Source organism: Balaenoptera ricei, chromosome 20, assembly GCF_028023285.1.
Source record: "Balaenoptera ricei isolate mBalRic1 chromosome 20, mBalRic1.hap2, whole genome shotgun sequence".
In the NCBI taxonomy this organism is placed as follows: domain Eukaryota; kingdom Metazoa; phylum Chordata; class Mammalia; order Artiodactyla; family Balaenopteridae; genus Balaenoptera; species Balaenoptera ricei.
The window spans coordinates 54,165,025-54,302,224 of NC_082658.1; the positions used below are offsets into that span (position 1 = coordinate 54,165,025).

Here is a 137,200-nt window from a genome sequence, read left to right on the forward strand (position 1 = left end):
CTGGGCCTCAGGAATTTCTAGAGCCAGGGGCTAGGATGCTGGAGGCCCTTTCTTGCCTCTACTCGTCTTTGAGTATCAACCACATTCTCTCTCACTCCACGTAAAATGCAAGGAATGAACGTGGCTGCCTCATGCATCTGAATTTCACATCTTGCGGCTCCTACAGCAGGGAGAGACTGACTTCCTGAGTTCCTGTTTAACAAAATTCCCAGGAAGGACTTTCTTTAGTCTGGCTGGGGTCAGGTGTCCTGCCCTGGACCCATCGACTCGGGCCGGGTGGGGGAGGTGTCTCTAAGTACCTGGCAGTTCCTCTGGGGTCACATGGTTTGAGAAGAACACTTCTCAGTAGAAGGGAGGGTGCTGGGAAGATTACACATTCATTTATTCTTACTCATTTATCCAGTAAACGTTTATGGAGCCTGTTATATCCTAGGCTCTGTGCCATGTGCCATGAACACAGGAACCCAGCAAGGTCTCAGTGATCCGAGAGCTTAGGTCCCAGTGAGGGAGACGGCCTAGAAATCGCTGCCCTGTCCTGGCTCAGCCAGACCCACTCTCCCTGTTCATGAAAGAAAGAGGAGCCCCTCTGTTGCCTATGGTGGGGCCTCGGCAGGCCAGCCTGGGGACGTTTCCCCTGTGAGGTGCCGATGGCTAAGGAACCCAGCTGGCAGGCCTGGCAGCCGGGGGCAGCGCAGCTGTTCTGAGTTGCCAGCCAAGAGCCGGGAGGTGAAGGGAGTGGCTTCCTGTTGAGCTGAGATCTTTGGCTCCAGCTTGGAAGTCAAGGCGTCCCCAGAAACAAAAGTGCCAGACAGCCCACTGAGGTTCTGTGGAATTTTCATTATAACGTACAGAACCCGGGCCTAGATCAGGTGCTTGACTCCACCAGTGTTGGCGTCTCAGCCCCTCAGGCAATGGTTATCCTGAGCAAACACGGGAAAGATGCCGGCTCAGCTCCGGGCCCAGCACTGGCAGGAAGGGACCACTGTGGGGTTGGGGAGGGGCAGGGGGGTAGGTCAGAGCCCCTCCTGGAGACTCCCCAGATTTTCTGATGTGCTGACTCTGCAAGAAATGCCCACAGGATTCACTGGTCTGAGCAAGACCTCCACCCACGAGTTACAGCCCTGGCCGAGGACTGCAGCAAAGGGCTCTCCTGTAGAACGTGATAGACGCCTGGGGCCAGCGCAGGCTGCAGTACGTGGGTTTGGGCATCAGGGACGAGGATTTCTACTCACTGTCCCTCCACCCCAGACTACTCTCTGACATGCAGGTTGTTGGTCCAAGCGTGGTTTTGTCCCACTATCGTATCTTATATGATGTGGTGTGTGTGTGTGTGTGATGTATCATTTATACATGATGTAGTGATGGTGATTAAACTGAGGATTTAGCCCATAGTTTGGGGAATGGACAGAAATCACACCTGGAGGAGACTGTATGTAAACCCGAGGACACTGGACTCTGAGGTTGAGGGCTTTTCTGAAGGGCCCCTGCCGCCATCACTTTTGGCAGCAAGATATCACGTTTCAATCCTGCCGGGAAGGATATAGTGCATCTTCAGTTGTGGCAGTGAGAATGGAATCATGACGGGGTGTTTTGGGAGCTAAATATGTAGGAGGCAGGCTGGGTTGGTAAGGGATGGAAGGCACTGGTCGAGTGGCCACACACACCACCCTCGGTAAACGGGGTGTCTTAGGCCCACCCCAGCACCCTTCCGTGCCTGCACCCGAAGCCTCATGGCGTTGGGCAGCAAAGGCTGAATTGGCTGCACCTGAAGAGAAAAGCCGAGGTCAATTTGTGGCCAAGACCTTAGATGAAATGATGCAGAAGCCACGAGAAAGCAGAGACCACACAGTAGAAAGAGGATATACAAAGTAGAGAGAAAAGGCAGGTGTGAGAGGAGACCAGTGCAGACAGAGCAGAGGCAGGACGGGCAGGTCCCCAGGGCTGCCCTGGCCTCTGACATTGGTCCCTGTTGTCCCAGTCTATGTGGAAACCTACAGGAAACCTAGCTGGTGGATCTGACTCTTGCAATGCAAAGAAGCTAAGTGACACGGGACCCTACCTACAGCCTCCATGGTTTCTGCTTTTCACCCTGTGAGGTCTCTCCCTCCTCCTTGGGGCCATGGCTTATTCATCTGTTTAATCAGAGCATCTGGCCCTGTGTAGGGAACCTTGTAGGTGCCTATTAATGTTTAAATAAATATCTGTATTTATCACAACAAGCCTTGGCCCAGCCCTCACCGAGAGGCTGTGGAATAAGCAGCAGCACAGATTTTAGATTCAGTGCCCGTATCAGCCATGTGCAGGGAGGTGAGCTGGGCCAAGGAGATTCTTTCTGGGCGTCTGAGGTGGAAAACAAGCAATGAAAAGGCAGTTAACAGTGGGAGCCAAGGCTTCAAGGACATGTGGCGAAATGGACAAGCTGTGTGGACATTCAGTGTTCTTGCTTGTAACAGGGGGGCGGTTATGAAGGAGCTCAGAAGTAGAAGAAGGAGATCCCAAAATGGTGGACATGAAAGGGTTTTGTGACCTGTAAAACGAACACAGGTATCCATGATCAGTAAAGCTGATTATAGGGAGTTCTCCAGTGGCCTAGCGGTTAGGATTCCAGGCTTTCACTGCCGTTGGCGAACTGGGATCTCGCAAGCCGCGAGGCGTGGCCAGAAAAAGAAAAAAGAAAGAAAGAAAAAAGAAGAAAAAGCTGATTATAATTCTCATGCGTTTTTTGGTTTTTGTTTCTTGTTTTTGTTTTTTCAGTGTAAATATCATCAGGTATAATCTCTATGCTTTTTTTAAAAATTTTTATCAGAGTACAGTTGATTTACAATGTTGTGTTAGTTTCAGGTGTACAGCAAAGTGAATCAGTTATACATATACATATATCCACTCTTTTTAAGATTCTTTTCCCATATAGGTCATTACAGAGTACTGAGTAGAGTTCCCTGTGCTCTACAGGAGGTCCTTATTAGTAAGTCTCATGCATTGTTGCCAATCTACTTGTGTGACTGTAATAGGGAGAAGAAACTTTGTATTCTCTTACAAGTTAGTCACTAAACGAATGTTGCCTATAAGCTTAAATTACACATTATGGCCCATCTCTGGGAACCCTGCCTCCCAGGTAATGAGCATGAAGCTAAAATACCTTTGTTTAGCTCACAAGGAAACTGCCTGACCAGGCCCACCTGTGAATAGCTGCAGCAAGGAAGAAATCCCTTCTGGAGTCTGGCCAGAACCAGGACTTTACCCCCTCCTCTTTTAGTATAAAAGAAGCCTGAATTTTAACGCAGGGAAGGTGGTTCACTGGGACGCTAGTCCCCCATCTTCTCAGTCTGCCGGCTTTCTGAATAAAGTCACGATTCCCTGCCCCAGCTACTTGTTACTCGATCTGTTGGCCTGTCGTATGGCAAGCAGTATAAGCCAGCCAGGGCTCTTGCTGCTCGTGGCCGGCCAGCTCTGCTTGGGGAATTTTGGGGTAAGGCCCTAGCAGCTGTTGGGACCGCTTGTCCTGAGGATATTCCTTTTAAAGTTCCCTGAAGCTGCACTGGCTGCCCCAGCTCTTGGCAGCTGGAACAAAGGAATCAACATCTGGGAGCCGGCAGGCTCCATACAGGAGGGTAAGTCACTCCAGTGTGTAAAGCTGGAAACTTTATTTCCTCTCTGGGGCTTTTTTCTCTAGAAGAAGCCAATTTGTTTTGTATTTGAGTGGGGTGCCATGTTGGAAAGAGGATAAGAGGAAATAGTTGGTGGCCTTTTACCCAATTTGTGAACTGGTTCATTTCTTTGGCTGTGCTGGTTTGTGTGTGCTGGGTGTTTTTGTTTTCTGGGGTTTCTGGTGTTGTTGTTGTTGTTTTATTTTTGGCTGCGCTGGGTCTTAGTTGCCACATGCAGGCTCTTTTAGGTGCGGCATGCGGGATCTAGTTCCCCGACCAGGGATTGAACCCGGGCCCCCTGCACTGGGAGCGCAGAGTCTTAACCACTGGACTACCAGGGACGTCCCTGTGCTGTTTGTTTTGTTTGTCTTGTATTTATGTCTTTAAAAAATGGGGAATGGGGCTTCCCTGGTAGTGCAGTGGTTAAGAATCCGCCTGCCAATGCAGAGGACACGGGTTCGAGCCCTGGTCTGGGAAGATCCCACTTGCCGTGGAGCAACTAAGCCCGAGCACCACAACTACTGAAGCCCGTGCTCCGCAACAAGAGAAGCCACGGCAGTGACAAGCCCATGCACCACAACGAAGAGTAGCCCCCGCTCTCTGCAACTAGAGAAAGCCCGCACGCAGCAACAAAGACCCAACACAGCCATAAATAAATAAATAAATAAATAAATAAATTTTTTTGTTTTTTAAGAAATGGAGAATGGGGAGTTCCCTGGTGATCTAGTGGTTAGGATTTGGCACTTTCACTGCTGTGGCCTGGGTTCAGTCCTTAGCCGGGGAACTGAGATCCCGCAAGCCACGTGATGTGGCCAAAAAAATAAAAGGTGGGGTGGGGGGGAATGTTTCAAGTATACCTAAAGAAAGTCGTCTGAGGCACATTTTGGATAAGTGGTCTGATTATAGCTATGAAACCGTGACTAGGAAGATGAAAATGTGTGGCCACAGTAGCCGTTAGGATCCCCACGAGGGGTTTATGCAGCGTTATCCTGGAACCCTGTGTACCATATACTGCCACCTTTGCTGTGTTAATCTGTGGTCTCCGTGTCATCAGTATATGTTAAACCCCAAGACCAAACTTGAGGGTTTATTTAGGGTTTTCTGTTTGTCCTTTGGGTTTTTGGTTTCATTTTGTTTTGGTATCATTTCTTCAGTTACAGCCAAATCAGTTTTGCGATATTTAAAACTTTTACTGATGTCAGATGGAGGAAAGGAATGGAAAAAGCCTGTCTGCTCTGGTCCAAAAGTGAGACATTCCCAGGGAGAAGAGAAAGATTCCACTTGGTTCTTAAAATCACCAAAAGCCCCATTCCAGAATTCAGCCAAGTTGGTTGATGCCCAGGCAAAAAGGCATCCTTTGAATGGTTAGAGATGATCAACTGCTATTTATGGTTTTACAGTGGCTTTTGAATGGCTCGATAGCTATTCTGTGAAGAGGTGGGGAAGAATCATGAAATCCGCTATGTGCAAGCTTTTGTGCTATTACATCAGGGTGAGGAAAAGTGAGACAGTTGTCACTTTGTGGTAAAAGAAACCCAAGGGAAGGGTGAGGGATAGGTCACTCCATCCTCTGGTGGAGCCGGCTGTCCCAGCTGCTTCAGCCATTTTGCCAATACATCCACCCCTTCCACCATCTCTTGTTCCTATTTGGCCCCAATTCCTGACGCTGGGGCTCAGAAAGTGGTCAGACTGGCTCCGCCTTCTGATAGGGATCAATTAGAAAATCCTCTGTTGGGGCTTCCCTGGTGGCGCAGTGGTTGAGAATCCGCCTGCCAATGCAGGGGACGTGGGTTCGAGCCCTGGTCTGGGAAGATCTCACACGCCAGGGAGCAACTAAGCCCGCGCACCACAACTACTGAGCCTGCGCTCTAGAGCCCGTGAGCCACAACTACTGAGCCCGAGTGGCCACAACTACTGAAGCCCGTGTGCCTAGAGCCCGTGCTCCACAAGAGAAGCCACCGCAATGAGAAGCCCACGCACCACAATGAAGAGTAGCCCCCACTTGCCGCAACTAGAGAAAGCCTGCGCGCAGCAACGAAGACCCAACGCAGCCAAAAATAAATAAATAAATAAATTTATATTAAAAAAAAAGAAAATCTTGTGTTAGTTCCTGGGGCACAGGGACCTGGTCTGGTATCACCATCTAAGATGTGACCCAATTTGGGCCAGGAGGCACTCGTGGGGCAGGGCAATTTCCCTTATGCTGTTATCCCATAGGGGCCTGCAAACGGCCAGCAGACTGGGCTTCTACAGATGCAGAGTCCTTTCTCCCCCTCAGACTTGTTCATAGGGAGGATCCTCTATATGAAAGGAGAATGGTCATTGATCAGGCCAGGGAAGCAACTCCACCTAACAGACCCACATGGTACACCTGAAGCCCACTGGACCCTGATGAGAGAGGAATGCCCTTATCAGAGCACTACCATGAGTGCATCTTGGCAAGGCTTTGAAAAGGGGAATCCAAGCAAGATTTTGAACAAAATTCAAGAAATTCAGCAAAAACCAAATGAAGATTTATCAGGCCTACAGATGTTACAATGATGCAGATCCTGAGGCCCCTGAAAATACTGGAATGGTAAATTTAATCTTCATTGGGCAAAACGCCCCAGACATAAGAAGAAAATTATGAAAGTTAGGTGGTAAATTTGGAATGAACCCTTCTCCATTGGTAGATCTTGCTTTCAAAGGGTTCAACAACAGAGAACAACAACAGAAGAAAGAAGATGCAAAAGACAACGCCATTTTTCTGGCAGTGGCACTCGCCAGAAGGTGAGTGACCCAAAGAGAGGTCAGCCACCATTGGGAAAGGAACAAATGCACTTATTGTAAGGAGGAAAGGTACTGGAAAAAAAGATTGCCATAGGCTAAATAGGAAGGAAACCAATAAAAGTCAGGAGCCTCTCAGATGGTAGAAAGAGAGGAACACCCTGATAAACAAAGAGGCCCGGCGGGGGGCTCCCTTGGACTTGAGGTGCCCAATTCCAATTTCCCCACAGGAGCCCCAGGTAAAATTGACAGTGGGGAATGAGCTGATTAACTTTCTGTTACAGGTGCAACATACTCTGTGGTAAACACCAAGGTGGCACAGAAAACATTTCAATCCATCCCAGGCACAGGAGTCCTTGGAGGGGTACAAAATTGCTCATTCTTACAACCTTTAGAATGCCAACTAGGGAACCTTACCCTGAAATAGTTTCTTATAGACACCAGAGTATCCATTCCGTCTTTTGGGGCAAGATCTCCTGTGTAGAAAAGGACAAAGAAAGGCCAAAGAGTGGGGTTTCAGACCTCCCCAGATGGGGACTCAGCACAGAGGAACCTGGCAAATAGACTTTACTCAAATCCTCGAGCTGCAGGAAATTTCAGATAACCTGCTAGTATGCGTGGACACTTTGTCACGACGGGTGGAAGCATAGCCCACCTGGACAGAAAAAGCCTCAGGAGTGTTTAAAGCCCTCCTTAAGGAAATAATCCCCCAATTTGGATTAAAGCATTGCGAATTAATTGGAAAATATATTTATCCTGGAGACCACAATTGATAGGAAAAACCAAGGAAATGAACGATACATTAAAAAGGAGCATTGCTAAAATATGTCGAGAGACTAATTTAACTCAGGATAAGGCCTTGCCAGTTGCCCTGCAACTCTGGGATCAGAGTGGCTCCCAGAAGCAGGCTTAAATTAAGCCCCTTTGAAATGCTGTACGGTAGGCCATTCAAGGTGTCTGCCCAGGCAGGAGAATCTGCAAATGCTCTAAAAGACCCAGCAATTGCCAATTATATTAAAACTTTGGGCACTATACTAACCTCTGTTCATGAGTTTGCCTCCAGCAGGTCTGCCTACCCAACTAACGTAGCCTTACATCCATTCTGACCTGGGACCGAGTCTTCCTTAAAACCTGGAGAGAACCAGGGCCTGAACTTCAGCTGACTGCAAGGTGAATAGGACCACACATGGTATTAACTTACCACACACTTGTCTGTAAAGTTAGCTGGGGTAAAGCTGTGGATTCATCATCACACTCGGATTAAAGCAGCACCACTGTCATCAAAAAATGACCCAATTTTTTTTTTTTATAAAGGAACTCCTTTATTTTATTTATTTATTTATTTATTTATTTATTTATTTATTTATTTATTTATGGCTGTGTTGGGTCTTCGTTTCTGTGCAAGGGCTTTCTCTAGTTGTGGCAAGCGGGGGCCACTCTTCATTGCGGTGCGCGGGCCTCTCACTATCGCGGCCTCTCTTGTTGCGGAGCACAGGCTCCAGACGCGCAGGCTCAGTAGTTGTGGCTCACGGGCTTAGTTGCTCCACAGCATGTGGGATCTTCCCAGACCAGGGCTCGAACCCGTGTCCCCTGCATTGGCAGGCAGATTCTCAACCACTGCGCCACCAGGGAAGCCCATGACCCAATTTCTGAGATGCCTAGAGAGTAATGGGTTTGTGAACCCTTAGATGACTTAAGGTTGCTCTTTATAATCTCAATACTTTAAAAAATTTCATTGTAGCTGAAGAAGGGTCAACCTATTTGTTTAATTTTGTCCAAATAAATAGCACAGGAATTTAGTGTAATTCTGGCACAAAGTTAATTAATAGATAAGTATTGGGAACTGGAACCAATACCCCAAATTAAGTTGCAAATTAGACAACAAAGGGCTAAGGGGTTTCATCAGGTTCAAACAGTTGTAGATTAAAAAGGAAAGGGGATTGTACAACTGACTAAAGATTTTAAGGAATAGTCCCTGTCCAAGGCTGATCAATTCCATTCCATAATCACCTCTTTGTCACCCCTGTTCACCAGGTAGTAGAGCGGGCTTTGTCCTTTCTCCCACAGGATTGTGGAATGGATCATTGACAGTGGGGAATTGTAATAGGGAAGAACCTTTGTGTTCTATTACATTAATTACTAAAGGAATGTTGCCTGTAAGCTTAAATCATACATAATGGCCCATCTCTGGGAACCCTACCTCCCAGGTAATGAGCATTAAGCTAAAATACCTTTGTTTAGCTCACGGGAAACATCCTGACAGGGTCCACCTGTAAGTGGCTGCAGGAAGGAAGAAATTTTTTCTTTTTCTTGGCTGTGTGTTGGGTCTTCGTTGCTGCACACGGGCTTTCCCCAGTTGCAGCGAGTGGGGGCTACTCTTCGTTGCGCTGCACGGGCCTCTCACTGCAGTGGCTTCTCTTGTTGCGAAGCACGGGCTCCAGGTGCGCGGGCTTCAGCAGTTGTGACGCGCGGGCCTAGCTGCTCCGCGGCATGTTGGAGCTTCCCAGACCGGAGCTTGAACCCGTGTGCCCTGCATTGGCAGGTGGACTCCCAACCACTGTGCCACCAGGGAAGTCCAGAAAGGAGGAAATTAACATATCCCCTCCAGAGTCTGGCAGGAACCAGGACTACCTCCTCACCTTTTAGCATAAAAGAAGCCTGGGGCTTCCCTGGTGGCGCAGTGGTTGAGAGTCTGCCTGCCAATGCAGGGGACACGAGTTCGAGCCCTGGTCTGGGAGGATCCCACATGCTGCGGAGTGACTAGGCCCGTGAGCCACAATTGCTGAGCCTGCGGGTCTGGAGCCTGTGCTCTGCAACAAGAGAGGCTGCGATAGTGAGAGGCCTGTGCACCACGATGAAGAGTGGCCCCCACTTGCCGCAACTAGAGGAAGCCCTCGCGCAGAAACGAAGACCCAACACAGCCATAAATAAATAAATAAATAAATAAATAAATAAATTTAAAAAAAAAGAAGCCTGAATTCTGACTCAGGGAAGATGGTTCATTGAGACACTAGTCCACCATCTTCTTGGTCTGCTGGCTTTCCAAATAAAGTTGCTATTCCTTGCCCCAACAACTTGTCACTTGATTTATTGGCCTGTCATGAGGTGAGCAGTAGGAGCTTGGACTCAGTAACGTGACCTTGGACCTGACCTGGAGTCCTCTTTCATACATTCTGGATGATGGTAACTGCTTTGCTGGATCGGTGTGAGGAAGCAGTGTGTAAGGCAGAAAAAGTGCTTCCTACCCCATAAGGAAACATATGGGGAGTTTCTTAAATAAAGCAGATTCCTGGCACCCCATCTCTGCCATCTTACTGAATTGGGATTCTTTGGGGATGGAGCCTAGGAAACTGAATTTTTATTTATTTATTTATTTATTTATTTATTTTTGGCTGTGTTGGGTCTTCGGTTCTGTGCAAGGGCTTTCTCTAGTTGCGGCAAGTGGGGGCCACTCTTCATCGCGGTGCGCGGGCCTCTCACCATTGCGGCCTCTTGTTGCGGAGCACAAGCTCCAGACGCGCAGGCTCAGTAGTTGTGGCTCACGGGCCTAGTCGCTCCGCGGCATGTGGGATCTTCCCAGGCCAGGGCTCGAACCCGTTTCCCCTGCATTGGCAGGCGGATTCTCAACCACTGCGCCACCAGGGAAGCCCGAAACTGAATTTTAAATAAGCATCTCCAGTGATTGATTAAGGTGGTCCAAGGAGACTTAGGAAAGACTGAAAGGTGTGTGTGTGTGTGTGTGTGTGTGTGTGTGTGTGTGTGTGTGTGTGTTTGGGGTGGGGAAGACAGTACTTTCATATGTGGCCACAAGGAGGCAGCAGAGAGATGAGAAACTGGTGTCTCCGGTGAGTGCCCCGCCCCCCCCTCCCCCCCTCCCCCCTCCCCCCCCTCCCCCGACCGGCTGAGAGTGGGCAGACATGGGGATGGGTTGCAGGAGGCGGTGGGCCCTGTACTGTGGCACCCTCTCCTTTGCCAGGTGGAGTTTGTTACTGCAGACTAACCCCCTGTGACCGCCTGTCTCATTACCAGATTTTATGGACACTGCTTTTGCCAAACTCTGCCGGCAGAAACTGTGTGTGACCTTGGTTGGGCTGTGGGTGGTGGTGAGTATGGGCGGCAAGCGATGTCACCTGCACAGGGCAGCTGACTCAAAGGACACCAGTGCATTATTGGAAAGCAGGGCCCTCCACACCCCCACTGCCAGCCTTGTGGTTCCAGGTGTTTCTTAAAAGACCTGTCCACCTGCATCAGGCCTGTTCCAGTCATGAGGGGATTGGGTCTGTGGCTGGGGAGCTAGCCGAAGCCCAGGCAAAGGCTGCTGGGATGGGGTGAGGGCAGGGAACTCAGGATGGGGCAGCTGCCTCTGGAAGAAGCCAAGATGTCCCTGGCTGCCGTAGGGGTAGTAAGAGGATTAGGTGTCAGTCCCTAACCCAGCCCGGAACTAACACCCTCCTCCACTAACAGCCCCCTCCCCCCACTCACGGCACCCTGGCCTGCCCCCGTCGGAGCCTGCCAAAGCTCAGAATAACCCCGGGGACCAGACAGTGGGATGGCAGGGACTCTGCTCAGCGCCCTGCTCCTCTTGCAGCTCCTCGGTATGGACCAGGGTCGGGGGAAGTGGTCGGACACACACACGGGATACTGACATAAAGGGACAGGACAAAGACAGACTAAGATGTAGACGGAGACACGCTATTTGGTCCCCAGGCACATCACTGGTTCGGGAGGCAGACACGGAAAAATACACAGCCTCAGACAGAGACAGAGAAGCAGAGCCACGCAGATCCAGAGGCAGAGAGGAGAGGCTCCTTAGCCTCTCCATTTCCAGTGACCCCACTGCTTGGCCCCATCCCCAGGCGGAGGTGAAGGGAAGAACGAGGAGCTGCGTCTTTACCACCACCTCTTCGACAACTACGACCCAGGACGCCGGCCAGTGCAGAAACCTGGGGACACCGTCACCATCACCCTCAAAGTCACCCTGACCAACCTCATCTCACTGGTAAGATACCCCCACCGTCACCCCAAGCGCCATCTCTGAGCCTAAAATCCCACTTCTGGTCCCAACCGCTGAGCTCTATCCTAAAGCTGGCTTCCATCATCCTGTCTCCCATCCGCAGAATGAGAAAGAGGAGACCCTCACCACCAACGTCTGGATTGGAATCGTGAGTGGAGTCTGGGGAACAGTGTGAGGTCTTGTCCAGGGGACCCTTTTCTCCCAAACTCCTCTTGGGCACCAAGGCACACGTCCTTCCGTCCCCCTCCCCCACCCCTAGGACTGGCATGATTACCGACTCAACTACAGCAAGGGCGATTTTGGGGGCATAGAAACCCTGCGGGTCCCTTCAGAACTCGTATGGCTGCCAGAGATTGTGCTGGAAAACAAGTGAGGACGGGGCCAGACTGGAGGGGAAGCCGAGGCCCGGGGGGCTGGGCTGGACCTGGTTGGGGCAGGTTGCTTGGAGGGAGAGGGGGCCACAGATCTGCGCAAACCCTCGGTTTCCCGGAGCCCACAGTATCGACGGCCAGTTCGGTGTGGCCTATGAAGCCAACGTGCTGGTCTCGGAGGGCGGCTACGTGAGCTGGCTGCCCCCGGCCATCTACCGCAGTATCTGCGCCGTGGAGGTCACCTACTTCCCTTTCGACTGGCAGAACTGCTCGCTTGTTTTCCGGTGGGAAGCAGCCCGGACCTTTGTGGAATTACGGGGGCAGGGGGTGGGGCCAGGTGTGTGTGTGGGGGTGACTTCTAATCCGGGGTGGGGCTTTGTGCTGGAGGTGGAGCTAGACATTCGAATGGGGTAAGGCCGCCCTAGCGGGTTAGAAGTAGTTGTAGAAACCCAGGTGTGGAAGTGAGGCCTGGGTTGCCGGGTGGAGCTTAATTCCCCTGCCAGATCCCTGCTTCCAGGACGGGGCCTGAGGCTGAGGCCCGAGTCCCAGCCTCTGGGGTGGGGGGTCCGGGCTCTGGCTCCGCAGCTCGCAGACGTACAGTGCAGAAGAGGTGGAGCTCGTCTTTGCTGTGGACGACGATGGCGACACCATCAGCAATATAGATATCGACTCTGAGGCCTATACTGGTGAGGCCCCCTCCTGCTCCAAAAAAACTCGCTTCTAGAAGGGTCCAGAGAGGGGACTTGCAGAGTGGAGCTGCCCCAAGCCATCGATGCTGGGATTGACTGTGGCAACCCTGCTTTAACTTGACCCTTTCCTGAAATCATTCTTGATCGTCGGACTAGTCCAGCTTCCTCGCTTGTGGTGGTTCCCTAACCTCTCTGGGCATGCCCCTTTCTGACCAGCCCAAGCAATCCAGACCACCTGCCCCACCCACCCTTGTCCAGACGGTCTGCATCCTCTCCTCGCCTGGAGTTGCAGGCCCCCCGCGGTCAGATAGGGGACGGAGAGCAGAGCAGCGCGCACCACCCCCGAGAGCCAGCTGACCGCACCTCCCGTCCTGCAGAGAACGGTGAGTGGGCCATCAACTTCTGCCCCGGGGTGATCCGCCGCCACGACGGTGGCTCTGCTGATGGTCCAGGGGACACTGAAGTCATCTACACGCTCATCATTCGCCGGAAGCCGCTCTTCTACGTTATTAACATCATCGTGCCTTGCGTGCTCATCTCGGGCCTAGTGCTGCTCGCCTATTTCCTGCCGGCACAGGGTATAGAGTCGCCCAGACCCCAAACCCGGGCTCCCTCCTGGGGGGCGGGGCCTGCTCTCACCAGGCACTCCCTCCAGCCGGCGGCCAGAAATGCACCGTCTCCATCAACGTCCTGCTCGCCCAGACCGTCTTCTTGTTCCTAATTGCCCAGAAAATCCCAGAGACATCTCTGAGCGTGCCGCTGCTGGGCAGGTGGGGGCAGAGTGGATCCCGGTGGTGCCTACGTGGGGCGTGGCCAGTGAAGGGCGGAGCCAGACGAGCATGGGGTGGAGCCAAGGGGCTCGTTGGGGAGGGGCGGGCAGGGCCAAAACCTAATGACTCGGAGAAGCCCCAGCTGTCTCATCGCCGCCTGGGCTTTATTTGGACACGGGGTCGGGCTGGGATGGTGGTGGCTTCTCCGGTCCCTCGTACTCCGTACTGCTGCTGGACGCCACCTGGAGGTCTCCGGAGTATCTCTGTTGGGGGCGGGCCGGCTTAGTGCCCACCCAGCCCCGCCGCCTCTGGCCCCCACCTCTCTCCTCATCTTCAACTCACCGGCTCCCCGGGGGTTCCAAGGCCCAGCTGGCGTCGCCACTGTTGCAGGAATGAGGCGGATCCCTGCAGACCTCGTCCACACGGGCATAGCCGCGCCCCCTGGACCAGAAGCCGAGCGCTCGTGCCTGCCGTAGACCCCGCTTGCCGAGCCCCCTGCCCCGCGGCCTGGGCTACCAGGGCCAGGGCTCCACCCGGATCCCCGGCGTCTGGGGCCGGGCCAGGGTCGCCGTCTAGTCGCCGCACCTCCTGCTGCACCCACAGGGCTGAGATCTGCAGCGGGGGTACAGGAGTTGGCGGGGGTGCAGAGGTCCCTGCTCCTGCCGCTCCATCCCCCTTCCCCGCCCCTCCTCAGCACCCCCGGAACCCCACCTCTAACAAGGTGGCCCCGAAGTTCACTACGCTGGCCGCGGCTTCTCTTAGCACCAGCCCCAGGGTGGGCTTCGGGGCGGGCGGCTTCTCTGGCTCTCGCGGCTCCAGGGACTAAGGCTCTCTGAACCGCTGCTCCATATATTCATGGGCTGCGGCCACAAGTTCCGGGGAAGATAGACGCGGGGGCTGGAGGGCCACCTGGAAAAGCACAGGGACTGTGGGGTCATCAGGTCCTAGGGCAGAGGTAATGGGGGGGACGCTGGAAACCTTCCCAGAGCGTTTCGAGGTGCCACCCTTGGGGGTGGAGGGTGGGTATTGGCGTAGGCGCACCTCCGTGGAGCTGTGGAAGTGGTAGACCCACAGCAGGGTTTCCAGGGAGCTGGGGGGTCCCCTTCATGGTTGCCACTGGCGGTGCGAGTGGGGAGAAGGGCGGAGGGGACGCGTCTGGCCCCGCAGAGGAGGAGCAGCTAAGGGGCGTAACTCCACCCCTTGCGGAGAGGTGCGTTTGTGAGGTCAGAGGACAAGTGGCCCCCTCGGTGGCTCAGGAGAAGTGGGGAGGCTGCGACGTCACGAACTCTGGGCTCCTCAGGTACCTCATTTTCGTCATGGTGGTTGCCACACTAATTGTCATGAATTGCGTTATCGTGCTCAACGTGTCTTGTCGGACGCCCACCACTCACGCCATGTCCCCGCGGCTGCGCCACGTAAGCACCGTTTGGCGGGGAGGGGGGGGTCTCCGGCCGGGAGGCGGGGCTTCGAGCTAACCTCCCCGCCGCCCCAACCCGGCCGCCCGCCCGCCCCCAGGTCTTACTGGAGCTGCTGCCCCAACTCCTGGGCTCGGGCGCACCCTCCGAGGTCCCCCGGGCCGCCTCGCCCCCAAGGCGGGCGTCGTCCTTGGGCCTACTGCTCCGCGCGGAGGAGCTGATACTGAAAAAGCCGCGGAGCGAGCTCATGTTTGAGGGGCAGAGGCACCGGCACGGGACCTGGACTGGTGAGCAGTGGCCCGAGCGGGCCAACGGGGGTGCCTGCAGCGGGAGAGGCTCCTAATCACCCCCCACCCCTCGGGGTCGCTCCCACCAGCTGCCCTCTGCCAGAGCCTGGGCGCCGCCGCCCCCGAGATCCGCTGCTGTGTGGATGCCGTGAACTTCGTGGCCGAGAGCACGCGAGACCAGGAGGCCACCGGCAAGGTGGGGCAGGAGCCGGAGAGGCTAGGTGGGGAGTTGCTGGGGGTCTCCGCTCTCCCTGACTCGTAGCAGGTTCCTGCAGCTTTTAGGGACTCAACTTTGCCCGCCCCTTCCCCAGGAGGTGTCCGACTGGGTGCGCATGGGGAAGGCCCTTGACAACATCTGCTTCTGGGCCGCTCTGGTGCTCTTCCTTATCGGCTCCAGCCTCATCTTCCTTGGGGCCTACTTCAACCAAGTGCCCGAACTGCCCTACCCGCCCTGTATGTAGGCATGAGCCTGCAGCCATGGTGACAAACGTTCCCATCCATCTCCAGGAGGAAATCTGAAAAACAAGTTGCTCCCATTGCTTTATTATGATCCTTTCGTACTGCTAATGATAAATCTGTATTTAGCTTCGCCAGAGTCGTATGTGCACATGTGTGTAGGTCTGACCACAGGGCAGACATCAGAAGGAGCTGGCAGATGGTTCAGGCAGGCTGTTGCATGTCAACCCTCCAGAAGGCAAGAACCAACCTCAATTCAGTCTTCCTGACCTCCCAGTTTTTCCTGGACCCCAGCCCCATGTGACCCTCTAGCCCTGTGAGCCTCTAAAAGATCTTTATCCATTTGTTGCCAAACAGGAGAGACCCCCCCCCCCCGCCCCCGCCCCCGCCCCATGCAGGACTTGCATATAGAGAGGCTAGAGCCAGGTGCCTTCATGGCCTGGCCAGGCTGGAGTGGGTGGAAACCAAATGGCCCCTGTGCAGGGCCCCACACGTTTAAGGCTGAGGATGCCCCGGCCCTCCCTCAGTTGTTTCCTCTAGGTTTTCTTGGTCCAGCAGTGCCCAACCACCCCCTCTCCACCAAGGCTCACTCACTGCAGATTCCACCCCACCCTGCCCCCTTCATCCCAGCAATGCTGGCGGGCCCTGGCTAGTACCTAGGATGCTGAGAAAACAGAAAAACATAAGGCCTGAAATGGTGGGAGCTGGTTGAATTGTCTTTATTAACAAACAGAGATCTCCAAGGCCACTACATTGAGGAGTGGTGGGGGCAGGGAGGGGCCGGGGCTACTTGCTGCTCACACTATATACAGATGCAAGCAAGGGGGTATGGAGGGTGAGAGCTCCCTGCTCCCTCCCTCCACCAGGGAAGGGCAGAGGCTAGAAGAGACAGGGGTTGGAAAGGGGTAAATGTTTTGGCTGGCGGGGTCCCCCCTCCATTCCCTGGGGTTTGGGGGGAGGGGAATCATTAAAGTGCTTTCAGAGAATGAGGAAATGGTCCCTGCCCCTGGAGTGGCTGGTGACCCCCCCTAAAACCTGGGGCCCAGTGACCCCCCCCAGGGTCTGGTACATTCAAGGGGGGAGCCGGCTCCCCTGACGTGCAAATAAAGGGGCCCAGGGCCCTGCCGAGTCAGCAGCAGTGGGGTATGGGGTCCAAGCCCCAAGCACTCTCCTCTTAAGTGGAGAAGGGGGGGGTGGGGCTAGGCCCACTCAATTCCTGGTAAGGGGAAGCTGTGCCTCTCCCCAGAAGTTGGGACAGGCACAGTTTTGGGGAGAGAACATGTTGGGGAAGAGGATGGTCACGTGATCACAAAAGCATCAGGGGTCAGAGGTCACGTTCCCAGCAGGCTCCAGTGAATCAAACCAGTAAAAGCAAAGCCCAGGGAGGGAAAAGAAGGGCGGCCCGGGAAGTCTGGGTGTGGGGGGGGGGAGAGCTGGTCCACGTGGGACAGCCCCGTCCAGGGCCCTGTCACCAGTTCATGATGCAGTTACGGTTCAGGGTCATGAAGTAAACTTGGCTGCTGCCCCCGGAGCGGACTGAGGCAAAAAACACCTGGGTGGGGTAGGAGCAGAAGTCACCAAGGGATGTGGGGTGGGGGGAGCGTCTCAATTAACTGGGAGAAGAGAAAAGAGAGAGCGAGCGAGAAACTGCAGAATGGAGTCCCTCAGAGTGCCCCCTATCCCCTCCGAAAGGCGGGAACACCTGGGGAAGTGGGCAGCAGGCAGACCTCCCGGGTGAAGGAATCTGGAGAGTTCTCAGAGAGGGAACACGAGGGAAGGGCAAGCTGTGACCACACAGTGCGCTCCCTAGAGACCTCCTTTCAGGAAGACCCAGAACCACCCCTCCCCCAGCTCTGCCCAGGGGCCCAGGTCCTGGGGGCCCACCCAGTGCAGGAGCCTGGGCCCCTTGTCATTCCCACCTTGTCGTTCCGCTCACACAGGAACTTGAGCCTCTGGGCTCGTTTGTGCATGAAGACCCCGTCTAGGTGGCCCGTCTCCACGGAGCGGATCTCAATGGCTTTCTCACCCCAGCCCATGATCTGGTTGGAGCAGATATAGGCTGGGGGGGAAGGGAGTGGAGGGGCAGTGAGTGGGCTGCAGCCCAGCTTGGTCGGGGACACAGGCTTGGAGGGCGGGCACCTCACTCACCCACAGAGGTGGGCATCTCGCCCCACTGCAGCACCACGTCCTTAATGATCCGCCCATACGTGTTGACATAGACGCCCTCGTCCTCGTAGCACAGCAGCATCTCCATGCCATCCGTGTTGGGGAGGAAGATGATGGCGTGGGGCGTGATCTGGCTCTGGATCTGGGGAGGAGAAGGTGGGCTGGAGGCCCCGAGTCTAGGGCACAGACTGGTGGCCCCAGTCTGTCCGCAGCCCTGCCAAGCTTACGTGCACAGGGATGTAGATGTCATAGCTGTTCCCCGAGTCGACATCCACAGCATGGAAGCCGGCGCTGGAGCCATAGATGACCTTGAGCCTCTGTCCCTCCTCTACCGTCAGGTCCACCAGCAGAGGGCGGTGTGGGAGGTCAGCAAAGGACTATGGAGGACAGAAGAGCTCAGGGGACGCGGGTGGAGGAGCCAGACCTCGGAATAGTGTTGGGGGCTGAGGCTGGGGTTACCTTGAAAGCCATGAATTTGTGGTAAGGTTTGGGGGCCCAAGCATACACCTCCACAGAGTTCTTCAGGGCAATGACCAGGAATTTGATGCGTTCATATTTCACTGGGGGCAGGAAAGAAGAGGGATGCAGAAACTTCCCTTCTTGGGCTGCAGCCCCTCCCACAGGTCTGTCTATACCCCCAACTGTGTGCCCCCCATCTCTGGCTACAAGGCTTTCTTAGCCCAGGCCCCTGTTTCTTTCTCTTCTCATAAACAAATGTGCCCCAGCCACTGTGTCGTGACCTCCTCACCAACACGGTAGTGCCCGCAGCCCTCCATGTCCCCCACAGTGGTCCAGCCCTGCTTCTTCTCCACTTCTGGGTCATTGTGCAGGATCTTGTTCCGGAGCCAGGACAAATAATATACCCGCAGTTTGTTCCTTTTCCCTGAGGGACAGACACACACACACCCCTCATCGGAGGTCCAGCTTCCGCCTCCCCGCCGTCCTTCGTGTGCGAACCACGAGGGGTGAGAAAGTGCGGCCCCACCTTCCAGCTCCTGGACCACGGCTGCCCTCCTCCCAGACTGAAGGTGGTGACGGAGGGCCCAGGGGCTGAGCCCTCCTCCTGGCCCTGCCCTCCACACACACCTGAGATGGTGATGAGCAGGTTGAGTCCCTCCAGCACATCCATTTGCTGGAAGCGTCGCCGCCCGATGAGTCCATACACCTTGCCCTGCCCACTTCGGTCCAGCAACATCAGCCCATTCTCCGTGCCCACCAGCAGGTTGACCCCTGCAATAGGAGCCCTTGGGCAGATCAGAGGCAGAGCCAGGCCCTCGCCTGACCAGGAGCACGGGTGCACACCAGGCCCCTCTTTTCCTTCCCGGTCCTGGCTTACCCCAAAGGGCCGCACAGAGGATCTCGGAATTGAACCGCTTCTTGTACTTCCGAATCTCGGGGGTTTCGCTGTGGGCCCGGGTGTTGGTGGGGTTCACGTTGACCACAGAGCCTTTCCTCACGTCATACTGCAGCTGATCGAGCCGACTGCCCTCTCCACCCACCAGGGCTGCCAGAAGGACGAGAGGAACGGGCAGTGGGCTGCAGCCCTCTCACCCCGTCTCTCTTTACTCCACACCCCAGAATACTCAGAACGAAAGGGAAAGACTGGAGAACGGAGGAGGCACCTGGAGGAGTTTAAACAGGGCCAGAAGGACTGGCACAGTCCTCGTTCTGTCATGTGAGTCCCTGGGCCACCACTGAGCATCTTTTCTCTTGGGTCAAGGGGGTCCCTTCGTGCCAGGGCAGGTTCAGGCCACAGGGGAGGCCGTGACCGCTTTGTGAAGCCCAGTCATCAGAGGCCCACCCGTGCCCATCTCCAGATCTCTCGTCTCACCTGTGATGGGGATGGTGTCCCCACTGCCTCCAGGCTGGTAGATCCCCAGGTCCACAAACATCGTGAACGAGCTCTTGCCAGGGGCCTTTACCAGCCCACGAGACTGGTACTGCGGGGTGGGGGCGGCAGTGAGGCAGACACACCAGACCCCAGCCCTTGCCCTCCCCCTCCTGTTGTACCCTGCCCAACCAGCTCCCCAGGGCTCCACCCTGCTGACTGCAGTGCCCCCAGCACCCCTGGGTCTCCTGCCCACGGCCAGTGATCTCTTCTCGCCCTGTGGAGCCACCTTCACTGACTTACATCACTGCCTCCATCCTTCAAGGGGGGGCTTTGACCTTTGCTGCTCTCGGTGGGCGAGTGGCTGGGTTGGACCACATCTGGCAGGTTTGTGTAACCGTTGCTATCAGCATGCAGCAGGCTTCGCTCCTCTTCAGGGGTCTAAAGGAACAGACAGAAGGGGGCCAGTGCTGGGGCCAATGAGGTGCATGGCAGGCTGGGGAAGAACGGGGGGGCCCACTCACACGCTGGACCACCATGGTGCCACCCCCATAAGGGGTCTGGGTCCCGGCTATCTCCTCCACGTCATGGACCACCATGGTGCTGACGCTGTCTGTGTCTCCATCGCTGCTATGGGAGAGAGGAAGGTCAGGAGGCCCTCCAGGCCCTGCCTGCCACCCAAGTGCCACCCGAGTGCCACAGGGAGCAGACAAGAGCCGGAGGACTGGTGCCTTCAGTGTCTGTTGGAACACGACGCACTCAGCCCTCACCCGGCGGCCCTTGCCCCCTGCCCAGCACTCGGGGAGGGCTGGCCGCACAGAGGCACCTGAAGAGGCCCCCCAACTGACAGGACAGTGAGAGAGAGCTGGGGACACCAGCCCCCAGCCCTGTACCCCGTTCTCTAGGGAAGGCGAGGAAGAACTGACCAGCAGTGATAGCCGGGGACCCTCCTCTGGGAAAAGGGAACCACTTTTCCTCAAGCTTGCTGCAACTCCCCCGCCCCCAGGATGCCCCATACCGGCCACCAGGGGTATCTCTGCTCCCCTCTGACGGTTCGCCGTTGCTCTCCTCCTCGTCGTCCTCGCTGCTCTCCACCTCCTCGCTGGATGACGAGTAGTCCATGGCCTTCTTGGGAGGCCGGGGGGCCTCGTCCAGGGTCCGCTCTTTCAGCAATACAAAATCCTGCAGGGGAGGAGCTGCGTGAGGGGAGAGGCGGTGGTACGAAGGAGGCCAGAGGAGGGCAGGGCAACAGGAGGGGCTCCCGCCAGCAGGCCCCTGCTCACTAACCTCACCAATGGCTCGCTTATAGCTCTGGGAGGGGCCGTGGGGGAAGAAAGGCAGCCAAGAAGAGGCAGGAGAGAGGTTAAGAAAGGTTAGTAACTGAGAAGCGCTCCCCTGCTAGCCCACAGACCCTCCAGTCACAGATTAATGAAGGCCCTGACCCTGGAACCCAGCTCCCTGGGGCTCAAGAGGCTCCACATCGGCCCCAAAGCCCCAAACTGGGAGAAGGCAGGGCCGGAGGTGCCACCCGATGACTTACTGCGGGCCGGCCTGGCCGCGAGCGGTGGTCATCGGGCTTGGCTTTGTTCCCAGGAGAGAGCACGGGGGAGCTGTCCAGTTTGGAGGAGGCTAGAGGTGGCGGGGTGGGGGGAGGGAGGTCACTGACACCGGCACAGGGGGTGGCCTCGAGCCCAGCCTGGTCCCCACCCGCCCCCCCCCCCCAGTCGAGAGCAGCCAAAGGCAAGGTCCACCCCAACGGAGGCTGCCGTGACGCCCAGCTCACATACCTCCCACCCGGTTCCGCTCCAGTGAGCCAGCCTGGGGGAGGCGCCCGTGAGAGGCGGGGAGGACGCTGTCCGAGCGCTCCCAGCCAGGGTCACTCCTCCTGAGGTCAGGGTTACTGTGGGAGGGGCAGAGGCAGGGTCAGGGAGACGGATGTCCCCGCCTGGGGATGCTGAGCCGCGCCGCAGAGCGAGCCATCACCAGGGGGAAGCAGGTGGCAGAAGTGAGGGTGGGAGTGAGTAGTGGGGGGACAACTCCATTACCTACAAGCGTTGGGCGGGCCAGGGGGCTGAGCGGGGGGCCCTGGAGGCTTGGGGTTGCCCCGCTCTGCCCGCCTTTGCAGATAGATTTGCCAGGCGGAGTTGCTGCGAGGTCTGTGGAGGGAGCACAGGGGTGCCGGGGGCGGGGGCAGGGAGGGGGCTGAGGTGACTGGGTCGGGGCTTGCCCACCCCTAGGCGGGTAACCTGGCAAACTCCCCTCCGCCCCCCACGCCGCTCCCTGGGCTGCCGCCCGCCCACACCCAGGGGTTACCTGGCACGGACAGCCTGGGCTGGCCGGGACCCTCCAGCCCCACTGGTGTTAAGGGCAGTGGCGATAGATGAGGTCCTCTGAGGCACCTGAGGACAGAAGAAAGGAGTCAGTGCTCTGTGCTGGGCGCCTGGCGGACACTTGTCCTCATGGAGACTGTGGAAGGGGCTCTCCCCACCTTTATGGAGAAGCAGACTGAGATCAGGGAAGCTAATGGATTTGTCTGAGGTCACGAAGCTGGGAAACAGCAGAGCTGGGATCTGACCCAGAAAGTCTGGCCCCTGGTGCTCCCCAAACACCCTGGGCACTCTTCCACTCCCACACACACCATGGAATCACCGGGACACACTCGGGTGGCGGCCCGCACACCAGACATTAGGGTAACACCTGCAGGACGCGCCGTGCTAGACGCCTCACCCTTGTGTTCCCTTCCAACCCCGAACTCATGTCCACCTCGCCTGCTGCCCACTCGACCTCCGTTCCCCTCCCTTACTATTTCTCTGCCCTTTTCCAGCTCAGCAGGGTTGTCCTTACCTTGGGAGGGGCCTCATTATCAGGCCGGACCCAGGCTGGGGGGTTCGGGCTGGGGCCAGGCCCTTCGGAAGTGGGGTCTGAGTTCTGGCGGATGACGGCTCCTCGGGCACTAGGCGTGGCAGTGGGTGCGGGCACGGCGGGGTCGGGGTCGTGTGAGGCTGGGAAGGCAGCCAGGTTTCGGGTGGGCTGGTCCTGCAGGGACTGGGATCGGGGTACAGGCGCTGCATATGGCTTCAGTGGGACCCGGTGTGCCACCAGGCTCTGCGGGGAGAGACCAGGGAGGGTGGGCTGCCTGCTCTGTGGCACGTCCCCACCTGGGAGCTGGGGCCTGGGCTGGGAGGAAGGGGCAAGTCAAGCCTCTGGCTTCCAATTACCCATTGAAAGGGGCTCCTAGAGCCCAAGAACAGGTAAGACACAGAAACAGAAGTGTGCAGCCACCTGTCTCTGCCCACGTATCCTGAGATCTGTGATCCCTGGCTAAGGGCGTGTGCATGTGTGTACACGAGATGTAGCTGTGCTGCGTGAGGCCCCCTGCGTCTGCGTGCTAAGACAGGAACAGGGAGAGACTCACCTTGTGTGGTCCCTCCTGGGGCTCCACCGGCCTCTGCATAGGAGGAGTTTGGGAAAGGGGTCCTGGGGGCCCAGGGGAGGCCTGGGGGACAGGGGGCTCAGGCCCTGTGCTGCCTGGCTTGGTCTTGGCCAGGGGAGAGTTCTGCTGCTTGTTCATCCTCGTTCTCTCTTCTACCTGTGATGCAAGAGGATGCCAAGCAGGACAACTTTTGTCCTGTTCTCAAAATCGAGGTCCAGATCTCTGCAGCCCTCCGCTTGCACTGCGTGCCCCTCTCCCCTGCCCAGCGCCCGCCTGTGCGGAAGGACCATGCTTGCAGCTATCAGGCCCCAGGCGGAGGGAGTCTCAGGCAGCAAAGGAGGCAGTGAGTACCTCTCGGGCCCAGGCCGGTTTGTCGGCAGGGTTAATGCCCCGACCGTAATGGTACAGGGGCTTCCTGTCCCCGGGCAGGACTTGCTGCTGCTGCTGCAGGGACTTGAGGTAGGCGTGCTCCTGCTGCAGCTGCCTCTGCAGGCGCTCCGACTGCCGCTGCTCCTCCAGCTGCTTCCGCTTGTATTCCTGGGCCCAAGGGTAGGGAGAGAGGGCTCAGCAGGGTGCGGCCCTGGAAGCTAGAGCAGGCATGCCCTTCCTTTTCTCCAACTGCCTAGAGAGGCGATGTCTTCCCTCGATGCTTGGGTGAATCCCTTCCCCTGAAGGGTTCCCATCCCATTCCAGCAGAGACACTCTGAGTACGCATCTTCCCCGAGGAAGCTGGGGACCCCGTTACCAGCAGTAGGGCCTGTTCCTGGAGGAGCTGTTGCTGAAGGATCTCGAGCTGTCGCTGCTCCTCCTCTAGCCTGTGACGGATATACTCCTGGGGGGCGGGGTGGGGGGCAAAGGGCAGGGACAGAGGGAGAGGCAGAAGGGGGCGGCGGCGGCGGCGGAGGAGTTGGCGGACGGGGTCAGTGGGGTGAGGATGAGGAGGAGGCGGAGTAGAGTAATAGAGAGGCCGGGGTGGGGGTGGGATGAGCCCCGCAGAGGGCAGGGAATGAGGAGGAAGCCGGGGTGCAGGCCCCATGAGGGAAGGGGCAGGGGGCAGGGGGCAGGGGTGGGGCAAAGAGATGGGAATGAAGGCACAGAGACAGGAGGAGGGCAGGGAGCCAGGGTGGGGGGTTGAAGGGTGGGAGAAAACAGAGAGAAAGAGTGAAGCTGGAAAAGATAGGAGGAATCTCGGGGTAGGGGAAGAAGGGGGAAGGGGACGGGGGAGCAGGGCAGGCAGGCAGCGGGAGCAGGAGGGGCGGCCCGGCGGGGCGGGGCGTGTCCGGGAAGGGGCGTGTCCGGTGTGCGCGGCGGGGCGGGGCGCCGTACCTGCTCCCGCTCCGCCTGCCGCCGCTCCTCCTCGCGCCGCAGCGCCTGCATGTCCTCCAGCCGCCGCTGCTGCTCCTTCTCCTGCAGCTTCCGCTGCTCCCGCTCCCGCCGCTGCTGCTGTGGGTGCAGAGACGTGTGGCCTTAAGGGCTGCACCAGACACTAGGACGGCGCAGCCCCAGAAGGCGGACCCACCCCAGCCCGCGTCTGGAAAGCGGATCCCTACTGGACAGTGCGGGCTGGTCTCCATCTCACTGGGGATGGAGGTGAGAGAGCGTGACTTCAACTTGTTTCTACAAACCTACCTACCCTCACGTAAGAGCCCACGGGGGCTTGGCTTGCGAGAAACTTCTGTCTAAGGTGGCTGTGGGCTTCGGACTACAGCCGCTGAGAGGTTGACTGCTGCCCTTGGGCGGGCCGAACTGCATAAAACTGTCTCCTATCCACTCCTCCACCAAACAAACAAAACCTAAAGTCAACAACAACCTCCCCGCCCCCCAGCCCCACTCCTGGCCTCTCGAATCTCGGCCCAAAAGCCCAAAGGGAGTGGGCCGTAGTGCTAGCCCTCAGCCACCAGAGGGCACCAGGTGCCCATGCACAGAGAAGCAACTTAGGGACCTGGCCGGCATCCTTAAGTGAATGTGACCTGGGCTACATCACTACTAGGTCACATTCACTTAGTAACTTTCACATTCTTTCTGCTTAAAAAAAAAAAAAAAAAAAGAAAGAAAGAAAGAAAGGGAAGGGAAAGGAAGAAAGGAAAGAAAGAAAGAAAGACCACAAGCCCTAAGGATCCAGCAGGCCTGCTTCAGGAGACACCTTGGTAGACACAATTTTTGGTTACTCTGCTACCTGAATAAAGTATTTATTAAGAAGAATTTTTACTAGGTTTTCCTGCAAATCATTCTTTTTTTCAACAAAGATAGGGGCCCACTTTGGGGAGTAGTACATGGGCAGTGTGGATGCTTCCATCTATCTCCTATTGCTTAGATAATGTTTAAATTAAGTTCAGCTCTCCATGAACTTTGGAATCATGTAATTGTTTCAACAAAAAACCCATCATTTAAGGCAAAATTTTAACCAATCTATACACCTCTTCTTCCCCACCATGCCCCCTCCAAAATAAATACATTTAAATATATATGCATACAAAGTATTTTTTAAGTTGGTGATTTAAAAAACTGCCCCTATTTAAAAATGAGATTCTCAAAAATAAATAAGATTCTCTATAAATTAAAATGAATTTCTCCCACCCACCTCCAATTAGTGCGATTGACAAGCCTGTACAAAGCAAATCTAAGCCCAAATAACCAGAAGTAAAAGGAGGGTCTTTAGAAGGATCTTCTTCATGTTCAAAGGGGGCAGCTGCTGGAGAGACCGATGCCCAGGGCACTGAAGTGTTCGTACACAGACCCCCAGCTCCCCTGGACTGAAGGTAAAGGAGCAGACAAACCCGGAGTGGAGGTTTACATGCAGAAATGAGGAGGGGGGACAGTGTGGCTTTTCAGAAAAATCTCTGCTCTGAAGGGACGCTTATGGCACAACCACCCACATAGGGCTGGCGGGTACGCTTAACAGAGGACAGAGCCGTTCTATACAAATCTGAGAGCAAGAGGCTGGGAAGGCCCCACTCACTCCGTCTTTTCCCTGCTGCCCTAGGGGGCCCAAGGGTAGGACCAGTAACCTGGTCAGGAGGCCCTTCCGGGAGGACCCCGCCCCCTCAATACCCTCCGCCCCTCTACGTGCCCCGCCCCCTCAACACCCTCCGCCCCTCTAGTGTCCCGCCCAACACCCTCCGCCCCTCTAGTGCCCCGCCCCTTCAACGCCGAGCCCCGCCCCAACCCCACCTCCTCAACCCGCCGCCGCTCTTCCTTCTGCTCCTCGATGCGCCGCTGCCGCTGGTGCAGCAGGTGCTTGATGTGCGCCTCTGGGTCTCGCTGTTGCTGCTGCTGCAGCTGCTGCTGCTGCTTTAATGCCTCCGAGTTGCTCTTGTTCTCCTGCTGGAGCCGGAGGAATTCCCGGCGGAGGGTCGACTCCCCCGGCACATTCATGATGGAGCTGGGTCAGGACCGCACACGGAGGATCGGGGTCAGAGGCCACCCTCATCCCTGGGAGCCCTAAATGGGCGCTTCACCCGACCAGACCACACGGTCTGCCTCTGGTCACTCCCGGGTGACCGGAGGCCTGCCCTCCCTCTGCCCCCTTTCAGGCCCTGATTCCTTTAACATCCCAGCCTGCAGCCCTGAATCCCCCGCACACACCTCTTGCTCATTCGTTCGTTCCGTTCCATCTCAGCACCCAGGGATTCCATCTTATGGGTCTACCTGTCTGTGCCCACCACCCCCAGACTGAGTCCCCAAGCCAAGGACCACTGTTGTCCCCGCAGATGGTAAGTGATGGTCCCCAACCTCCGCCTGCCAAGCCCACCTTGGCTCTCCTTCCTCTCCATGGCTGTCGTCTTCCTCTTCGCTGCCACTGTACTCATATTCTGTCTCCTCTGCAGGGGGGGAGATCACTGCTGTTTCTTCACCCAGTGCCCCAGACCCCACCCTGGGCTAGGGAAACCTTAGATGGGGATAACCAATAAGGTCTGTCTGGATGGCCACGCTCCTGGTTCCCCACCCGCCTCCTTGGAGCAATGGGGTGATGGTGGGTCTCAGGTTTGGGCCTGGACGCAGATGGGGGATTAGACCCCACCGTGGGCGGGATGTGGTGGGAGGTGTACATGCACTCACACATGCACATGCTCAGCACGAGCCCTCACGTGGAAGGCGGACTTAAATCAGGTGGTGACGGAGGAAAAACCCCTCTGGGGTTGGAAGTTTGGGAAAGGAGATCTCCTTGGACAGGGAGAGCTGGGGCTGGAAGGGGGCCTGAAGGGGAGCCAGGAGGAGCCAGGGCTGGTGAAGAGGAGCAGGGGCTGTGTGTGTCCCAGACCCGCCACCTCCCCCTGCCCACTGACCTTTCTCGCCTCGTTTCTTCCGGGATCGGTCAATGTGGTCCTTGAGCTGGATGCGGACCTGCCGCTCGGTGGGCTGGTCGCGGATGAACGGGAACTTGAGCAGCTGCTCCGTCGGCGGGCGGCTTAGGTAAGTCTTGATGAGACACGTGTCAATGAAGTCGATGAACTTCTTAGACCTGGAAAAGATGGTGGCTCACACTGGGAGGGCCCCCTCGGAAGGCGGGTGATTCCAGGAGGAAGGGGGGATCCACCCTGACTTCCCTCCTGTCTCCCCCGTATCCCAACACCAGGCTCCAGGCTCCCCAGCTGCAGTGCCGCCCCCGCCCGCCCCCTCTTCTCTGGTGCAGACCCAAGCCTGGCTGCAGGAGGTGAGGTGGAGGCCTTGTCCGACGGCCTCCTTCCTAGACGCCAACCCCCCAGAGACCTACCATTTCTTGGACTTGAGCCTGGGTGGCGGGTTCCGGGGGATGAGGAAGAGGGCTCGCATGGGGTGCATGTCACACAGAGCTGGCGCACGGAAGAGACGCAATCAGCCCCTCCCGCCTGGCCAAGAGCCTGGAGTCCTTCTCGCCACAGGCCTCCCGCGACCCACCTCCTCCCTATAGCTCTTTCTGGGCCCTCCCTTCTCTCCCAGGCTCTGCACTTACGGGGGGCTCCCTCTGCCATCTCGATGGCTGTGATTCCTAAAGACCAAATGTCACTCTGTGGAGGCAAGAGAAGAGGGACAGGTGAACGTTCCCGACCACTCTTCCTGGTCCACGCCCTTCCGGAGGCCCCTGTGCTCCAACCTGCACTGTCCTCCAGCTCCCCCACCCTCCCCATCCGTACTTTCCTGCCCACAAAACGTTCCTCAACCTCTCACTGCTAACACGACCCTAGGTCGTCATTTTGCCCCCCAACCTGCTCAAGCTCCCCCTATTTTCAATCCACCCACTGCCCCCACCTCCTTCCTGCCCTTGGCTGCCTCCACGCGCCTACTCTCCGCTCCGTACCCTGTAATCGTAGGTGGCATCAGGGTTCTCATCGCAAGCGATGACCTCGGGGGCCATCCAGTAGGGGGTCCCGATGAAAGTGTTCCGCCTGCCCACGGTGCGGTCCAGCTGCGCGCTCACCCCGAAATCCACTGGGAGGACAGAGGGAGAGGCTGTGATGGAGCACCACGCCTGCTCCCTCGTCTGTGCTGGCGTCCGCGAGTCCTACCTGGCCACTCCCGGCCATCTCTTCACCCCATCAACATCCCAAAGACCCTGACTTAGTCTTCCTGCGTCTGGGGGAAAAACCAAGGTGAAAGGCCCAAGGGACAGCATTCCAGGCAGAAGGAGCCAAACAATCCCATCTCCCCAGAGGGGCCTGCACAGCACCTGGGACCTAACAGGGAGCAGGTGAAACAAGTTCTTGGGTGATTTTCAGCAGAAGGAGAGGAGCAAACCTCCCAGCCCATGGGTAGTTGGCCTTGAGCCACTGGAGGGAATGAATAAAGGGGCTCATTCCGTGCTGGAGGTCAGAAGGCGTCGGCGTACCTAGCTTGACCTCGGCATTCTCTGTCAGCAGCACGTTCTGCCCCTTGATGTCTCGGTGGATCACCTTGTGGGCGTGGAGATGGGCCAGACCCTGGGGCAGGAGACGGGGAAGTAGCCTTGGTGTTAGAGGACAAGGATGCGAGCCGAGGGGAGGGGGAGGCATCAGTCTGGGCTGGGCTGAGGGAGCGGCCCCTCTCCACCCAGGAGCCCAAGTACAGGCTGAACTTTGCGGGGAGCTTCCTCAGACTGGTGGCTCTGGAGAATCCAGCTGCAGGGTTGCAGGTGGAGAAGGAGCAGTGCTGGGAAACAGAGGTGCCCATTTCCTCTGAGTGTTCTCCAAGGTTGGCACTCAGCCTCCACCCCCACCGGCATCAGGCCCTCTGCTCCTTCAAGAGGGCACAGTTCCGTCTCCTTCCCCGTGCATGCGGGGAGGGTCCACGTCCAGGGAGACGCTCCACAGGGGCTGGCTCAGGAGGAGGAGGCGGGGAGGGCCCTGGCACTCACCCGGAGAATCTCCCTGCAGATGTAGGCGATACAGTCCTCCTTCAGGGCGTTCCCTTTCGTGTTCTTCACCAGGTCTGTCACAGAACCAGCACCACAGAACTCCATCACCAGCTATGGTCCCAGGGAGGCACCGGAAGGAAAAGCATCTGTCAGGCAAGGCCTCCTTCCCCTGCCAGGCCCCTGGAGGAGGACTGGAGTCCTTGGGGCCAGAACTGGTATGAGCTGGAGAGCAGGGGCCATGAGACCCCTCATAAAGGCTACAGAACTTGCTGAGATTAGGGAAGAAAGCGGAAGGGGACACAGCTGGGAAAGACAAGGCAGGTGGGCTGAGGGAGGTGGTCTGGGTCCTGAGTAGGAGCCCAAGGAATCCCTAAAATTGTAGACAAAATGATGTGGGTTTGTGCATTTTCCTTGGGGAAGGATCCAAAGCTTTCATCAGATCCTCACTGGGATCCATAAACCCAAAACGGTTAAGAACCACTCCTCTGGAGCAGGGGTCGGCAGTCTACGGCCAGGAAGCTAAGCGTGGTTTTTACATTTTTAAATGGTTGGAATAAAAAAATCAAAGAAAGGGGACTTCCCTGGTGGTCCAGTGGTTAACACTCCATGCTTCTACTGCAGGGGGCACGAGTTTGATCCCTGGTCAGGGAACTAAGATCCCACGTGCCACGGCCAAAAAAATTTTTTTAATTTTTAAAAAAATCAAAGGAAGAATCAGATGAAATTCAAACCTTAGTGTCTTACATAAAGATCTTTGGGAATCCAGTGACACTCCTATTCCCATGTATGCATTATCTATGGCTGAGTTGAGTAGTTGTTGGAAACTTTATGACATACAGAGCCCCAGATATTTACTAGCTGGCCCTTCACAGAAAAAGTTGGCCAATCCCTGACCAAGAGAGAAGAAAGGGGCTAAGAGTCAGAAGTCCCCAGGTCTGCTAGAGACAAAACAGTGCATGGGGCTACCAAAGAACTGCAGGAGGGAACCTGTGAGACTTCGGCAGAAACTCCGCGAACAGGCAGGGCCGAGGCAGGGAGATGAGAAGAGCTCCCAGCTGGTCTCCTCTAGGGACCCAGAGGCAGCGGCCAAAAAAGTCCCTGGGGATCAGTATGCCTGTCCAAATGTTTTCACTGTACATTTTCTAAAAGCCGCATCTAACGCAAAAATAAAATGTTGGCTGGGATACATCCATTTGTGTGCACATTAGAGGTAATTTGCATACGGCCCGCATCTGGGGCCTCCAACTCCCACAGCAGAGCACAGGGGGAGGAGGGGAGGACGGTGTCCATCAGGTCCACAGCGGGGCACCTGGTCACTAGCGCTCAGCTTCTAGCCCTCAGTGATCACCCACTACACACTACCTGACGTGTTACTCACCTTTCTGTGTGTGTGTGTGTGTGTGTGTGTGTGTGTGTGTCTCCCCAAAAAAGACTAAGTGCCTTGGAGGCAGGGACCACAAGTCATGACTATCTGTGCAGGGTACACAGAGGGTGCTCAATAAGTACTTGTGTGGCAACCGCTGGGAGGGGGGACCTGGCATGAGCTCCAGCCCTGCAGCCATGGCTGTGCTCCCTTCTGCCCTCTCCTCTGTGCTGGGCTGAGCACCAGAAAGCGTGAGGCTGGGGAATCAGCTGGCACCAGTGCCCAGGCTAGGGAGGGCGATGACTCTTAGGCATGTCTGTGCCCAGGAGGGAATCTGGGGGAGGCCCAGAAGAGCTACAGCAAGCTGTGGCCGAGTAATCGCCCACAAAGTCTTGTGCACCTGCCGGGAGGGGTTCGCTTCGGGTCTTGCCGACACCCACAAATATTTTAATGTGTTGCTTTCCCGGGAGCTGTGCACAAAGGCGGGAGAATGGATGGACTAACTGGGGGAGGGGCAGGTGGGCAGGCTAGGGGCGCTTCTCACCCAGAGCTGGTCGTCATTCCCCGGGGGGCTCTTCTTGATGAAGGCCCCGTAGTAGGTGGCGATGTTGCGGTGGTGAGAGTATTTTTTCAACATGTTGATCTCCTGTTTGATCTCTTCCTCCTCATCCTAGGTGAATCCGGGGAGGTGAGCCCTGAGAGTCCGCCCCCCCCCAGCCCCCTTCTCAATGCTCTGACCCTCCCTCTGCCCCACACAGCTCCCTACCTCCGTGACATCCATGACCTTGATGGCAGCCAGCTGCCCGGTCTTGACATGCCGACCCTGCAGGACAGAGAGCCAGGCGTGGAGGGATCAGGGTCTACGCTCAGGAAGAGCTTAATTTGGGAGAGGCCACAACTTTTGGCTGTTTTCTGTCTTACAAAGTGCCCCTCGTGGTGGCTAGACACCTCAGTTTATGGGTTGGTCATAGACAGAGGGCTACAGGAAAACCGCCGAGGCTGGATTCCAAGTGCTACGCTGGATAAAGATGAAGGGTCTCCTCCCCTGAAATGCTCAAGAGGGATGAGTGAGAGACCCTTGTGCTCTGCTCCAGGCTCTCTGGCTTAGACGTCCCAGTTTGAAAGTTAGAATGTGGAGTAAAAGATACCTCTCCATCCTCAGACGGAGCTGGAGGGAGCTGGGGGACGAGGCTGGGAGGGCTTTGCCTCTCCAGCATCTTCTATGCAAGACAAACTGCCTGCGTGCTTTCCTGATCCATACCCTCTGGTCAGGAGGCCTTTCCCAGAATCACCACCCCCCCAAGGCTTTTTATTATTGTCCACACGAAAGAATAAAGATAGAGCTGAGATTTTAGGGAACTCGAAGAAACACAGAAGGGCTGACTGACAAGTCAATGCCATCACCAGTGCTAATGGGAAGAAACTTCTTCTAGAGTGTGTCCCTGCCATCCCCACCCCCCCGCCCCCCATCCTTCTGAAATTCCTAGCAGGAGCCATCTCAGGCTTGGGTATGAAAGTCCAAGGCTTCCTGGGAAAGGGTGGGGTGGGGGTATTGCCAGCCATGGATTATTTTTATCCTCAGCAGTCTTTTACGACCCCAAGCCCAGAGAAGCAGTAGAACACAGAGCTGCTGTTTCCATGGCAACAACTAGGCAAGAGATGGGAGGATGGGGGGGCGCCTGCTTCCCAAAGCTCACAGGGAAGAAGGGTAAGAGACAGACAGGTGGTCCCAGTGACCCAGGAAACGCAGGCCCCTGAGATGCAGAGGAGACTCGTGGAAAAACCGAGCATCGTATCTGGAGACAAAGCAGCCAGGTATGCGCTCTGGGGCAGCACCTGCCTTAACATCTCTCTGCTGCAGCTGCCTCCCCCCAGTCAAGTGTGACCAGTGGTCAGACCACGTGAAAGGGCTGGGCTGGCCAGGCTAGAAGCCACAATCAGTGGTCAAGGAAATGCCACTTCTGTGGGGGAGAGAGGCGGCCTCAAAAGTAGAGGGCCTGAGCTTGGGCTCCAGCCCTGCAGCAGGCCACTCAGGGGAGCTCAAGAAAGCTGTTTCCCCTCTGCAGAAGGTCACCCACTAGGTCCCCCCGACCCTGAGTCCTGTGGTCTCAGGAGAACCCAAAACTGCACCTCTGAGCTCTGACACACATGTCCCCATACCCTTCCCACTGCTCCGTGTCCCTGTACCATACGCCACCCAGCTCCAGACTGTTCCTGCCGCACCCAGGACTAGTTCTAAACTCAGAGGCAGAGGCCAGCAAAAACACCCCACTTCTTGCTGCTTCCTTCCCTTATGACTTTTATCCCTCTCCTCTCCCTCCCTCCCTGGTCCTCCCTCCCCTTTGCCAGGGCCCCCAGCCCCTATAATTCCCCCCAGCCCCCCTCAAATCTCCAGACTGGGGCCCACTCCCTAGGAGGCCCATGGGAGTGGGCCTCGCTGCTGCACACAGAGCCTCACCTTGTACACCTGTCCGTAGGTTCCATTGCCGACCACCTCCACCAGCTCAAAGATTCCAGCAGGGTCCTGGGGGAGGGAGAGAGAAAGAATAAGGTGTCAGCACTTCAGAACAGGACCATGTAGCTAGAAACACGGAAGAGCTATTCAACCAGGAGACGACAGTGAATACTACTACATGGGGCTGCAGGCGGGCCTGATGGCCAGGTGCCCTCTTCCTGGACTGGGTCAGAGTTCATGTTCTAGGGGAAAAGTCAGGAGGAGGGGAGAGAAAACAGAAGTCAGAGACCCTCTGGCTATTCAGACATGCTGCTGCTTCCAAACTCGGTGACAAACTCTGAGAGCCTGTGGCCTCATCTGCTCCATGGGATACCTGAGTACCCACCTCTGGGCTGGGGTCAATTTCAAACGAGGAAATGCCCATAAAATGCTTAAGACGGTGCCTGGCACAAGTTATTTCATTTTATTTTTTATTATTCATTTATTTATTTTTGGCTGCGTTGGGTCTTCCTTGCTGCGCGCGGGCTTTCTCTAGTTGCAGTGAGCGGGGGCTACTCTTCCTTGCGGTGCACGGGCTTCTCATTGCGGTGGCTTCTCTTTGTTGTGGAGCACGGGCTCTAGGTGCGTGGGCTTCAGTAGTTGTGGCGCACGGGCTTAGTTGCTCCGCGGCATGTGGCATCTTACCGGACCAGGGATCGAACGCGTGTCCCCTGCGTTGGCAGGCGGATTCTTAACCACTGCGCCACCAGGGAAGTCCCCCAGGCACAAGTTATTTTATTTTTTAAAAGCAGGGATGAGGAAAGCTAGGAGGGGCCGAAATGTGAAAGCCACCCTCCTTGTGCCCTTCTCCCCCTTCCCAGTCCTCCTAAGCCCCAGGGCTCCCAGCATGTGGCGGGTAACAGGGACCTGGGCAGGGAATGGAGAGCAGGGAGGGGTGGTGAGAAGGGAGAACTTGCAGCTCCCGCTTTCCCGAGCCAAGCAGTACCAGGAGAGGAGGGGAGAGGGCCCGCAGGGCTCAGACAAAGCGTCCCGAAGAGGCCCATCGCCGGCTGGGCCAAGCAGCACAGCTGCTGGGAGGCCACCCACCCCGCCCTGGCAGGGCTTCTTTCTGAGAGAGAGAGGGTGGGCAGTGGGACTGCAGGCTGAGTGGCTGGCCCAGGGCTGCCTGCACCTCCGCCGGACAGGCTCACAGGCAGGTTCTCGCCTTCTGGCAGGACGGAGACAAGGCGTATGTTACTTCGGAAGCAAACTCCCCAGGCGACGCCCGTGCTCCTGCGCTGACAGCCCTAACAGCGTATAATCCAAAACTCCTTCCTCCCTGATTCTGAAAACCAATATAGGATTTTTGTGAAAACAACCAGAAAAACCCCGAAACCAAACAATCCTCCTCCTTCATTCACGGCAGCAAGCGTGTGGAAGGGAACCTGGGTGTGCTGGAGACCAGGGAGGCCCCAGCCCCAGGCTTTGTTAGGATGTCCCGGGAGGACTGCAAGTGTCACCCTGGCTCCTGGGTGTCCCTGTCTGAGCCTGTGCCACCATGCACTGTGGCTGTGCACTAACTTGTCTATAAATTCCGGAAGGAAGGGCCTGAATCCTCCTTGCTCACCTGTGTGTCCAGCACCGAGCCCAGGGCCTGGCAGGCAGCAGCCTGAAAGAATATCCCAGAACTGCCCAGGTGGAAGCCTTGATAGAAGTTGCAGAGGGATTCCTTCCACTGGCTCTGGAGGGGCCTGGGATGACCAGACCGAGAATTTCATGGTTCTATGTTCAATTATTTAGCTCCAGCTGAAGTGACTAAAAAAAACCCCTTGAACAGGTCTAAAAAACAGCAGGCTCCACAGGAAAGGGAGAAAATGTCAGTGCAGCGTGGGGGGCTGATGAGAGGTCTGTCTGAACCTGAGAGCTGCAGGGGACCTGGAAGAAGTTACCTCATCCACCTGGAAGTCTAGACTCAGAGGCGTGAAGGGAACACAGTTCCCAAAAAAATCTCCCCCAAAGAAGGCCTCATCCATTCTGCGGCCTCTTAACCCTAACCATTGGGAAGTCCTTTCTTACATCTTAATTCTTTCTGAGATGGATACTGGTAGGAAAAAGGACTCATGGACTTGACTTTCTGGACACCCCTAATCTAAGAGGGGAAATATGAGTGGCTTGTTAGAGTCATGATGATACACCACCATCACCTCGGATCAGCACAAACAGATTTAAGTTTGTAATCTTAGCTCCCAGTCTGTCTCCTTCTGGTACACGTTTGGGAGGCACTGAGGGATGAAAGGACAGCCTTTGAGGTCAGACACTCAGGTTCAGATACTGATTTAATGGTTTCGAGCCTGTTTCCTGACCCACAGCCAGGAAGACCACACTTACTTGAAAGGGTTATTCTGAGGATTAAGCTGAGACCATGCATGTGACACAGCAGTCCTGATACCAAACATCCTCCACAGAACGTGCTCCACAGAGGCCTGGCCCTGCTCGGCTTCTTTTTTTTTTAATAAATTTATTTATTTATTTATTATTTATTTTTGGCTGCATTGGGTCTTTGTTGCTGCGTGCGGCTTTCCCTAGTTGCGGCAAGCGGGGGCTACTCTTCATTGCGGTGCGCAGGCTTCTCATTGCAGTGGCTTCTCTTGTTGCGGAGCTCAGGCTGTAGGCGTGCGGGCTTCAGTAGTTGCGGCACGTGGCCTCAGTAGTTGTGGCTCACGGGCTCTAGAGCGCAGGCTCAGTAGTTGTGGCGCATGGGCTTAGTTGCTCTGTGGCATGTGGGATCTTCCCGGACCAGGGCTCGAACCTGTGTCCCCCTGCATTGGCAGGCAGATTCTTAACCACTGCACCACCAGGGAGGGCCCTCTGCTTCTTAGTAGCAGCACCATCTTCACCAAAGTCCACCTCTGCAGCACCTTCTTCTCCCTCCCTTCCTTCTCCACCTCACACTCACCCTGTCCTTTCTCCCTTCAAGATGCCCATTTGTCTCCTCCTCTCCATTCCTGAAGGTGCCACCCCAGGCCCACCCCTTCACTCCTCCTTCCCGGAGCGCCTGCCTCGCCATCCTGCCTTCTGCTGCTGCTGCCAAAAACAGCACTTTCCTGATCTTACTCCTCTGCCCAGAACGGGCATGGCCCCCCGCTGCTCACGGAAGGGAGTCCCAGCACCTAAGCCGGATGCTTAAAGTTGCCCCATCATTAACCAACCGATACATATTGCCTGAGTGAGTGTCTACATCGGCCCTGCACTGGGCTGGGCCCTAATCAGGGGAGATCTGTCAGGCGACTTTACCTTCTTTCATTTACCCATTAAATATTTATTGTGCACTGACTGCGTCACAGGTCCTCAGTTAGGCACAACGGGGATCTCAACGGTGTATGAGAACCACGGACGGTCCCTCAAGGGCCTTATGATTTTACAGACAGGCCAAGCACCCCAACATGGACATGCGGCGGTTTATGATTACACGCCATGAGAGCAATCGAAGGCACTCAAGTCTGGAGTAGAGGCAAGAGCGCTGGAGAGTGACTTCCTAGAGGGAACTGAGCAAGTATTTAACTGTCTGGGGCCTCATCTTTCTCACACAACTGAGAGGAAGCTGGACTAGGTAAAAAGTCTGCTCTGCAGTTTCAGGGGACAGAACTAAATTCAGAGTGGGAATCTCAGGCAGGCTCCCTGGAAGAGGTGGTATCTGAGTGGTGACAAGAACTGAAGAGTGGGGGAGGCCAGGCCCTGCTGAGGGACAGTAGTTTGGGTTTGGATGTGGAGTGTGAGATGTTAGGGGATGCACAGAAGTAAATGTCTAACAGGCAGCTAGAAACAAGGGTCTGGAGGTAAAGATTTAGAGGACGTTTGTGAGTGTGAGACACGGTGTCCAGGGTGAGTGCACAGGGAAGGAGGACTAGAAGGGCCAAGGCCAGCCTCTTGGAGGAAGGGCCACGTGCTGCACACCGGCAAACAGAACAGACAGCAGAGGGGAGGCGGTCAAAGAGGACGGAGAGGAATGCCACTGGCCTTAGCACTGGGGGAGCCGCTGAGCATCCCTGTGGAAAGTGCAGCTGTGAGAGCAGGAGGCAGACAGCGGGGGCTGGGGGAGGCGGGGTGATGAGGAAGTGAAGGCTCGGGGTGCAGCACCCTCTCTGGAGAAGTCTGACTTTGAGAGGAAGGGGGAAAAGCAGAGGAGGCAGCAGGGTCAGACACAAGGGTTTGCAAAATAGGGAAGCTCTCTCATGCTTAAGAGTTATCACATGACCCAGCAATTCTACTCCTAGGTAGATACCCAAGATAATTGAAAACATATGAACACACAAAAATCTGTACATAAAATGTTCATAAAATAGGGGAGGGAAGAAGACAAAAAGAGAGGAGACTGATGATGCCTGACGAATTCATTTTTTAAATGATATACACGTGTGCGTATGTATTAGTATGTAAACTGTATCTTCCACTGGATTACAGCAATGATCAAATACAACAGTGCCTATTTCTCCCTGACACACATAGCCAAGGATTCAGAATGCCCAGACATGAGTAATACCACAGTTCAAACACGATTTATGCATTGATCTGGCTTTAAATGTGGGCCCTTCGAATATCTGCCTGTCCGTGTGCCTGGCCACCCTCTTTGATGATGATCTAGAAGAGGCACCCCCAGAGGGAGGTGCTCTGCTGCTGGGAAGCCCCCAGGCGGCCCTGGTCGCCTCTGTGCACAGGCATAGCTCTGTCGCGATGCTACTGTCGGCCTTCACCGGCTCCTTCCCTTGGTGCCCAGACTCTTTGTCCTCAGCAGCCCGGTTCTTGTCCAGCCAGCTGCTGGGAGGCGAAAGGGGTGGGGACAAGGGTGCGGGTAACTAATGAAGGAGGGAGAGAGAAGGACCGGAAGAGATGAGACGTGAAGAGACACTGGTCTGTTGAGGTTAAAGAGTTAGGAAGATGGGGGAGCTCCATGAATACCGAATGACCTTGACTTAAATGATTATGTCAGAGGGAAGATCATCTGCCAAGTAGGAGTGTGGGGCTTGAGGAATGAGGTGGAAAAGCTTGGAATAGATGCTACACAGGGTGCTTTAGGATATGTAAGAATCCTAGGGGGCTTCCCTGGTGGCGCAGTGGTTGAGAATCTGCCTGCCAATGCAGGGGACACGGGTTCGAGCCCTGGTCTGGGAAGATCCCACATGCCGCGGAGAAACTAAGCTCATGCGCCACGACTACTGAGCCTGCGCGTCTGAAGCCTGTGCTCCGCAACAAGAGAGGCCGCGATAGTGAGAGACCCGCGCACCGCAATGAAGAGTGGTCCCCGCTTGCCACAACTAGAGAAAGCCCTCGCACAGAAACGAAGACCCAACACAGCCATAAATAAATAAATAAATAATTTAAAAAAAAAAAAAAGAATCCTAGGATCCTACTCCAGAGATTCTGATTTAGCACCATAGGTCTGGGGTGAGGAGCAGGAATCTGTATGTTTAACAGATCCCCTGGGTGATTCCAATGCAGAGGGTCAATGGACCCATTCGGAGAGACTGAGCTGCTCTAGGGAGTTAGTAACAGGTGAATGGAAGGTACAGGACTGTCGGCCAGCAGCAGGGATCTGAGTGGAGTCACGGAGGTGGAGTGCTACCGCTCTCGCCTACAACAGCTCGGCAGCAGCTCCGTCTGCACTGACTCAACTCATGCCCCTTTTTTTCTATGTTCATGTGGCCAACCCTCCCTAAAAATGACCTCTCTTGTCAGCCAAGCCAAATCCCAAGGTTTTTGTTTGTTTGTTTGTTTGTTTTTTGGTTTTTTTTTTTTTCAAGAAATCTTTTCTAGCCACTCTAGCCCACCACAAGCTACCCAACCCATGAACTTCAACCTCAATTTCACATATTAATCTCATCCATTAGACTGATCAACGAGTTCAGCAAGGTTGCAGGATGCAGGATCAGTATATGAAAACCAATTCTATTTCTATATACTACAATGAATGATTCAAAAAGGAAATTAAGAAAACAATTCCATTTATTTACAATAGCATCAAAAAGAATAAATCGAACCAAAGAAGTATGAAACATGTACACTGAAAACTGTTAAAACACTGTTCAAAGAAATTAAAGAAGCTCTAACTAAATGGAAAGCTATCTCGTATTTACGGATCAGAAGACTTAGTATTGTTAAGACCTACACATTCAGTGCACTTCTATCAAAATCCCAGCTGTTTTTTGTTTTGCAGAAATTGACAAGCTTATCCTAAAAATCATATGGAAATGCAAGGGATCCAAAAGAGACAAGAAATCTTGAAAAGGAAGAATGAAGTTAAAGGACTCACAATTCTCAACTTAAAAACTTACTATAAAGCTACAGAAATCAAGACAGCGTGAGAAAACAAAAAAAGATACCGTGATACTGGCATAATGATAGACATATAGATCAATGGACTGGAATTGAGAATCCAAAAATAAACTCTTAAATTTGTGGCCAATTGACTTTCAACAAGAGTACCAAGACTGGGACTTCCCTGGTGGCACAGTGGTTAAGAATCCGCCTGCCAGGGCAGGGGACACGGGTTCGAGCCCTGGTCCAGGAAGATCCCACATGCCGCAAAGCAGCTAAGCCCGTGCGCCACAACTACTGAGCCTGCACTCTAGAGCCCGTGAGCCTCAACTACTGAGCCCTCGTGCCACAACTACTGAAGCCCATGAGCCTAGAGCCCGTGCTCCACAACAAGAGAAGCCACCGCAATGAGAAGCCTTTGCACTGCAACGAAGAGTAGCCCATGCCTGCCGCAACTAGAGAAAGCCTGCACACAGCAACGAAGACCCAACGCAGCCAAAACGAAATAAAATAAAATAAATTTATTTAAAAAAAAAAAAGAGTACCAAGACCATTCAATAGTCTTTTCAACAAATGGTGCTGGGACAACTGGATATCCATATTTAAAAGAATGAATTTGGACCCGTATCTCATACCATACACAAAAAATTAACCCAAAATGGATCACCTAAAAAGGTAAGAGCTAAAACAATAAAAAAAAAAAAAAAGAAAACACAGGAGTAAATCTTTGTAATCTTGGATCAGGGAATGGTTTCTTACGTATGACACCAAAAGCACAAGTAACAACAACAAAAAAAAGGTGAACTGGACTTCATCAAAATCTATAACCTTTGTGTTTCAAAGAACAGCATCAAGAAAGTGAAAAGACAACCCACAGAATAGGAGAAAACATTTGCAAATTATATATCAGCGATAAGGGACTTGTGTCTAGATAAAAGACATATCTGATAAGGGACTTGTATCCAGAATACTAAAAGAAACTCAAGAATAAAATAACAACAATAAAAAAGAGAAATAACCCAACTTAAAAATGGGCAAAGGAAAAAAAAAAAAAAATGGGCAAAGGATCTGAATAGACATTTCTCCAAAGAAGATATACAGGGGTCAATAAGCACATGAAAAGATGTTCTACATGAGTCACTAGGGAAATGCGAACCAAAACCACAAGACACCACTTCACACCCACGAAGGTAGCTATAATCACAATGACGGATAATAACAAGCACTGACGGGGATCTGGAGAACTTGGAACCCTCATACATTGCTGGTGGGAATGTAAAATTGTGTAGTCACTTTGGAAAACAGTTTAGCAGTTCCTCAAGATGTAAAACAGAGAGTTATCACATGACCCAGCAATTCTACTCCTAGGTAGATACCCAAGATAACTGAAAACATATGAACACACAAAAATCTGTACATAAAATGTTCACAGCAGCTTTATTCATAAGAGCCCAAAAGTAGAAACAATCCAATGTCCATCAACTGATGAATGGATGTGATATATCCATTTATGGATATTCCACTAATATGATATTCCAATAATGGAATATTATTAGGCAATAAAAAGGTATGAAATAATGATACATGCTATGGCATGGATGAACCTTGAAAACATTATGCTAAATGAAAGAAGACAGTTAAAAAAAAAAAACCCACATATTGTAAGGCTCCATTTATGTGAAATGTCTATAATAGGCAAATCCATACAGACAGAAAGTAGATTGATTAGTGGTTTCCAGGGGCTGGGAAAAGGGAGGAATTGTAGTGACTGCTAATGGGTACTGGGTTTTATTTGGGGCTGATGAAAATGTTCTGAAATTAGATAGTGGTGATAGCAAGTCTGTGAATACACTAAAAACCACTTTAAAATACTTTAAAAGGGTGAATTTTGTGCTATGTGAATTATATATCAATAGAGCTGTTATTAAAAATAATAATCCCAAAGCCCCTCTCATAATGCTCAGTAAATTATTGTTGATTAGTGACAATTTCCATTCTAAGAAAGCTACCCTACTAACATGAAAGGGAGCCCCCCAAAGTACTTCTGGTCTAATAACACATGTGAAAAAGTCCTGAGACAAACACAGACAATGATAAAACATAACCGTGTATATGATATAGAATTAGGCAACCTGGTTTCTATTCTTGGCTCTGCTGCTAACAGGCTGTGTGTCTGGGGGCAAGTCACTTAACCTCTCTGGGTTCCCTTTCAACAAGAAAACTTTCCAGTTCTAACTCTGATTCTAAATGCTCAAGTCCACACTCCACGAAGCTGCCAACCGGATGACTATGTATTACTTCCTTACTGTGTGCCAGGAGTTGTGTTAGGCTCTGGAATACAGCAATGAGTAAAATGGGGCAGTCCCTGCCGTAAGGGTGTTTCCGTTCTGATGGGGGAGGCAGACACTAAACAACTCTACAATTCTTTAATTATAACTGTGGTACCGCTCATGTGCCACGGAGAAGCACAGGGTGCTAAGAGAACAAACTTGACCAAGTCTGGGGAATCAGGGAAAGGCGCTACTAAGGACGACATATTTAAGCTGGGGTCTAAAAGCCTTCCCAGGACCCTCTGAGCAATGAATGCTATTATCTGTCCCATCCCTGTGGCCCTTATCTTGATTACCTCATGAGATCTCCCACATTTTCTGTCTCACAGATCTCTTTCATTGCCCACTCTCCCCATATCCCTCTAATAATTAAACAGCTAATAGTTTTTGAGCATCTTCTTTGGTCCTGGTACTGCTGAGCACTTCAGAAGTATAATCTCATAGCAAACTCTAAGGTAGGTGCTTATTGGCGTATTTATTTCACAGGGAAGGAAGTTTAGAGCAATTAAATGACATGCCCAGGATTACACACAGCCAGGAAGTGATGGAGCCAAGGTTTGACCTCAGAAGTTGACTCCCAGGCCTGCTTTGCCCTGATCAGAGCTCCTGTTGCCTAAGGGACCACGTTTTCAATCATTAGATCCCTTTCTTGCCCTAGTCATAGCTCATGAGTCCAAGAGATGGGCTCCTGGTCCAAAGGTAGCCAGTCCAAGACCAAGAGAAGAAACGAACGAGGGCAAATTTCCCTCTCAGCCATTCCAACTAAAACACAGAGGGAAGATGCCAGGTAGGTACCTGGAGAGTCAGGGCTGCAGAGGCCATTCTTATCTCAGTAAAGGAAAGCAGAGGCTGTTTGTGAGCAGAAAGGAGGGAGAGGGAAGTGGCGGGGAGACCTGACTGGTTCTCCCTGTGCGCCCTGGTGCTACCATGACCCAGCTCCACCCTACATTTCCATCTCCAAGGAACTGGCTATGTATGCTGCGTGCAGTTCATGTGCTCGGACTGCGGTGAGACTGTGGACCTTGAATTAAATAAAAATCAACAGTGAGAGCCAGCGCTGTTCTAAGAGCTTTACACATACCACTGAATTTAACCCCACAAAACTCCACGACATTGATACTATTATGATTCTCATTTTACACATGAGTGAACTGAGGCTCAGTGAGGGTAAGTAACTTGCCCAACAGCTAATTAAGTGGCAGAGCCAGGATTTGAATGCGTGCAGCCCGGCTCCAGAGTCTCTGCTCTAACTACCCCTTTATTCACCCTCACTCGAGCAGGTTCCCTGCAACCGAACAAGCCAGATCGCAACATCACTATTTAACTTTTCTCATGATTACGTCTCATCTCCCCAAGTAGAAGAGAAGCTCTTTCAGGGCAGGAACCATGCTCAGGTGATGTCTGGGTACCATCTGGTATGAGAGCTCTGCAGACTTGCGCTGATATAGGTGCCCAAATGTTTTATTATATTACCTGGGCAGCTTGGAATCTGTACCATACGCAAAATCACTTTTGTTGCATTGTGAACACATGGAATGACAGTCTGTGGCTACTTTCTTTCACTCATTGGGGTTTATGTTACTAAGCATTTCTTATCCTCCATATATTTTATACATTAAAACTCTATAAAGCCTTCAGTTGGTGGACACGTTGCGGAAGGCAGCATAGAAGTGTTGGAATCAATTACTGAAGAGTGGGGCTCTGAGCCACCTGACAGACCCCCTCATCCAGGTCAAAAACTGCCAGAGAGATGTTACATGGCACCGGGCTTTACGTCATATGATGTCATTTACGATTTATAATTGTACGTGTTCAGGTATGAAGAGACAGCAGTGATGTAATCTGCAATAACTCTCCGGGTAGATGTACCTCCAGGTGCAATACAAAGGACCGCGTTCCACACGCGCATTTCATCCCGACACGCACGTGCACACATGCAGTGACATGCAGCTCACGCAGGATGCTGCCCTCGCACAACTCTCGAATCGCCTGGCGCCTATTCCTGTTTTCCTTACAGCACCAGGTGCATTTCTAAGTACCTGTGAGGTGCTCAGATGCTTGTTGATTTAACCTTTAAATGCCAGCAGAGCAAGGCAGAGGTGGGTTTGGTCAAGGAAAGCGTTCTGCAAGAAGTGGAGGATAAACAAAAGAGCTGGAGGGGCTGGAGGGAGAGAAGAGGTGCCGAGCTGGGTGGGTAAAGTGGAGACACGCAGCCGGAGGCGGGGCAAGGGGGCAGACGGAATGGGCTGTCCCTTCAGACTCTTCTCCTCTAAGTACCCCTTTAATGATTTCGAGTGAGTTAGTCTCCCCAGCTGTCGCCCGAAGACTTCCTGAAAGGCACTGCCTTGCGCTTCGGAATCTCCCCAGCATCTGACATGCTATGTGCTCGATAAAAGCCAGCCAAACGAAAGGACTGGGCACAGAGCCCTGATCCATCCCAAGGCGCCGACCTGCACCTTCGTCGTGGGCTCTGCTCACCAGGACTAGCCAGGAGAGAACTGGGCACAAGCTGGCCTTGGGCTCTTCCTTCCTTGCTCTGCGGACCCTCAAGGGGCTCCCTGGATCCCCCCACCAGCTCGTATCTGGAGAAAGCACAAGGGGAAGATGGCGAACAGAGCTCCGAAAGACAGCAAGGCAGTTACTCTGACCCTGGTCAGCACCAACTGGCATTCTCCTTTTCCTTCTCTGGAAACCAAGGAATCATTTTAATGCAGTAGTACTGACTGAGATTAGGTGAAAAAGGAACGCTGTGACTATTTCCCAAGAGAAAAACGTGAAAGAGTTTATGCATTAATGTTTGAGGACTGGCTGGGATGGGGTGGCAGCGGGGAAAATAATAACTGAAGCTCAAGGACGGGGAGCCGTGAGCCACGGCTGCAGGACATGGGAAGGAGAGAAGGAGAAAACCCCAACTGCTCCCTCACAATTAGTTTGTGGGTACCTAGAAATGTACAGGAGCAGTCTGGGGTCACGGTGGAATCAGGATGAAGGGGTGGGTGACAGAAGGGGCAAAAGGAGGCCAGCCCCTCAGGTTTGGGGTCATTTCTTTCATTCATTCATTCATTCATTTATGGCTGCGTTGGGCCTTCGTTTGGGGTCACATTTCTATCTATCTGTCTATCTATCTATCTATCTATTTATTTATTTATGGCTGCGTTGGGTCTTCATTGCTGGGTGCGGGCTTTCTCTAGTTGCGGCGAGCAGGGGTTACTCTTCGTTGCAGTGCGCGGGCTTCTCATTGCGGTGGCTTCTCCTGTTGCGGAGCATGGGCTCTAGGTGTGTGGGCTTCAGCAGTTACAGTGCGTGGGCTCCGCAGTTGTGGTACGCAGGCTCAGCAGTTGTGACTCGCGGACTCTAGAGCGCAGGCTCAGTAGTTGTGGCGCACGGGCTTAGTTGCTCCGTGGCATGTGGGATCTTCCTGGACCAGGGCTCGAACCCATGTCCCCTGCCTTGGCAGGTGGATTCTTAACCACTGCACCACCAGGGAAGTCCCGGGGTCACATTTCTTGAAGTGGTCCAGAGCTGGCAGATCAGACCCTCAGCCCCAGGGCTGTTCCACCGATAACACCTCTTCTAACCACATGCGTCCCCCTGTGCTGCTTCAGATCATCCACCTCCAAGTGGGGAGGGACGTGTGTGCTGTGTCTGCTCTGCACACAGATGAAATCCCCTGAGGGGTACAGGGGTTTCTGAAGTATCTAACAAATGCAAACTGTTATTATCAATATTTGCAGCATCTTTTTAAACTGCCTGCCAAAGACTGCCTTCTTAAACCTTGGGTCTACCTTCTAGGAGCTTATAAATCAGACACTAACACAGAGAATTAACATGTGGAGAAGAGTTACATATGCTAAAACATCAGGGGTAAGATTGCTTGTGAGGCAACTGTAGGAGAAGCAGGTCGGATAGGAAAATCTGTCCCCCGCTTTTTTTGCTGACCCATGAGTCTTAAAGTTACAGGATTTCTGAGCTGGAAGGGCCCATCCATTAAGAATTCCAGGAGATTCTAGGAGGCTGCTGGAATGGTAGAAAGAACTAGAAAGACCTAGAACTCTAAAGCTTGGGAAGGGCTGAGAATCCTTGGGAAAGAGACAAGGGAAGGTCTGGTCTCTCCGGTGCTTCAGGCCCAGCAGTGACTATTCACTGGGATATGCCCTGGCAGGTCCTCCTACTGAAACCAGTGTGGTTCCCTAACCCGGGCAAGGTGCCATCCTACCCCAAATGGGGGAGCACTGCCAGGAGGCGGGTGCCAGTGCCAGGGTTGGGGGGATAGAAGGACAAGTGCTGGGGAGGGGGGGCCACAGCCCCACCTCCCCCTATTGCCGAGCACACCAGGACTCCACAGAGGACCACAGACTCAGAGAAACCTGTGATACAGATGGGGGACGGGAAAAAGAACCGCGGGGCCACTAGGGAAAGAGAATGGGAACTTGCGGTCCACAGAGGGAACCAACGAGAGCTGGCAGGATGGAGTCCGGAGCCAAACCACCCTCTTGCCTGGAAGAACGGGGCTGCCAGAGCCTGTGGAGCCTCTATTTATCTAGTACTGAGACTAGGCTGGCTTGAGAGGCCCTCCCGCCCTCCCCCCCTGAGGAAAACAATAGGCCTGTTTTCCTGAGCTCTTCCTGTGACCCAGCAGGCCCACACAAAGAGGAAGAGGGGGGGCAAAGGCAGGGCTGGTACCAAGGCACAGCCTGGGGGAGGGGGACCTTCAATCTGCTAGAAGCTCATCAGCGGCCTCAAAACCACCCCCCAAACACCAACCATCTAAGCACTAAAACACTGACTGCCATACAAATGCAGCTTTAAACCCCATCCCTTAGTCCCACTACCAATCAGATCACTAACCCTAAACCCCTTCTATCGGAGCCGCCACCAGAAAACGGCAGACAGGTTTCCCCAGCAGCTCGAATCCCACAGAGATGCAGGCACACTCAGTGCTGGCAGAGATGGTGGGGGGGGCGGGGGCGGGGGCGGGTGTTCTGGTGGAGGGTGGACACTGGATGCCCCTCAGTTATCGGTGAGCAGCTGTATAAAGGACGTGCGTATACGTATGCACAGGAGAAGAAATGTGGGAGGGTGTGTGTTTCGGAGAAAGAACGTGGGTTAAGAGGAGGCAAATGGGAACAAATGTGTGGGCTGGGGATAGGGAAGTGGCAGGAAAAGTTTCATCAGGTCACCTCTTCCTTCATCCCCAAGCAGAGAAAGCAGACACAGCCCCAAGGACCCAAGGGGTCCAGACGCCTGCCTCTGTCAACAGAAGGTGGCCCTCCTAGGCCTGAGTCGGCCTCCATCTACCCTCTGCCAACCCAGGGAGTGTGTCGTGTTACCCCCATTCCTACCCCAAGGGCTCAGTATGGAAAGCGGGCCCAAGGCCAAAGCATAAAGACAAATACTCCCGTGGGAAAAAGGAACCCGGCAGAAGGATCGTCATGGCACCTCCTCACTGAGCCAACAAACTGGACGGAAGAGAGCTCAAAAGGGAGGTTAAAAACCTCCTCAATTCCCCAGTGTCCACAACGTCCAGTAATAAACTGGACGGCCTTCAAGAAACTCCTTTTCCAGCTTTCATTACTCTCTAAAACTGACACTCCACTCTGCTCTGGATAAGCCTACCCCTCACACTGCGGAACTGAATTGCATCCTTTTATTCTGGTTCCACACTGTGACGCACTAGTCCTCTGTTTATCGGCAGATTTGAAGTATTTTTACGGGAAAGGAGTGCAGGAGGGGAGGAAATCAAGTATGCCCTGGGAGTAGAGGGGCGGGAAGGAAACCAGGAGAGATATTTATGTGCTGGCAGAAGGGTAGTTTTTAAGTCACTCCTCCTGGGTCTCTACGCCAGAAGGACATACACACGAACATGAACGCACACACACACACACACACACACACACACACACACACACAGATACATGCAGAGGAAGAAGCAAGTCCAGACCCGACACACACATAGACACAAATACCATGCTGATCAGAAACCAGTAAGAGCAGACAGGAACCCTGCCTGAGCCGGGCTGGGAGCAGTTCTCCTGCACACCCCAATGCCCAGGATCCCCACAGACACGGCTGCCCCAGACACAGGCCCTGGGCTGGGGGCTTTATCCAGACCAGAGGTCTTCATGGATGGAGAGGCCCACAGGAGGTGGGTAGCAGGGAGCTAGACGAAGGAGCAGAGGAGAGAAAGTCAGGCAGTAGGGGAGAGAGGGGAGGAGAAGAGGGGCCCAGAATTCAAGCAGCCTTGTGCTGGTTCTAAAATGGCCGCAAGCAAGGCAGGGGACAGATGGTCTCTTTCTGATGCTGAGCTGGAGAAGTGGGGAAAGGGAAAGGGAAAAAATTACCATTGCAGTCAGAAATTTTAAAATAAACCAAAAAACCTAAAAGATAAACAGCCGGCTTCTGAGGTTTCGCCTGCCTCCAGAACCTAAGGGAAAACAGAGAACTGCAGGCCTGTGGGGACAACCCCCAGCCTCAGGTCTGAAGAGTGCTGGAGGTCATTCTAGCCATCCCCCTGCCCAGAGCCGGAAGATCTTGGAAAGTCTTCCAGGCAGCTGAGGTGGTATCTTCCCTTTACCTCTCTGATACTCACTTCTCAGGTCTCAACTTTTTAAGGCCTTTGCGTTTAAAATGTTACAAGCTATCAGAGTTTGACCTTGGCTCTGCCACAAGAATCAGTCTCTGTAACCAGGAGAATCAAGTTCACCACCTCCCAGCTGCTGCCACTGCTGCCATCAGCCAATCACCTAGCTCTCCACAATCTACAGGTGCTTTCACAGTCATTATCTCATTTGTGCCTCTGACCTGTAGGGAAGCCAGGCAGGAATTATTACCCCATTTCACAGATGAGAAAACCAAGGCTCCAAGACGTTAAGTGTTTTCAAAGTGGAACCTGGTCAGTCTTCTGATGGCAAATCCAAGGAGGCACAGCACACACACCCCAGAGCTTTGTCCACTGGATTCCATTTGCCTTCTGTGGGCCAAAGAGGTTCTTCCTTAAGCTCAGATCTGACTGCCTTACAGCTGATGATCCCAGGGATGGTTAATCTGGAGCCCTGCCCGTTCCCATTCTGAGGTCATTTGTTTCTTGCTGGTGTGGGGAGGAGGCAGAGGAGCAGGAATGCACTCTACTGGATTTCTCTCGGTTCTTCTAATACCCCTTGCCCCTTCTCACCTCTGGGTCTTCGTACATGCTGTCCACCCTTCCAAGGGCATCTCTCCCCTCCCCTTTACCTGCATGCCCCATGCCCATCCTTCCAGACCTCAACACAGACATCACCTCCTCCAGGAAGTTTCCCTGACTATCCTGCTCCCACAGTACTCTGTACGGCCCCTTTCATGGCACCAATTACATTTTTGTGATTGATTCTTTAATTGTCCGTCTTCTGTAAGACTAAGCCTTAGAGGTCAAGGCCACATTCAATACCCTTCTGTTGAATGAATAAATATAGAAACAAAAGCAAGTTGGTGTTATCCAGAAGAACCATCCCCTTTCCCTCCTGCAATGGTTTCTAACACTAGGTTTTGGGTTTATCTCCATTTTTCCAAAATAATCCACAAATATTCACTTAAAAGCAATGTACTAGGGCAGCTACTAAAAGTGAATCCTCTTTTGTTATGTGAGTCAGCGCTCCCTAATTTATATACTTGGTAAACATGTATTACTAGAAAGCGGACTTTCTTAAGGCACAAACTCCTATATAGCTGGCTAAACCCAAATGAAAACATTAATAAGGACCCAAACACCGCAGGAGGCAACAGGACAAGAAGAGGTAAAGGGGAAGGTTCCTGAAGGAGAAAAGAGCGAAGCATTTTGGAAAGGAGAAAGAAGTGGGCAGAGGCTGGGTTAGGTGAAGGGCAGAAGAAAGACGCATCTTAGACAACTTAAAAGAAGGTTCAAAAGTATAAGAGGATAACTCGGGGAAGTATTTTCTTAGCTGAAGCAGAAAGGCAGCCAGGAGTCTAGTAATATAGAATGATAGGGAATGGTTAGGGTTTATACCTCACTAGGAATCAGAAGGCCTGGGCACTGGTTCTGATTCTTTCATGTAATGGAGGCAAATCAGCAAGTCACTTAAGCTCCCAGAGCCTCTTTTCCTTACCTACCCAACCCCATCCCACAAGAGTTCACGGATGTAAAAACATTTTGATATCCACAAAGTGCTACAAATTTGCACAGTCATTATGAAGAGACTTGCCTCCCATAGAGCAAGAAACACACTGTCAAAAGGTGATTTACCAAGACTGTTGGTGTTACTGGGATTTAGAGTGAAAAGTGGCAGCTCGGGAGAAAAGAAACAAGGTAAAAAAGTAGAATTGTGAGGAGGGCAGGTGAGAGAGAAGGGAGAAAAAAAAAAGAATGATGACCTTGGAGGTAGGGCTGAAAGGGGTGGGGGGAGGGGTGGTCCCTGGGAAGCAGATGCTCGGGAGAGAAAGGGCAGAGCGCGGAAGCAGGCGGCTGGAAGGGGGAGATGTCAAGGCCGTTCGGGCTGGCAGACACCAAGCTCACGGAGGAGGACAACAGTAATCAGGGGCTGGGTAATAATAAGGCTTCTCACTGCTGGTTTTCCACTGCAGCACAAACAAACCATTATACCTCATTGCCAACAGCCTCCTGTGGGAGTCAGGTGTCCCCAGATGCGAGGCAAGAGGCTGGAGAGGCTTCATGACCGAGAAAGCCTGTGACTTGTCTAACCCCTGTGTGGCTTCTATCTAATTCCAGATGGGAGACCAACCATGAGATACCATGAGAGAGGACTTAGGAAGGAAGGCTCTGACAGGGGACTATGAAAAGACACCTTGGAAGGAAGGGTGGAGGGAGCAAAGCTGAGTCAGTGGGGAGAACAGCAGGTGGAGGGTGGGGCCCAGGGGGAGGGGGAGGAAGGACTAGTCATCTGCATCACAGACTCAGAAACGGTTCCTCTCCAAAGGGTGGAGGCCACATACTCTCCCGCCCCACCAAGGACCAACTCAGAATAACTTACAGCCCAAAGGATATAGATGAGACAGAAGGAGGAATTTCCTGACCAGCAGGATGGAGCAAACATGCTCACGCAACTTTTCACCAGGCCCATCTCGCCTCTTTTTTTCTAAGAAACCTTCCCTGGCTGCATTCATGCCAACTTTAGGGCCCTGTGACCAGTTCATGCATTCATTCAACAAACATCAAGTGCCTGACAGATACTAGAATGTGGCAATGAACAAAACAGAAATGGACCCCTCCTTCGTGGAGCTTACAGGAAGCAGACATTAAAGATGCAATTACACAACTACATAAACTCAACTGTGATAGGCTATAAGAAAAAGTACAGGGCACTATTAGAAAGATTAAAGGGAGGTCATGATAGGGGTCGGGGTGGGGGGTGGGCAGTAAAGGGCTGCTGGGGAAGTGATATTTATTCTGAGACCAAAAAGACAAGTCGGAGTTAACCGAGCAAAGGTCAGGGGTGGGGAAGGCCCAAGGCCCTGAAGCAGAAAGAGCCTTTAGTCTCCAGGCAAGGCCGGTGAGAATCCTAGTGGCTAGGCGCCCTGCCTGAATCTGTGCCTTTCCATAAAGCACTCTGCACATTTTTGTGCGAAAGTCCTGTGTCTCACATCTGAACAAAGCCATGTATCCCCATCAGGATGTCCCCAAGGGTGAGGTGCAGGTTTCCCCCCTCTGGCTGACGGCTTCCTCTGGGTGGGCCCGGAGCTTTTACACAAAAGGGCACGCAGGGCCAGAGGGACTGCTCAGCCACTGCTGGAATTCCTGACTCAGGGGGCAGGACAAACAGGAGTTTCAAGTTCAGATACTAGATTTTGAAGTTGCTCTTTCTTCCAATGAAGCTGGAAGATGGTAGAAAACTCTAGGGTAGGGAAGGGGAAGCCAGGCCCACACCTGGGGACTTAGTGACTCACCCACCCACAGCCGTTAAGATTGCACTCAATACACTGGGTGGTTTTCTCTTTCCCAAATAAAATGTGAAGGAGGAGAGGAATGTTACCAGAACCTTTCTGGTAACTTTCATAAGAGACACCCTTTCTGGGCACTTTCACAAGAGAAATCATGTGGCTACCACCTATTTAATGAGCAGTTACCAAGCTAAGCACTTTACTTACACTTTTATTTAAGCCTTGAAACAGCCCTATTAGCTGGGTCTTGTTACCCTCATTTGACGAATGGCGAAAATGAGGCATGGGGGTAGTTATGACCTTGCCAGGGGTCACAGAGTAGGTGACAGATCTGGGATTAGGATTCACATCTGTCTCCAACGTCTATGCTTTTGGGGGTGAGTGATGATGGGGAAGGCCTCACTATAGCAGGTCCCTCCCTATCTTCAAAGACCAAGTAAAAATGCCCTCTTCCCAGGTCAGTCCTCACTTGGTCTGCCTGCTCTTCCCTCGGCACTAACAGACTCAGGAAAGTCTAAGAAGTGCACGCATGTATACTGAAGTTCATACTTCAAATGGTCCTTCAGACCTTTTCCTGAACCTTCCCTTTGTTTTGTGTTCTTCCCGGATGCCCAGCCCCACGTCCACACCCCAGCTTCGCCCCACCCTGAGCTCTCCCCACAGTAGGTGCTTGTGTTTCCCAGACCAGCTGGGAGACACCACGCTCAGTTATCCCACCCTGACCGACCCCTCCCCCAGTACTGTTTCTCTCAACTCCCCCTTTGCCCAACTTCACACACAAAAGTGCACCTTTCCTTACATATACTACACTGCAAAGCACACATCTGGTCCATTCATGTGTTTAAGTCAGTGTTGAGAACAAACAGACCACCCCACACAGTAGGCACGCAAAGATATTTAGGAAGGAAGAGGGGAAAGAAAGGAGGAGGGGACTCCTGGATCTGGGGGACCTTAATTAAGGATTATCTGGTCCAGTAGTTCTCAAAGGCAATCTGCATCAGATCACCTGGGAAAACACACATACCAGGGCCTCACCCTGGACGGACTCAATCACCTCCGCAGGGCAGGGCCTGGGTACATGTAGGTTAAAAAAAAAAGCTACCCAGGTGATTCTGACTGAGCCTGTGATTAATAGCCACTGTTCTCATCCCCTTGTTTTGCAAGTAAGGAAACCAAATCCCAGAGAGATGACACGCATCCTGTAAACTAGAGGGAACTGAAAGAGGAACCACGTCTTCCAGCTCCTAATTCCACACTGGCTCTATGCATCACGTTGCCTCAACTCCAACAGCCCCTGTGTCAGCGGGCCTCCATCAGGGAGCTCTCTGGAAACGTCAATATCACCCTATCTGAGCAGGTTACAAGGCCAGGGCGGGGGATCTGGGCAGCAGCGGGGGGCATTAATCATTGACTTGTGAAACACACCTCCTCTGCACAGAATGCACCTTGGACTCCAGGCTGACCAAACACACATGAGCCCTTCGTGTCTGGTGGGGCCTGCACACTGCCGCAGGGCAGTACGAGTATCGGAAGTCAGATCTAACTAGCTCTGGGACCCTGGCCTGCTGCTGGCACCTTTAGGCATGTAAGATGGTCTATGGATGCTCTGCTTTAAACACAGGCACTTAAACCACTCTTTGCTTTTATTTATGATGGTGATGAAAACCATATCCAGGCAGGCACGACGCCAGACTGCAGGATAACAACTAGGGAAGGCCGTGTTTCCATGAGTCAGGGGGTGGAACGTTCCTTCATTCACACTTTGAGTACCAGGGGTGGGTGAACCAGGCTCAGCCCAAGAAAAACAATCAACCCCAATTCATACCTGGCTCAATCTAAGAAAGAAATAGGCTTTAGATTGTAGTGAGAGGGACTGAGGTGAGAAGGGCCACTGGGCAGACCCTGGAAGGTGACGCTGAATACATGTAGCTTCCTGGAAGCCTGTACACAGAAAACAGAGAAAAGACTATGAGTCCTCAGAACCTGGGATCCGACTCGAGGACAGGTGATCTAGGGAAACAGCCCTCAACAGGGGACCCTAAGTTGCCACCCCCAACCTACTGGCTAGAGGCCCCTGTGGCCTGGATCTTGACCTGTTAGGCCTCTCTATGACACAGGGCTCTCCTGCCCTCCTCTCTTCCTGGGTGACTTGAGTGCTAAGCCTGTCTCTCCTTCCTTTTTCCTTCTTTCCCCACGAAGTTTGACGAGAAACTGTAAATCGTGTGGACGAAGTGAGGAGGCCGGGCAGGCCACTGAATTGGTCACCTCTATTCTAAGAAATCCAACTCAATTCTAGGTCATGCTTTGGGTCTGTCCAGGGGTGCGGACACCACAGAGGGATACAGCCTGACCCGGCTCCAAACTGTGCAGGCCTGGAGGCCCAGGAAGGTGACATCAAAGGGGCCTCAAAGGCTGCCCATGATTTCCCCAAGACATCTTTAGCAGCTAACCACCCCTTCCTCCTGTAAGAATCTAGGCCTTTTCTGTGGCCCATCATTCCACAGGAAAGAAGCTCCTGAGCTCATACTGCCTGATATTAAAAACCTACCCTCCCTTTACTTGATGTCACCCATGAATGAGCTTTCAGTTCCTAATGATACATGAATACATGATGTTGAATAAAGCTTCCAGCCGAAGTTGCACCACTGGCCACCCCTCGGGAAAGGTGGAACACAGGAAGGACAGAGATACTCTACTGGGTCCAAGGCACTCATCTAAGGATGGTTTTCTTCTACTTCCAGGGAGACTCCCAGTTAACACATGAACCCCTCACACACAAACACAGAAATGTTGTTACCTTTTATTATCTTCATGCCCTACATGATCTTCTTTCCACCTTCCTATAGCAGCTACCCACCAGACCCCCCCGGATGAGATGTAAGAGCTGAGAACAAGCAAGATGATGAATATAAGTACAAGAGAACCAGAAAGCAAATGATAGCTGGGAGATGGCAAAAGGCGCTGAATATGGACGAGAAACCCTCCACTTCTCTTTCCGCTGCCTAAGTCTTTTGTGATTCAATGCAGCCATTTCATTTACAGTCCCTCTCGGAGGTGACCGCCTTGCCCTGGAGCCAGGAGGGAGGGGGGTGTCCTGAGTTGGCTGATGACACATGGACTTCTGAAACAGGTCACCTCACCTGACTCAACAAACAGTAAAAGCATCTGCTATGTCAGCCCTCTGCTCAGCTCTGCACACACAGAAAGGGAGGGGACACAGGACAGTGGTTGCCAGGGGCTGGGGGAGGGGAATGGGGAGTTCATGTTTAACGGGGACAGAGTTTCAGTTGGGGAAGATGAAAAAGTTCTGGAGAGGGATGGCGGTGATGGTTGCACAACAATGCGAATGTACTTAATGCCACCGAACTGTACACTTAAAAATGGCTAAAACGGGGGCTTCCCTGGTGGCACAGTGGTTAAGAATCCGCCTGCCAATGCAGGGGACACAGGTTCGAGCCCTGGTCCGGGAAGATCCCACGTACCGCGGAGCAACTAAGCCTGTGCACCACAACTACTGAGCCTGCGCTCCAGAGCCCATGAGCCACAACTACTGAGCCCACGGTGCCACAACTACTGAAGCCCGCATGCCTAGAGCCTGTGCTCTGCAACAAGGGAAGCCACCACAATGAGAAGCCTGCGCACTGCAACGAAGAGTAGCCCCTGCTCGCCGCAACTAGAGAAAGCCCGCCCACAGCAATGAAGACCCAACGCAGCCAAAAAAAAAAAAAAAAACAGGCTAAAATGGTAAATTTTATGTTACGTATATTTAACTACAATTTAAAAAAATTTTTTTAAGGTGGGAGGGATGAGATAGTCTTCCTCTCCTCCCTCTGAAGAACAGGGCTTCGGAATCATTAACTCTCTTTCCTCCAGAATAAATCTGAATTCTTGTGGATGCGTTCCCCTGCTATCATCAGAGTACCGTGCCCAGCAGCCAGACATCTAGAAATCTCTACCAGTTCTGGGCACAGGCCCCATGGAGCTTTGTGTTCCCAGCAGGTGCCCACCAACGCCAACCCACCAGCAGTTCACAAAGGCTCAGGCTAAAGTCATTTACTTAAAAAAAAAAAAAATTTTTTTTAAAGTCTCTTAATCCATCAATCAAGCTACTCCCTCTTCTCAAAAAATGCGCTCATGTGATTAAAACCTGTCCTCAAAAAAAAAAAAACCTGTCCTCTACCAAGATGCAGATCTAGACCGTGTGCTCTTGCAGGTGGTGACCACTTCTCATACAGGCCGCCTCCAATCCATGAGACAGGCCATGTTCCAAAGTCTCCTGATACTTCACCATAGAAACTTTATGGACAGTGTTATATTATCCCAAGTGAGCCCACAAAGCCTGTTTCCCACAGGCCACACATTCATGATTAAAGCCAGTTGAAAACAATACCGCTCCAGGTACATAGTCCAGAATGTCAGCTGCAGGGTGCCCTCCCCTCAACACACACCCACAGACACAGACACCTGCCACCTGGGCGCAGGCCTCCACCAGCACAGGGGCGCACAGGCTCAGGTTCTGGGTTGAATCTGAATCCGAGCTTTTTTTGTTGTTGTTTTTTTTTTTTTACTTTTTTGGGGCATGCCACTCTGTATGTGGGATCCTAGTTCCCCGACCAGGGACTGAACCCGTGCCCCTGCATTGGAAGCGTGGAGTCTTAACCACTGGACCACCAGGGAAGTCCCTGAACGCAAGTCTGAATCTGAAATCTGCCGCTTACTGGCTGTCCAACCTTAGGCACGTTACTTAACTTCCAAGTTCTGTAAGCCTTGGTCTCGTCATCTTTAAAATGAGTAAAATATCCCACTTCAAAGGGTTATTGTGAGGGATAATGAGATTATATAAGAAGGGAACATACTGCATAGTAAGTATTCATTATTATTCCTATTCCACCCCAGAACCCCTTCTGAAATGAATCCACATTAAAATACAAATGACTTGTATCAGAGCAATTTTTGTTCTGAACTGAAGAAAGAGAGAAAAAGAGGGCTTCCTAGAGGTCTGGAGGGATAAAGGAACCGGCAAACTTCTGAACCACAGGCTGCCTGTCCCCCCCAACCCTGCTTTGTGGGGTTGAAGGTAGTTTCCACGGTGAAGAAGGACCTTGTGAAGGTTAGAGGGACCTTCTCCAACTTCACCAAACCTTAGCTAGACTAGACCAAGAGCCCATCCAGTCCTGCCCTCCTAAGTTGGACTCAGAGAGTGAGACGTGATGGTGGCTCTGCTGCACGGCTGCATCAGGGCGTCCCCACCAGCCACTCTACTCCCAGCCACTCACCCACCCCCAAAGCTCTGTTCTTCTCCAAAGGATACTAGGCAAGTGGTCTCCCCTCTGGTTATTCCCTGCAATTTGAGCAACGACACTCACTCAGCACACCTCCGTCTTGAAGGGGCCAACCGCAGGACGCAAAGACACGAGAGAAGAGATACATACGCCAGCCTCCTCTCTCACCCTGTGACCACACACCTACCTCCGCCTCCCCTCCCGCTGCTCAGGCTCTTGGGTGCCCCTGCCCAATTGTTTTGTTTTGTCTTAATTGAAGTATAGTTGATTTACAACATTATATCCATTTCTGGTGTACGGTAGAGTGATTCAATTATATACATATATATTTTTTCAGATTATTTTCTGTTATGGGTTATTACAAGACATCGAATCTGTCTGAATCTTTTCTTGAAGACTCTTTCGTGAACATGCAGAACTGAAGACCAAGTACGACATGCTTTCAACCACTTTCTTACAAATGTGCCTTGAAAGAGAGAGTGGGTAGGTGGTGAAGAGAGAACATGAAAATCTTCTTCCTTGCACTCTGGCTCTGGAGCCTGCCCAGTTTACCTCCAGAGGTGTTCGGGCAGACAAATAAAAGCTGTGAGAAGAGCTATGTGCCATGCACACAAGTAATTTACAGCCTACATTCCTCTCTCCACCCAGCAAGAAGGAAAGGAGGGGACTTAGGACCTACTTCCGACTTCATGGAAGAAAACATGTCTAGTCCTTCACCTGACCTTTCCCACGTCCATAACAAGTTCACAAGAGGCATATTGGCAATTTGGGTGGAAAAACAATTCTTCAATGTGCTGTCCAGTCATGGCAGGGTGGATAACATCCCTGATCCCCACATACTAAATGCTGTTAGTGCTTCCCAGACAAAGTGACAATGAAACCTCCCTCCCCAACATTTCCAAACACCCCCAGGAGGGCAGTGCCACCCTAGCTGAGAAGCACTGAGTAAGGACCTGTACTGTTTTCGTGTCACACGGTGCCCAGCACATACAAGGCCCTCCAGTGGGAAAGTCACAAGAATACTTAGCTCCAGGAACTTCCCTGGCGGTCCAGTGGTTAAGACTCCATGCTTCCACTGCAGGAATCTTAACCGTGGTCAGGGAAGGGTTTGATCCCTGGTCAGGGAACTAAGATTCCTCATGCTGCACAGTGTGGCCAAAAAATTAAAACAAAACAAAAAACAAAACAGGGGCTTCCCTAGTGGCGCAGTGGTTGAGAATCTGCCTGACAATTCAGGGGACACGGGTTCGAGCCCTGGTCTGGGAAGATCCCACGTGCCGCGGAGCAGCTAGGCCCGTGAGCCACAGTTACTGAGCCTGCACTCCACAACAAGAGAGGCCGCGGTAATGAGAGGCCCGCGCACCGCGATGAGGAGTGGCCCCCGCTTGCCGCAACTGGAGAAAGCCCTAGCACAGAAACGAAGACCCAACACAGCCAAAAATAAATAAATAAATTAATTAATTAATTAAATTAAAAAAAAAAAAAGTTAACTCCATATCTCTACCCGGCGAGTAATTACTGAACCCCTACTGTGTGCTCAGCACTTCTGCAGGCACAGTGAGCATCAACAGGGAGTACGGATCGTGGTTCCTACACGTAAGGAAGTGACAGGGAAAACATGACCGTGAAATATTCAATATGGGTCACGTATACTCAAATGCTAAGTTACAAGGTCCATGAAAAGCTGGAGAAGGTGACCAGTGAGGGCTGGCTCGCTCAGGGGAGGCCTCGTGGGAAAAGCTGGAAGGAGGTGGAATTTTCTTCACACAGCCCTGCTGATCCTCAATCTGTCCCTGCAAGGACCGCTGTTCATAGAAAACCCCTCCAAGCCTGTGATTCCAGGAGCAATTCAGCAAGCCCACCCCTTCAGATCCTGTCCTCGGATGCTTTCTGGTGGAAGAGGGTGTGAGAAGTTTCCCCTTCTCTCTCAGAAGAGCCGCTGCTGTCAGGCCTGCTTTCAGGAGGCCCTTCTCATCCTAAAGGCAGAGCAGAGGTGCATTCACTGCCACATGCACTGACTGAGTCAACAGACTCTGAGTGGTTGGGATTCCTGGGTGTGAAGACCTCTTCACTTGTCACCCGGCCGGCCAGCCGGCAGCATAAGACTCTCCCGCCCTGGGGACACGCACTTCCCTCCTCGGTCAAAGGACTTCTTGCCTGCTCCCTTAGCAACCTTCAACTCTCCTCTCAGGCAAAGAGTCTCCATGTCCTCCACTCATCCCTCTCTCCACGGGGTGTGCCACCAAACGCTTCCCACAGCCCACCCGGCCCTCCTGACATTTCAGCTGCTCCTGGAGGCTGGCTCCTCCATGAAGCCCAAGACTGTGGTTCTCCGGCCCTGCTTCATTTCAAACGTGCAAAATCAGCAACACTCCCCCTACACACCTCACTCATCCTTGACTTGTACAACAATGTTAAACTGAGAGTTGCGTACACACACACATATGTGTGTGTGTACGCAACTCTCTCTCTCTCTCTCTCTCTCTATATATATACAGTATCTACCTAATGTTAGGAAGAATCCCACATCCCACAACCACAAAAGCTAAGCCAAGGATGGGCCTACTTGTGCTTATTCTTGTGAGACTTACCGACCTTCCAACCCTGGACACTCGGGCTAGTAACATCGATTCAAACACACATAAACACACACACGTAAGGAGATGAAAATGTTAAGTAGCTTGAGGGTAGTTATCATTTCACTATGTCTGTGTCTATCAAAACATGTGGTACACCTTAAATACACACAGTTTTTATTAAAAATACAGTATAAAACATCTAGCGGTATAGCCTTCTCCCTCATACACCCGCTTCGGCCAATCGGCGCACCCACACACCCTCTGCAGAGCGACATGCGAGTCCGCACAGACCCGGTACGCAGAGACGCTCCTCCCAGTAAACAAAAATGAGAGTTATATGCCCTTTCCATATAATACCCTTACCCTTTGAAACAAACTTTTTTTTTTTTTCCCTCCCATAGGAAGGTTCAGAAGAAATCCTTTCGGAAATTAAGCCTGGAGTTTCTACCGCATCCTCAGACCCCCGGCCCTTGGTTGCTGACCAAATGCTCCACCCTAAGAATGGCCCTGATCCAAGGTCTCCCAATTCTGGCCGTCGCCAAATTCTACCTGGTGGTTCACCTCTATCTACTCTTTCTGTGGCAATGCCAGCTTGGTTTTTCAACATGTGATTTGTTTCTCTCTCAATCTACCAACCAAATATTTGTCTTGCAAAAAGTAAAAACAATTCTTTTATGGGCTCTCATGGCATGCCAAAGTTTTCTGTTACAGTCCTTATCATGACTTGCAATTTTATGTATATGTAATTATATATATATAATTATTTTATTAATGCCTCTCCCCACAACTAGACTGTAGGAAAACCATGTCTATCTTGTGTGTCACTGCATCCTCTGTGCCTAGTTCTAGCTCTTTCCTCAAGCAGAACAGGAAATCCTACCCACCATTAGCAAGTACATCCTGGGCTATCTGGCCACTGGGCAGTATCTCCAGGGGCTCCTTGGATCACCACAATTCCATCCCTTTCTTCTCTCCTCCCTCTGCCATTCCCTACCCTTATTAAGAACAAAAAGCCTCAAACACCTTTTCAATTACCCTCTGGAGGAGCTTCCGGTAGATGGAAGAATCCCAGACTCAAGTCAAGAACTGGTTGGTCAGGAGAAGAGCAGGAGGAACAGGAGAGAGGAGAGAATGAATATGGGCTTCTACCAAGTCATGTTCTTGTATCTTCCTATATTCTGTGGGCATTCAAGAAATGCTTTGAGAGTTGACTTGTTAACCTGATCACTTTTTGTTCAATTTCTTCAACCTACTAAAGAAAAAACTGAGGGAGCTGTGGGTGTAAAGTGAGTGCTGGGGGAGGGGAAAAGACTGCATATCAGATTTCAAGATGACTGACCACTGGACAACAGAAAATGAGTATAATTCACAGCAACCAGATTTAACAAAAACTTCCTGACCCTGAGGGTTCTAAGATAATGAGGAAGGCAATAACAGTTAAAAAAAAAAAAGGGGGGGGGGGAGGCTCAGCTTGCAAAGGGATTGCTTAGAGGGATGCTTCCAGAGGTCTGATTAAATAGCTCAGAAGAGTATGAGCACACTATTACATACTTCCCGTAGCATCTAGAACCTGATTCTCAATAAAACAGACCAACAATGCTTGGTGACTGACTGATGCAGGAAAGGATATTAGTCATAACTTTCTCTGGTACAGCTCTGGAGACAGAAAGATTAGTCTGGCAGACTCTCAGATGGCTTCTGGAGATGCTCTGCAGCCCCAGAACTGTTTTATGTTCCTGGATTGAGAGGTCACTGCATTCCTTATTTATAGACCAATGCCAAAGTACAAGCTTGTAAAGAGTGGTTGCACACTTCCTGCTATCTTGTCCCCAGGATGAGAAGCAAGGACACTCAACATACCCAAACGGTGTGAGTTACCCCCTTTTAGGCACACACAGTTCAGAGTTGAAAGGAATGGAGGCCATATCTGAAATCAGGACTCTACACAGCACGGTCTTAACTGAGTTCCTGGGATAAGCGTGAGGGGGTGGGCCAGCCGGCTCTCTTGCTGACCTTCTTACTGTTCTCTTAACTGTGAAAACCTCACTTCTTCAAAGACCCTCCCCTCCGTGTGTTACGAAGGGCCATGGCTCTGTCCTATCCCGCAGCATAAAAGGTGGCGACGCCTCTTCCCTCGTTTGGGGGATGGCTGAACACCTAGTTTGAGCAAAGTTCTCCGCAAGCTTCCTTCCATCCTCTTGCCAAAGCAGCTTTTCACTTCACTCCAAGTGCCACTAGCTCCCCAAACAGCCCCACTCCCATCTGCAGTTCTCTAGGAAAAAAGTCCCCAGTCAATGCCATTGCTTCTGCCGCAGGAGGTCAGCCTCCCCATCCCCTGCCTGAGGCATCTGTCGTCAACATTTGGACAGCGAGCGCATCAGAGTGCAGCAGTTGCTCAGCAGCCGAGAAATACATGCCCAGGACTGCCAGCTTTCTGAGCGGTGCTGGCTCCACAGCCTCGTGAAGAAAAAAGGAAGGGGAAGCGACTCCTCCAAAGAACAGACACAACAACATAAGATCATTTGAGAAAGAACATCTCTGTCAGCACTACTACCCGGCAACAAGTCCCTCCTGACTGCACGTCATGGTATTATTTCAATACAGCCACACTGCGCACAGCTCCATGGTTCCAAGGACACTGCAGTCTAAAACCTCCAGCTGGCTGGACAGTAAAGAAAGGCTGCTTGGTTGATGAAGTGGGTCAACCAAAAGGAGCAATGCACAAGGAGAGAGGTCAGCCCGGGATCTGCTCCCTCCTTGTCCCGTCCTCTTCCACTGATACTTATCCTTCGTGAGAAGCCAAGAGTTCCAAGTCAGAAGATTCTCCTGGGATATAACCAAGCCTGGACACAGAGAAGGTCTGAAAAAAGAGGCCCGCTTTTTCTCTTGGAAGATCCTAACTTTACTTCAAGGATGTCGCTCCGATGGAGGCTTCCAGAACTCTTGTTTACCACAAGGTCTGATTCCAAAAATAACCCAGAAAAGATATATTCTTAATTGTGTGTCTACAGATGGCAAGAGAAAGCCTAACAAGCATGACACTTACTGAATGCTTTCTCTAAGCAAGACTGTGCTAAGAGCTTTCACTTGTTATGATACGCATTTATTCAACAAACAGTTGAGCCCCCACTATGTGCAAAACACTGTTACAGGCACTGGGGATGCAAAAATGAACAGAACAGTCAAAATCCTAACTTGCACTGAACTTATATTTTAGTCGGGGTTGATATATATAAATATATGTCAGCTGGCGATAAACACTATGAAATAAAACAAAGCGGGCTAAGGGATGCTATATAAAAATTTACATGAAAACAAGCAGGGGAGGAAGTGCTATTTTAGATACACTTGCGCTGGAAGCCTTCTCTGATTGTCATCTGATAACAATTAACAGTAAGGGTGAGGGCTTCCCCGGTGGCGCAGTGGTTAAGAATCCGCCTGCCAATGCAGGGGACACAGGTTCAAGCCCTGGTCCGGGAAGATCCCACTTGCCGTGGAGCCACTAAGCCCGTGCACCACAACTACTGAGCCTGCGTGCCGCAACTACTGAAGCCCGTGTGCCTAGAGCCTGTAGTCCGCGACAAAGAGAAGCCACAGCAATGAGAAGCCCGCGCACTGCAAAGAGTAGCCCCCGCTCTCTGCAACTAGAGAAAGCCCGCGCGCAGCAACGAAGACCCAACGCAGCCAAAAAAACAAAACAACAACAACAACAAAAAACCAATAAGGGTGATCATATAGTCATGATGTGCCAGGAACTGAACTAAGTACTTAATATGCAGTATTTCACTTAATCCTCAGCAACTCTGAGTTCAGTACCATCACCACTATACGGATGGGCAAACGGAGCCTTAGAGAGGTAAGGCTCTTTGCAGACTCTGCAGCAAACTAGGGAAGAAGGGGGAGAAAGGCCAAGGTTACACAGTAAGTGAGAAAGCAGGGACTTGAACTCAGGAACACAACCCCATGCTACTGGGCTGGTGGATAAACAGAGCCTCAAAGAGGTCAAGCGTGCCTGTGGTCACAGTGTGGTAGGTCCACCCGCCTCTCCACACATGGCTAAGAGATACTGCAATTCAATCTTCCCTAATATCAGACTATTACTCTCATCACCAGCTGGAAGCCAAGCCCTATCTTGAAATAAGAGGAGAAAGACAACTTGGGCTCTTTGACGCCGGCTAATAAATGCTGAATATGTTCCTCTCCCATCCCCTCCCCAGGCCCCCAACACGAGATGATGTAGTACAGGGAAACACGCTTTTCTGCTAATTCTCCAGGTTGCCGTTTCTCACTGGAAAACAGACAGAAACAGAACAAGAGATGACTGAGAGAGCTTTTCAACAGTGCCACAGGGGCTCTCCGAGGTGGGGTGGAGGGGACAGGCCCTGAGCAAAGGCCAGCAGCAAGGAGAAAGCAGGCCTTCTGCAGCCCCATTTCAAAGAAAGCACTCCCTCCAGCCCTGGAGTACTGGGGTGGTAGTGGGGGAAGGGCAATGCTTTCTTAGGAAGCATGAGGCAGGAAAGACAGAAGCGCTGGGAGCAGGTCACAGGGCTCTCTTGAGGAAGGGAGAGGAGAATAAAGCAGGAGGCGACTGAGGAAAGAGGCTAACATTGCTTCAAGTAGAGAAGTCCAGAAGGGAAATACCAAATCCAAGGTCAGACGGTGTTTGCAGAATTGCTGGAAATCCCAGGTTGAGGGTCCAGGCCAAACTACCAGAAGAGGCTAAAGGGAAAGAGAAGCCCAAGGAGAGTCTCACAAGGTTTAAACCAAAGGTCATGGTTTGGACCCACCTTCTTTTTTATTATATTTAAGTCACCACAGCACAGAGACCTGTAGCCAGAGTTAATCAACAACCAAGATGGGAAGGGAAGATGGGGGCTCATCCTAAAGACAAGCTCATTAAGGGGAGCCTGGATTTCCATCTTACATCCCAGCTGGCTTAACTTGAGAATCACAGTTTAAATTGATCTTAAGAATCTTCCTCCTGGGCTTCCCTGGTGGCTCAGTGGTTAAGAATCCGCCTGCCAATGCAGAGGACACGGGTTCGAGCCCTGGTCCAGGAAGATCCCACATGCCGCGGAGTAACTATGCCCGTGCACCACAACTACTGAGCCTGCGCTCTAGAGCCCGCGAGCCACAACTACTGAGCCCGCGTGCCACAACTACTGAGCCCGCGTGCCACAACTACTGAAGCCCACACAGCTAGAGCCCGTGCTCTGCAACAAGAGAATGAGAAGCCCGCAATGAGAGGCCTGCGCACCACAACGAAGAGTAGCCCCTGCTCGCCGCAACTAGAGAAAGCCCGCGAATCTCCCTCCTAAAGCCTTCAGACCCTCTTGCCACCAACACACACACACACACACACAAAGAGAGAGAGAGAGAAATCAATGTTCCGTCTCCTTCCTCAGCAACTTATCACCTTATCTCCAGCAAGTCAGGTCTCCTAGCCCAACACTGCACCAAACAAATTATGACCTGAATGGCAAGAAAAACTGTGTCACCTAGAGAAACCCAATTAACGACATGACTCTGCTCTCTTAATTCCCCTCTCCCCTCCAGTCATATCCGGGGCACCTGTGTGGCTGACCGCCTTTTCCCACTACTGCCCATGTTCCCTGGCTAACTCAAAAGCCAGAAGACGATTTCAACAGGGGCCTCCAGAGCAGCTAACCCAGAGATGGGAAATCTTGCTCTCACCAACACCTTGGCCTGTTGAGAAGGCCGGAAGGACACAGGACAAAAACACCCCCTGGGGGACAGGCGGGAGTCTTCACCTTGAAATCACTCAGTTGCCCCTTAAGCCAGGGCTCCCTGCTGAAGAAAAACATATAAATGCTGCTGAAAGCCCCCAAATGAGGGCATGCAAGAGCCCCAGGAGGGACAACGAATATTTCGAAGAAATTCCTGCTGCAGTTGCTTCCCCTGATCCCTTTTCTAATGAACCCCTCCCTGGAGAAATCTCCATCGCCTCCCCCTCCCTCCAGCAAAACCATGAATACCCAGGCTTTTCCAAACCACATGCTGCATGTGTTTGTGTGTGTACAGACATATAAATATCCTCTTCCCAGCCCAGGCCAGAGTTTCTGAAGACAAGAAACGCGTCCCCTCCTCCCCCAGTGCAGTTGTCTTTCCTCCCAGCCCCACGCTGCTGCAGAGTTGGTAATGTAATCTGCGGGGACCCTGAGACCGGAAATGCCTGGTTCTGGACTGCTGCACTTGAAACGCGAAGGCACGGGGAGAGCTGAGCAGGGGATGAGGGCGGCGGTAGGAGGTGTGCGGCGGAGAGGGGAGGCTGAAGTGCCTGCCGACCGGGGAAGAGATGCAATTCAGGGCTGGGCGAGGAGGAGAAAGGGTGATGAGGGGGAGGCTGGCAAGGCATTGGCAAAGTCAAAATTCGAGGAGCCGAAAAAGAGGAGGGGGAGGAAGAAGATCTAAGTAAGAGAAAGGGGGGAAAGAGGCCTCAAAGCATGTCAGGGGCCAGGGAGGGGCATCACAGTAAAGAGTCTGCAGGCTCAGGAGAACCAGAGGGTGCCCCTCAAACACCTGGGAGGAAGGGGATCCGGAACCTCAGTAAAGGTAGAGGCGGAGGGAAGAATGGGGGCGGGGCGCCCCAGGGCGGGGACCGAACTGGCTCCCAGAATCTGCAGCGCGTGGAGAGCGGAGGGGAGCGGAGGGCGGAGGCCTGGCAGCAGCGGGCGCCCGGAAGGGGGCGGGGGTCGCCGCGGGGCGAGGCTGGGGGGCAGCGAGCTCACCCGCAGGGCGGACAGGTCGATGTCGTCCAGGCTGCGGGCGGGGGCTGGGTCGCCCATGGCCTCCGCCGGGAACGGGGCCCCGGGGCCGCTCACGCTCCGGCTCGGTTATTCCGCTGCCGCCGTCGCCGCTTCTCCCCCATCGGGGGATCCCGGGGGCGGACTCCACCGCGCCTCCCGCGGAGAACCGGGAGGGGGAAGGCCGGCGGGAAGACCGACCCACCGACTGACAGGCGATATCGCCCCAGAGCCTGCAACCCGAGCCTCCCGACTCTCCCGCGCAGGCGCAGAATGGCCGAGCACCGGGGAGGGTGGAAGAGGGAACGTGACGCGAGCGCGCCGGGTTCCCCCTCCCCCTCGGCGCTGACACCTGCGCGCAGGCGCAGGAGAGAGAGCGAAAGGCGCGCGCCGCGAGCCAGGCGTGAAAGAAGTGGGCGGTGGCCGGGGCCGCCGGGGAGCGCGCCCACCAGCTGGTGCGCGTGCGCACACGCGTTTCCTTCCCTCCCCGTATTTCTTGCCCTTTCTCTCCCCCGTTTCCTTCTGAGCTCTCCTTTGACGCCTTTCCTTCCCTTTCCCTCCTCTTTCGTGTGCCCAGCTGCCAATCAAGCCACCCACCTCTCTATTTGCGGGGGGAGGGGGGCGGGACCCAACACCCTCTATTACTAGGGGGGTTGTTATGGTAACTCCCCACGCGAGGGCTGGGTGGCCTCTAGATAGGATGGGCTGTCCACCCACCTAATTGCCATGGCAACAATGGAGCCGCTGAGGGAGGGGCCTCTTCGTGAGAACTTGGCTGGAGAAACCACCTTGGGGATGGGGAGTGGAGAAGAGGACTGGCTGCCTCAGGAATGCCCCTGACCCCCTTCCCCCGGCTGCAGTGGGGAGGGTTGAGAAGGGGATCTCAGATCTCAGGATAGGGAATCCTACCGCAGACCTTTGTCTCTGCACCTCTTGTTCTGTACGCAGGAACTGTTTCAACAATTATTCATTGACTGATCCCTGGAGCTGTGCGAGGGGGAGGGGGTGGCAAGGGGAGGTGGAAGGGAGGAGGAGGGATCTATGTCCAGCCCCTTCCAATATTGCTTGGGTCACCTCAGGTCTAGTCATGTTGGCGTAGCACCCCCAGCCATTAGCCTCACTGGAGGCTGGGTAATGCTATATAAAGAACAAGGAGTCATGTTCTGCCACTGACATGCTGTGTGACCTTGAACGAGTTGCTTTGCTTCTCTGGGCCTTTCTTTCATTGTGAATTTGAAAGAAAGAGAAGGCCGTTTGATCTTTGAGATCACTTCCAGCAATGATGGTATCTCCAAAAGACCCCACCGTCAGCCTTAATGTAAACATCGCTTAGAAGAGTTTGAATGAAAAGTCCTTGGAAAGAGGCAGACATCCTCCTTTCTGGACCCTTCTCCTTTGCACATTCCCACGCACATCCAGTCTTGCTCCTCTCCCACCCACCCCCGCCACACCCAGTTTACCTTGCTATTGTCCTTGTCCAAGCCATAATCATCACCTACCTCCAATACTCTTATTAGCCTCCTACTTGGTCTTCTTGACTGACCTCCTTAGGTCAATTCTCTATACTCAGAGTGCGTGATTTTTCTAAAACTCAAATCTGATGTAACTCTTCTGTTTAAGATCCCTCACTAGCTCCCCACTGTCTTTGGAGCCTCAAGTGTGGCAACCATGACCCTTCAAGATTCTGCCTGCTTCTCCTGCCCTGTTTTTCAGTACTCCACCATTCAGCCTCACATGTTCTAGCCATATGGAAATCCTCTACACGCAGTTCCCGGAACTCAAAAGACCCTCCTCAACCATTTCTTCTCCCCCAGAATATTCTGACCATGCCCATTCTCACTGACTTTTGCTTTGTCCTTCATGTCTAAATCACCTCCTCCATGAAGACTTCCTTGACCCCCTGAGACTGAGTTTGGCTCCTCTGTTTTAGCTACCTGGCTTAAACCCATGGTAACATTTAACACTTTGAATTGTAAATGTTGAATCTCCTTAAAGGCAAGAATTATGTCAGCCTTGTTCAACACAGGGCCTGGCACCCACTAGAGGTTCAGTAACATGCAAGTGAATGAAGGCCTCTGTGTCTGGGTAGGCACTGTGAAATATAGTAACTCAAGGACAAGAGCATGGGATAGTAGGAAAAAGCACAGTGCTTTGTGCAAGTCATTAATCTCTCAGGCTCAATTCTATCATCTGTAAAACAGAGATAATAACAGGAAGGTTAGGATAAAATAAAATTAGGTATGTGAAGCACTTGGTATATTCAAGGTCCTCAGTAAATTTACTAATGCCTGACTCAGGCAGTGTTTAATAAAGACATACGGAATCAAAGAATGAGCAAATTAAGATCACAGAGGTAGGACAGATGGCCACCCAAACCTCAAGAGGCAGTCTAACCTGGGGGGTGGGGAGGATAGAGAAACAAGATTGGCCCTGTGCTGATAATTGTTATTATTATTATTATTTATTTATTTATTTATTTATTTTTGGCTGTGTTGGGTCTTCGTTTCTGTGCGAGGGCTTTCTCCAGTTGCGGCGAGCGGGGGTCACTCTTCATCGCGGTGCGCGGGCCTCTCACTGTCGCGGCCTCGGCCTCTCCCGTTGCGGAGCACAGGCTCCAGACGCGCAGGCTCAGTAGTTGTGGCTCATGGGCTTAGTCGCTCCGCGGCATGTGGGATCTTCCCAGACCAGGGCTTGAACCCGTGTCCCCTGCATTGGCAGGCAGATTCCCAACCACTGCACCACCAGGGAAGTCCTGCTGATAATTATTGAAGCTGGAGTATTGATGTGTGGGTACCTGAGGTTTCATCAGTCTATTCTCTACTTTTATGTATATATGAAATTGTCCATAATAACTTTAAAAGAGACAATGTGGTAGAGGAAGCCCTGGATCAGGCATCAAGAAAAGTTAAACTATTAAAAATAAGACAAATTTTGGATCCCTGGGGGTTGGACATTTTGCACAGACCCAATCACCCTCAGGGCCTCCCACCCACCTTGGGAGGCTGGATTCATTCTCTTCACCCTGGGTCTAGAGGCAACTCTTCTGATTGCAGGCCCACTGCTTTTTTTCCCTACACTGTGTGGGCCTCCATTCAAGAAACTCCAGGACCAATGAGTGGGGAGCAGATAGACCAGCAGACAGTATGAAGCAGAAGCCCACCTACCCCTGGCCCGGCCCTGGGGCAGCTGCTGCCTTCACTCCACTCCACAGTTAATGAGGTAATGGTCCCCTAGGGAAAGAGGCCCTTAGTGCTGACAATGAGGCTAATTAGCAGAATGCCAATTAGTACCTGGGGACTGGCTATCCATGGGAGGGGGAATTTCTTGTGTGGAGGTGGCTTCTTCAGAGGAACGGAGGGCTGGACTCAAAAGAGAGGATGGGAGCAAGGCCACAGTATCCCCTCTCTCCACGTCATCATCCACAAGCACACCCCTCCTCCAGGAAGGCCTCCTAAACTGCTCACTCTATTCCCCTCTGTTTCTTCCTGCTCCTATGGTCAACTCTGAGATTGGGGAGTGAGGCTGGGGGAACAAAGGGCAAGATCCAGGACTGTGCTAAACTTTTTTCTAATTGAAAAATATTTCAGATATACAAAAAGATATGGAAAAATATATATAAAGTTCATATCCCACCACCCAGCTTAAGAAATAAAAGTCACCAGTTCACTCAAAGAGCTCTCTCTGTATACCCCTGTTATCTTATCCTTTTCTCTCCACCTGCCATGGGAGGTAACCCTCCTCAGTCCAGTGTGAACTACATTCTCTTGTAGACTACACCATCTATTTTCTCTCTTCCCTCTGGAGCACTGCCAACCAATAGAACTCTGTGCAATGATGGAAATGGTCTATACCTGCACCGTCCAATATGCTAGACACTAGACACGAGTGGCTCCTGAGCACTTGAAATATGGCTGCTGCGATTGAGGAACTAAATCTTTACCTATTTCTAATTGTAATTAATTTAAATGTAAATAGCCAAATGTGGCTGGTGGCTACTATACTGGACACTGAAGCTCCAGGACATACGTGCCTGTCCCACGAGGGTGGGGACTTTGTTGTACTCACTGCTGTGAGTTTAGAATGGTGTCTGGCAAAGAGCAGGTACTCAATAAATATCTGAGTCAATGACTGAATCTTTACAGCAAGCCAGTTATTAAGTATTATTCCCATTTCCCAGTTGGGACCACTGAGGCCCAGAGAAGTGATGTGACTTGACAAGGTCACCAAGGTAGTAAGTGACAAGTCCAGGATTTGGGCCCAGTTCTTCCTGACCTATACCCTTATCCACTCCCAGGGGCTTCGCTAAGCCTCTCCCCTTGCAGTCACTTGAGGAACAAGAGGCAGCCCCTCTGGGCCCTTCTTTGGGCGCCTCCCTCACCTGAAGCTGCACCATCAGCTCCACTGTCCTCCAGGAGTCCTGGTTTGGCCCCGCCCTTCTTTTACCCAGGCATCCCTGTGTGAACACCTTGTCTTCCCAGCACCTGGTGACGGAGCTCCCGAAGCCACAGACAAGCGGAGCAGAGATGAAGTCACAGAAAGAAGAAACCAGTGGTGTGGAGAGAGGGTGAAGGGGCCTGTGCTGCTGTGTGTAGGCCTGGGGGGGCAGCTGAGACAAGCACTCAGTTCAGCCAAGGAAGAGGCAAGGACCTTTTCTAGGCTTTTATTTATGAAACGCTTATTGAACTGATACAGAGTTAGTGTCTGTCATCAGCTGGTGGAGGGGGTTAGTGAGCATCCCCCCAGCCCCCGTCCCCTCCCCACCATGGGCACTGAAGCCGGGAGTGGCTCCATCCTTCCCTCCACTTTGGCAGTAATGAACTGGGAAAGGCCCTGGGGCAGGGAGGGGGTTCCAGGGCAGGAAGACGAAGGGAGAGATGGGAAGGCCCAGGGCAGAATCTGGTCCTCCTGGAGTAGGAGGCTGGCCCCAGGCATCCTGGCAGGAGTTTTGCTTCTCCTTTGTAGCAGTGGTTTGAACTGGGCAGCGAGGAGGATGAACTTCTCTGGACCCTCTTCTGCCTCCCCAGCCCGGGCTTGAGAGTGTCCTCTTTCGCTGCTTCTCAAGAAAGGGTCCTCTGTGACTTCTCTAGTCCCCTCCGGGGATGCCTGCCTCCCCCAGGTCTCAGAGGCACTGCCCTCGGTCCTCAGGGTGAGGGGGCAGGGAGCCAGATGAGGTGGAGCCCAGCGGCTGGTGACCTCTCCCGGGCTGGAGCCGCAGCTATGTCCACACTTCTAGGGGTATCATGCCCTCCTTGCTACCCAGGGGGGGCAGCAAAGACTCATCCTCCAGGAACTTGAGGGGGAAGTGGACCAGGTGGCCCTGGACCTGGGTGAGTTCAGACCGGGCCAAGGGAGGGCTGACCGTGGCCAGCGGCTCCGCGGCCACATACTCCCGGAGTGCCCGCAGGGAGCGAGTGGCGTTGGACGGCAGGCAGCGGAAGATCTATGGGCGAGGGGCATAGAAACCAATAAGGCTTGGGGAGACTGCCCAAGAGTCCAAGCCCAACTGGGCTAGACGCCCCCATGCCCACCATATCCCTCTACACTAACCCTGAGCCACTGAATCCCATGATGTCCCCAGACCCTCATCCCCTTATGAGGATGGCTGTGCGGGGGCTCCTCTCTATCCCACCCTAGACAGGATAATCCGTGAACTTCCCCCTGCCAGCACCCCTGCCCACCCCCCTTGCCCACCCCCCTTGCCCACCTGCTCATAGATATTGGCATTGCTCTCAGCTGTGTCTTGCCATGACTGGAAGAAGTCATCACAGACAGGGTCTCGGAGATCCAGGTCCGGCCGGGCATCTGCCCCGAGAATCACGCTGCGGGAGAAAGGGGTCCCAGCAGGGCCAGATTAAGATCCTTTGAAAGCCTGAATACCAGAAAATTATAATGTGCCTACCCAGGTATTTCAAAATAGAAGCAATGTTAAACAGTAAAATAAGTGTAAACGAGTCCAACAGAGCTTTAATTTGTCTCTACTTTGGCGACTACTTTAATGCCTTAAAAGATATACCAAGTTACTTTTGAAATATTTGTTTCTCATTTTTTTGGTATCCCTGCTTTGCCGGTACCTTAAACTGGATGAGTCTGCCTCTTGGGAAATCCAGTACTACCTCTAAGCAATCCTCACACTTGCTCAAAAGGCAGACCCTCCCCCTTTCCACCTCTCCCACTACGCTGTAGCACCCCACCCCGGCTCTACCTGAAGCAGTGTTTCCGCAAACTCAAGGCAAACCTGCCCGCCTGATATTCCACACCATTCATGAGGGATGCCTCCATCTCCGTGTCCTCGATCAGCACAGCCAGCTCACTGTCCCGCTTCCCCAGTAAACTCCGGTCATTGATGTTTGCGGAGCCTGGGCGGGGGTGGGAGGGGTGCAGGACACACTGTGTCCTCCTGAGCCCAGGAGACCCCATCACCTCTACCAGCCTGTGGGCAACACGCCTTCTTTGGCCTCCATCCCCAACTGGGCCTCAGCTGCAATCTCCATCACCCACCTCCATCCCCGTTGCCCCTGGCTGGGCCCTGCTCCACTTCTCCCCACCCTCCTCTCGTTGCCAGGGCCGAGATCCAGCACTGACCAATGATGACTGTCCAGTCATCTGCAATGAGCATCTTGCTGTGGATGTAGACGAGCTCTGAGACCGGGTGCCTACCCAGCTCTCCGTGTGTGCGAAGCCCACAGATGGAAATATAGTCCCGCCATGCTGTCCCCACTGTGAGTAAGAGATGGGGGGAAGGGGAGTGAGGTGAGAGGTACTCTCCATGTGCAGACAGAGCCCTGTCCCATCTACCTCCTCACTTCAGAAGCCCTGGTCTATATACTTCTCCCTGCAGTGTAAGGCCACCTGCGGGCTCAGGCAGTAGCCCCAGAAGCATGCAGGAGTGATAGCCTCCTTCCCTCCATCCCTGGGGATCCAGTCCCTCAATCGCCCCCTCCCCGGGGATCCAGGGCTTGAACCCCCAGCTCCCAGCACTCACTGGCTGCTTTGAGGCGATGTAGAATTGAATATTCCCCACGACACAGCGTCCTGAGGGAAGAGAATGGGTGAGGGAGGTGGAGACTGGGGAGGAGATGGGGGATGTCAGGAGAGAGGTGGACCTCAAAAGTCCAGCAAGAAGGGATCAGGACGGAGTCAGGATGGAGGCATAGGTAGGATGGGGCCATGGAGAGGCAGAGTCTGGCTGAGGGGGGCGCCGGGGGTCACCTGTAAGTGAAGTGCAGAATGGCCTGGATGGAGTTACCACCACCTGTGGAGATGTCGCCCTCGAACCCGGGGAGCAGGGGCAAAAGCATGTAGACTCGGAAGCACTGCCCCTGTCTGGGGAGGGGTGGAGTCAGAGGTGTGACCTCTCCCCCAAGCCCCACCCATCCAGTTGGGCTTAAACCATGCCCACAATCCTCACACTCTGGCTGGTCCATCTTACTTGTGGGCCTTCAGGATTCTGTCCACAATCTCATCGCCCACCTTGTTCAGCACCGTCCGCCCATCTGAGCAGCTAATGAAGAATTGATTCTGGGGCAGGGACCAATGACAGACATCAGCAGTCTGGCCCCAGCCCCTGCCCTCAGCTCCCGCTGCCATCCCCACCCCCAGGCTCCAGGCCCTGGCCCCAGGCTTCTGCATTTCTCCAGGCCCAGTTACGCCAGTCCTCAATGATTGATGCCACTGACATCCTAAGTCTCTCCCCTGGGATGTCCCCTCCGTCCTCTGCCCCACCCTCCCCCAAGTCAGACCTCAATGTAGAGGAAGTGCTGGCTCTCCCTGATGGTGTGCAGGTAGGCATTGAGGATGGAGTTCTCCAAGGTCCCCGCTGACCAGCGGTCCACTGACCGCAAGACCTGGGGGGGACGGCGAATATGCTGTGGCTCCTGAGCCCGGGAGAGGAGGGGTCTGGCGGGGGCTCTCAGGTCAGGGAGAGTGGGCCGGGGCACTGGGCTGAAGGGAGGGAGGCGAGGGCAGGCTGAAGTCGGAGCCTCACCTGCACGGTGGCGCACTGCACTCCCGGGAGCATGAAAGGGAGCTGGTTTGCGGTGCTAGTGGACTTGGGCAGCAGGTAGGGGTACATGGGTATCTTGTACTTGGCCTTGGTGTTCTGAGGAAGAGGGAAGGCAGAGTCAGAGGGAGGTGATGAGCTGCCCCAGGCTCCCTCCCGCCCTCCAGCCTCACAGGAGGGAGCAGGAGGGATCGAGCACCTTGGTGAAATTCCAGCGCTGGATGAAGTGCCGGGCAAGGTCCCTGGCGGGTGAGCCATGGACCACCACCCCGACGTCCCGCCATGGCATCCGGGGGGTGGTCTCCCTGTCAATGAAATCTGGGGGTCCCAGGAGAGTCAGGGGAGAGGTCAGGGATGGTCTCTTGGGGACACTTGGGGCAGGGAGGAGGAGGAGCCAACCCGAGGGGAGGGTGCATTACCCTTGACCCAGTTCATCCCATCCTCAGTCCCAGCCCTGCCTTCTGCCCCTGCTCCCAGCTCTCACGGGCTTTGGAGGAAGGGGACTCCTACCCTCAAAAGGCCGATCCAACTGGACCCAGTCCTTAGCGATAAGATTGCTGTAGTCCTTGCCCAGCCAGAAGAGTTGGTTGTGAGAGAGGTCTGGTGTAGCTGGAGGGTCTGAGCATGAGGCGGGAGGCTGTAGGGGGAACACACCCAAGCCAGGGGCAAGGAGAGGTCATGGGGCCGTACAGAGCCAGGCCAAAGAGAAGAAAGGAGCACTGGAAGACTGGGAGACAGAGAGACACAAAGTAAGAATGAAGCAGAGAGAGTTTGATTCCCTGGTCCTCCCCTTCAGATGCATTTGAAATCCCTAGAGGAATGGGGGGAGGGGTGGGTAACGGACATGGGGAGGGGACTGGGTCATAGTATATTCAAAGCAGGTTCTTGGGGTCCCAGAAAGGCCAAGGAACCCTGAGTGTGGGCTTGGAATGACTGGAGGGGAAGGCTGGAGCTGGGAAGGGGTGAGGATTTAGGTTAGCTGAGTTTGGGGGAGCTCAGGAAGGCCTTGGGGAATTACCTGGGGGGCAGCTGACTCAGAGGAGTCCCCAAGGTCAGTCAGTCTGTAGTGCAGGTCATCCCAGCGGCCATAGGCGAGGTCCAGCCCCCCCAAGAAGGCCACTACTTGGTCCACCACCAGGAGCTTCTCATGATGGGCCCACAGAGTCACCTGGTCTGGGTGGCGCATCACCTGGAGCAGGTATGGGGGAGTTCATGAGAGTGAGCTTAGGTGGGAGAAGAAAGAGGAGGTGTTGGGGGAGAGAATGGAAAGACGGAAGGATGAGATGCTCAAGGAAAGGGAGGGTTGAGGGGATGGGAAAGTGTGGTGAGGAGGGCTGCAGGGAAGGGGTCTCTGAGGCCTGAGAGTCACCTTTACGTTGGGATGCAGTAGCGTCAGAACCTTCTTGCTATAGTCACTGTTGATGGTCAAGGCCAACTCCACTTCCTTAAACAGCAGTACGGACACCCGGACACCCTCCTCCTGGTGGTCAGTGAGGGAATCAGATCCTAATGCCTCTCTTGGAATGACCCCTTCCCACCCTCCCAAACCCTTCCCCATGCTCAGGATTCCTGTATATTCCTCCTCCCTGACTGGAGGTCCTCAATGCTCTGCCACTTACACCCTGCTTTCTTGCTTACAGCAAACCTAGATTGAATATCATCTATCTGCTCAATCATCCACACGTCTACCCGCCTACCCAGCATTATCTATCCACTCATTTTCCCCAAAATTTACTCATCCCCTTATCTACCATCTATCATTCATCCATCTACCTACCCACTCTCCTACTGATCCACCTTCCCAACCTCATATCCTTCTATCTATCTCCCTCTCCATCATCTACCCATCCATTCACCCACCCACTCTCCATCATCCACATATCTTTCCTCCCACCCATCAATATCTATGGATGCTCCCAACATAGCAGACACTATGCCTTGTATTGGAACTAGTGATATTAATTAGTCCAGGGAGAGAGACAGACATGTCCACCCTGCAGTAACACAACAGAGTGTAATGGATACTGGGAGGAAAGTCTGTACCAGATAGAGGAAGGGCAAGAACGGGGAGGTGTCAGTTCTCCTTAGGGAAGGGGAGGAGGTGATGTTTGCCAGACACTGAGCCAGGATGGGCATATTTCCTCCTCCTCAATTTTCAGATTCCCTGCTTTCCCCCATGCTACAGTCCCTTCTAACCAATCTCCACCCACAGGCCACCCCGCCACCATACCTCCCCTCCAGCCCAACCACTCTCCTCACCGCCTTCTTCTTGAGCATAATGTCCAGTCTCCAGTCATCTGAATGGGCTGGACGCTTCAGGTAAATCTCAGGACTCAACCTGGGATTCAGGGCAGGGGGTAAGGGCAAGCTAAGCTCCCGACAACAGTCACTCCTCCCCTTCCACTCCTTTTCTGACCCATAAGCTGATCCGTTGCAGGCCCTATCCTACCGCTTCTTGCTCAGGCTTTTTCCCCACTTACCACCAGCCTGTGATGAAAATCTCTTCTTGAGCTCGCAGGATGGCATCAGCTGCAGCAGCAAAGTAACCTGCCCCATTCACAAACCTGGGGGAGGCCAAGCCAAGGAGGTCAGGGGAGTCAGAAGCCAGAAAGCTCTGGAGAGTGAAGACCGGAGGACAGTCATGGGTCAGAGGTGACAGCAGGGTCAAAGACCAAGAGTGATCAGAGAGGTCAGACAGTAGCAGGTAGATATATCAAAGTGGGATAAATTTGCCAGTACGAGCTAAATAAAATTACAAACTACAAAAGACACAACAAACCAAAGAAAATGACTAAAGATTGGGACGATTAATACATCACATATAGGGCTTCCCTGGTGGTGCAGTGGTTGAGAGTCTGCCTGCCAATGCAGGGGACACGGGTTCGAGCCCTGGTCTGGGAAGATCCCACATGCCGCAGAGCAACTGGGCCCGTGAGCCACAATTACTGAGCCTGCGCGTCTGGAGCCTGTGCTCCGCAACAAGAGAGGCTGCGATAGTGAGAGGCACGCACACCGCAATGAAGAGGGGCCCCCACTTGCCGCAACTAGAAAAAGCCCTCACACAGAAACGAAGACCCAACACAGCCATAAATAAATAAATAAATAAATAAAATTAAACTGCAATGTGGAACAAAATGCTTGAAGGCTTACATGCAAATGTAAATTATTTTTAAAAAATACATCACATATAAAGAGTTCCAAGATATCAATAACAAAAAGACATATAGGCCAACTGATCAAAGAATAAGAACTGATATGGGAATTCCCTGGCCATCCAGCAGTTAAGACTCTGTGCTTTCACTGCGGAGGGCACGGGTTTGGTCCCTGGTCGGGGAACAGGGTCCCACAAGCCGCACAGCACAGCCAAAAAAAAAAAAAGAGAACTGATAGTTCACAGGGGGAAAATGGCCAATCATAGATGAAAAGATGTTCAACTTCATCACTAAACAAGGAAATTGATATTAAAATGAATAACACTTTTAAAATTCACTAGATTGGCAAAAATTAAAATTGCAGGTTACATTCAATATTAGCATATGGGGAAGTGAGTATTCTCATAGTTTGTGAAAATATACATTGGTTTTATAGCTTTTTTAGAGGACAGTTTGGTAGTATCTATCAGAATATTAAATCCACATACCCCCAATACCATTAAATGCACTTCGTAATTCTATATCTAGGAAGACATCCTATTAAGTGCTTAACCAAAGATTATGTTCATTGCAGTATCGTTTATAAGACTGAAAGTGGGAAATAATGTAAATGCCTAATCTCTAACACATGTGTTAAGTGAAAAAGTAAAACAAAGAAGAGACTGCATGATCTCATTTACATTAAAACAAAAAGTAACATATATGCTAAGCACATGAAAATATGCAGGAAAAGATCTGGGAGGATAAATATCAAACTATCACCAGCATTACTTCTGGGGAGAAAAATGGGATTTTGGGGAGAGGGTGTAGAGAAGAACTAAGGGCCGGGGGGTAAAGGCTTGTGCAGAGAACTTTAATTTTTTACTTAATATGTTTCCGTATTGTTAGACTTTTAATAACTAACAGTCCTGTTTGATAGTGAAGAGCAGGGTCTTGACCTAGACTACCTGGATTTGAATCCTGGTTTCACTGTTTACAAGGTGTGTGACCTTGACAAGTTACTTAACTTCTCCTTGCCTCAGTTTTCTCACCGGTAAAGTGGAAATAACAACTGTACCTGCTTCACGGGGTTGTTGTAAGTTCATAAACACAAAACACTCAGAACGGTTTCTGGCACACACTAAGTGCTACGTAAGTATTAGCTATGATCAGTTCTTATGTTAAAAAATAAATCTCAGGCTTCCCTGGTGGCGCAGTGTTTGGGAATCCTCCTGCCTATTCAGGGGACACGGGTTCGAGCCCTGGTCCGGGAAGATCCCACATACCGCAGAGCAACTAAGCCCGTGCACCATAAGTACCGAGCCTGCGCTCTAGAGCCCGCGAGACACAGCTACTGAGCCCGTGTGCCACAACTACTGAAGCCTGTGCGCCTAGAGCCCGTGCTCCACAACAAGAGAAGCCATCGCAATGAGAAGCCCATGCACCGCAACGAAGAGTAGCCCCCGCTTGCTGCGACTAGAGAAAGTGCTAGCGCAGCAACGAAGACCCAATGCAGCCAAAAACAAATAAAAATAAAATAAATAAAATTTTAAAATAAATAAATAAATAAATCTCTATCCCACCCCTCTAGGTCGTCACAAAGCATCGAGCTGATCTCCCTGTAGGGAGGGTGGGAGGGAGGCTCAAGAGGGAGGGGATATGGGGATATTTGTATACATACAGCTGATTCACTTTGTTGTACAGCAGAAACTAACACAACATTGTAAAGCAATTATACTCCAATAAAAAAAAACTCAACACCACCTCCAAGAAAAATTCTTTCCATGACTCCTCTCTGCCTATGATAAAGGTTAACCTCTTCAGCTTAGCGGGAGAGGCACTGATCAGACCCTGCGACCCCCAGACTCTTTACTGACCACTGCTCCTCACGCTGCAACAGTAGTCAGTCTTGTGGTTCCCAAACACGTTGGGCTATTTCTAGCTTCTCTGCACAGACTGCCCTTCTCCATTTTCTTTATCTTGCTAAGGTTAACCTCAGGGTTACTGTCTTCTAGAAGCCAGTCCTGACATCCTACGCTGGGGCAGATGCCCCTCCTCTGTGCTTGGTACCCTATATCTACCACCAGCGTGGCAAACTCCCATTGTTTCGTGACTGAATCACCTACTGAGTCTTATCCCTGCCACTGGACCTGGCACATAGTGGGTGCTCAGAAAATGTTTATTAAATGGACAAATAAATCAGAGACATTTGAGACCACTGAGAACAGAGAGGGTCAGTGTGGTGAAAGGAGGTTAAAAAGGTCACAGGAGGTCGGAGAGGTCAGGGTCAGAGATTACCCAGTTTGGGGTTCAGAAAGATCAGAGGGGAATCAGAGGGATCAGCATGATTAAAGAGGTCAGGGGGTCAGGGAGATTTGAGAAGTCAAAGGAGGAGGTTATTGAGGTCAAAAGGGGTCAGAGGAGATAAAGAGGATCAAGGACTCAGAGAACACCAAGGAGGTCGAAAAGGCCACCGACAATTTCAGAAAGGACGTCAGTGTCTCACCACCGGGCCAGGGTCCCAGGCCGGGGTGGAGCGTAGCTTTCGTGCCGGTGCAGCTGTACAAAGTCTCTGCCCGGGCCCCGGGCCAGCTCAGTGATCTCCTGGGCCCACCACCGTGCCTGCCGGTAGCTGCTGCACTTGAGAATCAAGGACCTGGATGGAAACAATGGGTGGACCACAATCCTCACCCCCAACACCTCTGGCCTGGCTCAGAAACCTCCCCTTTAGCTATCACCTCTTTCCTACCTCCTCCCTTAGTCCCTACTTGACTTCACAGGGACAGGGAGTGTATCTGCCTTATTCACAGTTGGGTCCTTGGCACCTAGTATTGTGCCAGCCACTTAAGTTTGTTTTTTTGTTTTTTTGGGTTTTTTTTTTGGCCATGCTGCACTGCATGTGGGATCTTAGTTCCACGACCAGGGATCAAACCTGCACCCCTTACAGTGGAAGCACGGCATCTTAACCACTGGACCACCAGGGAAGTCCCTTAAGTTTGTTGAATGAATAAATGAATGAATGGAGTGCCCTATCTTTTGCACCAAAAGTCCTTCCCCCAGGCTTATACTCAACTCTCTTTCTCTGGGCCCAGCCTCTAAGAGCAGCCCCAAGCATCTGACTAGAACAGTTCTCTGGTTCCAAATCATGGCCGGCTCCAGGGAGGTGGGAACGCCTTCCTTTCTTCCATGGTCTCTTCCACTTAACTCCCCTTAGGGCCCCAGGCTGGCTCTTCACTCACCAGGTGTCTGTCCACACCAGGGAGGCCTTACCTGTGGGAGGTGTCGATCCGGACCCCATACCGTGCCTCTGTGCTCCTTTTCCCCACCTGTACCTTGAAGCCAGGGTCGAAGAGCTGAACAAATGTGATGGTGCCGGTCTTGAGGCACATGTACAGCAGGAAGGAGTCCTTCACCACCAGCCACCTGGAGTGGAAGGGCTCTGACCATTCCTCCATGCCCCTGGGATCTCCTTCCTCACCCCCACCCACTGCCCAGCGGCTCTGCTCAGGCCTCACCGCTTGGACCAGCGATAACAAACTTGGTCTCGGCCACAGAAGGTGAGGCCAGGAACACGGTGGCCACCTGAGCGCTTCCGGATCACCCCCTCCCTGTGGGGAAAACCAGGAAGAGATGTTGGATGAGGCTGGATGAGGGATCCAGACCTCCAGCCCACCGTGCACTGCTCTTTCCCTATTCTCATCCAGGGAGAGATCCAGATGTTGGCAGATGGCGGGTGAGGGGTGTCAGACACTCACAGTCCTTTGGATCCAAGGTCTGGGATAAAGGACAGCTGACTGACTTCCAGAAACTCTGTCTGCAGAGGAAGAAAAAGGCTCAGAGGAGAGACTCTTGTTTTCAGCCCCTCAGACTCCACCGACCCTGGTCCTCTGCCCCCTGCTCCATCTCAAGAGACCTGGCACCAGCCTCTTGACCTTACCATGGCGTGGTAGTTGCGGTAGAAAGACATGGTCAGGAGGCGGTTGAGGTAATTCTCCAGGTATTTCTGAAGTAGGGATGGGAAAGAGAGAGACAGATGGGACCAGAACCATTTGCACCCAAACACCTTCCCAGAGGACCTGGTGTCCGGTCTCACCTGTTTGCTGGATGCATGTCTGGCGGAGCCCTCAGGACCTGCTCGGCGTAGAGAGGGCATCTCTCTGTTGTTTGCCTCTTGGGCTGGAGAATAGGCAACGGCAAAGCTGTGGAAGGGATGGGGGAGGGTCAATAGGAGGATGGGAGGCTGGGTGCCTTGGTTCCTGAAGCACTGGAGGTAGGGTCTTGGAGGAGGCGAGGGGACCTAGAGGCTGGCAGAAGGAATGCCCCCTACCCTGAAGATGGAGACAGAAAAAGGTGGGAGGCTGCCAAGGGTACTTTGGGCATCCAGCCCTGCTGAGATACTGGCCCAGAACCATGGACAGGAAGAGCTGAGCAGGGAAGGTTTCCTGGTAACCGGGGTCAGAGGAGCAGGCCCAGTGGCCAGAGTTGGGGGAGGAAAGCAGCTGGGGGAGGAAAGGCTGTGGTCTGGGGATGAGACAGACGGAAAGCAGCAATGGGGGCTGGGGCAGTGACATCCCATGCTGCCCCGCCGTGAGGGGGCACCTGCCCTTCACAGGAGGCAGTCTTGTCCCCCTCACCGAGTCAGAGGGAGCAGACTCGTCAAGACTTTGTGTCTCAGGAGGTCCCGATGCAATTCCTGGAAATGACGGAACTTCTTCTTGGTTGTCCAGGTAAAGTCACCGTGAGTGAAGCGGACAGAATACAGAGTGCAGGTGCCCACCTGGGGGAGTGAGGAACTGACTGAATGGATGTTCCCTGGTTGGGTGGCAGCCCCCGCTCTGGCCAGCCCTCCCCTTAGCCCCCTCCCTGGTGCCAGCCCAGCCACCTTGGATCCACTGGTGTATCTTTCAGTGCCCACCACCTGGGCTATGACGGGAACCCCAGGGGCAAACACCAAGGGGTGAATTTTCAGAGGCTGGAGGTCGTAGATGGCCAGAAAGGGGTGCATCCGGTCAGCTGACAGGAGAGAAAGTGGAAGAATGTGGACTCCAGGAGGTCTCAGCCCCCTCCCCCTCCTCTCCCTGAGGGCGTCCTCCCTGTGTACCTGGGTCCTCTCCCTCCTTCAGAGTGTCCACCTCATCGGGCTCCATCTGTAACTGGCTGGAGTCCAGGTCACCCCCAGAGGGGAAGAGGCTCTCGGAGGTCGCCGCCATCCTAGGAATATGGGGAGGCCTCAGGAAGGTGACCTGCTTTGCAGAACCCTGCCGCCCCATCGCATCCCCACGGTCTTCCATCTCCCACAGGTCCCCCGCTTCCCCCCACTTGGCTCCCGCTGACTCCCAATCTCTCTGATTATGGCGCATCGGTCTGCAACGCCCTGCCAACCCGCCTCTAATCTCCATCCCCTATCTTGATCCTTCCTGCATCCGGAATGCCTGAGTCCCGCCTCCCGTCCCGTAACCAGGGTGCCGAGGAACACCCGGCCAGGCCCGGATGGCCCCGAAGTGGGGCAGAGCAGAAGCCAGGGGAGGGGCCCCGGGGGTTGCCAGGGGTCCCGAGCCACCGGGGCTCCAGCCAGGCCAAGCCAGCTGGAAGAAGGGGTCCAGGCGGGAATGAGGAAGTTACGCGTTCCCCGCCCGGGAGGGAAACCCCGAAATCTGAGCATGACGCTGAGTCAGGAGGACCCGCAGCCCAAGCTCATTCCCGTCCCCGCTCGATTTCCTGGGCCCGGGATCTCAGCGGCGCCCCCTCCCCGGTCCCCTCACCCGGGCAGCCCGAGCCGGCGGCAGCGCGGCTTTGCGAGCAGAAGAAGCCAGCAGAGTCAGAGCGGGAGCCCACACCCCAGAGGGCCAGGGCGGGGCGGGCGCTCAGGGCCTGCCCTTGGGGGCGGGACGGCCCCCGGCCTCACCTCCTCGGGATTCTCGTCGGTCCTGTCCCGCCCCCGCCGCCCTCGGCCCGCCCTGCAGTCCTGCGTGCAGCCTGGGCGCTGGGGCCGCCCTCGGCTCTGCGGGACGGCGCTACCCTCTCCGTGCATCGGTGCGGCGCCGTCTGCCGGGCTGTCAGTCTGTCCCGCGCCGTCGGTCCGTGCAGGCCCGCTCCTCCCTGTGGGCGCTCGGCTCTGCGCACCCTCCTCCGCTCGGGCGCCGGCCCCCCCGGGTCCTCTCCGGCCACCGATCCCGCCAGGGACCCTGGCGGGACGCGCCTCCGCGGCAGGGACCTGGCTGTGTCCCCTTCCCGGGCCGGCTGAGAACCACATTGGGCCGGCCTAGCCAGCGTTTGTAGATGGAAGGAATGATGAAAGGCCCGAGGGCTGGTGGCCACAAATTCATTAACGTACGCAAGCTTGCATTCTTTCATTCATTCACTATTTACTGCGTACTTTCTCCGCGCCAGACTCTGAGCATACAGTAGTGAACAAGACTATCACGGGACTTGCTCTTCTGGAACTAACAGGCTAAGGGGAAACAGGAAAAATTTCAGGTTCTAATAGACAAAATATTTCATTTTTTTAAAAAGTAGATTTCTTAATCTCTTCTATATGGAAGAGTGGGTTGATGGATATTTCTTCATGGACATTTGGGTTGTTTCTAGTTTTTGCCTGCTGCGAATAAAGCTCCTATAAACATTCCTGGGTAAGTCTTTGTGTAGAAATATGTTTTCGTTTCTCTTGGGTAAATAGCTAGGAGTGGAGTTGCTCCATCATTTTAACTTTTTAATAAACTAGCCAGACTTGTTTGATCTCTAATTGCACACATTTATATAGAGGCAGGGTGAAGAAAGTGACAAATAAAGGCTATTTTTAAATGGTCATTAAAAATCACTTTTTAAAAAATAGATCTTCATTGAAGTATAATTGTTTCACAATACTGTGTTAGTTTCTGTTGCACAACAAAGTGAATCAGCCATGTGCATACACATGTCCCCATATCCCCTCCCTCTTGAGCCTCCCTCCCATCTTCCCTATCCCACCCCTCTTGGTCATCGCAAAGCACTGAGCCGATCTCCCTGTGCTATGTGGCTGTTTCCCACTAGCTATCTATTTTACATTTGGTAGTGTATATATGTCCATGCCACTCTCTTTGTCCCAGCTTACCCTTCCCCCTCCCTGTATCCTCAAGTCCATTCTCTAGTAGGTCTGCGTCTTTATTCTCGTCTTGCCCCTAGGTTCTTCATGACCATTTTTGTTTGTTTGATTTTTAGATTCCATATATATGCGTTAGCATATGGTATTTGTTTTTCTCTTTCTGACTTACTTCACTCTGTATGACAGACGCTAGGTCTATCCACCTCACTACAAATAACTCAATTTCGTTCCTTTTTTTGGCTGAGTAATATTCCATTGAATATATGTGCCACATCTTCTTTATCCATTCATCTGTTGATGGACACTTAGGTTGCTTCCATGTCCTGGCTATTGTAAATAGTGCTGCAATGAACATTGTGGTACATGTCTCTTTTTGAATTATGGTTTTCTCAGGGTATATGCCCAGTAGTGGGATTGCTGGATCATATCGTAGTTCTATTTTTAGTTTTTTAAGGAACCTCCATACTGTTTTCCATAGTGGTTGTATCAATTTACATTCCCACCAATAGTGCAGGAAGGTTCCCTTTTCACCACACCCTTTGCAGCATTTATCATTTCTAGATTTTTTGATAATGACCATTCTGACCAGTGTGAGGTGATACCTCATTATAGTTTTGATTTACATTTCTCTAATAATTAGTGATGTTGAGCATCTTTTCATGTGCCTCTTGTCCATCTGTATGTCTTCTTTGGTGAAATGTCTATTTAGGTCTTACGCCCATTTTTTAACTGGATTATTTGTTTTTTTGATATTGAGCCACATGAGCTGTTTGTATATTTTGGAGATTAATCCTTTGTCTGTTGTTTCATTTGCAAATATTTTCTCCCATTCTGAGGGTCGTCTTTTTGTCTTGTTTATGGTTTCCTTTGCTGTGCAAAAGCTTTGAAGTTGAATTAAGTCCCATTTGTTTATTTTTCTTTTTATTTCCGTTACTCTAGGAGGTGGGTCAAAAATGATCTTGCTGTGGTTTATGTCAAAGAGTGTTTTTCCTATGTTTTCCTCTAAGAGTTTTATAGTGTCTGGTCTTACATTTAAGTCTTTAATCCATTTGCAGTTTATTTTTGTGTATGGTGTTAGGTAGTGTTCTAATTTCATTCTTTTACATGTAGCTGGCCAGTTTTCCCAGCACCACTTATTGAAAAGGCTGTCTTTTCTCCATTGTATGTTCTTGCCTCCTTTGTCGTAAATTAGGTGCCCAGATGTGTGTGGGTTTATCTCTGGTCACTCTATCCTGTATCATTGGTCTATATTTCTGTTTTTGTGCCAGTACCATACTGTCTTGATTACTGTAGCTTTGTGGTATAGTTTTAAGTCAGGGAGCCTGATTCCTCCAGCTCCGAAAAAGCACTTTTTAAATAAGTGAAATATTTTAAGATAGGGGGTAAAAGGAACTGCCAAACTGTTTTCCAAAATGGTTGTTCTGTTTTACATTTCCAAAATCTATGTATGATAATTCCATTTGTTCTGCAGCATGGCCAACATTTGATATTGTCTATCTTTTTAGTGTTAGCCATGTTAATAAGTGTAAAATAGTACATCATCATAGTTTTATTTGCATTTCTCTGATGACTAATGATGTTGACCATGTTTCATGTGCTTATTGACCATTTTTATATCTCTTTTAAAGTGTTCAGTTCTTTCACTGATTTTTTAAAAAACCATGTTATTTGTCTTATTATTGATTTGTAAGAGTTCTTTATATATTTTGGATACAAATCCTTCATCAGATATATGTATTGCAAATATTTTCACCCAGAATGTGGCTTGTCTTTTTAAAATAATGGTGCCTTTTGGGAATTCCCTGTTGGTCCAGTAGGATTTGGCTCTTTCACTGCTGGGGCCCAGCCACTCAGCATGGCCAAAATAAATAAATAAATAAAATAATGGTGCCTTTGGAAAAGCAGAGGTTTTTTATTTTGATTAATTTGTGGCCTATAGACTATTACTCAGCAATAAAAATGAATAAAGTGTAAAATGGTACAGCCACCTTGGAAACAGTTTCAAAATGTTAAGCGTAGAGTTACCACATGGCCCAGCGATTCCACTCCTAAGTATATTCCAAAAAGGATTGAAAATGTATGCCCTCACAAAAACTTGTACATGAATGTCCATAGTAGTATTATTCAAATAGCGAAAAAGTAGACACAAACCAAAATGTCCATCAAGTAATGAATGGATAAACAAAATGTGGTGTATCCCTACCATGGAATATTATTCAGCCATAAAAAGGAATGATGTACTGATACATGCTACAACAGGGATGGACCTTGAAACATTATGCTAAGTGAAAGAAGCCAGACACAAAGGACCACATAGTATATGATTCCATTTCTATGAAATGTCCAGAATAAGTAAATCCAAAGAGACCATAGCTGGGACAGTAGCTGGGGAGAAGGACAGGGGAGTGACTGCTAATGGGTACAGGGTTTCTTTTGAGGGTGATGAGGTGGTTATAACATTAGTTGTGATGGTTGCACACCTCTGTGAATATAGTAAAAAACCACTGAATTGTAGACTTTAAAGGGTGAATTTTATGGCGCATGAATTATTTCTCAATAAAGTTGTTATTACAAAAAATACAAACTGTTAATACATACAACACGGGTGAATTTCAAAACCCTTATGCTGAAAGAAGCATACACAAGAGTAGTACTATATGATTCCATTAATATAAAGTTCTGGAACAGAAAAACCAATCTATAGTGATGGAAATCAGATCAGTAGTTGCCTGTGGCAGGGAGTGGGGAAAAAGAGGGACAGTAAAGGCCACACAGGGAACTTGGTGATGGAGATGTCCCATATCTTGATTCAGGTGGTGATTACATGGGTGTATGCACTTGTCAAAACTCATAGAACTGTACACTAAAATGTATGCATTAAATTGTATGTAAATTTTTACTTCCATAAAGTTAATTTAAAAAACAGATTTTCCAATATAAAATAAAAATTAAATTTAAAAAGAAATAAAATAAAATAGCAGATTTCAGTCAGGCAGCATAGTCAGCAGTGCTTTCCAACCTTTCCCACATCATGATACCCTTAGGGAATGATAATATAGCTCTTGGAGGGCATTTAGAGTCCTTGGTTAGCATACTGTGGACCTGAGGCTCCCAGCCCGGGCTCTGGCTGCCCTACACCTGGCTGAGGACATCAATACCTGCCAGGAACATGCTTGGGAAGCTCAGTGTGGCAGTTAACAGAGTGGACTCTGGGGTCAGAGTGAAGAGGGTGAGGGAAAGTACTGCTCTTCTGATAACTGCCTGTGTGACCTTGGGCAAGCTACCTAATCTCTCAGTGCCTCTGATTCCTCATCTCTGAAATCAGCATAATAATAACACTTACTTTAAAAGATCACTGACATTAAAAACAAAAAGGGACTTCCCTGGTGGTCCAGTGGTTCAGACTCTCAATGCAGGGGGCATGGATTCGGTCCCTGGTCCGGGAACTAATATTCCACATGCTGCACGGCGTGGCCACAAAAAAAAAAAAAAAAAAAATCATTGACACTATCAAGTGAGATAACATGTAAAAGTCCCTAGAATCTACCTGGCACAGCATAATTAATCAATTACAACTATTTTCATAAAAGGGGTTGAGAGCTACTGGACCATTTGAGAACATAACATTTCCCTAACTAGTAAAGTTTCTTGTTCTAAAAAAGTAAACTATTCTTTCAATTTTTTACATCTTGGGCATTCTAAATACAAATGAATCTCATTCTAAAATACAAATGAGGGACTTCCCTGGTGGTCCAGTGGCTAAGACTCCGCGCTCCCAATGCAGGGGGCCCGGGTTCAATCCCTGGTCAGAGAACTAGATCCCACAGGCCGCAACTAAAAGATCCCGCACGTGGCAACGCAGATCCCACGTGCCGCAACTAAGACCCGGCGCAGCCAAATAAATAAATATTAACAAAAAATAAAATAAAATACAAATGAATCCCCAGCAGGGTCCAGCCTGGCACCAAGTTGTCTGGCATTGCTGCGATGAATTTTCACTGCATCTGTCTGTGCCGGCACTTGGGTGTCTGTCTCCACCATGCCTCCCCTCCTAGTCTTCTCCTGCTTCTCCATGGGGATCAGAGACAACCCCAAAATTAAGGAGGCACAAAAGGATAGGTGTTTGAGTGGGGGATCACCCACCCCTTCCCTCCTCCCTCTTCTCCCCCTTCCATCTCCTGGCGCCTATAATCACCAGGCGGTCTGAGGCTGAGTGGTAGTTTTGCCCACAGTGGAGGGGCTTGGAAACCACACCCCTCCTAGGGCGCTCCTGGCCATTGTCAGCATCCCAGTCTCGTCCATTATTGAGATGGGTCTGAAGGGGGCATGGTGTTTCCCATGGTGTGGGTGCCGTAGACAGCGGGGGACTGAAAGAGGAGCAGGTATGCGGGAGACAGAGGAAAAGGTGGGCTGCCAGGCAGACAGACAAACTGCATCAGGGAGAAAGGTAAATGCTCAAATCAGGGAAGGGAAAAGGATAATCTGCCCCCTGTGCGGGAGGTGGATCTATCACTTCGCCAAATGATTGGCTAAACACTTTGCAGGGCCCAGTGCGAAATGGAGAAGTGGGACCCCCTTATTAAAAAAATTATTAAGAATTTCAAGACAGTGACAGCAGAGCATTACACCAAGCATGGGGGCCCTTCTGAGTGTGGCCCCGTGTCCAGTGCATAGGTCACGGGCCAGGGAAGCCAGCCCTGCTGCCAACGTCCCCTCTCCTCTCCCTGCTGATGCTAGCGACACTCACCCCCTAGGTTCCCTGGCCTCTTTCCTCCTCCTGACCCACAACTCCCTTCTTCCCCCTCCAATCTCCCTTTTAGGCCTGGATCCAGCTGCCCCTCCAGATCCAGGTCCCAGCCCAGCTGTAGCCCCCATCGTGGCTGAGGGAGGGATACTGTCCCTTGGGTCTGGCGCCTACTTCAGCAGGAAAGCCCGTCTCTCCTTCCGCCACCAGCTGCATGACATAGCATCGGCCAATGACTCCACCATTTGAAGGGGACAACCAGGGGCTGAACTTCCAGGAGGCCTTGGCAACCTTCCTTCCCCGGCCTTCTCAGTCAGCCCAGTGTCTGGCTCCCTCAGATCCCTCATGACCTTCTTATTAAATACACTGAGAATTGCCAAGTGCTGTGTGTATGTGCACAAGTTTTGGAGAGGAGATGGGGACCACGACACCAGGGCTGTTATGGGGCTGAGGTGGGAAGTGCAGCATGGGGTGGGAGTGAGGACGCAGGAGTGGGGAACAGGAGGCAGCTGATCTCATGCAGCGCCCAGGTGTGCCTAGCAGTAAGTAGGTTTGCTGAAATCAAGCTTCAGAGTTGAGTGTGGTGAGAGCAGTTTGGAGCGGTTGCGGGGTAGGCAGGACAGCAGATGGGGCTAGGGAGCGTATTCGTTCCATGAATATCAAATGTCCACTCCCTGCCAGGCATTGAAAATATATCAGTGAATCAAGCACAAGGAGTTCTCTCTTCTCACTGAATTTGCTTTCTGGTAGGGGAGGCAGACAATAAATAAATAAGCATGGTAATAGGAGATAGCGGTAAGTACTGCTATGAAGAAAATTAAACAGGTAATGTGAGAGCGGGGTGGAGGAGGGTGGTGTTTCTTAAAATTCAGGTGGTCAGGAAAGGCCTTTCTGTTGAGGGATGTAGAGTTCTCAGGACTGTGGAGTACAAGCGAAAGAGGAATCAAAGATGCCTTGAGACTGGGAGGACCGGGAGAACAGGTTTTGCAGAAAATCAAAAGCTCTGCACTGGTTATTTTGAGATACACATGTTTGGGGTGAGAGATCCTTCTTCACTTAATTCAGGAACTCACCACCTCCTTAGGAAGCCTCCTCTGTACCCCCCGAAATCCTCCAGGGTAGGATTATATTCTAGAACCAGGTTTTCAAATGTGGCTTCCACAGTTCCCTTATCCACAGACTGGAGAAATGTAGATTAGGGCAAGACTGTCGGTCACTGTCAATGAGCACTTGGCTGGAGTGGGGACCGTCCTGCAGGGGCCAGAGCCCGCTCTCATTTCCTATCCGTGGGGCTGAAAGGTCACTTCCTATCACCTCCCCATGGGAATGGTGGCTTCTGGAGCCGACCCACAGCACTCCCAGTGGCCGCCCTCTCCCACTCAAGGTCAAACTTAAACTCCATGTGCACCAAGGTCCAACTTCCTCCCAAAAGCCAAAGAAGTCACACTGCTGCTTCTGACAAGATGAGGTGACAGAGGTGACTGTGAAGAGAGGGGACTGTGAGCCTGGGCCGGACATGCGGAGTCCTTCTGACTTTAGGGCCAGTAGCCTGCCAGGAGGCAGGAGGCAGGCTGAGGGGAGGTGACTCCAGTCTCTATCAGAATTCTGAGTTCCCCCTTAGGCTTAAACAGGGAGGGGAGTGGGCCATTTGCTGGGAGCCTCCACACCAGCCACGCTAGTGTCACAAAGACCTGGATATGCTAATGAAAGTGTGGGGCATGATGGCCTGGAGAAGGGTCCTCTCCAGCTCCCTCAGGGCAGTGGTTTATACAAACGGAAATGGGCCAGAGGAGTTCAGGTTTGAGGTTAAGAAAAGAACCCCAAAGCACACAGATTCTCACTGACAAACTGTTTATTGAATTTTGTCATCAGTATGGGGTGTCTCCTGTTGTATCTTAGAATCCTAGGGTTCAGGGAGGTGGTAAAGTGGCAATGGAGAATTTGGGAATCTGGTCTCCCAAAAGTACCTGCCGCTCTACCCCTGATTCTGCAATAGCTGCCAGGCGGATCACCCCTCCGCTGGAGCCATCCCGCTCCATGGCCAAAGCAAGAGCTGTGGAGAAAAGAAGAAAGTTGGGATTGGAGTCAGATGCTGGGATCATGGCAAGGAAAGAGGAATGCTGACCTGGCTTGAGTATGGGGATTTATGCTCACAGACCCAGAAGCCGCAGTTCTCACCATTGGCAGTGAATTGCAGACATTCTTCCTTGGTCATGCCCTCCCGGTAGGTAGCATCGACATAGCCATAGATATAGGAACTCCCGGAGCCCCCGATGGCAAAGGACTGTCTTACCATCATACCCCCCATGGGTACCGAATACACCTGCCAGACGGAGGAAGAAGAGTGTCACCATTTGTACCCTCCCCACAACACACGTATGTTCGCCTGTCCACTGCGGAACTGGTCTGCGAAAAGTTAATAGTAAGTGATGTAGAGACTGGAAAGAGAAGTAGAAAATGCCTGCGGTGGGGAGAGAATGAAAGGCATGGTTCCAATGTTCTCGGGGTTGTGGTATCTGACCTGCCCCCCTTCTTGGGGGTCCCAGCCCGCAATGATGATTCCTGCCATCAGGTCCTCTCGGTATCGGTAACACATCTCCTTAAAGAGGCTGGCTGCCGTGTGTACCAGCGGAGGCTCATTCAGCTCAATGCTAGAAGGTGAAGGGAGTCATAGGGAAGGCAGTGTCAGGACCTGGGAGTCAGACTATTCAGCTCCTCAGGTCCCAACTCCTTTCAGATACTTGCTCCCCCCCTGCCCACAAGTACCTGTGGAAACCAAGCTGATAAGTGACTGCGTCAGCTACTGCCTGGGTATCAGCTGCTGAGCCTGAGCGGCAGCAAAAAATACGGTCGTGAATAGGGGTCAGCTTGTCAGTCACTCGATTGGCGATGTACGACCTGCAGGATAGCAGAATAGTGAGGGAAGGACCCCACCTGTCTCCCACTTTCATCTTTTACTATCCACTCCCTCAACAGGAATTCCAGTATTTCCTGTTAGTTCTCATCTAAACTGAAGCAGGCTGGAGAACAAACTTTTGCAAGAAGTTCACCAAAAGGTGAAGAGAACTACGAAGCAGTAGAAGCTGGAACAAATCCTTATCTCCCGGGAGGGGAGAAACCTCCCTTCCCACAGTAGTCTATGGAGGGTAAGGATGGGCTGGCAGGCAAGGAAGGAAGGAAGGGAAGGGTGGGGAGAAGACCTTTCACATATCTGTCCTGAGCTCACCCAGTGGTTGTTCTGGAGTCGGCTCCCAGAACCACGCCCCCATCAAATTGCACAGCCATGATAGTGGTCTGGAAAAAGAGGAGAAAGGGGTGAGTCTGGGCCTCTCCATATTCTCCAGCATACACAAACCTTAATGATCCGTCTATCCAGTCCCTAGAGTATGAGAAAGTCGTGCGCCACCAACACATCGTCAAATCTCATGGGGTTCTCAATAACCCGCAGAATACCAGAAATCCAATCTTCAAGTTCCCAAAGGTCCACCCTGACCTTAAGCTTTCGTCCTGCAAGATTCCAGAACTCCACGCTTCAGCCTACCTTCTACCTCCTCCCACACCACTCCAGCGTCCTTAGGATACCTCCTCCCCTGCCTGAGCGCATCACACAGACCACCTCTCTTCCCCGCCCCTCCAGTTCTCCCAACCCACTCCAGCCTTATCTTTCCATCGCTTCAATCCTTGTGCATATCTCGTGAACCCCGAGTCCTTCCTCACCCCTGTTGAGACTTCCCGGTTCTCCCAGTCGGGGGTAATGGCCTCAGGCCCCCAGGCTGGTGCTGGGCACGCTCCCCGAGCAGCTACTAAGGTGGCCGCCATCTTCCTCCTCCGGTACGGCCACAAAGCAACTGTCGTAAAGCGCTCCGTCATTCTCTTTAGTCGTGCTCTGAGGCCTTCTGGGGGCGAAGCTGCGCCACGGTTGACGGCAGAAAGGAAAAGAAATGTGTGGTGAACGTTCTTTGCGACCGTGAGAGCTTGATAGCAGCGTGGGTGGCAAACAAAGAAACAAAAAACAAAAAAGAAACAAACAGCTCCAAACCGTCTGGAAAAACTACTTTCCTATCGGTGTACGCGGGACTGATATATCCGATCGGAGTTGCGATTCAAAGAGGCTTCAGGATAGACTTGAGCGTCTCCGATTTAGAATGACCGCACTATGTTTTCATTTCTCTTAGGTATATACTTAGGCGTATATACTAGGAGTGAAATTGTTGGGTCATTTAGTAACTTTTTAACATTTTAAGGAACTGACAGCTTTTCCACAGCAGCTGCCTCGTTTTACATTCTCACCAGCCATGAATGAGGATTCCGATTTCTCCACTTCGTAATTTTTGTGGTGCATTTTTAATTTTACCCATCCTAGTGGGTGTGAAGTCATATCTTGTGGGGTTCTTGTTGTTGTTGTTTTTGCTTTTCTCTGTGATGAGTGACATTGAACATATTTTCATGCGCTGATTGACCATTTGCATATCTTCTTTTGAAAAATATCTATTTAAGTCCTTTGCCTGTTTTAAAATTGGGTTATCTTTTTATTGTTGAGTTATGAGTGGGTTTTTTTCCCTTCACGAGCAAAGCATCAAACTTTTTCTTTTCTTTTTTTTTCTTTTGCTGCACCGCGCGGCTTGTGGGATCCTAGTTCCCCCACCAGGGACTAAACCCCGGGCCCCGGCAGTGAAAGCCCAGAATCCTAACCACTCGGTCACTAGGGAACTCCCTACATCAAACTTTTAAAAAAATTGAAGTCTAGTTGATTTACAATATTGTGTATAGCAAAGTGATTAAGTTATATATATATATTTCCATTATAGGCTATTACAAGATATTGAGTATAGCTCCCTGTGCTATACAGTAAATCATTGTTGCTTATCTATTTTATGTATAGTACTTTGCATCTGTTAATCCCATACTCCTAATTGTGAGAGTTCTTTTTATATTCTACATACTACACCTTTATCAGACATACAATTTGCAAATAGGGACTGTCTTCTCACTTTCTTTTTAAATTAATTAATTTATTTATTTTCGGCTGCATTGGGTCTTCATTGCTGCGTACGGGCTTTCTTTTTAGTGGCATCTTAGTTGCTCCGCGGCATGTGGGATTTTCCCAAACCAGGGCTCAAACCCGTGTCCCCTGCATTGGCAGGCCGATTCTTAACCACTGCGCCACCAGGGAAGTCCCTGAAAGGGAGATTCTTAACCACTGGTTCACCAGGGAAGTCCCAGATTTTGTATTTATTCTTTTTTTTTTTTTTTTTTTTTTAAACTTATTTATTTATTTATGGCTGTGTTCGGTCTTCGTTTCTGTGTGAGGGCTTTCTCTAGTTGCGGCAAGTGGGGGCCACTCTTCATCGCCGTGTGCGGGCCTCTCACTATCGTGGCCTCTCTTGTTGCGGAGCACAGGCTCCAGACGCGCAGGCTCAGTAGTTGTGGCTCACGGGCCCAGTTGCTCCGCGGCATGTGGGATCTTCCCAGACCAGGGCTCGAACCCGTGTCCCCTGCATTGGCAGGCGGATTCTCAACCACTGCACCACCAGGGAAGCCCTGTATTTATTCTTGAGTCAGGTTTGCTAGTGTGTGTCTTTTTAGGAATTTGTCCATTTCATTTAGGTTATCTACTTTATTGGCCTACAATTGTTTATAGTATTTCCTTATAATACTTTTTCTTTCTGTAAGATCGTTAGTAATGTTTCCTCTTCTTTTTTTTTTTGCAGGATCTCAGTTCCTGACCAAGGATTGAACCCGGGCCACAGAAGTGAAAGCCCAGAATCCTAACCACTAGGCCATCAGGGAACTCCCCCTCTTTCTTTCTTCTTTTTTTTTTTAAATTAATTAATTAATTTATTAATTTATTGGCTGTGTTGGGTCTTTGTTGCTGTGCGTGGGTTTTCTCTAGTTGTGGCGAGTGGGGGCTACTCTTCGTTGTGGTGTGCAGGCTTCTCATTGTGGCGGCTTCTCTTTGTTGCAGAGCACAGGCTCTAGACACGCAGGCTGCAGTAGTCATGGCACGTGGGCTCAGTAGTTGTGGCTTGCAGGCTCAGTAGTTGTGGCTCGCGGGCTCTACAGCGCAGGCTCAGTAGTTGTGGCACTCGGGCCTAGTTGCTCTGCGGCATGTGGGATCTTCCTGGACCAGGGCTCGAACCTGTGTCCCCTGCATTGGCAAGCGGATTCTTAACCACTGAGCTACCAGGGAAGTCCCTTATTTTTTTTTTAATACTCTTTTTTATTTTCTTCTATAAATTCTTTTTTTTTTTTTTTTGGCTGCATTGGGTCTTCATTGCTGTGTGCGTGCTTTCTCTAGTTGTGGCAAGCAGGGACTACTCTTCGTTGTGGTGTGCGGGCTTCTCACCACGGTGGCTTCTCTTGTTGTGGAGCACAGACTTTAGGCACACAGGCTTCAGTAGTGGCAGCACACAGGCTCAGTAGTTGTGGCTCACAGGCTCTAGAGTGCAGGCTCAGTAGTTGTGGCTCACGGGCTCTAGAGCGCAGGCTCAGTAGTTGTGGCGCACGGGCTCTAGAGCGCAGGCTCAGTAGTTGTGGCGCACGGGCTCTAGAGCGCAGGCTCAGTAGTTGTGGCGCACGGGCTCTAGAGCGCAGGCTCAGTAGTTGTGGCGCACGGGCTCTAGAGCGCAGGCTCAGTAGTTGTGGCGCACGGGCTCTAGAGCGCAGGCTCAGTAGTTGTGGCGCACGGGCTCTAGAGCGCAGGCTCAGTAGTTGTGGCGCACGGGCTCTAGAGCGCAGGCTCAGTAGTTGTGGCGCACGGGCTCTAGAGCGCAGGCTCAGTAGTTGTGGCGCACGGGCTTAGTTGCTCCACAGCATCCCCTCTTTCATTTTTGATTTTAATAATTTGAGTCTTCTCTCTTTTTTCTTGGTCAGTCTAGCTAAAGGTTCATCAGTCTTAGTGGTCTTCTCAAAGAGCCAACTTTTGTTTTAGTTGATTCTATTGTTTTTCTGTTTTCTATTTCATTTATTTACACCCTAATCTTTATTATTTCCTTCCTTCTGCTTTCTTTAGATTTAGTTTGCTCTCCTTTTTCTTTTCTTTTCTTTTCTTTTCAGCTGTGACACGTGGCTTGCAGGATCTTAGTTCCCCAAGTAAGGATTGAACCCAGGCCCCATGCAGTGGAAGCAGGGAGTCCTAACCACTGAACTGCCAGGGAATTCCCTGCTTTTCTTTTTCTAGTTTATTAAGGTAGAAGGTTAAGCTGTTGATTTGAGATCTTTCTTCATTTTTAATATAGGCATTCATAGCTACACATTTCCTTCTGAGCACTGCTTATGCTGCATCCCAAGTTTTGGTATGTTTTGTTTTCATTTTCACTAACCTCAAAATATTTTCCCTGTGATTTCTTCTTTGACCCAGTGGTTGGTTAGGAGTGTGTTTTTTTACTTTCCACATACTTATGAATTTCCCAAATTCCCTTTTGCTATTGATTTCTAATTTCACTCCAGTTTAGTTGGAGAATATTTTGTGACTTCAACCTTTTTAAATTAATTGAGACTTTTTTGTGGCCTACCCTATGGTCCATCCTGGAGAATGTTGCATGTGCACTTGAGAAGAATGTGTATTTTGCTGTTACTGTGTGGAGTAGTCCTCCTATGAACCTGCCATACTATTTCTACATACTGCAGCTGGAGCTGGTGCTTTTTTTTTTTTTTTTTAATATTTATTTACTTATTTATTCGCCACGTCGGGTCTTAGTTGTGGCACGTAGGATCTTTCGTTGTGGTGCATGGTCTTCTCTCTAATTGTGGTGTGAAGGCTCCAGAATGCATGGGTTCCAGAGCACGGGGGCTCCTTAGTTGTGGCGGGTGGGCTCTGTAGTTGCAGCACGTGGGCTTAGTTGCTCTGCAGCATGTGGGATCTTAATTCACTGACCAGGGATTGAACCAGCGTCCCCTGCATTGCAAGATGGATTCTTAACTCACTGGACCACCAGAGAGTCCCTGGAGCTGATGTTTTGAATTGAAAATATGATCCAGACAATCCCCCACTTAAAATTAACTCTCAAGATAAAGTCCTATGTCTATAACGTAGTTTATAAGGCCCTTCATGTACTCGCTCCTGCCCACCTGTCTGGAATCACATCTCTTATTTACTTCTAAATTTTTTATTGTAATAAAATATAAATAACATAAAATTTAGCATTTTAACCATTTTTGGTGTACAATTCAGTAGCATGAAGTACATTTACTTTGTTGTGCAATCCCCTCTTTTCTTTTTGACACTCTTGTCTCCAGCCATGTGAACTATTTTTATTGCTCATACATTCATTCAACAAAAGCTGTTGAATGTCTACTAGGTGCCAGGCACAGTTTGAGGTACTGGAAGTACATCAGGGAACAAAGTAGACAGATATTCCTAGCCCCCATGGAACTTACATGTATTAAGGGAGACAAAAAAATAAGTACAATATACAGCATGTTAAATAGTGAATCATATTAAGAAGAAAAAGCAAGGAAGGGAGATAGGATGATGTGTGTGTGTGTGTGTGTGTGTGTGTGTGTGTGTGTGTGTTGAAATTTTAGAAAGAATAATCAGGGAAGGTCTCACTGGAGAGACATTTAAATAAAGATCAGAAGGAAGGAGGGAAGTCATTTGTATATTTTGGGGTAAAGCATTCTGGACAGAGGGAAGAGCAAGTGCAAAGTCATGAGGCAGGATCATGCCTGACATATTCAATGAATACTGACGAGGCCAGTTTGGCTAGTGCAATCAGATCATATAGGGCCTTTGAGAAGCTTTTCATCATTCTCAACTGAAAATATGATCCAGAAAATTTCCTGCAATAGGAAGCCATTGGAAAGTTTTGAGCAGGGAAGTGACATGATATGCTTTACATTTTAAAGATCACTTTGGCTGCTCTATTGAAAATACACTGTAGGGACGCCAAGTATGGGAGAGAGAAACAATTAGGAGGCTATTGCAATAATCCAGGTGATAGATGAAGTTGACTTGACAAGGTTGGTAGCAGTGGAGATAGTGAGAAATAGATTCTGACTGCTTGGAGGTGGGTATGATGAAAGAGAAACCAAAGAGTCAGAATGACTGCAAGGGTTTTGGCTTAAGGACCTGCAAGAATGGAATTGTCGTTTACTGAGCTAGCGAGGACTGTGGAGTATTTTGGGAAGAGAGAATATTGGAAGCTCAGTTTTGGACTTGTTAAGTTTGCTATCTCCAGTTGAAATCCAAGTGGAGATGTGGAATAAGGAAGTGATATATAGTATTCTGGAGTCCAGGGGAAAGTGGGTTGGAGTTATAATTTGGGAATTATCAGTGTGTAACTTTGTTTACAATAGTGGGAGTGGAGTCATTTAATAAACATACATTACTGAGCTGAGCACCTGCTTGGCGTGAGGCAAGACGCACAGGTTTTAGCCTTGGGTAGTTGACAGGAAAGGGTGTCACTTACTGAGATAGGAAACACAAGAAGAAGTGCAGTTCTGGGAGGAGGTGACTGGATTCACCTTGGATGTGTTGCATTTGTGGTGGCTGTGGAGGTGTCCAGGAAAGACACCTGGGGCTGGAGCTTTCTGGGGGCTGGAGCTCAGGGGACAGGTCTGGTCTGGAGACTTGGCATGTAGTTGGCAACTGAAGCTGTAGGAGTGGTTGACATAGGCCAGGAGTAGCGTGAGTCTCTCGGCGGCCGGAAACAGGGATGACACATCTTCCCACGTCTATTTTTTCCTGTTTCCCTTAAGCACCTGCTGTCATCACACAAAACGCCCTAAATCGACGGCTACCAAAGAATACTTTTTTAAAAATAAATTTATTTATTTATTTATTTTAGGCTGCGTTGGGTCTTCGTTGCTGTGCACGGGCTTTTCTCTACTTGCGGCGAGCAGGGGCTACTCTTCCTTGCCGTGCAGGATTCTCACTGCTGTGCCTTCTCTTGTTGCCGAGCAAGGGCTCTAGGCCTGTGGGCTCAGTAGTTGTGGTTCGCTGCTTTAGAGCACAGTCTCAGTAGTTGTGACTCACGGGCTTAGTTGCTCCGCTGCATGTGGGATCTTCCCGGACCAGGGCTCAAACCCGGGTCCCCTGCATTGGCAGGCGGATTCTCAACCACTGCCACCAGGGAAGTCCCAAAGAATACTTTTTATTTCCCACAGCTCCTCCCTTTTCCCGGAGACTGCGGATAGAGGCAGGGTCTAAAAAACCCACCCCTATCGAGGTGAGCCTCCAGGGGTGACGTCACCAAGGAGGCGGGGTATATGGCGACCACGCCCCCGGCACCAGGAGGCGGGGCCAAGGGCTCAACCTGGAGCTGCACCGACCCCCTCCCCAGGGCGCTTCCTTCCTCCGGCCAGTAGGCGTCAGGCCAGCTCGAGCAGGCCGCCTTCGGCCAGCAAGCTTTGAGTACGGTTGTAGACGTCCTCTAGGGTGCCCGCGGCCCGGACCAGCGCGTTCCGCGCCTCCGCCTCTTTGGAACCCGGACACGCCAGCTCGAGCAAGCGGCCGCGACCCGGGAAGGCGAGGAATGCGAGGTGGGCGGCCTGACGGACGAACCAGGGGTGGTGCGGAGCCAGGGCTGTGCCGTAGGCGTCGCTGCACTGAGCGCCAGCGTCCGGGCCTCCGAGCATCCCGGTCGCCACCCGGTGGAGGCAGAGCTGGGACCAGCGTAGCGCACGGTGCAGCAAGAGCATCGTCAGTGAGCCCGGGCACCCGGCCGAGAGTCGTGGGGCGATTCCGGGCCGCTCCCACGCCACCATGGTCGCCAGCGACGTGTAGTGCGCGGCCTCTGGGCCGTGCACCAGAGCCTCGAGGGCTGTCACTTTGGCGGAGGCCTCGCTTGTGGCGAAGGCGAAGATGGAGCCGAGGGGAGCTAGGAACCTGTGTGTGTGATGGTGGGAAGGGTAGGAAGGTTTGAGAGAGGGCGATGGAGGCACAAAGAGGCGGGGACTGGATGGGGTCGGGGGAGAGACCACTCACCGGACTAGCTCCCTCCATCCTGCCAGGTACTGCGACAACTCCACATCCCTTTCCGGGTTCAGACTGGCGCGGAACGGCCTCATCATGCGGCCCAGCATCCCCTGAGGGCCCAGACACTGAGGCTCTTCCCGTTCCGGGGCCTCCGAGGGCCCCGACTGTTGCCGGACCTGGGGGTGAGATAGGAGGGGAAAGGAGTGGGAGCAGAACCCCTAGCTTGCTGGGTTCGCCAAGCAGCCCAGTTGGGCTCTGAAGAAATTATTCCTGAGATCTAGATGGTGTCCCTCTTGCTGTATTCTCAGCTTCTGACGGGAGAAGGGAGAGGAGGAGGAGGGCCTGCCCTTCATCAGATCCTCAGCCTGGTCCACTTCCCCCTGCCCAGAGTCCTACCTGGAGCTCCCAGTCCCAGCCCTTCCGGGAGCATACCTGGAAAGAAGGCGGTTCCCTGGCAATGCAGGACTGGGCCCCAGGTCTGCAGCCTGAGAGGGCACCTGAGGGAAGTGAAACAGAGCAGCGAGGGCTTGAGAGACCTTAGGTCTCAAGGGCCTGGATTCCCCGGTTCCTCCCAGAGCAGGTGAGGGAAGGGGTACTCACGGAGGCTCCGAGCCCAGAGATAAACAAGCAGTAGTGTGAAGATAGCAAGAGGAATCGCACTGCGCAACCAGCGCCAAGGGACCGGCTGAGGCAGTGGGACCCGCATGGCTGCTACAGGGACCGCCGCCCCCTCACCAGCCCCTGCCAGGCCTTGTCCCTTCGCCTCTAGGAGGGGAGAGAAGCCGCAGTGCCTGAGGCGCAAAGGGTTAATAATTAACCTACTAAGTCCCCCTCCCCTGTGCCCTTTGCCCGAGAGGGCAGCATCTGAGGAGAGAGGGACTGGATGAAGAGGATTTGGGGGTTCGGTAGCAGTGACACGTCGCTACATTTCCCTTCCCTGTAAGGCCAGGTTGTAGTAAGAGGAAGCCTGGGTATTGTGAGGAGAGGCTGAGGTCAGAACCAGTTTCCCCACTGAGCAATGGTGGACCCTAAGTTGACTCTGGGCCTGAGTTCCCTCCACTGTACATTGAGGATAATAGTATGTTCTTTTGCAGGTTTCATGTGAGGATTAAATGATATCACATGTGCAAACACTGTAAATGGAAAAGCTTACCACAATTGCTCCATAAATCTTACCTTTTAAGTTCAAGCATGGAGCACCTGGGATTCAGAGAACACCCACTTCTAAATTCTCTATCCTGTCCCCAGGGGACCTTATCTTATTATTATTATTTTTTTTTATTTTATAAATGTATTTATTTATTTTTGGCTGCGTTGGGTCTTCGTTGCCGCGCGCGGGCTTTCTCTAGTTGCGGTGAGCCGGTGCTACTCTTCGTTGCGGCGCGTGGGCTTCTCATTGCGGTGGCTTCTCGTTGCGGAGCACGGGCTCTAGGTGCACGGGCTTCAGTAGTTGTGGCGCATGGGCTTAGTTGCTCCGCGGCATGTGGGTTCTTCCCGGACCGGGGCTCAAACCCGTGTCCCCTGCATTGGCAGGCGGATTCTCAACCACTGCGCCACCAGGGAAGCCCAGGGGACCTTTTTTTAAAAAAAATATTATTATTATTATTATTTTTAAAATTAATTTATTTTTGTCTGCGTTGGGTCTTCGTTTCTGTGCGAGGGCTTTCTCTAGTTGTGGCAAGCGGGGGCCACTCTTCATCGCGGTGCGCGCACGGGCCTCTCACTATCACGGCCTCTCTTGTTGTGGAGCACAGGCTCCAGATGCGCAGGCTCAGTAGTTGTGGCTCACGGGCCTAGTCGCTCCGCGGCATGTGGGATCTTCCCAGACCAGGGCTCGAACCCGTGTCCCCTACATTAGCAGGCAGATTCTCAACCACTGTGCCACCAGGGAAGCCCCCCAGGGGACCTTATCTTAATCTGCATGCCTGAGGTCTCAATTATATAGTTTAGGCTGTCACCTTTTACATTTTTGTAGTTTACTTTTTTTAATATCCAGATTGATTCCTCAGTCATTCATCAAACCAACCTTTATTAACCACCTCCACATGCCAGGCCCTGTACTAGGCTCCATGAAGACAAATGTGCCTTCACAGAGCTCAGGGTCCATTGGAGAATTTATCATCTGTCTCCCCCACTGGAATGTGAGCTCTGATGAAGACAGGGGCCTTTTCTTGGTGGCTGCTCTATTTAGCGTTTAGAATATTGCCTGGGCCAAAACACATTATTTCTAAATAAGTATATATTGAATAGACAAAGGAATGTGTATGAAGGGCAGGCAAATCAGGGGTGGTACTCCCCATAGCAAATTTGTTTGTTGTTTTTTTTAAAAATTAGGAGTCCCCCTGGTGGTCACAGGGGGGAAAAACATTGAGGGAAAGGCTACAGGAAGCAATGGAAGAAATAGCGTCTCCTGTTCTCAGTTCCCTGTCCATAAACTTTTTAAAACTGTTCCTGTCTCTGTGTACATTTTCTTTTGAGGGGAAGGGATGTCCCAGATTCTCAAGGCGTCGGGTCCCCAATCACTCACAAGATGCTTCCCAGCTCCCACAGTTCATGGATTCTTGCCCTGTCTCACTCCGATGCTCCCTCACATCCTGGAGGTCCCTGGGGTCCCTGTCCAGTGGGATTCTGGAACCATCACTTCCATCCCTAGCCGTGGGTTCCCCATTTCCTAGTGTTGGAATGTTCCCTGGCTTGCTGACTGTGACCTTAGGCAAGTCGCTTGCAATTTCGCAGCCCTAGTTCCCTCACTGGCAGAATAGGAATGGTAATTCTCACCTCCTAAAATTGTTGTGTGGATTAAATAAAACATGCCAGCAAAACGCTAACCATGATTCGTGGCCTATAGTCTGTAAACGTTCGGTAGCTTGGTGGTTATTTAAACCCGTGGGTTCTTGCTGCCCCTCCTCCTCTGGCGCTGGGAGCGTCAGTCTCCCTGAGCTGAGAAACAAGTTTGTAGGCTTCCGGAACGGATTGGTTTTGAGTGTCACTTAATTCAGGTGGCCCTCCCGCAATCGGAGCCCTCTTAGGGCAAAGGTGGTATACACCTGCACAAAGGGCCCGGGCTCACAGAGGCTGCGGGATGGAGCAGGGCGCGGGAGCCAAGCTGCTTCTGCTGCTGTGGGCGACGTGCTTCGGGCGTGCAAGAGCAGATGCGTTGAGAGGCTACACATTGGTCATCGAGGTGACCAACGGGGGCCCCTGGGGCGACTGGGCCTGGCCAGAGATGTGTCCTGACGGATTCTTCGCCAGCGGGTTCTCGCTCAAGGTAGGGGCTCAGGCCTAGGTCTCGGTGGGGACCCCAAGCAGAGGATGGCAGTCTTCTGACTCGTCCTCCGCCGCCCAGGTGGAGCCCCCCTAAGGCATTCCTGGCGACGACACGGCTCTGAACGGAATCCGGCTGCACTGCGCGCGCGGGAATGCGGAGCTCAACACGCACGTGGTGGAGTCCCAGTCTGGAAGGTGGGGGGCAGGGGCCGAGGATCCCCTAGGGTCGGGGTATGCCCCTTGCTCTCCGTTACGCACATCCCGTACCGACAGGCAGGTTCCTCCAGAGCTGTGGGGAGGTTTAGACCTGGGAAGCGGGTGGGAGACTCCCAGCTCCGCACCTCGGTGGAGGTCAGGTGACTGTTGAACCTGGCTGGGAAGCCCCGAGGCCTGGGTCCGGCTGGAGGTGGGTAGGGGGCGCCCGCGCAGACCGCGCGTCTCTGCTTCCCTCGCAGGTGGGGCGCGTGGAGTGAGCCGCTGTGGTGTCCCGGCAGCGGCTTCCTGGTGGCTTTCTCGCTTCGCGTGGAGGCACCCGTGACCCCCGGGGACAACACGGCTGCGAACAACGTGCGCTTCCGCTGCTCCGACAGCACGGAGTTGCAGGGGCCCGGTCTGTCCTGGGGAGACCTTGGAGACTGGAGTGAGCCTTGCCCTAAAGGAGTGTGCGGCTTGCAGACCAAGATCGAGCAGCCTAGAGGCCTCCGCGATGACACCGCTGTTAACGACGCGCGCTTTTTCTGCTGTCGCAGTTAACACCATCGCCGCCCTCTCCCAGCCCAAGCCTAGTCCCACCTCCGCTATTAAAGCTTCTCTGTCTTGGCTTTGGTCTCGCTTGTTTTAGGGGTGGGAAACTGCGTAGCCCCATCTTCCTCCTAACCTAGCATTGGGCCAGGCCCAATTAGGATTTGGTCTCAGGAGTCCATGGCAAGCTACTGAAAGTTACCGACCCATAGTTCAGAAAAGACACACTTAAACAGAATTTTGCGTGCAAGTTAAGGAAGTCCCTGCCTTTCTGTGAGCCTCTGCAGACACATCGTCCCCATTAAGAGACCAGGTTGTTTCCTTTCTGAACCACCAGTGACCCCAGATCAAGAAACTTCTACCAAATTAGGAGGTGCCAATGCTATATCGTCTTAAGGTTTCATTTTCTAGAACTTAGGAGGCTAACATGTCTTTTCCATAGTTTTCCTCCCCGCCCTCCCCCCGCCAAAACTCAAACAGTGGCTTTTCTGTATGCTGAGTCCAATTGAGGGTCTTTGTCCTTCCTGCCCTCTCTGCCTGGAATCCCCCAACTGTCCAGATGGTTAGCCCATCCACCAGATTTCAGCTCCAATTTCTCTTTCTTGGACTTTATCTTATTAAAAAAGTCCATCCATCAGTCAATATCTATCCCACTACCTCCGTGTTTTAAAAAAGTACTTATCACCAATTAAAATAATCTATTGCCTCTTTTAAAAATTGCCCATCTTCTACCCCTGGAATGTTAAATTCTTTAAGAGCACAGAACTTGCCTGTCTTGTTTACACAGTATTTCCAGTGCACTAATAGTTCAATAACTATTTTTTTTTATTTTTTATTTATGGCTGTGTTGGGTGGGTCTTCGTTTCTGTGCGAGGGCTTTTCTCTAGTTGCGGCAAGCGGGGGCCACTCTTCATCGCGGTGCGCGGGCCTCTCACTATCGCGGCCTCTCTTGTTGCGGAGCACAGGCTCCAGACGCACAGGCTCAGCGATTGTGGCTCACGGGCGTAGTCGCTCCGCGGCATGTGGGATCTTCCCAGACCAGGGCTCGAACCCGTGTCCCCTGCATTGGCAGGCAGATTCTCAACCACTGCGCCACCAGGGAAGCCCCTCAATAACTATTTATTAAGGAAATAACAAGCCGGGTGCAAGGGTCCCAAACACAAGAGCCCCAAGCCACGGTGTATCTGGAGACCTTCGGACACTCCTTGTATAGGGCACAATCTGAGACGCGGAAGAGAGCTCTAAATACTTTATTCCAGGGCGGGGGCGGGCCAGGCGGGTGTCCAGGAGCGACGGACCAGATCCGTGGAGCCTCAGTGAGGGGCGCCCTGCGAAAAAAAAGTGAGGACGCAGTCAGGGAGTGAATAGATTTCCTCGACAGCTCCATCCCACACCTTCCCACCTCCTTCTTCCGACAGTCGCCGCAGAAGACACCAATGGACGCGTTCACCAGCTGCACCCCACACAGCAAAATCTCCAGGCAGGAGGCGGCCACCAGCAGCGAGAAGAGCGTCACGTTCCAGGAGACCACACCAGGCGGCTCCACGCACGCGCTCCACTGAGTGCGGTTGAGCAGGTAGGAGCCTCTGCGGGCGGGGCAGGGTCACGTGAGAGAAGGAGGTCACGCGGAGCGCCCCCCCCTCGGGGCTCCCTGCCCCGCGCAGGCGCCGAGGGGGATATGCAAAGGACTCGTTCGGCCCACGTGGAGGAAGCTGTCTCGAAGCCGAGTCCCACCTAGGTTTCTCAGTCCACGTGGGAAAGGCAGGTGGGCAGTAGCAGAGAATGGGGGCGGGGGCGCGAATACAGGCTGAGCCTTACGCGGTTTGTTGGAAGTGGTATGCCCAGGAGCCGTCCTTTAAGCACTGTGGTCCAATTCGGAGCCCGGCTCCTGATACCGAGAGGCAGTAGATGGCACCAAGCATCCCGAACGCCGAGCAGAAGACCGATCGCAGCATCTGGATACACAGTGCGAGGAGAGGTGAGTTGGGCCGTCCCCGCCCCACTCGTGGGCAAAGCGCGCCTAGCTCCCCCCGCCCTTTGTTACCGAGCTCTAGCCAGTCTCGTTAAAAATACATTTCCCGTCAAACTCCAGGGCTTGGAGTTCGGCTAATTCTAAGAGCCAGTGGCCGCGGAGGTTCATGGGGATTGTAGTTCCCTCCGGTCAGGCCCACTGAAGCCTAAGATTTGCGGGTGCGAGGGAGCGGTAAGATGGAGCCTAGGACTCTGCAGAGGAGCTCGTGAAGCTGGGAATTCTGTGGAGGGGTTTAGGTGTGATTCTTCGAAGACCGATTCAAAGACCTATGCTGAGTGCCGTCTTAATTTGCATCTTACCCTGCAGCGATTCCCACAGCAGCCTGCACCACAACAGCCTTTGCCCCCTGCCCGGACAGCGGAAATTCCTGGACACAGTACCTGTGGGATCAGAGTCGATGTGATAGCGAGTCACCCAGGTCCCCAACTTGGATCAGTGCTTACCCCGTAATGTGACGAGGTAAGCTTCCTGTGATGCCTTCAGTCATTTGGACTATAGGGAGACCTTATCTCTACTTCTCCTGGAGCAATGTGGGGCTCTGCTTTAAATTTATCTATATTTATGTGCCTGCTTATCTCTGTCCAGATTGTAGCCTCCAGGAGGATAGAGCGCAATATCATTATATCCCCCATAAATCTCAGCATATAGTAGGTGCCCAACTGAATGGGAGTCAGGAGGCCTGGGTTTAATGCCAACCTTTTGCTCACTTCACACTCCGTGAATTGATTCATCTCTCTGGATCTCAGTTTTGTCCTCTGTAAAACGGACTGTTCTCAGGATTTAATGAAATAACAGGTTGCCTTGATGTCAAGACTTGCTCAGAGTAAATGGTCAATAACTATAGAGTCGCTCAGCAGCAGGAAGGAATAGTGGTGTTGGAATGCCTGGCGAACTGGGATTATGGTGGAGGGTGGAGGAGCATGTAAGACTCTGATGGGAAGAGTGGGAATCCCCAAGATACAGCCCTGATCCTCTTTGTCTTTCTTTCTCCCATGGCCCTCCTCAGAGAGCCCATCCCCTTCCAGGGCATCAGCTGCTCCCTCTAACAATGGTTGTCTCCTAAATTGATGCCTCCAAATTCAAATCTAACTGCCTGAAGGGTATGTTCGTTTGAATGTCTTGGTTTTAGTTTAAGTTCATCCAGCCTCACACTAATCTCACAATTTGTTCCCCCCAATTCATCTCCCTTTGGCTTTCTTGTCTCCATCAGTGGAAACATCCTGCAGGTCACCCCGGCCTGAAAACTTGAATCCTTCACACCTAGCCAGACCTCAAGTCTTTGGAACTTTTCCTTCAATGGTTCTTGAATCTGTCAGTCCTTTTTTCTTCCCCACGTTCAATCCCCAATCACCTCCCATGAGAAGGATGTGCTCAGCCTCCCTACTAGATTTTTGTATCTCTTGCCCTGTACCAACTCACATTCCATTCTACATTGCTACCACCAGATTAAATTTAGCTTTCAACTGGTCTTTTCCCTGATCCAATCCTTTAGGGTCTCCTCAAAGAGTAGCCCATCAAGACTGAACTCCAGGAAGGCGTTCGAGGCGTCTCACTTTTGGCTCCAGCCTTAACTTTGTTGCACCAGACCAGGTTCTTTGCCCGTCTCCCATCTCTGGAATTCCACAGCTGTCTGGATCTTTGCCTCCCTGTCTTCCTTGTCTGGCACACACCAACAAGGTGGCATTTTGATCTTCTCCAAGGGAGGGGCTGAGAGTTTTAGTTCCATTATATCATCCACAGCAACCTTACAGAAACACCTGCAGAGTTGAATGAACTTTCCACCAGACACTCTTCCCTCTTCCATGTCTCATGGCAGGTCTAGGGCCAGTGCTGGCCCCCTTGCTTGGCCTTTCTGGTTACATCACTTACTCAGAAGCTCCTGGATCCAAAGACACCTGGAATTTGGATTTACCAATTTCAAACGACCTCTCTGTTTGTGGTTTTTTTTTTTTATAAATTTATTTATTTATTTTTGGCTGTGTTGGGTCTTTGTTCCTGCGCACAGGGTTTCTCTAGTTGCCACAAGTGGAGGCTACTCTTTGTTGAGGTGCACGGGCTTCTTACTGCGGTGGCTTCTCTTGTTGTGGAGCCCGGACTCTAGGCATGGGCTTCAGTAGTTGCAGCACGCGGGCTCAGTAGTTGTGGCTCACGGGCTCTAGAGCACAGGCTCAGTAGTTGTAGCGCACAGGGCTTAGTTGTTCTGCAGCATGTGGGATCTTCCCGGACCAGGGATCGAACCCTGCATTGTGTCCCCTGCATTGGCAGGTGGATTCTCAACCACTGTGCCACCAGGGAAGCCCTGTTTGTGATTTTTTAAAAAATATTTACTTATTTATTTGGCTGTACCAGATCTTAGTTGCAGTACGCGGGATCTTTAGTTGCGGCATGTGGGATCTTAGTTCCCCGACCAGGGATGGAACCCAGGCCCCCTGCATTGGGAGCACGGAGTCTTAGCCACTGGACCACCAGGGAAGTCCCTGATTTTTACTTTTCTAGCCAAAGTGTTTCATTTTGTTGTCTGAACTCGTCTGTCTTGCTCTCTGCTATCTCGTCTCATTGAAAAGGGAAGGGTAATTGAAAAGGCAGGAGGAAGCACTGAGTTTATAGCTCGAGTCTGTTTACTTTTCTCCATCTCCATGGCCACTGGCCTCATCTAAGCCACTATCATCTCCCCTGGACAAGTGTAGTGACCTCAGTCTGGTCTTTCTGCATCCAGTGCTGACCTCCTACTGTTTACTCACCACCCAGCAGCCAGCCATATCCAGCGGGATATGGAGCAACTAGAACTCTCATCCTTTGCTGGTGGGAATACAATTGGCATAAGTACTTCAGACAACTCTTTGGTAATATCTGTTAGCACTGAACATTTGCATACCTTAAGAATCAGCAGTTTTACTCCTAGGTATCTATCCAACAGAAATGCAAACGTACATTCACCTAAAGACATTTACGGGAACGTTTATAGAGCATTATTTAGAATAAACCCAAGTTGGGAACTATCCAAATGTCCATCAACAGTAGAATGTTTAAATAAATTGTAGTAATACTTACACAATGGAGATAATTGTGTAAATATTAGAAATAATAAACTACAGCACTGTGTAACAATATGGATGAAACTTACAAACATAATGTTGACCTCAAGAACCCAGAACAAAAGTGTCCACTCTGTATGATTCCATTTATATAAAGTGCTAAACAGACAAAACTAACCTCTGGGATAGAAGTCAGGATAGTGGGGCCCTTGTTGGTGTGGGGTAGGGCCTGGTGGGAGGCCTGTCTGGGGTTCTCGTAATAACCCACATCTTGATCTGAGTGCCGAGAATATGGGTGTGTTCCCTTTATAAAAATTCACTGAGCTGTATATTAAGGATCTGGGCATTTGTCTGTATGACTTTTTAAAAAGGTAAAAAGTCCTTCAATAGTTTTCTGTGAACTTATAATAAAATTCAGATTCCTCACTGTGCCTTTCAAGGGTATAGGTGCTCTGGCCTCTGCCCTCCTCCGATTTCACTTCATCAAACCTCAGCTGCACTGGCGGCCTCTCCAGTCCTGAGATGTGCAGGCCTATTCCTGCCTTACACTTTGTACTCACCTGTCTGCCATGCTGATTCCTTCTTTTTGTCTTTTGGGTCTCAGTTCAGAAGTCACCTCATCAAGGCCTTCCTTGAAAATGCTATAAGAAGTGGCCCCCCACTTGGCCTCAGGAGCTCTTTACGACAGCATCCTGCTTTGTTTTCTTGATGGTCCCTACTTTTATCTGAGATCACCTCACTCGTCTGTTTACTTTGTTCATTCACTATTAATCCAGTGCCTGTTAATCCAGGCCTAGGCGCCTGGCACACAGCAGCCAATGAAACAGGCAGCCCTTCCTCCTGTGGGGCGTACATTTTTGCTTCCGTGATACTGTGTGTCTCCCCAGCCGAAGCACCGGCTTCAGGGAGTGCAGGGCCCTTGCCTGTGTGCCTGTGGCATAGCATGAACGGTGAGTACACTTGAGAACCTTCTCCAGGGTGGCTGAGAGCATGGAGGCCGGAGGGCAGCTGGGAATGAGCATGTTGGGGGGGGCATCCTTGGGGGTCTCCCCAGAAGCAGGCAGGTAAGATCGTGGGGAGGTGGTGGTGGTTTGGGCTGGAGGAGGGGTGTGATGTGACAGCGGCGGAGAGGGTGGGGCTGGGAGGAGTGTGACGTCTCAGAGAGGCTTGAGGTCAGAGGTACGGGGTGGAGTCCAGCAGCCATAAATCCATGGGGGAGGGGGAGGGGGAGTAGGAGGACAGACCTGGATGGGTAAGAGGGGATTGTTGGGTAAAGGAGAAGAGGTGTCCCCATTAGCTAACAGACTTGTGGCCAGTGAAAGAGACAAAGGTGAGGCATCCCCCAGAGAATTTCATCAGTCAGCCATCCTGAGAAGTGGGGAACCGTGCAGGGTAGGTCTTTTGTCTTCATGCCATAAGGATGTTAAATTCGCTTGACCTTCCAAAAAGTTCCCCTAGGGATTCCCTGGCGGTCCAGCGGTTAAGACAGTGGGCACGGTTTCAATCCCTGGTGGGGGAACCAAGAACCCGCATGCCACGCGGTGCACAAACAAACAAAACAACAAAAAAGTTCCCTGAATGGGGAGGGGGGTGGCGAATGGGGGTTAGGAAGTCCAGGAAGTCTGTGTCTCCCCTTCCTCAATTTCTCCTGACAGATCCTAGTTTCCAGGGAGCCACGGGGACCCCTTCTCCACCATACTGACCCGGATTCTGAGTTTATCCTTAGTGCCCAGCGCACAGTGGGTATCCAGAAACCTGGGTGGAGAGTGAAGGGACATGGAAGTGGGGGAGGTGACACTGAGCTGATAGGTAGAAAGACTGACCTGCGACATCGCTCCCTGGCTCCAGATGCTGTCACTGTAAACCACACCCACACCAAGCCCATTATTATCTTAACCTGATAACCTCCCATGCAACCAGCTGTTCCTTCTGCCTCAACCCCTGTAGTAGGTGTTCCCAGCATCTGCTCGGCAGGGGGGATGGCGAGGGGCTGGTAGGACATACTCCGTACCCAGTAGGGAACAGTTTCGAGCAGTAAGGCTCCTTCCTTCTCATCCCCCTCAGACATTCAGCTCAGGACCCTGGGGCTGAGAACCTCCCCTACAGAGTGCTCAGTGTTTGGGGGCAGCCGGGGCGGGCTCCTGGTCCCCACCAAGCCACCGCCATCCCTTCCCGGGCAGCCATCGTTTTCCCTCACTCCCTCTCCCTCCTGTTCAGGACCCCGGAGAGTGGCGCCCAGCCCCCTGGCCCGTGTGCCCTGGCCAGCCCTCTCACCATCAGGCCCCCGCCGATGAAGCCAGCCATGAGCCAGACTTGCAAGCTGAGGTGGTCCTTGGTCCAGGTGGTCTGACCGTTGGGCACTAGCAGGAGGGCGTTGGCCACAATGCAGACCAGGGAGAGGAGGATGAGGGAGAGCCCCACGAAGCGGGCACACTTTCCTGTGCACATGGTGAGGCTCTTGGCAAGGACAGGCAGCAAGTGAAAGTGAGCCCGAGGTTCCCCGGTCCAGAGGGAAAAACAAGCCCGGAGCAAAGGTCGAGGAGGAGGTGTGGTGAAGCTGGCAGTAGCTGATGATAAGGGACAGAGGCAGGAGACACGGGGCTGCAGCAGAGACGCGGCAAAGGGGAGGATGTGGTGGAGGAGGTGGGGGAGCTTGACACGCAGAGGAAGTTGCCTGGGCTCAGTGTGTTCTTCCTCTTTTTCTGCACACACCTCTCCACAGAACCTTGGTCGACTCCTTACCTGCTTTGTGACTTAGCCAAGCCCCTTAATGTCTCTGTCTCAGTTGCCTCATCTGTACAAAGGGTATACAGCCAAGGTATGCCCTTGGCTCGCAGGCAGGTGGTGAGGATTAAATGGATTAGGGAGTTCCCTGGCGGTCCAGTGATTAGGACTCAGCACCCTCACTGCCTGTGGCCTGGGTTCGATCCCTGGTTGGGGAACTAAGATCCTGCAAGCCGCGTGGGGTGGCCAAAAAAAAAAAAAAAAAAAAAGGGTCAAGGTGAGGGTGAGAAACATTTTATAACCAAGGACACGCTAAGCCAGTGTATGGTGCCCTATTAGTCCCATAGGGAGATTTTCTCCTGGAAAGAAACTAAAGATGGTGGTGGAGGTTCATTATCCTTTTGTTTCTTCTTGTTAATGTCTGTTTATTGAACCATCTTCCTGTTGAGACCACCACTGAGGTCTCATTGATTAAAGCATCCATCCCCCTGGCCTCCGTGTTTTATTCAGCAATGGCCACGTGATCCAAGCCAGCCCCATGGGAACCAATTTCTGGTTCTTGTTGTTGGCAATCTGAGGTCAAAGAATTCCTGTTTTTGTTGCGCTGCTGCAGTTGCTGGTGGCATATTGTCACCTGCCTGCTGGAGAGTGAAGAAAATCCAGAGGAAAGACCAGTCAAGAGATGGAGAGAGACTAAATCCCCCCCCGCACCACCCCCCGACTTGTGGGATCTTAGTTCCCTGACCAGGAATTGAAGCTGGGCCCTCGGCAGTGGAAGCGCAGAGTCCTAACCACTGGACCGCTAAGGAATTCACAAGACTAAGTCTTGATGACATCATGTGAACGTGTAGATCCAGCTATGCCTGAAGCCTGATCAGTCCTTGGAAACTTTTGATTATGTGAACCAGTTTGAGTTGTGTTTCTGTCAACTGCAGGGTAAAGAGTCTTTTTTTGTTGTTTTTTTTAAACCTCCCTCTGTTTTGAGCTGCACACGACAGCATTTTTTTCCCCACATCTTTATTGGAGTATAAATGCTTTACAGTGTTGTGTTAGTTTCTGCTGTACAACAAAGTGAATTAGCTATATGTATACATATATCCCCATTATCCCCATATCCCCTCCCTCCCACCCTTCCTATCCCATCCCTCTAGGTTGTCTCAAAGCATCGAGTTGATCTCCTTGTGCTATGCAGCAGCTTCCCACTAGCCGTCCATTTTACATTTGGTAGTGTATATATGTCAATGCTACTCTCACTTCATCCCAGCTTCCCCTTCCCCCACCCTGTGCCCTCAAGTCCATTCTCTACGTCTGCGTCTTTTTTCCTGCCCTGCCACTAGGTTCATCAGTACCGCTTTTTAAAATTCCATATATATGCGTTAGCATACGGTATTTGTTTTTCTCTTTCTGACTTACTTCACTCTGTATGACAGACTCTAGGTCCATCCACCTCAGTACAAATAACTCAATTTCGTTCCTTTTTATGGCTGAGTAATATTCCATTGTATATATGTGCCACATCTTCTTTCTCCATTCATCTGTTGATGGGCATTTAGGTTACTTCCATGTCCTAGCTATTGTAAATAGTGCTGCAATGAATATCGTGGTACATGTAGCTTTTTGAATTATGGTTTTCTCAGGGTATATGCCCAGTAGTGGGATTGCTGGGTCATATGGTAGTTCTATTTTTAGTTTTTTAAGGAACCTCCATACTGTTCTCCATAGTGGCTGTATCAATTTACATTCCCACCAACAGTGCAGGAGGGTTCCCTTTTCTCCACACCCTTTCCAGTATTTATTGTTTCTAGATTTTTTGATGATGGCCATTCTGACCAGTGTGAGGTGATACCTCATTGTGGTTTTGATTTTCATTTCTCTACTGATTAGTGATTTTGAGCATCTTTTCATGTATTTGTTTGCCATATGTATGTCTTCTTTGGAGAAATGTCAATTTAGGTCTTCTGCCCATTTTTGGATTGGGTTGTTTGTTTTTGTGATATTGAGCTGCATGAGCTGCTTGTATATTTTGGAGATTAATCCTTTGTCAGTTGCTTTGTTTGGAAATATTTTCTCCCATTCTGAGGGTTGTCTTTTCATCTTGTTTATGATTTCCTTTGCTGTGCAGAAGCTTTTAAGTTTCATTAGGTCCCATTTGTTTATTTTTGTTTTTATTTCCCTTACTCTAGGAAGTGGGTCAAAAAGGATCTTGCTGTGATTTATGTCATAGAGTCTTCTGCCTATGTTTTCATCTTAAGAGATTTATAGTGTCTGGCCTGACATTTAGGTCTTTAATCCATTTTGAGTTTATTTTTGTGTATAGCGTTAGGGTGTGTTCTAATTTCATCCTTTTACACGTATCTGTCCATTTTCCCCAGCACCACCTATTGAAGAGGCTGTCTTTTCTCCATTGTATATTCTTGCCTCCTTTGTCAAAGATAAGGTGACCAGATGTGTGTGGGTTTATCTCTGGGCTTTCTATTCTGTTCCATTGATCCATATTTCTGTTTTTGTGCCAGTACCATACCGTCTTGATTACTGTGGCTTTGGCTATCTGGAGTCTTTTGTCTCTCCATACAAAATTTAAGATTTTTTTTTGTTCTAGTTCTGTGAAAAGTGCCATTGGTAATTTGATAGGGATTGCATTGAATCTGTAGGTTTTTTTTTTCTCTTTTGGCCCTGCAGTGTGTCTTGTGGGATCTCAGTTCCCTGACCAGGGGTTGAACCCAGGCACTCGGCAGTGAAAGCACAGAGTCCTAACCATTGGACTGCCAGGGAATTTCCTAAAGAGTCTTTTTTGACACAGAGATGAATTCATTAAGCCCTTGCTGTGGACAGAGCCTTGTGCTGGAGAGTACAGGGATTCTCAGTTGCATGCGTGAGACCCAGATATGGGCTTCGGGAGAACATGCCTGAGTTAGCTCACTGGTAAAAGGAAGGTGTAAGATACAAGATCCCAGCCTACATCAGCTGACCTCCAACCAATCCACACATTGGTTTCACTCAACCAATGTTGAGTGAAACCAATGTATGAGTGAAATAAATGCTGATATTTGTAGGCCACTAAGACTTCGTGGGATTTTTTTGTTCCACAGCAATAGCTGACTGACACAGACCCCATTATCTAGGCCACAGCTGATTGATCCAAGAAGGAGTAGCCAACCCAAAAGCAGACATGAAACCAGAGACCTGTGTGGTTGCTTGAGGTAAGAACACTGCCCAACAGAGAGAGGTACCCTCACTGAATGATGACTGATCAATGAATTGGATCTTCATTCTTGGGAAAGTTGACTGAAGACAACCTGAGAGTCATCAGAGGGAAGGATGGCCCCAACCTGAGAGTCATCAGAGGGAACTGAGAGAAGTATGAAAGCAGGGAGTGAGCAAAAGCCACAAGGCAACTGAATCCATAAATAAGCAGAAGCCATAGGAAGAGAATTGTGTAGAGAACAGGTATTCAGAAACAGTGCAGGAGGAAGAAGCACAAGCCCTGGGGAGTAGAGGTGGGGAGCCCGGGTCTGAGGTGAGGCAGAGGACGCGTGGTTCTGCTGAGTCACCGGAAGTGATGTTGAACCACTAGAGCAGCTGTGATACCTATGTCACGGGTCTTCCCACTTAAGCCTGGAGCGGGGATTCAGCCATTGTCCTGATGGACAGGGAGTAGGGCCAAGAGAAGCTGCATATTCACTACAAGTTCATCAGTCCTGAGTCTGAGAGATGGTTCTGCTTTTCAGGATAAGTGAAGAGAAAAAAAGAAAAGTTGTGTGTGGGGGGTGGTTGTGTATTCATTTCTATTACATTTTGTACAACTCCGTATGCACGGAATAATAATGTTAAAAACATTATAGGGATTCTGAAAAACTTCATCAAAACAAGGGAAAGGGCACGTCGTCCTGAAGACTGAAAGAAAGAAACAGAACTCTTGAGAAATATTTACTGTAGGATTTGGAAGGAATTTTCAGGAAGGGTTTCACTAGAAGGAGGAGCAGAGTTCTTTAAGGAATGAAAGACTGAGATGAAAAGGCACCAGTGCGTGTTTGGGGAAGAAGGAGATTTGCATGGAAACTCAAAAAATGCACAAAGAGAGCTAAAGTCCACGTGAGAAGCACTGAAGAACAAGACTGAAAGTGGGGCAAAGCGGGAGAGGGATACAGAGGACAAACTTGAGCAAGATGCACAGGAAAAGGACCAAAAGATTAGAAAAAAAGGACCAGCGATCAAAACAGCACAAGGGAAGATAAGAGGGAGAATAGAGACGGAAGGTAAGGAAACCAGCTGCTCCCAAAGATAAGAACAGAGCTGGTGGGAGTGACGTCACAGGTGACAAATCTGTGCTCGGAGAAGGCTTCCCCAGGGCGCGGCTCCACTTGAGTTAGTGGGCTGGAGGGCGTACTGTATCCCAGGTGAAGTATTAAAAGTGAACTGAACCCGGATCCATCCTGACTAAATATGTGAATTAAAGAATACAGCTCAGCAAAGTTAAAAGGCTTCCTAGAAAGGAACAAAAATCGTTCAGGCTTGAGACGTCTCTGTAACACTAAATGCCCAGAAGACAAGGGAGCAACATATATAGTCATGACACAAGCTATGAGTCAGTTATTGTACGTGTATGCAAGTTTCCTCTTGCGTGTGAAGGGCAACAGAACTGCATTTCTGAGAATGTTTGGGTTTGGAAATACCACTATGTCTCCTTCTTCTCCTTTTTTTTTTTTTTTTTTTAAGATATTTTAACTCACCAAGAGATGAAGTGAAATAAAAACTCCAAAAATGGGGAAATCTTGGCATAACTGGAAATAATTTTTATAAACCCAGTTAATGACACTGAATATAAGTTTCAAAAAATCCTTTTAAAGAGAAAATATATAGTGTAAATTCTAAAAATTATATTAACAGTAGTAAAGATGTCAATCATTTATTGCCGGCCATGACTAGAGTCCATTTTAAGGAAACTTATCAGGTCACAGAAACTCAACTCTACTGAAACAAAAAGAGCATTTATTGGTTCAGGTAATTAAAATGTCCAAAGGCAGAACCAACTTCTGTGTGTGATCCATGAAAGAAATAATTGATAATCTGGACTTCATTGATTTTAATTAATTTATTTTTATTTTTTGGCCACGCCACGTGGCATGTGGGATCCTAGTTCCCTGACCAGAGATCGAACCCATGCCTCCTGCAGTGGAAACATGAAGTCTTTTTTTTTTTTATAAATTTTATTTATTTATGTATATATGTATGTATGTATTGGCTGCGTCGGGTCTTCCTTGCTGCGCGCAGGCTTTCTCTAGTTGTGGCGAGCGGGGGCTACTCTTCGTTGTGGTGCGCAGACTTCTCATTGCGGTGGCTTCTTTTGTTGCGGAGCACGCGCTCTAGGCGCACAGGCTTCAGTAGTTGTGGCGCGTGGGCTCAGTAGTTGTGGCCCGTGGGCTCTAGAGTGCAGGCTCGGTAGTTGTGGCGCACGGGCTTAGTTGCTCCACGGCATGTGGGATCTTCCCGGACCAGGGCTCGAACCCGTGTCTCCTGCATTGGCAGGCGGATTCTTAACCACTGCGCCATCAGGGAAGCCCGAAGCATGAAGTCTTAACCACTGGACTGCCAGGGAAGTCCTGGACTTCATTGAAATTAAAAACTTCTGCTCTGTGAAAGACACTGTCAAGAGAATAAGGAGACACGTTGCAGATTGGGAGAAAATATTTGTAAAAGACATATCTGATAAAGGATTGTTATTCAAAACATACAAAGAACTCTTAAAACTGAACAAGAAGAAAAAAGAGCCACCTGATGTAAAAATTGGGCAAAAGACTTGAATAGACACCTCATCAAAGAAGATATATAAATGGTAAATAAGCACATGAAAAGATGCTCAACATCATATGTCATTTCCCTACAATAATGAGATACCACTACACACCTATTAGAATGGCCAAAATTCAAAACACTGACAACATCAAATGCTGATGAAGACATGGAGCAACAGGAATTCTCATTGACTGCTAGTGGGGATGCAAAGTGATACAGGCACTTTGGAAGAAAGTTTGGCAGTGTCATAAAACTAAACATACTTTTACCATAAGACCTAGGACTCATGCTTCTAGGTATTTACCCAAATGATTTGAAAAACTTATGTCCCCACAGAAACCTGCACATGGATGTTTTTTGTTTTTTTGTTTTTTTGTTTTTATTTATTTATTTATTTATTTATTTTTAGCTGTGTTGGGTCTTCGTTTCTGTGCGAGGGCTTTCTCCAGTTGTGGCAAGCGGGGGCCATTCTTCATCGCGGTGCGCGGGCCTCTCACTATTGCGGCCTCTCTTGTTGCAGAGCACGGGCTCCAGACGCGCAGGCTCAGTAGTTGTGGCTCACGGGCCTAGTTGCTCCGTGGCATGTGGGATCTTCCCAGACCAGGGCTCGAACCCGTGTCCCCTGCATTGGCAGGCAGATTCTCAACCACTGCGCCACCAGGGAAGCCCCACATGGATGTTTATAGCAGCTTTATTCATGATTGCCAAAACTTGGAAGCAACCAAGATGTCCTTCAGTAGGTGAATGGCTAAATAAACTGTGGTACATGTAGACAATAGAATATTGTTCAACATTAAAAGAAATAAGCTCTCAAGTCATGAAAAACATAGAGGAAACTTAAATGCATATTTCTAAGTGAAAGGAACAATCTGAAAAGGCTACACACTATGTGATTCCAACTATATGACATTCTGGAAAAGGCAAAACTCTGGAGACAGTAAAAAGGTCAGTGGTTGCCAAGGGTTGGGGGATGGGGAGAGATGAATAGGCAGAGTTCAGAGGATTTTTAGGACTGTGAAATTATCCTGTATGGTATTATAATGGTGGATCCATATCATTATACATTTGTCAAAACCCATAGAATGTACAACACCAAGAGTGAACCCTATATAAACAATGTTGTTTTTTTAAAATTAATTTATTTATTTAAGCTATGGACTTTGGGTGGTAATGATATGTCAATGTAGGTTCATTGATTGTAACAAATGTACCACTTTGATGGGGGATGTTGATATTGGGGGAGACTCTGCACGTGTGGGGGTAGTGGGTATGTGGAATGCTCTGTACTTTCTGTTCACTTTTGCTGTGACCCTAAAACTACTCTAAAAAAATATAGTCTATTTTTTAAAAAAGTGTCCAAGCTAAGAGAGTAGATCTTTTTTTAGAAATTTTTTTTTTAATTTATTTTATTTATTTATTCTTGGCTGCATTGGGTCCCTGTTGCTGCGCATGGGCTGTCTCCAGTTGCGGCGTGCGGGCCTCTCATTGCGGTGGCCTCCCGCTGCGGAGCACGGGCTCTAGAGCACAGGCTCCAGTAGCTGTGGCTCAAGGGCTCAGTTGCTCCGCAGCATGTGGGATCCTCCCGGACGAGGGCTCGAACCTGTGTCCCCTGCACCGGCAGGCAGATTCCCAACCACTGTGCCACCAGGGAAGTCCCTAGAAATTTTATTGAAGTATAATTGATTTACAATATTGTGTTGGGACTTCCCTGGTGGTGCAGTGGTTAGGAGTCTGCCTGCCAATGCAGGGGACACGGGTTCGAGCCCTGGTCTGGGAAGTTCCCACATGCCGCGGAGCACCTAAGCCCGTGCTCCACAACTACCAAGCCTGCGCTCTAGAGCCCGCGAGCCACAACTACTGAGCCCGCGTGCCACAACTACCGAAGCCTGCGCTCCTAGAGCCCGTGCTCTGCAACAAAGAGAAGCCACAGCAGTGAGAAGCCCGCGCACTGCAATGAAGAGTAGCCCCTGCTCGACAGTACTAGAGAAAGCCTGTGTGGGTACGGCAGCGAAGACCCAACGCAACCAAAAATAAATAAATTAATTAAAAAAAATGTTACAATGTTGTGTTAATTTGTTCTGTACAGCAAAGTGACTCAGTCACGCGTACATATATATGTATATACATGTATGTGTACAAATCATTACGTTGTACACTTAAAATATATACAATGTTATATGTCAATTATATTTCAATTTTGAAAAGTCTCCAAAAAGATTACACTGTGTTTTAAAATTGAGACAAAAAAACTAATGATAGGGACTTCCCTGGTGGTACAGTGGTTAAGACTCTGTGCTTCCACTGCAGGGGGCACGGTTCGATCCCTGGCTGGGGAACTAAGATTCTGCATGCCATGAGATGCAGCCAAAAGATAAATAAATTAATTAATTAAAAAAAAAAACTAATGATATATTAAGAAAGTCATGGAAGCAAAGTAGTGGGGCAAAAATTGGACGTGAGTGAAGATGTTGATTTACCACATGATTTACCATGAGGTAAAACAGGAAAGCACCAGCAGTTTGGAAGAAAATCTCGGTGACAGTAGGGGATCAGTCTTGAGAAGTGCTGCATCACCAGTGCCCTTAATGGCAGAGAGGTCAGTCAGAAAATGAATCAGAAGAGTCGGACTCGGAAGAAACTTTGTGAATATTTTAACCAATTTGTTTTACTTACAGTTTTCTTTTCATGTATGCACCAGAATGATTTTCTTTTTGAAGGGCCTAAAATAACTTTTAATTAGCATACAATACATATTTTAAGTGCTTAGAAAGCATTGTGTTATAATTTACCAGGCAGCATTTTTTTCTTAGTGGTACATAAAATAATAGCGTGTATTACAATTGAAGATGTCTTAGTGGAATTCTCTGTGTAGGCCCAGTTCTGGACCCAGTGAATCCAGCACTAAACACTTGACAGACAAGGTCCCTCCCTGTAGCTTATATTACACTTTGGGAGACAGGCAGTAAAGTAGAAGTTAGAGACTATACTAAGTTTTATGAAGGAAATCAACAATGTGATGTGATGGGGAGTGACTTGGGCCAGTGGCTACTCTAGCTCTTGTGGTTAGGGAACCAGAACCACACTGAGACCTGGGCAAGAGGGGCCCCTACCTGGCTCTCTGCTTAACTTTATGCAGGTCTCCAGGGGGTCTTGTTAAAATGCAGATTTTGAGTCGGCAGGGCTAGGAGGGGACCAGAGAGTCTGCATTTCTAACACGCGCCCGGGTGATGCTGAGGCTTCTCTTCCCAAGGACCGCACTTTGGTGGCAAGGCTGTAAGGCGCCCAGTGTATCACAAATGCTGAAACACGAGGCCCCTTTCCCTCCCTTTTGGCCTGTGAGAAGGGTTTTGCAAGGGTGGTAAGCAACTGAGCAAATGGGAATTACGAGAGAGCAATGGGCCAATTGGAGTGGATGGGAGGCTGAGAGTCTGCTGTTGGGGGTGGTGGTGGGTCTCGGTCAACCATGTAGGCATCTGGGCAGCTCTGTTCACTCTGCCCACCAGTTCTGGGCTAACCCTCAGGCTTGCAGGCAGCAGCCCTGGTCCGGGAAGAATTTGGTTCCTTTAGCCTCTGGATTACGAGGAGGTGAGCAGGCCAAGGGGGTGAATATGTATGGGCCTGGCCTTGAGCATAGCTTGATTTATACAATAAAATATTTATTTTTTGGTTTTGTTTGTTTTTGTTTTTTGGGGGCCGCGTGGCATGTGGGGTCTTAGTTCTCCAGCCAGGGTTTGAACTCACGCCCCCTGCATTGGAAGTGCAGAGTCTTAACCACTGGACCGCCAGGGAAGTCCCATATACAATAAAATATTTAGACTTACAGTACGTGTGCCTTCATTTGTGCTGCTGTCCTAGGCCTTACAAATGTTAGCAGTGGGCCTGCAGGATATAATAATAATAACAACTGACATCATAATACTGTCTCACCTGTATGCCAGTCTAAGTATTTAACATGTATCAACTCCTGTAATTCTCATAACAAACCTATGAGGAAGCGGAATGGTTGTCCTCATCCCCGTTTTGCAGATCAGGAAACTGGAAGAGCCTGCATTGGAATCCTGGCAGTTTGGCTCCAGGGTCTGTGCTCTTGACCATGATGCTCTGTTGCTTCCACTCAGAGAGGGGAGCCTCTCAGAGGAGGCCTGAAGGATGGCAGGAGACAGCCATGTGATGAGCTGGAGGCAAAGCACATTCTGGTTGAGGGAACAGGCAAAGGCTCTGGGGGAGAAGAGTCGTATTAAGGAACCAGAAAGAGGTCAGTGATTAGGATGGGGCAGAGGGGTCCAAGAGGAGGAGACAGGCAAGATGAGAGAGGTAGGCAGGGGCTAGATCATGTAGGGCCTTCTGGGGAGTCTAGAAGGCTTTGGAGGGTTTTAAGCAAGGGAGTGACATGATTTTATTTAATTTTTAAAAGATCATTTTGGTGATGCCTGGCAAATGGATTGTATTGGCAGAGGTGGGGAAGAGTGGAAGCAGGGGGACCAATGTGAGGAGGCTACCACAGTAGCCCAGGTGAGAAATGACGTAGGTGTGGACCACGGGGATGCATAGGGAGAGAACTGGCTCACGGGTGAGTTGAATGTGGAGGTGATGGAAAAAAAGAAGGAAATCAAAGATGGTTTCTAAATTTGGGGTTTGGGCAACTGAATGGGTAGTGGTTTTTTTCCCTGAAGTGGGGAAGTCAAAACCATGGAAGTGAGAGGTATGGAGGGAGACCCAGGCGTAAGAGTGACGCTGTTCAGAGGACCCTATGAATTTCGACTGCGGATGTTTTGTAATGTAACCTGGGTAGGGTGGAGGGTGAATGCTCTCTTAGCTTGGTGAAGCCAGTGTTATCAGCCAGATGAGGATCAGATGGAGTCTTCAGAAGGGAAATATTCATCAGATGGTGTGGAGTGTTTGAATTCAGGGTTGCAGATACAACCCTTCAGCATTTCTCTTCTCTTCCCTCTCCCAGCTGAGACCCCTGGAGACTTGAGCTCGCTGCACCCACGCACCCACAGTCACCCTCCACTGTATGTTTGTGGTGAGTAGGCACTGCATACCAGGAAAAATGCATTTGGCTATAATGTTTACAAGGCCCAAGAAGGTTTGGGGAATAGATTCTTTCCATAGGAAGGAAGGGGTGGTGTTTCCTGAGAAAAGGGCATCAACTCAGCAGAGATTGGGAGAGAATTGTGGAAAGAGGTGGAGCGTTGGAAATGAGTTATCTGCCAGTGAGACACAATCTCGGTTGTGGGGCAAGGGACAAGGTCACTAGAGCAGGAGTTCATGCCTGGTGTCTCTCTCCTCGTTCCCTCCAGGGGAAGATATCTAAATGTTGCAGTAAATATTGTTTACCTCCTTATAATGGGAAGCTAGCAAGGCAGAATCCTGAGCAGGGGAGGGTCACTTCCTGGTCAATGTCATCCAAGAGGCATCAGTCACAGCATCCTCATCAGGGACCACTGAGTGTCAAGGAAGAGATGCCCACAGAGGGCAGGGCAGGGCAGGCGGTAATACATCGTGCTCCGTCCCCCTCTATAGGTTCCTCTCTAGAGGGTCGTTAGAGACACTGTGTGGGACCATGAGAGGGGGCTTGCCCATGATCCCCTTTTTCCTTGAGTTATTTTGGGTGATGTATTCGTTTGCTAAGGCTGCCATAACAAAGTACCAGGGACTGGGTGACTTAAAGAGCAGACATTTATTTCTCACAGTTCAGGAGGTCAGAAGTCTGAGATCAAGGCATTAGTAGGATTGGTTTCTTCTGCGGCCCCTTTGTTTGGCTTGTAGGTGGCGGCCATCTCCCTGTGTCTTCACATGATCTTTCTTCTTTACACGCTGGTGTCCAGATATCCTCTTTTTATAAGGACATCCGTCATATTGGATTAGGACCCACTGTAATGACCTCTTTTTGACTTTATTACCTCTTTAAAGACCCTGTCTCCAAATACAGTCACATTCTGAGGTACTGGGGGTTAATACTTCAACATATGAATTTTGGGGAGATACAATTGAACCCTTAACAGGTGGGTAAGTCTCCCTTACAACCACAGAGCAAGATTAGAACAATAATAACAATCTCTATCTGTAACTCCCAGTTTTATCAACATTATCTGAGGAGGGGAGGAAACAGATATGCTTAACTTCTTGATTTAACTGGGGAGACTCATAGCATGTTATTTTACTCTTTTTTTTTTTTTGGCCATGCCACATGGCATACGGTATCTTAGTTCCCCAACCAGGGATCGAACCTGTGCACCTTTCAGTGGAAGCGCGGGGTCCTAGCCACTGGACCGCCAGGGAATTCCCATGTTATTTTATTCTTGACTTCAAGTCAAGAAATACAAGTTAAGAATACTTTTGGAAATGTTAAAGGAAAACATTAGAGAAATAAAAAATGAGATATATGCCTTGCAAACCTCCAGAGAAGATAAAAGCAAAGAAAATGTAATCCATATAGCAGAATATAAAGCATCAAGGAGGCATAAGAAAGAGAAAACATAAAATAAGATCACTAATTATACCAAATATATGGATCAAAACAATTTATGTAACTATTTTAAACTCTATGAAAAAAATAAATGTTTCCAAATTAGGCTAATCAGCAAAATTCTGTTAACAGTAGTTGCCTCAGGGGAGGGAAACAGGGCAATGGGAGACCAGAGGGAAAGGGAAATTACTTTTCACTTTTATGAAAAGGTACTATTGCACATTTTGAATTTTATTATTATGTTTTGCTTATTCCAAATAATAAATGCATAATAAAATTAAACCATATGGTATAGATAATGTTTTTTTTTTTTATATTTATTTATTTAGGCTGCAACAGGTCTTAGTTGCGGCATGCATGTGGGATCTAGTTCCCAGACCAGGGATCGAACCCAGGCCCCCCGCATTGGGAGCGCAGAGTCTTACCCGCTGGACCACCAGGGAAGTCCCATAGATAATGTTTTGTTAAGTGTTCATTTTATATTGATGTAGAGTATATTTACAATGATTATATAACAGCCATAAACCTTTAGGCACGAAATCATACTGTATTGAAATATATAAAGTCCAAATACTTAGAAATACCCTGGGAAACTATATATATATCTATATAGCTATATAGACTAGAAAATATAATAGTGGTGAGAAACTGTGACATAACTCAGCAGTCTTTGGCCGATGAAGTAAGAAAAAATACACAAAGGTACAAAGGTATTGAGAATCTAAATGATAATAAGGTGATTGATTAATTAGCCACTCATTCAGCAAATATTTACTGAATGTGTCTGATGTGCACCATGACCTTTGCTGGATACCAGGAATACAGCAATAGATAAAGTCTCCATCCTGGAGCTTGCCTTCAAATGATATTTCTTGAACTTTGTATCTCATAAATGGAGAACACACATTTTTCAATGTCAATGAAACATTTATAAATATTGATAAAATATGAAGTTCTGAAGGAAATACCAGATAACCCCAAACTTGAAATTGTACTGGCCACCTTCTCCAACCACAATGCAATAAACTAGAAATTTACAAATGTTTAAGTAAAAAAATCCAACCGTTAAAAAACCCCCAAACAGTCCTGGGACTTCCCTGGTGGTCCAGTGGTTGACTCCACGCTTCCGGGCTTCCCTGATGGCGCAGTGGTTAAGAATCCACCTGCCAATGCAGGGAACACGGGTTCAATCCCTGGTCTGGGAAGATTCCACATGCCTCGGAACAACTAAGCCCATGCGCCCCAACTACTGAGCCTGCGCTCTAGAGCCCGTGAGCGACAACTACTGAGCCTGCATGCAGCAGCTACTGAAGCCTGCGGGCCTATAGCCCGTGGTCCGCAGCAAGAGAAGCCACCGCAATGAGAAGCCCGAACGCAGCAACGAAGAGGAAGCCCCCACGTAGCAACGAAGACCCAACGCAGCCAAAAAAAAAAAAAAAAAGACTCCACGCTCACGCTTCCACTGCAGGGGGCACGGGTTCAATCCTTGGTCAGGGAACTAAGATCCGGCATGCTGTGTGGCATGGCCAAAAACAAAAAAAACAAAACAAAACCCACCAAAAGTCCTAAATAATTCTTTGATCACTGAGAAAATCTGAATTGCAAACACAGATGATTATAAACAGATGAAAATGTATCATGGCAAAACTTGAAGAATGGTCATAAATGACACCAGATTACTGAGTACTTATGATTAGCACTTATGATTGGTATCAGAGACATTTCATAAATTATCTTATATAATCCTCACAACAGATATGGCGTAATGCCTCTGTTGTAAATAGGCACTCATAAAAATTTGCCGAAGGGGGGTATGTGGCTCAGAGAGATTAAGTAACTTGCTTAAAACCACACAGCTGACATCAGTCAAACTGGGACTTGTACTCATGCCTGGCAGACTCTTGTGCTTGTAATTGCTGTGCTACCATCAACATGATTGATGGAATATGCAGAGGGAAGGAGCTGGTGATTTAAGCTGGCTTTAACTGAAACCTGTTTTCTCAGGCTTTTTGCTTACCTGTTCTTTCTCTCTTTCTTCCCTCTCCTTTTCTTTCTTTCATATGACAAAGGTTTATTGAGTACTTACTGTGTACCAGATATTGTTCAATATGCTGGGGATTCAGTTGGGGAGAGGCAGACAATAAACAAGTCAACAATACATATACAACTTTAGGGAGAAATACGTGTTGTGAAGAAAAAGGAAACAAGGAGGTAGACTGACAGGCTATTTTAGTTAGTGAGGTCAGGGAAGGTCTCTCTGAGGCAGTGACCTTCAGGAAGGGAGTGGGATTTGGGAGGAAGAGTGTTCCAGCGAAGGCAACAGTAAGTGCAAAGGCCCTGGGGAAACGGGCTTGGCCTGCAAAGAATGGGCACAGCAGGCACTTCCCTGGCAGTCCAGTGTTTAAGACTCTGCACTTCCACTGCAGGGGGCATGGGTTCGATCCCTGGTCAGGGAACTAAAATCCCGCGTGCTGCACGGCATGGCCAAAAATAAATACTTAAAAAAAAAAAAAGGGACTTCCCTGGCCGTCCAGTGGCTAAGACTCCACGTTCCCAATGCAGGGGGCCCAGGTTCAATCCCTGGTCAGGGAACTAGATCCCACATGCTGCAACTAAGAGTTTGTATGCCGCAACTAAAGATACCACATGCCGCAACTAAGATCGGGCGCAGCTAAATAAATAAATAAATATTAGAAACAAAATAAACACGAGGAAGCACGGGGAAGACAGGTGTGGAGGGCAAGGGAGAAAGGAGAGTAGAGGATAGACAGAGAGGCAAGAGGAGGAGGAGACAGCAAAAGGATACCCTAGCAAAGGGGGAGGAAAACCAGGGGAATGTGCTGTCCCAGAGGCCAACACAGTGCTTCAAAGAGCGAGTGCATTTAACAACTCTGTTAAATTCTGCTAAGAGAGTGAATACTGACCATTGGGCTTGGCATTATCTCAACAAGGGTACTCTTCATCAGAGTGGTTGGGATGTGAATGGAGAAGAAAGGATGACCAGACATTCGAGGAATGCATTTAACATGAATGACCAAAAAACAAACAGAAAAACGGAAATTGCGGGGAATAGATATCATAAGAAGCGCTGGTGGAAAGATGAGGAAGTTCTGAGGATGGGGGCGTGCAGTGTTGCCATCCGAGGCAAGAAGGGGAATTTCAGAGGGCAGAAGAGAGTATTGAGCAGAGAAATCATAAGATGGTTGGGTGTGCTACGAGCCCACTTGTGATTTGTTGTTACACATTCAAAGTGAGATTTGTCAGCACACTTGTTTATCCCCAGCCGTGCTCAGTTGCTCAGGGAAAGTCTCATTGTTGGTGGAGTTTGGTGTGATCCTTCTTGCAGTTTTGCAAGGAAAATGGTGGGACAAGAGCATTAAGAGTGTGTGCAAAGGAATCATTATAGTCATGGACAATCGGACCTAAACTGGGTGAGGTGGGATGTGAAGATGTGAAGAGGGTGATGGACAGTGAAAATGTGGACTAAAGAACCTGAAAGGTTGAAGGATTGTTGAACTGAGGATATCAGAGAGGGGACTAGAAGGATGGATAGTAGTGGGGCGCTGGGAATCAGAAGGTTGAAAGAGGTGCCGTTACTGGTAATGACAGGGCTCTAGGGTTTGGCTATTGGAGCGTGTGGCTGAGGAGGGGGGGAAGAGAAGAGGACAGGGAGCTGAGAGGTTGGGCTGTTGGATGGATTATCTCAATGGATGTCTTAGTTACACAAATGAAGACATGATTAATGATGGAGAAGTAAACATAAGCCAAATGCTTAAGCCCTTGATGAAGCTGGTAGATGTTACAAGATGATTGCCACAGGAAGGGTAATGGCTGGTCTAGTCTCCTGGCATGTGCTTCAAAGAGGCTGGGGTTTTGGAGGGAGGAGAAATTTTCTGGAAGCAAAAACATACGGTAAGAAAGACAACTGCCTCATCTCAGAATTTGTGGAATGTGGGAGAAAAAATATTTCTTCAAAGGGTTGCAAGGGGGTAGTGGCTTTGGAGGAGCACCAAGTTTCTGAGAGCAAGAAGGCAAAGGGAAAACAAAGAGAAGAGGTGTATGATTTGGGGGATCTTGTTGATCTTAAATCCCAGAGGGTCCAATGAGAGGATCTGGGGCAGGAAAGGGAGGAGGTAGGAGATTGAACCCAAGAGGGGATGAACAGAGTCATGTGGGGATAAGTCACGGTGACAACGGGTATGTTGGCAAGTGTGGACTTCTGGTGTGTTGACAGTGGAAGCGTATGACTTTGCTTCCTGGGCTCTAGGTGCTGTGCTGTGCTCTTCATGCCCCTCGGCTTTACAGCAGCTCTTTGGCTTCTGTCTGTGGTTCCTGTCTTCTAGGCCTCAGATCTGTGTCCACGAGGCTGGGTTGGGACTAGCACCCCACACAGGCCCATGTTGTCTTCCTCATCCTACGCTTCTACCTTGGACCCTGCAAACTGCCTTCCTCCTTCCTTGGCCGGAAACTCCATGCGAAGTGTCTCAGGCATATCAACTCCACGCCCACCACAGAGGCCCAGACAGTCTTGGGTCCCGCTTTCGTTCCCAGCTGGGACACTTTCTACTTCCTCCTTCCTTTATAATAGAGAAAAATTAGGAACTGCCTAAATGTCCCACTAGGCCATGTCACATTCATAAAGTAAACTAATATACAGCCATCTGTATAGACAGATGAGACAAAGAGACTGTCTAATGACATAAAAAGCTGTTCATAACATATTATACATTTATTTATTTATTTACTTTTTATTTTTGGTTGCGTTGGATCTTCGTTGCTGCGTGCGTGCTTTCTCTAGTTGCGGCGAGCGGGGGCTACTCTTTGTTGCGGTGCGCAGGCTTCTCATTGTGGTGGCTACTCTTGTTGCAGAGCATGGGCTCTAGGCACACGGGCTTCAGTAGTTGTGGCTCGTGGGTTCTAGAGTGCAGGCTCAGTAGTTGTGGCGCACGGGCTTAGTTGCTCCGCGGCATGTGGGATCTTCCCGGACCAGGGCTCGAACCCGTGCCCCCTGCATTGGCAGGCGGCTTCTTAACCACTGTGCCACCAGGGAAGTCCCCAAAAGCTGTTCATAACGTATTGTTTTATTAAAAGAGCAAGCTAGTTAGCATGATGTACAATATGATTAAATTTTGTAAAAATATGTACATTTTGATAAAAGAGACTGTAAACACAACAAAATGGCGACGGTGGTTATCTCTGGGTGTTGGGATTTTGAATTTTCCTTTTAGGGCCTTCTGTATTCTCTAAGTTGCCCAATTGTTGCCTCCAATTCGCCTCCCTCTCACTATCCACCCTCTCAAGGCTGCCACCACCACTCTGTTGAATACTCTCTTGTCTTTGTTGTGAAGTACAGGGGACATTTCTTCACCTTGATCTGACCTGGCCTAAGCAGCGTCTGGCACAGCTGACCACCCTTTCTTTGTTTCTGAACCCTCCTGGTTTTCCACTGCTCTCAGCACTTCTCCCTCTCCTAGTTGGCTCCTCTTCCTCTGATCATCCTTACCTCCACCAGGATTCTGTTTTGAAGGCCCCTTCTTCTTTCTAGGGTCCTCATCCACTCTCCTAGTTGTGTGAGTTCCATCTCACATGTCAATTGCCTACCAGAATCTCCACCGCGAGGTCCCATGAGCATTTCAAACTTAACGAGTCCCACCCTGAATTCATTACCTTTCTCTCCCACCCCTTCCAACCGCTCTAACTCCATCCCTCCTCTTCCTGTGTCCCCGCTGAGCACACGGCACTTCCTTCTTCGATCTGGTTGTCCTGGCTGGGAACGTTCAGCTCCTTCTCTGCCCTCCCCTTGTTCCAATATGATTGCTCACCACCTGTTATTTCTACCTCCTCATTAGCCCTAGGATTTAACCTGTTTCTCTCCAGCATCAAGGCACCATCAGCTCTTGCCTGTATTGCTACCAAAAACTCCTAGCTGATCTGTCTCAAGTCTTACCCTCTCATAGTCTATTTTCCCTCCAGTATAGCAGGAATAGGTTTCTAAAAGTCCTTTAGGGAATTCCCTGGCTGTCCAGCGGTTAGGACTTGGTGCTTTCATTGCCGTGGGCCGGAGTTCAATCTCTGGTCAGGGAGCTAAGATCCCTCAAGCTGCGCAGCGAGAAAAAAAAAAAAATTCCTTTAGTAAATGCCGAGTTGCTATTACGTCCCAGGCACTGTGCTGGAGCATAGTTATAATCAGACAGACAAGGTCTCCCCTTTCATGAAATTCACTTTTTAGTGTGTATTGGAGGAGGAGGGGTAATAAATATAAATAACTGAATGACATAACAAAATAACTGTGATACATGCTCAAAGAAAATAAAAGAGTAATGTGATAGAGAGTGATGGGGGTAAGGGATCCTTGTAAATTTCATGGAAGCAGGGACCATTCTCTTGTTTTTTTTCCCCCACTGCATCTCTAACACAAAGCCGTGTGTGCATCAATCAGTATTTAGTAAGTGAATTATTAAGGTGGGCAAATTTGTAAATTAAACGTCTTTATTACAAAAGTACTGTGTGTTCACGGAAGAAAAATGAGCAGGACAGCAAAACAAAATGAATAAACAAATCCTTAGTAACCCCGCTGCTCGGAGATAACAATATGCTTTCATGTAGGAGATGGCAGGAACTTAGGGAGAGGTTATTTTTCTGGCCAAGGGAGTGGGGAAAAGTTCTCTTTCCCCTCAATCCACCAGGGACCTAGGCTGCCCTTTTATGGCTGTAGGGGATTTACAAGGTATTATCAGGGGGTGTCTACCCTCATCTGGGGTCAAGGAAAGCCTCCCTTCCTAAGGAAGTGAGCTTTAGGCTGAGAAGGAACTAATTGTGCAAGAAAACAGGGAAGTTCCACACTGAAAGAGTGTCGTGTCTTCATTTAGAGCCCCTGGCTCGAGGGTAGAGAGGGGGCAGGAAGCAGGATGAGATCAGCCTGTGGAGGTTGGCAGCGGCCACATTAAAAGGGCCTTGTCATCTAGATCTAACTGCCAGATTATAGAACTAAAGAATATAGATGAACAGATTAAAAAAACACCCAGAGGAAATAATCAGCCAGATCCAGAATGAGGAACATTCTACAGGACAAGTGATTTAGTTTCTCATTGAATCAGTGGACTGAAAATAAAAAAGGGAAGGAGTTCTGTTATAGAAAAAAACAAAAAAACTTAAGAGCGATAACAACCAAAAGCAATGTGTAGATCTTATTCATTTCTTGATTGTAACAAACCAACTGTAAAAGCCATTTCTGAGATAATTCAAGAAATTTGAATATGAACTGGGTATTATGATATTAAAGAATAATTGTTAAGTTTATTGGGTATGATAATGGCATGGTGGTTACATTTTTTAAAAGCCTTTATTAGTTAGTTATAGGTGCATATAAGGGAGATAACTGATGTCTGGGGTGTGCTTTAAAACACTCTGGGAAACAGCTGGGGGTGTGTGATATTGTGATGTAAGAAATACATATTTTGGTCTTCATCCCAGGTTCTTGGCTCAGAAGCGTGTAAAACCCTTGGAATTTCCTGAGTGATAAGAGGTGAGAGGAGTGTCTTTTGTTATACATAACAGGCCCCTTTGACTATACCTGAGTTTATGCTAATGAGGTGACTTTTGGTGGGTCCTGGATAGCTTTAGGATTATTCCTCAGGAATAACCTCCTGTGTGTCTGGTTGGCGTACAGCCATCTATGATTGTTTAATAGTGAACTGTGGGTCCTGTATCAACCCAAACATGCTGTTCTATCCTGCAGCACTTATAAACAAAGATACTGCCCCTAAATTAGTCACTCTCACAATCCATTTTAGTAAAGGTCCTTCAGGAAGCTGATGATACCAATCTACAAAATGAAGCAACTCCTTCACAACTATATTCCTGGTTTCAGTAGATCCTTGGTTTTTGCCTTCCCCCCATGCTGACTACCTTCTTGGTGAGCAGAGGCCTTCGAGGTACTTTCTGTTGTCCCAGGCTAATTATTTACTGGATAGCTTTGAGGCTAGTGGCCAAAACTCAGACTGACTCAAACCCGAGCTTAGTCTAGCACCAAAGTCCAAACCAGAACTCTTTTTAAATTTCATTTTAGCGGGGGCTTCCCTGGTGGCGCAGTGGTTGAGAATCTGCCTGCCAATGCAGGGGACACGGGTTCGAGCCCTGGTCTGGGAAGATCCCACATGCCGCGGAGCAACTAAGCCCGTGAGCCACAACTACTGAGTCTGTGCGTCTGGAGCTTGTGCTCCGCAACAAGAGAGGCCGCGATAGTGAGAGGCCCGCGCACCGCGATGAAGAGTGGCCCCCACTTGCCGCAACTAGAGAAAGCCCTCGCACAGAAACGAAGACCCAACACAGCCATAAATAAATAAATTAAAAAAAAAAATGCAAAAAAAAAAAAAAATTTCATTTTAGCTATTACAAATAATCACCAAGGGATTGTATATTTCACTTTTTTTCTTTTTGGTTTGCATTTCCTTATGCATCTAGTGAAACAACTTCCTGGGAGTTGAATCCAACTTTAAATTCCACTGGTCACTTTTACCTTTAGTAACTGAGTGCAGCACAGCTGCTGCTGCATGCCAGGGGTGACCACATGGCCACCCAGGAGTCAAAGGTTCTGCATCTCCCATCTTTGTATCCTTTCTCCTCTCAAACCACATATTTCTGTGAGCTAGGGCCTATCTAGCAAATCTCACTTCTGACACCAACTATTAGCTGTTTTTACTAATAGCACTTTTGACACCAAATAGGTGTTTCTTTTGTTTTTGTTTGTTCTCTCACACCAACCAATTCTCCAACTACCCTGACACCAACTGGGTGTCCTACAGTTCAATCAATTCTTTTTTTTTTTTTTTAAACAGGGTATGTATGTATGTATTTATTTATTTTGGCTGCGTTGGGTCTTCATTGCTGCATACAGGCTTTCTCTAGTTGTGGCGAGCAGGGGCTACTCTTCTTTGCAGTGCGTGGGCTTCTCATTGCAGTGGCTTCTCTTGTTGCGTACCACGGGCTTTAGGCACGTGGGCTTCAACAGTTGCAGCACACGGGCTCCGTTGTTTCAGCATGTGGGCTCTAGAGCACGGGCTCAGTAGTTGTGGCGCACAGGCTTAGTTGCTCCACGGCACGTGGGATCTTCCCAGACCAGGGATTGAACCTGTGTCCCCTGTGTTGGCAGGCAGATTCTTTACCACTGCGCCACCAGGGAAGTCCCAATTCAATCACTTCTGACACGAAATACCCAGAGTGAGCACAGACTGCCACAGGTTAAGGGCTCAGTCCTAAAAGACTGCCCCCACTTCAGATGCTAATTGCAAGCCCTGGGCCCTCTGACCAACTGACTATAAACTGAGGCTTCCTGTGATCTCCTTCTCAGGTTCAATAATAGCTAAAATGGCTCACAGAACTCGGGAAAACAGTTTACTAATTATTACTGGTTTGTTATAAAGGAACTGCAAAATGGAAAAGAGGTATAGGGCAAGGTGTGGTGAGGGAAGAGCGGGTAGCCTGGAGCTTCCATGTTCTCTCCAGGTGTGCCAGCCTCAGTACCTCAGTGTGTTCATTAACCCAGAAGCTCTCTGAACCCCATCGTTTAGGGATTTTTATGCACGTTGCTTGGTGATTAACTTAATCTCCAGCCCCGCTCCTCTCCCTTGGAGAGCAAGGGGTGGGGCTGAACGTTTCAGCCCTCTAATCGTATGGTTGGTTCCTCTAGTATCTAACTTCCATCCTGAAGTTAAATAAGGGCCCACCTAGAGTTACCTTATTAAACTCAGGTATGGTTGAAAGGGGCTTATTACGAATAACAAAAGATGCTCCTCTCACCTCTGTCACTCAGGTTATAGAAGCTCTTGTGCCAGAAATGGGGCACGCAGACCAAATATATATTTCTTATATTATCACATTATCACAGGGAGTAATAATAAAATTTGAAAAATGTTGATAATTGTTGAAGCTGGGTGATGGGCACATAGAGATTCATTATGCTGAGTCTTCTGGGCTTTTGTGTATATTTGGAAACTTTGATAATAAGATAGTTATAATAAAAGAGGATGACAGAAAGAGAAGCACCTTACAAGCCATACTAAAGAGTCTGAAATTTTAAACTTTTTTTTTGAATAAGTTTCTTTTTTGAAAAAGATTTTTTTTGAAAAAATCTAAAAACTTTTAGATTTATAGGTGGGGTGCAAAGACAGTAGAGTGTTCCCAAATACTCCTCACACATCTTCCTTATTACTTCTTCTATAACCACAGCGTGTTTATCAAAACTAAGAAATTAGCATTGATACAATACCATTAGCTAAACTGAAAACTTTATTTGAATTTCTCCAGTTTTTCCATTAATTTTTTTTACCAGGATACTGCATCGTATTTAGTTGTCATGTCTCCTTAGTCTCTTCCAATCTGTCACTGTTTCTTGGTCTTTCTTTGCTTTTCGTGACTTTGATACTTTTGAAGAATAGCAGTCAGGGGTTTTGTAGACTGTCCCATAGTTTGGTTTTGTCTGGTGTGTTCTCATGATTAGTCTAAAGTTATGGATTTTGGGGAAGAATACTACAGAGGGGATGTGGCCTTATTGCATCATGTCAGGGAGCATAACGTCAACATGACTTCTTATTTCTTGTAAACCTAGTCACTTGGTGCAGGTGGTGTCTGCCAGGTTTCTCCACTATTTTTCCCTTTCTATACTTTGTGATAAGAGTCATTAAGCCTGGCCCACACTCACGGGGACTTTAAAAGTAGAGGAAAGTCATTGAAGGGATTTAAGCAGAGAGTAATGTTTCGAATGTCTGTTTTGGAAGGAACACGAGATATGGTGGCATTTGCAGTGGGACTGGACATAAACTGCTGGATGTTGAGTGACCAGCAGCCTGACTCAGCTGGAGCTGGTTCTTTATGGGACGTGAAGGATGAGAGAAGGTGGAGTCAAGGATGGCCATGAAGTTTCTAACTTGGACAGTTGGGTGGCTGGGGTCTTTCACTGACTCTAAACCAAGGTTGTGAGTGCCCCTAGGAGGTTGCATGCCTCCCCTGCCCCCGCCCCCTCTCCCCCCCAGAGAGAAGCTACTTTCTGTTTCTTGGTCTTGCTTGACTCGGATCCGGTCCCTCCCTGTTACTGGGGCCGGAAAATGCCTTATCAACACACACATTAGAAGAAGTTTGGGATTACCCAGGAGGGTCAGAATCCCAAGTAAGAGAGGGGACAGCTGTGGAGGAACTGAAGAAAGATGGAAGAAAATGTCATCCGTAAATCCTTTAATCCTCTTTCCATTTAAGGACCCAGTTATGAGCGTTTGACTCAGTGGTTTCAAACAAGTAACTTTATTTACCTTTTCGTGTTCCGCCAACCGGCCTCCCCCTCGGCCTCGCCTGTTTCGTGTTCCTTTCTGAGGCGTGTTAGGGGAGGGGGTGGACTGCTACCTCCCCGCCCTCACCTCCGCCGGCGGGCCCCCCGCCCAGGTTTCTTTTCTCCTCGGCGCCTACGGGCGGGGGCGGGAGGAGCCGTAGGAGTTGGGGCGGGGGGCGCGGGCCCTGGCGCGGGGCGCGCCCAGCTCCCTTGCGGAGGCTTGTAGATCAGGTGGAAGATGAAGGCATTGCAGTACCTGAGGGGGGGCGTGGCGCCGTCAGGGGCGGGGCCAAGAGGCCGGGATTTTCCCAAGGGGCGGAGTTTGTGGGCTCCGAGTTTCAGGGGGTGGGGCTAAACTTAGGGCTCTGCCAGCCCGAGCGTAACCTGGTTTTTTTTTGCAGAGGGGTTGGGTGGGGGGAGGCTGGGAAACGAGGAGTTGGAGAGATTTTTGTGAGCTGCATCTAAAGAGGGGTGTGTGGGCGTTGTCGAGACCCTCCAGTGGGAGTGGTGGGAGTGCGGGCGGCGAAAGCAGGGTGTAGGGCTGGGCCAGGAGGGTCCCAGGACCGCAGAGACGAGGGTAGAGGTGGGCCTTTCAGGATGCGCGGCCAGAGAGTAAGAAGGCCTTACCAGGGCATACAGTTGTCCGCCGCTCTGAGGCGAAAGGGGGAGCGGAAAGGGTTGGGCTGTGGAGGGCTGGTGCCCCCTCCCGTGGCCACCGCCATGGTCTGGTCGTCCATCACACAGCCGTACTCGCTGCTCTCGGTGAAGAAGGCCGGCACTCGGAGGGACTGGGGTGGGGGCGGGGCCTCAGACACTCTCAGAAAGGCTTCCAACCCCACGTACCTCCCGAGGACCCAGACGGACCGGGATGGGGAGAGGCACGAGGCAGGCACAGAGGGGGGTAGGAGGACCCGCTGGCGCACCCCAGGTCTGTAGAGCAGATGATGGGGAAGAAGAGACTTTCAGAAAAGGAGGAGGGACCGGGCAGGAGGTGAGAGAAGGTCCCTTTTGTCCCATCCCCCACCTGTAACCGGGGCAGCGAGCTCAGCCAAGTGTCCTTTAGACCAAAGCCCGAGTTAAATCCTGCGGAGGGAAGGAGAGCAGGGAGAAGCTGGCTCCCATGGCCTCCTCCCACCTCCCCCATGCTCCTACCCCAGGCGCTTACCGATAACCAAGTCAGGCTTGGGCCCCTGGAGCAGGTGGTAGGGCCGTGCAGACACCTTGATCTGCAGGCCCCTGCGGCCCCCCTTCTCCTTAGTCCCAGAGCTGAGCCGTGCTGATACCCCGGAACCAGGACGGACAGACACTTCGAGGTCATCCTGGGGAGTTTGGAGTGGGGTGGAGAAGCCGGTGGAAGTTACGGTACTGGAAGATGCATCAGGTAAGACAGGGGGGAGGAGGCAGGGATGGAAAGGCAGAGCCCAGCCAGGAGGACAGCAGGAGGGTTAGGGCTAAAGAGCAGGGCCCCCCTCAGCCCTCACCCTCTGCAGGGTAAAATGCTGCTGGTCACTCTCAGGGGGCAGGCTGTCACCCACAAACTGCAGCTCCAGGGCCACGCGGGGGAGCAAGACCAAGAGCTCCTGAAGGGCAAAGAGGACAGATCTGGGTCCCACCCTGTGTCCACCTCCACACCCAAATGCCCAGCCCTCAGGCCTGGAGGGACTTACCCAAAACACCATGATGAGGTCGAACTCCTTCCCAGCCTCCACCACATGGATTTTCAGTGACTGTTTGTTCTGGATGTTGAGCTCAGGGACTGGGTGATAAGCTAGCCATTTAAGAATACGGTCTCCTCCTCCCCTCCCACCCCCCTGGCCCCCCTGCTCCACGCACTCCTCC

General features: G+C 50.9%; 9 protein-coding genes across 30 annotated transcripts in view; 3 read left to right on the forward strand and 6 right to left on the reverse strand.

Moving 5' to 3' along the window:
* The first annotated feature begins 10,780 nt into the window (after positions 1–10,780).
* CHRNE (cholinergic receptor nicotinic epsilon subunit) lies at positions 10,781–15,550 on the forward strand. Of its 2 annotated transcripts, XM_059907824.1 has the most exons (12): positions 10,781–11,008; positions 11,270–11,412; positions 11,531–11,575; positions 11,687–11,796; positions 11,927–12,082; positions 12,384–12,484; positions 12,865–13,065; positions 13,143–13,257; positions 14,558–14,672; positions 14,773–14,959; positions 15,049–15,155; positions 15,271–15,550. In XM_059907824.1, the coding sequence occupies exons 1-12, from the start codon at positions 10,963–10,965 to the stop codon at positions 15,418–15,420; spliced, it is 1,476 nt and encodes a 491-aa protein (XP_059763807.1). In that variant the 5' UTR covers positions 10,781–10,962; the 3' UTR covers positions 15,421–15,550. The 2 variants fall into 2 exon arrangements, with proteins under 2 accessions (XP_059763807.1, XP_059763808.1); XM_059907825.1 differs by lacking the exon at positions 11,927–12,082 and having other exon boundaries at positions 10,782–11,008.
* A 560-nt stretch (positions 15,551–16,110) lies between these two features.
* MINK1 (misshapen like kinase 1) lies at positions 16,111–66,392 on the reverse strand. 14 transcript variants are annotated; one of them, XM_059907812.1, is made up of 34 exons: positions 66,090–66,389; positions 32,974–33,039; positions 31,282–31,338; positions 31,060–31,185; positions 29,153–29,263; positions 28,649–28,739; positions 28,121–28,251; positions 27,776–27,830; positions 27,557–27,635; positions 27,129–27,304; positions 26,594–26,663; positions 26,014–26,224; positions 24,169–24,282; positions 23,588–23,674; positions 23,194–23,379; positions 22,825–22,998; positions 22,254–22,514; positions 21,723–21,808; positions 21,455–21,565; positions 21,197–21,309; positions 20,950–21,038; positions 20,697–20,720; positions 20,428–20,591; positions 19,934–20,039; positions 19,713–19,850; positions 19,413–19,521; positions 18,918–19,085; positions 18,668–18,811; positions 18,330–18,464; positions 18,041–18,141; positions 17,809–17,958; positions 17,564–17,723; positions 17,335–17,474; positions 16,111–16,967 (listed from the first exon to the last, which is right to left on the reverse strand). In XM_059907812.1, exons 1-34 carry the CDS (start codon positions 66,144–66,146, stop codon positions 16,884–16,886), a joined length of 4,074 nt encoding a protein of 1,357 aa, XP_059763795.1. In that variant the 5' UTR covers positions 66,147–66,389; the 3' UTR covers positions 16,111–16,883. The 14 variants fall into 14 exon arrangements, with proteins under 14 accessions (XP_059763795.1, XP_059763797.1, XP_059763794.1 ...); XM_059907814.1 differs by having other exon boundaries at positions 22,254–22,454; positions 24,169–24,285; XM_059907811.1 differs by having other exon boundaries at positions 19,934–20,036; positions 24,169–24,285.
* Positions 66,393–70,750: 4,358 nt separating this feature from the next.
* On the reverse strand, positions 70,751–83,217 carry PLD2 (phospholipase D2). 6 transcript variants are annotated; one of them, XM_059907041.1, is made up of 25 exons: positions 83,140–83,217; positions 82,336–82,445; positions 82,117–82,247; positions 81,869–82,011; positions 81,328–81,433; positions 81,172–81,237; positions 80,990–81,048; positions 80,750–80,842; positions 80,505–80,657; positions 79,741–79,890; positions 76,584–76,667; positions 76,363–76,441; positions 75,473–75,583; positions 75,122–75,292; positions 74,614–74,740; positions 74,303–74,421; positions 74,089–74,202; positions 73,844–73,948; positions 73,534–73,622; positions 73,314–73,427; positions 73,087–73,136; positions 72,687–72,821; positions 72,307–72,460; positions 71,809–71,923; positions 70,751–71,544 (listed from the first exon to the last, which is right to left on the reverse strand). In XM_059907041.1, exons 2-25 carry the CDS (start codon positions 82,442–82,444, stop codon positions 71,320–71,322), a joined length of 2,802 nt encoding a protein of 933 aa, XP_059763024.1. In that variant the 5' UTR covers position 82,445; positions 83,140–83,217; the 3' UTR covers positions 70,751–71,319. The 6 variants fall into 6 exon arrangements, with proteins under 6 accessions (XP_059763024.1, XP_059763025.1, XP_059763023.1 ...); XM_059907042.1 differs by lacking the exon at positions 83,140–83,217 and adding an exon at positions 82,997–83,104 and having other exon boundaries at positions 72,762–72,821; XM_059907040.1 differs by lacking the exon at positions 83,140–83,217 and adding an exon at positions 82,997–83,104.
* Positions 83,218–88,624: 5,407 nt separating this feature from the next.
* Positions 88,625–89,308, forward strand: C20H17orf114 (chromosome 20 C17orf114 homolog). The gene is made up of 2 exons (XM_059908086.1): positions 88,625–88,697; positions 89,136–89,308. The coding sequence occupies exons 1-2, from the start codon at positions 88,625–88,627 to the stop codon at positions 89,306–89,308; spliced, it is 246 nt and encodes an 81-aa protein (XP_059764069.1).
* Positions 89,309–90,893: 1,585 nt separating this feature from the next.
* Positions 90,894–92,903, reverse strand: PSMB6 (proteasome 20S subunit beta 6). The gene is made up of 6 exons (XM_059907005.1): positions 92,777–92,903; positions 92,286–92,353; positions 91,826–91,957; positions 91,581–91,710; positions 91,238–91,382; positions 90,894–91,112 (listed from the first exon to the last, which is right to left on the reverse strand). The coding sequence occupies exons 1-6, from the start codon at positions 92,876–92,878 to the stop codon at positions 90,970–90,972; spliced, it is 720 nt and encodes a 239-aa protein (XP_059762988.1). The 5' UTR covers positions 92,879–92,903; the 3' UTR covers positions 90,894–90,969.
* Positions 92,904–98,807: 5,904 nt separating this feature from the next.
* Positions 98,808–100,730, reverse strand: GLTPD2 (glycolipid transfer protein domain containing 2). Its single transcript, XM_059908212.1, has 4 exons — positions 100,578–100,730; positions 100,410–100,474; positions 99,987–100,153; positions 98,808–99,887 (listed from the first exon to the last, which is right to left on the reverse strand). Exons 1-4 carry the CDS (start codon positions 100,681–100,683, stop codon positions 99,371–99,373), a joined length of 855 nt encoding a protein of 284 aa, XP_059764195.1. The 5' UTR covers positions 100,684–100,730; the 3' UTR covers positions 98,808–99,370.
* A 2,329-nt stretch (positions 100,731–103,059) lies between these two features.
* On the forward strand, positions 103,060–104,059 carry VMO1 (vitelline membrane outer layer 1 homolog). The gene is given in 3 exon segments (XM_059908213.1): positions 103,060–103,245; positions 103,324–103,439; positions 103,700–104,059. Coding segments are annotated over 3 exon segments (600 nt in total). The 3' UTR covers positions 103,998–104,059.
* Positions 104,060–104,830: 771 nt separating this feature from the next.
* Positions 104,831–111,549, reverse strand: TM4SF5 (transmembrane 4 L six family member 5). 2 transcript variants are annotated; one of them, XM_059906483.1, is made up of 5 exons: positions 111,327–111,549; positions 106,317–106,397; positions 105,804–105,940; positions 105,388–105,571; positions 105,220–105,313 (listed from the first exon to the last, which is right to left on the reverse strand). In XM_059906483.1, the coding sequence occupies exons 1-5, from the start codon at positions 111,498–111,500 to the stop codon at positions 105,299–105,301; spliced, it is 591 nt and encodes a 196-aa protein (XP_059762466.1). In that variant the 5' UTR covers positions 111,501–111,549; the 3' UTR covers positions 105,220–105,298. The 2 variants fall into 2 exon arrangements, with proteins under 2 accessions (XP_059762465.1, XP_059762466.1); XM_059906482.1 differs by lacking the exon at positions 105,388–105,571 and having other exon boundaries at positions 104,831–105,313.
* Positions 111,550–135,320: 23,771 nt separating this feature from the next.
* The window catches only part of ZMYND15 (zinc finger MYND-type containing 15), a 6,177-nt gene continuing 4,297 nt past the window's right edge, over positions 135,321–137,200 (reverse strand). For both annotated transcript variants that reach the window (XM_059906477.1, XM_059906476.1), the window contains 6 exons: positions 137,029–137,117; positions 136,843–136,941; positions 136,527–136,680; positions 136,386–136,444; positions 135,989–136,149; positions 135,321–135,617 (listed from right to left, as the gene is read on the reverse strand). In XM_059906477.1, the coding sequence (XP_059762460.1) occupies positions 135,446–135,617; positions 135,989–136,149; positions 136,386–136,444; positions 136,527–136,680; positions 136,843–136,941; positions 137,029–137,117 (734 nt within the window). In that variant the 3' untranslated portion in view covers positions 135,321–135,445. The remainder of the gene's footprint in view (positions 135,618–135,988; positions 136,150–136,385; positions 136,445–136,526; positions 136,681–136,842; positions 136,942–137,028; positions 137,118–137,200) is intronic.

Coding starts and splice junctions, on each gene's coding strand:
- GLTPD2 (XM_059908212.1), bottom strand. CDS start 100,683: ATGCGGGTCCCACTGCCTCAGCCGGTCCCTTGGCGCTGGTTGCGCAGT. Junction 100,154..100,409: donor GGGAACCGCCTTCTTTCCAG/GTATGCTCCCGG, acceptor TCTCACCCCCAG/GTCCGGCAACAGTCGGGGCC. Junction 99,888..99,986: donor GGATGGAGGGAGCTAGTCCG/GTGAGTGGTCTC, acceptor TCACACACACAG/GTTCCTAGCTCCCCTCGGCT.
- PSMB6 (XM_059907005.1), bottom strand. CDS start 92,878: ATGGCGGCCACCTTAGTAGCTGCTCGGGGAGCGTGCCCAGCACCAGCC. Junction 91,958..92,285: donor GACTCCAGAACAACCACTGG/GTGAGCTCAGGA, acceptor GCTATCCTGCAG/GTCGTACATCGCCAATCGAG. Junction 91,113..91,237: donor TCTGCAATTCACTGCCAATG/GTGAGAACTGCG, acceptor TTTTCTCCACAG/CTCTTGCTTTGGCCATGGAG.
- PLD2 (XM_059907041.1), bottom strand. CDS start 82,444: ATGGCGGCGACCTCCGAGAGCCTCTTCCCCTCTGGGGGTGACCTGGAC. Junction 76,442..76,583: donor ATTTTCATCACAGGCTGGTG/GTAAGTGGGGAA, acceptor CCTGAATCCCAG/GTTGAGTCCTGAGATTTACC. Junction 73,623..73,843: donor AGCACTTCCTCTACATTGAG/GTCTGACTTGGG, acceptor TCCCTGCCCCAG/AATCAATTCTTCATTAGCTG.
- C20H17orf114 (XM_059908086.1), top strand. CDS start 88,625: ATGGGTCTGAAGGGGGCATGGTGTTTCCCATGGTGTGGGTGCCGTAGA. Junction 88,698..89,135: donor GGGGACTGAAAGAGGAGCAG/GTATGCGGGAGA, acceptor TCTCCCTTTTAG/GCCTGGATCCAGCTGCCCCT.
- MINK1 (XM_059907810.1), bottom strand. CDS start 66,146: ATGGGCGACCCAGCCCCCGCCCGCAGCCTGGACGACATCGACCTGTCC. Junction 21,310..21,454: donor GGCCCGCCCAACGCTTGTAG/GTAATGGAGTTG, acceptor CCCCTCCCACAG/TAACCCTGACCTCAGGAGGA. Junction 19,522..19,712: donor TGAAGGATGGAGGCAGTGAT/GTAAGTCAGTGA, acceptor CCCACCCCGCAG/TACCAGTCTCGTGGGCTGGT.
- TM4SF5 (XM_059906482.1), bottom strand. CDS start 111,500: ATGTGCACAGGAAAGTGTGCCCGCTTCGTGGGGCTCTCCCTCATCCTC. Junction 106,398..111,326: donor TCATCGGCGGGGGCCTGATG/GTGAGAGGGCTG, acceptor CTGATCCCACAG/GTACTGTGTCCAGGAATTTC. Junction 105,314..105,803: donor TACCACTTCCAACAAACCGC/GTAAGGCTCAGC, acceptor TTTTTTTCGCAG/GGCGCCCCTCACTGAGGCTC.
- CHRNE (XM_059907824.1), top strand. CDS start 10,963: ATGGCAGGGACTCTGCTCAGCGCCCTGCTCCTCTTGCAGCTCCTCG. Junction 11,797..11,926: donor GAGATTGTGCTGGAAAACAA/GTGAGGACGGGG, acceptor CGGAGCCCACAG/TATCGACGGCCAGTTCGGTG. Junction 13,066..13,142: donor CTATTTCCTGCCGGCACAGG/GTATAGAGTCGC, acceptor CACTCCCTCCAG/CCGGCGGCCAGAAATGCACC.